The sequence below is a fragment of the Punica granatum genome, chromosome 8, assembly GCF_007655135.1.
Source record: "Punica granatum isolate Tunisia-2019 chromosome 8, ASM765513v2, whole genome shotgun sequence".
NCBI classification, from domain to species: domain Eukaryota; kingdom Viridiplantae; phylum Streptophyta; class Magnoliopsida; order Myrtales; family Lythraceae; genus Punica; species Punica granatum.
The window spans coordinates 10,119,074-10,253,716 of NC_045134.1; the positions used below are offsets into that span (position 1 = coordinate 10,119,074).

The 134,643-nt window shown below is 38.1% G+C and overlaps 15 protein-coding genes across 23 annotated transcripts; 6 read left to right on the forward strand and 9 right to left on the reverse strand.

Moving 5' to 3' along the window:
- Positions 1-4,700: 4,700 nt before the first annotated feature.
- LOC116188947 (phospholipase A2-alpha) lies at positions 4,701-6,661 on the forward strand. Its single transcript, XM_031518400.1, has 4 exons — positions 4,701-4,996; positions 5,435-5,477; positions 5,587-5,712; positions 6,362-6,661. Exons 1-4 carry the CDS (start codon positions 4,865-4,867, stop codon positions 6,535-6,537), a joined length of 477 nt encoding a protein of 158 aa, XP_031374260.1. The 5' UTR covers positions 4,701-4,864; the 3' UTR covers positions 6,538-6,661.
- Positions 6,662-7,483: 822 nt separating this feature from the next.
- On the forward strand, positions 7,484-10,696 carry LOC116188946 (4-hydroxybenzoate polyprenyltransferase, mitochondrial). The gene is made up of 8 exons (XM_031518399.1): positions 7,484-8,299; positions 8,627-8,762; positions 9,086-9,207; positions 9,364-9,433; positions 9,551-9,700; positions 9,905-10,040; positions 10,124-10,220; positions 10,313-10,696. The coding sequence occupies exons 1-8, from the start codon at positions 7,800-7,802 to the stop codon at positions 10,380-10,382; spliced, it is 1,281 nt and encodes a 426-aa protein (XP_031374259.1). The 5' UTR covers positions 7,484-7,799; the 3' UTR covers positions 10,383-10,696.
- A 1,107-nt stretch (positions 10,697-11,803) lies between these two features.
- LOC116189659 (glutaredoxin-C4) lies at positions 11,804-13,945 on the forward strand. The gene is made up of 4 exons (XM_031519420.1): positions 11,804-12,167; positions 13,090-13,163; positions 13,451-13,549; positions 13,660-13,945. Exons 1-4 carry the CDS (start codon positions 11,968-11,970, stop codon positions 13,737-13,739), a joined length of 453 nt encoding a protein of 150 aa, XP_031375280.1. The 5' UTR covers positions 11,804-11,967; the 3' UTR covers positions 13,740-13,945.
- A 639-nt stretch (positions 13,946-14,584) lies between these two features.
- LOC116187633 lies at positions 14,585-18,273 on the forward strand. Its single transcript, XM_031516483.1, has 4 exons — positions 14,585-14,947; positions 15,310-15,543; positions 15,935-17,167; positions 17,449-18,273. The coding sequence occupies exons 1-4, from the start codon at positions 14,634-14,636 to the stop codon at positions 18,056-18,058; spliced, it is 2,391 nt and encodes a 796-aa protein (XP_031372343.1). The 5' UTR covers positions 14,585-14,633; the 3' UTR covers positions 18,059-18,273.
- Positions 18,274-19,574: 1,301 nt separating this feature from the next.
- On the reverse strand, positions 19,575-24,003 carry LOC116187634 (tRNA-specific adenosine deaminase TAD3). Of its 6 annotated transcripts, none has more exons than XM_031516485.1 (9): positions 23,583-23,999; positions 23,410-23,461; positions 23,157-23,230; positions 22,890-23,008; positions 22,224-22,306; positions 22,000-22,099; positions 21,136-21,594; positions 20,427-20,539; positions 19,575-19,955 (listed from the first exon to the last, which is right to left on the reverse strand). In XM_031516485.1, the coding sequence occupies exons 1-9, from the start codon at positions 23,677-23,679 to the stop codon at positions 19,769-19,771; spliced, it is 1,284 nt and encodes a 427-aa protein (XP_031372345.1). In that variant the 5' UTR covers positions 23,680-23,999; the 3' UTR covers positions 19,575-19,768. The 6 variants fall into 6 exon arrangements, with proteins under 6 accessions (XP_031372345.1, XP_031372346.1, XP_031372349.1 ...); XM_031516486.1 differs by having other exon boundaries at positions 20,427-20,533; positions 23,583-23,997; XM_031516489.1 differs by lacking the exon at positions 19,575-19,955 and adding an exon at positions 19,962-20,207 and having other exon boundaries at positions 23,583-24,003.
- Positions 24,004-24,592: 589 nt separating this feature from the next.
- On the reverse strand, positions 24,593-27,625 carry LOC116187635 (single-stranded DNA-binding protein WHY2, mitochondrial). The gene is made up of 8 exons (XM_031516491.1): positions 27,441-27,625; positions 26,796-26,917; positions 26,570-26,667; positions 26,366-26,461; positions 26,015-26,109; positions 25,678-25,751; positions 25,289-25,377; positions 24,593-24,948 (listed from the first exon to the last, which is right to left on the reverse strand). The coding sequence occupies exons 1-8, from the start codon at positions 27,476-27,478 to the stop codon at positions 24,832-24,834; spliced, it is 729 nt and encodes a 242-aa protein (XP_031372351.1). The 5' UTR covers positions 27,479-27,625; the 3' UTR covers positions 24,593-24,831.
- Positions 27,626-34,809: 7,184 nt separating this feature from the next.
- Positions 34,810-35,972, forward strand: LOC116189470 (mitochondrial glycine transporter-like). The gene is made up of 3 exons (XM_031519143.1): positions 34,810-34,929; positions 35,278-35,323; positions 35,589-35,972. The coding sequence occupies exons 1-3, from the start codon at positions 34,850-34,852 to the stop codon at positions 35,772-35,774; spliced, it is 312 nt and encodes a 103-aa protein (XP_031375003.1). The 5' UTR covers positions 34,810-34,849; the 3' UTR covers positions 35,775-35,972.
- A 3,848-nt stretch (positions 35,973-39,820) lies between these two features.
- On the reverse strand, positions 39,821-42,187 carry LOC116187467 (putative receptor-like protein kinase At4g00960). Its single transcript, XM_031516167.1, has 7 exons — positions 42,031-42,187; positions 41,773-41,955; positions 41,540-41,670; positions 41,041-41,254; positions 40,713-40,944; positions 40,443-40,593; positions 39,821-40,337 (listed from the first exon to the last, which is right to left on the reverse strand). Exons 1-7 carry the CDS (start codon positions 42,050-42,052, stop codon positions 40,005-40,007), a joined length of 1,266 nt encoding a protein of 421 aa, XP_031372027.1. The 5' UTR covers positions 42,053-42,187; the 3' UTR covers positions 39,821-40,004.
- Positions 42,188-55,030: 12,843 nt separating this feature from the next.
- On the reverse strand, positions 55,031-56,331 carry LOC116189342 (probable xyloglucan endotransglucosylase/hydrolase protein 23). The gene is made up of 3 exons (XM_031518967.1): positions 55,985-56,331; positions 55,698-55,891; positions 55,031-55,602 (listed from the first exon to the last, which is right to left on the reverse strand). Exons 1-3 carry the CDS (start codon positions 56,261-56,263, stop codon positions 55,218-55,220), a joined length of 858 nt encoding a protein of 285 aa, XP_031374827.1. The 5' UTR covers positions 56,264-56,331; the 3' UTR covers positions 55,031-55,217.
- An 8,242-nt stretch (positions 56,332-64,573) lies between these two features.
- Positions 64,574-66,696, reverse strand: LOC116189339 (ribosomal RNA processing protein 1 homolog). The gene has a single exon (XM_031518965.1). It carries the CDS (start codon positions 66,543-66,545, stop codon positions 64,860-64,862), a length of 1,686 nt encoding a protein of 561 aa, XP_031374825.1. The 5' UTR covers positions 66,546-66,696; the 3' UTR covers positions 64,574-64,859.
- Positions 66,697-67,916: 1,220 nt separating this feature from the next.
- On the forward strand, positions 67,917-70,302 carry LOC116189340 (RING-H2 finger protein ATL43). Its single transcript, XM_031518966.1, has 2 exons — positions 67,917-69,018; positions 69,125-70,302. The coding sequence occupies exons 1-2, from the start codon at positions 68,686-68,688 to the stop codon at positions 70,049-70,051; spliced, it is 1,260 nt and encodes a 419-aa protein (XP_031374826.1). The 5' UTR covers positions 67,917-68,685; the 3' UTR covers positions 70,052-70,302.
- On the reverse strand, positions 70,031-73,960 carry LOC116189338 (pentatricopeptide repeat-containing protein At3g12770). 4 transcript variants are annotated; one of them, XM_031518964.1, is made up of 5 exons: positions 71,447-73,960; positions 71,200-71,351; positions 70,731-70,872; positions 70,443-70,528; positions 70,031-70,167 (listed from the first exon to the last, which is right to left on the reverse strand). In XM_031518964.1, the coding sequence occupies exon 1, from the start codon at positions 73,846-73,848 to the stop codon at positions 71,635-71,637; it is 2,214 nt and encodes a 737-aa protein (XP_031374824.1). In that variant the 5' UTR covers positions 73,849-73,960; the 3' UTR covers positions 70,031-70,167; positions 70,443-70,528; positions 70,731-70,872; positions 71,200-71,351; positions 71,447-71,634. The 4 variants fall into 4 exon arrangements, with proteins under 4 accessions (XP_031374824.1, XP_031374822.1, XP_031374821.1 ...); XM_031518962.1 differs by having other exon boundaries at positions 70,443-70,872; XM_031518963.1 differs by lacking the exon at positions 70,031-70,167 and having other exon boundaries at positions 70,433-70,528.
- Positions 73,961-78,343: 4,383 nt separating this feature from the next.
- LOC116186989 (plant intracellular Ras-group-related LRR protein 6-like) lies at positions 78,344-82,146 on the reverse strand. Its single transcript, XM_031515553.1, has 3 exons — positions 81,746-82,146; positions 79,769-79,938; positions 78,344-79,654 (listed from the first exon to the last, which is right to left on the reverse strand). Exons 1-3 carry the CDS (start codon positions 82,034-82,036, stop codon positions 78,970-78,972), a joined length of 1,146 nt encoding a protein of 381 aa, XP_031371413.1. The 5' UTR covers positions 82,037-82,146; the 3' UTR covers positions 78,344-78,969.
- A 17,486-nt stretch (positions 82,147-99,632) lies between these two features.
- On the reverse strand, positions 99,633-102,536 carry LOC116189327 (suppressor protein SRP40). The gene is made up of 7 exons (XM_031518951.1): positions 102,262-102,536; positions 101,752-101,816; positions 101,518-101,555; positions 100,606-101,429; positions 100,290-100,379; positions 100,100-100,161; positions 99,633-99,929 (listed from the first exon to the last, which is right to left on the reverse strand). The coding sequence occupies exons 1-7, from the start codon at positions 102,481-102,483 to the stop codon at positions 99,827-99,829; spliced, it is 1,404 nt and encodes a 467-aa protein (XP_031374811.1). The 5' UTR covers positions 102,484-102,536; the 3' UTR covers positions 99,633-99,826.
- Positions 102,537-110,703: 8,167 nt separating this feature from the next.
- Positions 110,704-115,830, reverse strand: LOC116188295 (protein SMAX1-LIKE 4). The gene is made up of 4 exons (XM_031517559.1): positions 115,175-115,830; positions 114,139-115,043; positions 112,625-112,823; positions 110,704-112,371 (listed from the first exon to the last, which is right to left on the reverse strand). The coding sequence occupies exons 1-4, from the start codon at positions 115,604-115,606 to the stop codon at positions 110,797-110,799; spliced, it is 3,111 nt and encodes a 1,036-aa protein (XP_031373419.1). The 5' UTR covers positions 115,607-115,830; the 3' UTR covers positions 110,704-110,796.
- Positions 115,831-134,643: the final 18,813 nt, after the last annotated feature.

Sequence of the window (134,643 nt, forward strand, 5' to 3'; positions counted from 1 at the left end):
CTCACTGTTGGTTCAGTTTTTCTGGCTTTAGCTCAATCCTTGTTCCGTAATTTAGCGAGCCAACTAGCCGGATTCACCAATGGAGCAACATGGCTATTTGGATCGAAAAAAATTTAGGCCTTATGGTTGTTTTCTTCATTTTTATTTGTTTGTGCCATGTCTATGCAATCCCTATCCTCTCTTGGTTGTATGAGGCCATTTTCATCTTCATTTCGTAAGTGTCACAGTTCCATCGGCCCATTAAAAAAAATAAAAAACAAAGCTTTACGGATGATTGTTTTTTCCATTACAAGTGAGGTCTATAAGCCTAATAGGTGATGGCAGATATTAAGGAATTATGAAAAATCCCACTTATCGAATCCAGGACTTCATGTGTTTAAGTTGAAAACAAGCATCATTATAATAAATTCCCTTTCTTGAATCGATAACTTTTTAAAAAAGTTTGCCCCACGTTCTGCCATAATTTGTCGAGGGTGAGAGTAAGAACCGAGATTTCACATCAACGTCATGGTATTCAGCTTTCTCAATCAAACAACGCCATGATGTGTGTCTTGGTGCAATCGCAACATCAGTAATGAAAAGAAAAACTTTGTTTACATCCTAAAAATATCTCATGAAAACATCTTATCATTTCTTGAAATAGCCCCAGCGGAGATAATCAGAGCGGTCCATCAATATTGCCAGCTGTTAGCAATTAATATGACTCAAATAAAGTTTTTCGATTATAATGGAAGCTTTTGGGTTTAATAGAAAGGAAAAATTCAACCCTAATCTAATTGATGGGACAATGGTGAGTTCCCATCAATTTTTAACCTTCATGTCTTACATTGCGCATCTAGAAATGCCGTCTACTTAATTCTAAGAACGGTAAAAAACTGAAACCTATTTAATTAAGTCACATTTATCTACATGTTAACGTTACATAAATATACATATATATATATATATATATATTATTATGACTAAACCAAATCAATGAGGCTTAGGTTTCATGCTGGTTTGGGCCTATTTTCAACCACCTATAAGATAAGGGGAATTTAATGATATTAGGGTTAGGATGTCGCATTAATATCTCAAGCCCACGCTAGCATTAATATCAGAGCATAGGGTTACAAACTCTCCTCACACACCCTAAAACCTTCAGCCCCTCTTCTCTTCATCCGTCCCACCTCTAAGCCGTCCACCGTGGCAATGAATCGGACCATTCTAGCACAAGTGATCTCCAAGCTGACCAGACTCCTCTTGCCCCAACACCCAACCCCACTCCTTCATCTACTGCCTTACCCACTGGAACCATCACGGCTCCGAACATAACAAACCTAATCCACATATAGATCAAAGACTCCAACTACATGGTCTGGAAAACGTTGTTTTCCACCTTTCTCTGCTCTCATGATCTCTTTGGGTTTGTTGATGGAAGCCGCCCATGTCTGCCTTCCACTGATCCTCTCTTGCTTGCTTGGAGTTGCATCAATGAAAACATTCGATCGTGGCTCTTCTTGACTCACTCTGATACCATGTAGATAATTGAGGCCATAACCCAATTGGATCATGATATCGTGTATATATAGATATAAATAGGTACATGAAAGTGTCACAACATGGTATCAACTATACAAGACAAGAGAGATTGATATATATTCTAATAGCTACTTATATGTCCAATTTGGCTTTGCATCTACACTGGCGCAATCCACATCTCCTTGTGTTGCTTATGCGCCAAATTCATCCAATGCATCTCTTATACACGCCTAGCTTTGCACCTATATTAGCATGCTAATTTTGCGTCTCATATAGTTTTGCATTTACGCAGTACATGAGCGTGGGTGTGTCCTAAATTCCACACTAGAATAATAGTCGAAGAAACTTGAGTTTATAAGAAAATTGAGTACCACTAGCTATCTACTTAAACCTTATGGGTGGACTTCCAATCCACCTGTAGGCCCATGCTATCAGAGCATATTCTATTTGCCCATGTGTGATCAAACCATGCCAGGTCCAAACTCTAATTTCCTCCATTGAATACTCTATAAAACTAGAGTTATCAACTCAGATATATGGACTTAATTGATGCTAAATTATCATATTTATAATTAATTTGGCTGTTTTTAGATTGTTTTGAGGTTATTTGGTTCGAAAATTGTTTGATTACAGGACACATGAAGATTGTAGAGAAGATTTAACTATGCAATCATTTTCCCTAGATTGTAGGTTAAAATGTGATATTATTGTGTTTGATAAATATATTGGGTTGCTGAAAATGTTGGTAATAATATAATATATAATTTATATTTACAGAGATAAGATATGAGTGTCATGACTATAATCTCATTATAATCTGACAATTTTACATGTTTCGAATGCAAAATCTTCCCTAACTATAGTTGTAAATTTTTAAATCGAAAAAATAATTAAAATAATTAATTTTACAACCAAATGCGGTAAAATACGATAGCAGAGTGGATTTTACATGGAGCCAAATGCCGCTTATAGGTTATTGACCTTTAGTTTTATTTTGATAGCTTTTTGTTGCTTTTTTCTTACCTTTTAGATCGTTATGTGCTTCGACCTTTCCAGCCTCTAAATTCATCCTCGATTTGGCAGGAATAATTTGAGAAATATGTACATATGTAGTTTCTATCGTAGTTCTTCGAGTTACGAAGTCAATAGATCAACCAAAATATGTAAATCGGAACTGAAATGAAGAAGTTATGAACCATTAAAATTGAGACACAATGAAGATCCCAACTCTAGACAAAAATTACAAGGGTGCCGGCCTGCCAGGAATGAGGCCGCCACCCTCATGATGAAGTCACGGACAATTTCTAGATTTGCCGACGACCTCATTAAGGTGGTGGCAACATTAGCATATTACTGGAAAAAAAAAACTTGTGGAGATTAATGTCATGCTAGATTTGGAACAAATGCGAAATGTTATAATTTTATAGAAAATTTTGAAAGTACGTGTAAATTTGAAAAAGATGAAAAGGACGTGATTTTATGTATCATTTACCCTTTCAATTCTACTCAATTAAGCGGATCAACTTGAATATTAATAAAACTCGTCTCAAGTATTTGAGTGAAGCTAGTAGAGAGTTGTTATCCCACTTCAGAAAAGCGATAAGAGACTCCTACATATATAAAATATCTGATCAACTCAATCTTTTGGGATTTATATAGGTCCAATTGTTTATAGATCCATTAAAAATTTAACATGTTATCAGAGTGAATTACGTGTCAGCGTGGGATAACACTATACAATGTCCAGTGTCCATTTGTCAAGGGCAACTAAAAGTACGTCTGTGTCATTAGAGCGTGAAACTCGTGGTCAGTTTAACACAAGTGTGGGAGGAAACATGTCTTGTGATTATCATCAAGTTTGAGAGATGAAGAGAAAGTCCGACTCGCAGTCAATTATCCCAACCAGTCCCTCGCACCATTACTCGAGCTTTTAGGATGGATATAGACAATGTGTGGTGGAACTTTACGAAGTCCAAGAAGCTCAAGAGTAACTCGGTTGGTTAGCATTTATATTTTGAGAAAGTATTGTGTGTAACGATTATATGTAACGGAATCCACATGACAAAATCACAAAATACTTTAAAATTTCTATTTTGTGATATTCCTAAAAATTAATAGAAATTGAAATACTTTATAAGATTGTGATTTGCTACATAAACTCTATCACATATAACCATTGCATATGGAACTTTTTCTGGGTGCAGGTCGTGGCATCCTCCCAGTCCTGGCAATGAGCATCAATTTTTTTTTCCCTTTAAGGTAATATTACATCCTCCTATCATTATAGAAATTCCTCCTATAAGTAAAATTTATTTTTTTTTTCATGCGTAATCCAGTATCAGAAAATCTAACTAATCCTCATTAATCTAGTTAGAATCAAATTAGTCCATCAAACGATAGAACTCTTTCAATCAAGAATTTTCTTTATTTACGTGACTTGAACTCGAGATCTTTACCTTAGAATAAGTGTCGAATCTGTTGAATTAATTCCCGTCGATTATTTGCATCAACTTGGTTTGGATGGACCCCCCCCCATGCGCCACGTGGACGGGCAATGGTTGTGTGAGCTGTAAGCGAGCAGTGATGAGAAGCATTCCCCTTTTCGGTTTGTTTAAACGTGCTGGTTGAAGAGGACCTGTTCACGAGATGAAACCCATTACCCACCCCTACATATATTTATTCTTCCTAATGCAGACAAACCTTCCCAAAATTTCCCAACAACACTCCAAACCCTCGTCACGAGCCATTACCCGACAAACTTCCCCTCCCTCAACCGTATTTATAAATTTTTTTTTTTGGGTAAATTATAAATTCTTTACTTCGAAATTTAAAGTTTTCAGGAATTAATTTATGACAGTGAGACATTTCGCATCTTTTTATTTAGTGTTAAATTTTTTTCTTTAGTAAATTCATGAATCTCTTTAATAATTCGTTGAAAAGGAAAAAAAAATTGAATATTTTTTATTTATTCGATTGAAATTCAATGAATTAAAATTACTCACTGAATAGAAAATGTGAAGGAGCCCGGAGGGATTTGTCAAAAAGCAAAACCAGAGGTGTGCTATCAAAATTGTGACTCGACTCTGTCTACCACGTCACTTTCGATCCGAGAGTACCGCATGACGGCAAACCGTGAAAACCCGGCACCCTTCCCACTTGCCTAGATTTCCTGTACATTTCAGTTTCTGTCTCTCCATCACGCCCTCACACACACGCACAAACTCTCTCTCTCTCTCTCTCTCTCTCTCTCTCTCTCTCTCTTTAAATCAGTGAATTTCAAGCAAATCCAAGCCTTCATATTTCTCAGTGCCTTGCACCTTTCAGGTCATCCCAAACTAGTAAGATGGCTCTTCCCCAGACATTCAAGTTAGGCCTTGTCATAGCCCTAGTTTCCCTTTCCGCCCTCGGGTTTACTTTAACTTCCGTCGACGCCCTTAACGTCGGGATTCAAGCATCTGGCGTCGCCGTCTCCGTGGTATGTAACCGGCTCCTTGTCGACGCATTTTTTCCAGTGTATCCATTTGTCAATATGTTCTAATTTTTCATTAAAAATGATTTTCGCAAAACCACTCTCTGCTCTTGAGATTAATGTACTATCTCATTGCTAGTATCGTCACCAGTCTCGGCTTCATGTTCTTCTTGACATGTTTGATGACATCCTAATTTCTCAGTTTAGTATGGAAAAAATATGTTACTGAAGAATTGTTAAGGACTCCAAAAATGTTTCAGAAAGCAAAGCACGGAGACAACATATGGAGTCCGCATATACCGCAAACAAATTTAAGCTTTTAGATCCGCTCATTGTGTAGCTTCATCGGAAACCAAACAATCAAACGCGATTATGCGATTTCCTTTAGCACGAGGCAGGCCGGTCTTTTTAAGTTTCTTCCTCTTTGGCTATGACATTTTTCAGGGTAAAGGTTGCAGCAAAAAATGTGAATCAGACTTCTGCTCAGGTACTCGAAAATGTCCATATTTCTACTACTTAAGATCAATTACATATCTATTTTTTGCACCGAATCTTCAATGGCAAAGTTCCTTTTGTTTTTTTTTGGATGAATACAGTGCCACCATTTCTGAGATATGGAAAGTACTGCGGGCTACTATACAGCGGATGCCCCGGGGAGAAGCCCTGCGACGGCCTCGATGCCTGTTGTATGAAGCACGACGCCTGTGTCCAGGCCAAGAGCAGTGAGTCAATGTTAACTAAATATTGCATATATTGCAGATCATTATGTTACATCACTCTAGTTCTCTGGTTGCGAACCGTGTTGTGAAATACTTTGGACCGATTTTCATGTGGTCGTAGCCGGGATTCCGGGACAGAGGGAGAGCAAAGGATTAAGACCCAGAAGAGCAATTAATGGGAGTAAAAAATTAAAATACTGCACGGTTCGTTTGCTTGTTGAAATGAGTCATGCATGCATCAATTAAGTATGTACATTAATTATGAAGAAATCTTCACCAAATTGCTTTTAAATGGTTCGAATATTTTCATTTAAAAAATTCACCTTCGATAGATAATAGGATGCAATGTCGTTTTCCTAGCCCATCAATTGTATGGATTATGAACCGGCAAACTTCTGTATGGAGAAATGTCCTTATCCTCTGAATGTCCATTCCAACCGCATTGTATATTAATTTGCTAAAACAATTGAACCGACCGATACTACATTTTCTAGTCAATAATACATTCCGGGATGACAACATAAAACATGTACAAGTCCAAGAATCACATTCCCGAGAGTAAATATACCAGAACATATATCATAATGTGATTCGTTCTCGTTCGTTTTTCTAATGAAGTGATCGGTTCGGTTTGGTGGATATGAATCTGCAGATGATTACCTGAGCCAGGAGTGCAGCCAGAGCTTCTTGAATTGCATGGCGAGCTTCAGGATGTCAGGGGGTAAGATGTTTAAGGGAAGCAAGTGCCAAGTCGACGAAGTCGTGGATGTTCTGTCTCTTGTCATGGAAGCTGCTTTGCTTGCTGGAAGATACCTCCATAAGCCTTAGCAATTTCATTTATTTGTTTTTCGCTTTGTAATTTCATCCCTTTCCCAGCTCGTGATCTGCACATTATCCATGACCCTGTAAAAGAGCAGGACATGAAGTGAATCCCCCTCCATTCGCTTGATCACCCTGTTCGTTTTCGTTGCTCCTGTCTACGGTTTATGTTCTCGCTCCGTTGCAAGCGGAAACGAAGCAATGAAACTCGAGAACAATGAAGCAGAGGAAAGGAGAGAAAAATGACAGATCGATTTGCGTGGTAAAACCCCCTCGATCTGGGTGACTAAGAGAGAAACATTTGCGGGCAAAGGATGAGCTCTGTTCTCCGCTCCTTTTCTCTGCGTCATTGATCGCGAGTTCGATTTCTTCACCGGTATTAGAGCATTTGGATTCTAACAAATTGATCATGCTGGGTAGGCGATGGACCCATTTTTGGATCCATCTTATACGATAACGGAGCATTTGGGTCATCGATGGACCCGTCTTCCATATCGATATCAATGACCCAAATGCTCAGATGCCGGTTCTCATATCTCATATTATATATGATATGAAAACGGGTAGGCGATGGACCAATTTTCGGATCTCAGGTAAAAGAAAAAGGACATGGGATGGAATCACTCAGTAAAAGTGAAAACATCATCGAAACCGAACATTCCTTGCAACGAATGGAACAAGAGGATTAATCCAATCTTGGTTATCTCAATTCACCCATATGATGCTGTACCACGAACCAATGACCCCGTGAAAGCACAAACAGATTGAGGCCATGCATAGCGACTAGGGAGCTTACGACATATAGGTGCACTTTACCTTTCTATCCCTTTTGAACCTACGGGAATCGAACGCCGAACATGAGAATGTGGGTCTCCCGTGGCATGATGACGGAAGCAGAGCGCATCTATCTATCTTCTTTTGTTTCCGAGCGGGCGGCCACAGTGCAGCAGAGCAGATTGGCAAACTGTGGAGGGTAAATTCGAAAGTAGTGGGAAACATAAGGGGGCACAATTCACACTACAAAATTAAAGGTGAAAACTTGAGCTGAAAACAAATTCGCGGAGCAAATTGAAATTAGCGAAAACATCGTCCTCCTCGTTGTTCTTTGTTCCCACCGAAAAGTCGTACCGGAACTTCGGAGCATCGCCTTCTCGCGATCCCACTTGTCTGCTCCGAGCCACGGCCGGTCCCTCTCTTTGTTCGTCGGTGTCGCCCCCAGCAACGTATATTGGGCATAATTGCTGTGTTTGTTCATTGTCTCTGGTGCTACCATGTACGCGAGGAGATTAAGGAACAAGCTCGAGACATGGAGTTCGCTTTGTAGGGAGTATGAATCCCGGGTCGGCTCCAAATGCCACCAAGATCACGCGCTCTCTGCATACACATTGGCCTCTAAGACTTCATTCTTCGATCCCATTTCGCCATTGTCGAGCTCTTTTGCGAGATTCGTCAGCGGTTCCCCGTTGTATCACACCCTCATCAGTGGACAAGGAACGCCTGCCAACTGTTCGAGGAAATGCGGGCTCGAGATTTCCCGGTTAAATTCGAAGCATTTCGAGTTTTCACATAAAGGGTCTGTTTCGGGGCTCTCAACTGTAGCTAAGAGCGCGAAGAATGAGGAGGATAGTAGAGGTGGAAACGGTGGAAAGGGTGACAAGGTTGAGGTTAGTTGGATCGAACGATATTTGCCGAAGGGAGCTCGGCCTTATGCCCATCTTGCTCGCCTCGATAAGCCTATTGGAACTTGGCTTCTGGCCTGGCCTTGTATGTGGTGAGTGTTTGAAGTCTGTGGATCACCGTTTGATCAATTATCTGTCTCTGAAGGTACTGAAGGTGCATTTTATTTATCGATTTGGGTGGTGAATACCTTTCCAGTTTCCTGTCCGTGGAAGAAGAAGAAGAACAAATTTTTATTGCTGAAGCTACTCATCGTCGTTGCTTGATTATATGAAATGATTGCTTGTTGACGTGTTTACAAAACAATCCATTGCACTTCGTAACTAAAATTCAGTGAAAGTTTCTTTTTGTTTTTTTCTTTTTTTTTTTAAGGTATGGAAATGGCATGTTTACAGCCCTTATGACTCAATCAATTTTGCAGGTCAATCACTTTGGCAGGGTCCCCTGGGAGCCTTCCTGATTTTAACATGCTGACGCTATTTGGTTGTGGAGCTTTGCTTTTGAGAGGTGCTGGATGCACCATAAATGATCTGCTTGACAGGGATATCGATATAAAGGTGAATTACAAAGGTGACATGTTTACTGGCATATGTTGTTTTATCCACTTGTGTTTGCTGCTTCTTTTTAGGACAGGATCGTTTTTTGTTTTAGCCTAAGTATAATGTTTATTTTATTAATAATTAATGAAGATTGAGTTTCTTTGCACCTAAAGTTGTTCTCAGCTTATAGTTTTGTATATTGATCCCCTCCTTTGGCTTTGAAATCTCAGCATTGGGAATGGGTGCATCTAGCTGAAAGTTAGCAATATAAAGCATTTTACTGATAACTTTCCCTTTGATATGTCCAGTAGTTATGTGGCAACTTCTTTTCCCTCTTGCAGGTGGAGCGAACAAAGTCCCGACCAGTTGCAAGTGGTGTTTTGACCCCATTTCAAGGGCTTTGTTTCCTTGGGTTTCAATTGCTTCTAGGTCTAGGAATTCTTCTTCAGTTGAATAATTATAGGTGAGAGTCTCCCATATTACCAAGTGCATCTGTTGCTGAAAATAGAGTTTTGAACATTATAAGTATTATATTCTACTTTGATTGATTTGATTCTCAAGAAGTTGCATATTCTTTCTGCTATTAAAATCAGTTGAACGCTATCACTATTTGGCACAGCCGCATACTTGGAGCTTCTTCTTTGCTGCTCGTCTTCTCTTACCCTCTCATGAAGAGATTCACATTTTGGGTAATGCTTCTGGATTTTTTGGATAATTGTGATATTATATCCATCCTCCTCTTTATTTTCTCTGCTTTATGGGGATATACAGAGCAATTATTTTAGCATGTTCTGCTTTCAATGCAGCCTCAAGCTTATCTAGGTTTAACATTTAATTGGGGAGCTTTACTTGGGTGGGCTGCTATAAAAGGAAGTTTGGAGCCCTCGGCCGTGCTTCCACTTTATCTTTCTGGAGTGTGTTGGACTCTAGTGTATGACACGATATACGCTCATCAGGTGCAATATATATTTGCCAATAGTAGCAAATTTGTCGTCTGCCTATCCTTTCCTGGTTATGTAGTTCTATATAGAATTAAACTTTTATGAAGATTGTAAAGAGTAGTAACAAAATCAAGAATGATTTTCTTGATGAAGATTATGCAATGTGGTCTTAGAAGGTCTATCGAATCCTTATTGAGTCTCTCTAAAGTGTATTTTCAGGACAAGGAAGACGATTTGAAAGTAGGTGTCAAATCAACGGCGCTGAGATTCGGCAATTTCACGAAGAAGTGGATCTCAGGCTTTGGAGTTGCATGCATCAGTAGCCTTGCACTCAGCGGATACAATGCTGATATCGGTATTTGATGCTCTCCTTTTGACTGGGTGAATCTTAAAACCCTACATACACCGTGCAAAACTAAAAGAATGCATATGGTGTAGGATTGCCTTACTATGCATTTTTGGCGGCTGCTTCGGGACAGTTAGCTTGGCAGATACTGACAGTTGATCTGTCTTCTCGAGCAGACTGTAACAGGAAGTAAGTGTGACATGATATTACCATAATGCTTGTAGTTTTGCAACCGAACAGTGGATGATGTCTAATTTCCTTCTCGGGTGTGAATGGTGCAGATTTGTGTCAAACAAGTGGTTCGGAGCACTTATTTTCAGCGGAATCCTACTCGGAAGGTTGGTGCCTTGAGGAAATGCTTCCATGATTTTTTACTGGTGATGCTGCGAGAAGAAGACACAAGATCTTCCAATTCTTTCATTGCAGGAGAGTAGAGTATGTCGAATGAACTTTCTGCAGTCTTCGTTTACTTCCCGATTGGTGTCTTAGAGCGTATACCTAAATTAAATTACATCCAGATTCTATGTGAGTGTGGACGTAAACTAAATGTCGTGCTGAAGTCCATTCTTTGAGATTGTCTGTTGTTGTATAGGGTGAATTCCCAGGAAGTATATTTATCCCAAATCGAAAGGAAATTTAATGGGCTAGCATATTGCGTTCCTCCATTGATCGGCATTGGTTCCGTCTGCAGACTGGCTTATATTGGAAAAGTACCGTTCTAGTCAAGCTCCGTGCTGTGAACGTTATTGCTTGCACTGCTGAAGATATACAGATGTGTTACGGATCAATCTTTACTTTCTTGATGGCCCATCGCGCGTGATTATTATCTTGTTCCCGAGAAAATCATCTATGATATCTGAGAATCACGTCATCGATGCATACAGACAGACGTAATGAATTGCACAAATTTGATTTTGGTTGCGTGAAGTAAAACATTATACACAATGTAATTCAGACATTTCCATGAGATGCTAGTTTTTTTTTTTATCCCAGTTCTTTTGTAAACCCCCAAGAGTCCATTCAAATCTCTCCATTAATATATATATATATACTCTCTTTTTTAAAGTTTTTTTCTTTTCCAATCAAAAGCTAAATCCTTCAGAATTTCTTAATAGGATTTTCTCCTTATTTCCTTTTCTAGGTTTTGATTATGAGTTCTTCTCTGATAACTCATCCGTTTCAAACTACCTCTTTACTTTCTCATATTCTCTGGCACCTATATATGGTTTCAAACTCGAACCCCTTTAAGCTCTCATTTTCTTGAAACCTGGATTCAAACTCTCCTCTGATATCGACTTATGGCGCTCGATGTTGCTAATTGGCCTGCATTTTTGAATCACACTTGCAATGGACACAGATGTGCGCGATAGGATCAAAGTAGAGGACCTTCCTAATTTGGATTCAAACCGATGAACTTCCTAAAATTAAAAACAAAAGATAATTCAATAGCATTCGCATGATGGTTAAAGGGTGTGTTTTTCTTAAATAAGTTCCAAATTCGAATCATGCCTGAAACTATAAAGGAAAATTCACTCTACCAACGTGGTTTGGTTCAAATTGTTCGTTGTTTGTTCTACTTAAACAAAGTATCAAGTTCAACTCTTGTGAATGCGAAAAATTCACGCCGGGAGAGTCGTACTCTTTGTGGGCCGACTGGGTTCGATTAGATTAATTGGGACTCACTGAGTTTCCAACCAAATATGAGGATTCACAAAAAAAAAATTTAAAAATGTATAGAGAAAATCCACATGAGGTACGATGACGTGGATAGTTGTTAGCCGCCCGATGAAGGGAACTCAAGGAGGGGAACCAAACATCTCCTCTCAGTTCTCGTTGACAACTCTCAGTCCTGACCTCGGAGCAAGCGAAACTGGGCAAAAGCGACTGAATTCCGATCCCTTCCGACCTAAAGAGCTTGAGCTGGAGCTTGCTTTCAATGGCGGTGAGGTGGTCGATCCCATGTCTTACGTTGTCGGCATTGGTGCTGGCATCTCTTTGTATGGAGGCGCCATCCTCTGCGGCAGCGTCGGAGGATGCCTCAGCAGCAGCAGCAGCAGCAGCAGCTGCCGCCGCCGATTTCGTGAAGAAGACCATCTCCTCTCACAAGATCGTCATCTTCTCAAAATCCTATTGCCCGTACCCTCTCTAACTCCGCCTGTCGCTGGTGATATTATTCATGCATCTGATTTTCTTGTCTTTACCTTTAAATCGATTGCGGTTGATGTTCTTGAATAAGATTTGGAAATTTCCATTCTGATGTTGATGAGATGGAAGATGGAAATTCCATATCATGGAATGCGGCCTGTTATAGATCTACTGTTCGACAGTGCGATTTTTCTTGAAAATGGAGTGATATGTACCAGAAGATATTGTTCTAAGTTGTCTGTAAGAGCACAAACTGACCCCTTAGTCGTGTGATCATTCCCCGAATATAGTACCTTCTTGTTGCTGCTGAAATGAGCAGATAGAAACCTGGGATTTAGCATCGAAATCTTCTTGATATCAGTAGCAAAGCCATGGCTGAGAAGCATCCACCAATCTTACACGATCAACCAGAAGCCGGGGTGAACAAATTGCTCCTTAACAATAACACCTGGTGGACACTTGTTAGTTACTCATCAAGAAACAAGACTTGTGGCAGCAAAAACCAACTGATCAACAAGACTAGCAAGTAGATTTGAAGTGATATTGTCACGGTAGAGGGCTAGTGAGTAAGTTTGAAATAGATCGTCGAAGTAGAAGGGCTTGAAAACGAAGCTGGAAAAGCAAGCTAGAAGAGTCTAATACAAAATTTTCACTGTTCAGATTGGAGAATTGGAGGTTAGGATCCAAACGGTAAAGTCATGAGCTTCAAAACCCACTTATCGATACATGCATTTAATAGGTGCTCTTCAAAAGATTGTTGGAGTGATAGCCATGCTACTAGCCTATTTATATCTTCCAAACCGAGCATATTGTCTTGAAGCCTCGAACTTTCTTTATTGCCACATGTTTAAAAATGTGGGTGATGGAACCGGCCATGGAATTATATGTTTGCTTTTTCTTTGATGATTTGCAGGTACTGCCGGAGGGCTAAGGCTGTCTTCAAGGAGTTGAACCAAAAACCGTTCGTTGTTGAGCTTGATCAAAGAGGTTGGTTGATTTATATCTTTGTTTTTGTTCACTATTCAATAGGAACACTACTTCTGCTGACAAAGCAATTGCTTTTAAACATAAACCATTACTGTGGGCGTCAATAGAATTTCACATGAAGTTGGATTTTCTCTACTGATCGGTTTCATTTGCTCTAAAAAAATTTCGGTCTTGGTGGTGATTAAATACTTACTAGTAGACTTTGTCTTTGTAAGATTAAGAAGCACTCGCTTGTCTTGCTTGAAAGAGTGATGCTCATGAAGTTATGTGTTACTTTGTGCCGACAGAGGATGGGTCAATAATTCAAGCTGCAATGGGTGAACGTGTAAAGAGGCATACTGTACCACAGGTTTTCATCGATGGAAAGCACATCGGAGGCTCTGATGGTAACATAACCTTCGCGTTCTGGGAACATCTGAAAATACATTTCCAGCGGATCTTTTCTTGCAGAATTACGAAAATAATGTAACTAACGTTTGGCTGTTTCCTGTATCAGATACTGTTGACGCGTATGAAAGCGGAGAACTCGCTACTCTTCTGGGGATCGAAGTAGACTATGATGAGGAAGATCTCTGAGCCATTATATATAGAACTAAAGAGACTGATCGATGTTATTTCGTTCTTCTGTTCTTTCTCGTGTCATTAGTTATCTGACTTTGTGATATTCTCCTCGAGTTCTACTAGAATTTAAGTTCTTTGAACTAAACTGCCCATGTAATCCTCAATGCGATATTCACAAAATGAATGGCTTTGGCTTTTTCCCTTGGCCACCTAAACTTCCAGAGGCTTGATGAGCTTCGGTTGCTCTTTAAAGTTTGACACTAGTCGAGGTTTTTGATCAAGGCAAGTTTCAGCAATTTCGTAACAGACTAAGGTTATTAGGATCGAGCACATTACCTTGATTAGACGCACGTGAAAACTAGTCCGTGGGTAAGCTATGTGCTGACCACCATGACCCTCGATGAGGCAACATATTGCCCGCCGGAAAGAAATTGCCAAAACAGTGTGTTTGGTTTTAGAGTTAGGTAGAGTTGAGTTTTGATTTTAATTGGGTTGTAATGATTGTGTTGTTGAATTATGAGAAAAAGTGTGAAAAATTAATGAATAGTTGAGAAAAAGTAATGATTGTATTGTTGAATTATGAAAAAAGTAATGGATAGTTGAGAGAATTTAATATTAAAAATTGAATTGAATGGTTAAAAAATTGAAGAAAAAAGAAAATGTAATAATTATATTGTTCATTTTTGTTGTGCAGTGAGGAGAGTTGAAGTTAGAGTTTGTAAAACCAAACGGAAATTAGGGTATGAAGTGGTTCTAGATGAAAAAAAAAAGAATTTGAGGACCAAACATGGTTATCGTCAAATTACAGGGCGCAAAACATAATTTTTCATTCACCTATAGAACCTCAGACATGGGAGTGCTCGAACTGAAAGAGAGCGTACTTCTTCTCAAGTGCCGGAAGGAGCAGCGATGGAGGAGGAGACCCCCAGAAGGAGGAGGAGGAGCTCCAAAGCCCATGAACGGAAGAGAAGAAGAGCTCCTTCTGAATCCATTCCTTCCATCGCTCTCGAACTTGCCGGCTCCGACACTCTCTTCTGTTTACTGTTATCGGCGCTTTCCAAGGCGCAGGATTCACCCAATTCGAGTTGTCGACACCTATCCCTGATCAAGAAATGCCTGAGGAAACTGCGCCAAGCTCTACTCCGGGAGTCGGAGGCTCCGGTTTCGCCTCGGAGTCTTCCTGTTCCCATCCTCTCGTTGCTTCCGGTCATCGTTAAATCCAAGTACGGTTACAACCTCTATCTCATGCTCTGTTTTTTCTGCGATGAGCCCCGAAGGAACAGAAAATGCTAATTATAAGTGCAAACGGTTGCTATATGTTACTCATGAACTGGCAGGTTTTGCGGAGTTGTTCGTGTTTGGTGCAGTCCTTGAATTTTGACGTAGTTGAGCTTGTTAAGGGCATTAACAGTTCGATTTCTATTCGAAGTGCATATTTCTATTGAGTCTGCGAAATGGGAGATTTCGTTGTTGAAGTTTGCCATTGTTGTGTTGCTACGTTCACCCTTGAGTTGATAGCTATTCTTGCAGAAATCTTACATAAATTGTTATGTATTGCTAACATTCACTGGGATGTATGTTTCAGGTTCTGGGATATTGCCTGTCTCGGGTTAGAGGTTGTTGGGGCAGCCGCCCTTCGGTCGCTTGAGACGAATGAACAGATTGCCTTGGATAGTGACATTTTGAGCTGTGTTATATGGGGTTTGAGGAGTCCCTGCAGAAAGCTTAAATCGGCTGCTTGTGGAGCTATGCTGGATTTGTCGAGTAGTTCGGTTGGGAGGGAGAGGCTTCTTGAGTGCTCGGCCTTGGAGACTCTCATGTAAGCACTTTCATTTGCCCTCGAGAGATCTAAATATTCACATTTGCTTTGATTGCTTAGAAAAGAACATTCAGAATAGCGATTGGCTGATAGCATGTAAATAGCGGGAGCAGTATGGAAAAAATCTACCGTTGCTGTGACTTGTAGTATCAAGATGATTCTAAATAGACTAACTCTTGACATTCATTATTTTGCTCGAGTAGAAAAAAATTACAAAGTTGACAAGTATTGCCATAAAGCCAAAATTAGCAGTTTGTTCTAAGGTAAATATCACTTTTAGTAATCTTGCCCAATGAATGGGTTTGTTGCTACTTGCTGATTTCTTCATTTCTTAGTTACCTGTCTCTTTATAGTATTATACATATTTGTTATATGACTTAAAAAGCAATAGGGATTGCTTTCTTCAGGTCCCTAAATGTTCGTGGGGTTCTTTAACTCTGTGCACCGGAGATGATGGAAGCGCCAATAGACATATGATAGCCTGTAAGGAAGAGGAATTTCCAGTTATACTTCTTGATGCCATAATCATTCTTGTGAACAGCTGCAGCAACGAGCAGTTGGAAAATATTTCACTGCAATCCTCAGAATCTTTCTCAGTCCTTCTGAAGGGGCTATGGACAGATTTGAACAGTCAAATCTTAGTCAACAGTGTTTTTGAGTCCAATCAAACTGGAGATTTTTATCCTGCCAATTCTAGAGTTAACGACTTGGCAGAAAGCATTTTTAGACTTTCTATCGATGGTCAGTGTGCCAATTTTGTGCCAAGTGAAGATATTAGAAAAAGAATCTTTGGGTCAGATGAGGTCAGTTTTGAAAATTTTATGCTGAACCACTGGGAAAGATCGCCCCGTCTTATCAACAAAATCCAGAGGACAGTGGATGAGGAAGATAGTTTTTGGTCATTTCTGCAGCATCTAAATTGTAAAAGTTCGCTTCCTCAATTTCTGACTTCTATGCTTCAAAATATGGTTTCTTGTCCACCCATCGCTTCAGATGAACTAGACATCCTCAATTTCTTGAAGCAGGAGAAGGATAAGTTGGCCATGCCAATTACATACCAGCAGGACATAAGAGTATTGAAAACGGAGAGGCATTTGAACAGAGAGGCACATTTTTTCTCGGACAGCTGGGGTTCCCGTAGCAAGAAACCTTACATCTTTAACTGCGATGATATTGCAAAATGTGAAGAAGCTCTGGAAAAAGGTTATACAGTGGCTATTCGTGGCATGGAATTCCGTTTCAAGTCTGTTGCAGCAATAACTAAAGGGTTGGCATCTTTATTTGGTCAACCATCAGTAGGTGCAAATCTCTATTTGACGCCACCCAACTCACAGGGTTTAGCACGTCACTATGATGATCATTGCGTTTTTGTTTGTCAACTTATTGGCACAAAGCAATGGACAATATCTCCTCATCAGGGTAATCTCTTACCTCGATTGTATGAGCCAATTAGTGGGACATGCTTATCAGAGGCTTCCAATGGGATGGATGGCTGCATGCAAATCATGCTCAAGGAAGGAGATATTCTGTACGTACCAAGAGGCTTTTTTCATGAGGCTTACACTACCAATGGTGGATTTTCATTACATCTCACACTTGCTGTTGAAGTTGAGGCTCCATTTGAGTAAGTTCTTCATCCAAGTTCTTTTATTTTTTGACCTTACTAAGAAGTTTTGTGATCTTCTACAGCGTGAACGATAAAATCTGTAGGGTGTTGCTTTATGAAAAACAAGAAAATCTGGTTCTTGAAACTAGTGAGACGTTGCAACATATGCCAAGTGGTAGTTCTTGGTTCGTATATGAGAAACCAAACAGTAGTCCTCTCAGGTGAAAAATACTTAAGATGTTGCAAATTAAGCGTCTAAGAGAATATGTCTTATGCCTCAAATTTGCTTTGGCATACAGGTGGGAGGGCTTCATGCATGTGGCCCTTCGTTGCTGGAGTTGGAAGAACCTAAAGCAAGTAGTACCGGAGGAGCATCCGACTGGAAGTTTAGATTTCATCTCAGTGAAACTTTTGCATATCATGATTGGATTACTCGGTAACTCTGATCCTACATTTCGGAAGGCTTGCTTGGTTGGTTCAATTTCTTGGTCGTCTTTTATGTCCAATTGGCTTGGTCAGAGTCAGAGAACAATCTTCAGCAATTTGATTGAGAAAATCAATAGCGAGTCTAAGTTCATGGAAGTGTTGATGGCCTTGGAGACGGCTGTTCGTGGGAATGAGGATCCCTTTCGGCGTTTACGATGGCTTCAGATATTGGATCAGGAAGGAGGAACCCTTAAAGGACATGATGGGCAAATATTTGACTTCGCAGCTGAAGACCTGGTTTCTTTATGCTGCAAAGACAGACAGAAGGCAGAGGCGGCATTTATGAACGTCAAATCTGGGTTCTGCAAAGAGATGACACTCGAGCAGGGAAGTTCGAGTTACAGGTTGGTCCTTGAGAAGTATAAGAAAGTAAGGAAGCAATACTTGAATGGAATGCTCTCGCTCCACTGCAAATTGAAGTGACTTCTCATCATAGTGATTTCTTTATCATTCCGTTCGAGACTGTGTCCTCGGCCTTCAGGACTGCGCATTTCCTAAGAAATTGATAATTTTCAATGTTTCAACTAGAAATCTGCAAAATATTTTTTTTGAGCAAAATGTGCATGAGGAGAAAATGCATTTATGATATCAGGTCATACGAATTCCCTGCTATAATGGATTTTACCTTCGATTTCTTTCGGATTTCATTTGTGCCATGAGCCCACTCCTAAATGGGGAGAGTAAAAACGGAAGATCGTACTTCTGTGCACCTTAACGGCACCATACATTGAGACCATGGTAAGAAACAAGAAATGGAATCAATGTTATCATGTATGTAGGATGTTTCTGTTTCCAGTCATTCGAGTAATCAATTCTGAAGCCTCTGCTCGTACTTGTCTATCCTTACGTCAATACTCAACATTAGCTTGGAATTAATAGCATCCTGCTGTCTAAAGCATAGGAGCTTGATAATTGTTTGTATCTGTAAAAGCATACCAGGAATGGACCCGATCACATCATGGATTCGCGATTGCTTGGTTCGTCACGGGATCTACTGCTAAAACTCCTGCAGTGACTACTCGCCTTGCTTTATCAATAGGTAGAAAGAACACGCAATTCGCTAATCTCCGAAGAGATGAAGGATGGCAGCAAAACGTATAGTAGAAACATAACACAGAACTCACCAATGCTCGACCATTAGTTGATGCTCCTGCTGCATCGGAAGAGTCGATGGGATTTATGATGCGGTTCAGTACTACGTTGAAGTTGTTCCTCTCGCTTAAAAGTCGGCTTCTTTGTACTTGCAGGAAAATCAAGGCTGGATTCTTCTCTTAGTTTTCTACTCTTAGTTCTAGCTAGGTATTCATTTTTCTTGTTCTTTCATGGTAAGAGAGGGAGCTAGTATGTTCATACCAACAAAGAGAACAAGAACGCCAATTCAGACTGAACACGGAAAAAGTCGAGTTCCCGGAAGACCCCTTGGTTAGATGGCGGGAAGTCGATATAGACTAAGCTACCCATTAGCGTCCCTTGGAACTGGCACAAGATCAACCGAGATATATGGTCTTCGGAGGAACAGAATTCATCATCGGATTTGGTGGAGAAACTTTATGCGATCGACACAGCAAATGAAAAGGCTCGGCAGCTCCCAACCCAACCCCCCAACCCCAACCCCACCCCCTTGGGAGGCAGGTACAGTCAATATGGATGGGATAGGTGTACATATTCCTCAGGAACATTTTATGCTCACGTTCGATCCTTGAGTGGACAAGAGATTTACGACATTGAATTTGAGGGGCGGGAGGTTCTGATCGATAGAGATGATGCTGCAAGGGATGCATACTTCCTGTGGCAAAGAGATAATAACGCTAAGATCTCATTCTCGTATGGCGACATGAAGATAGTGATGCATTGATGTCTATGCTTCCCAGAAACGAGGTGTTTTTATCTTTTGCAACGATTGAAAATGTGCTTGTGAATATCTTCAGACTGCTCAAACTTAAGGGAGAATTTTCCACAAATTTGAATCGATTTAAATTTTACATCACATGTATAGTTTGCGCAAAGGTCGAGGAAGAGAGGTGGATATTGAATCTGCAGCTAAATAAGTTACAACAATAAATGAAAATGGCTGTCACTTGCCTCTGCAAACAAAAGGACCTTGGATCATTAGATAATCTCGGTTCTTAGAGGCTATGACAGAGGAATAGGCACACTTCTGAGAGTATCTTGTGGCATGAAAACCCTGAAGACGGCGTAGTGATGATTGAGGCTCTTCTCCCCCTGCAGCCTCTGGACACTCCCTAAGGCTCCAGCACTCGCATTCGGGAATGCATAGAATATACGCCGAATCCTCTGGTGCACAAGTGCCATGGCACACCTTTGCATCACAATATCACAGAACTCAGGCAAAAGGGTTTCAAAACCTTCATATGAGAAGGTATAGGAATCTTCTCCTCCCTCAGTTTAAAATAAGGGAATTGAAAATGAAAGGACAGGGCTGGTGAGTACGTAAACTCAGCTGCTCAAATTGATTGCACCATCTGCAAATCTTTTTGAGAATATCACTTACCATAACCTCAGCGGGACAAGTCTAATGACATTGAAGAAATCTTGGCTAATGATAACAACCCTGGGAATCCATATGCGGGGTATATCACTCTAAGAGATACATCAATTGATGTCAAGCTTTGAAATGGCATGAAGAGGGGAAACCTTTGCATAAACAGTAAATTCATTATACAGTTGCAGGATGGTGCAGAAACCGGTTACTGGGATGCACATGTTAAGTAACTAAGCTTACTTAAACTAAAGTTTGTAAGCAAATTATAGATAGAGTTCATGAGCTTACATCACACAAGGCTCCCAAGCAAGGTAGATGTCATAACCGGTGCATAGATAAGGTTTTTCAAGGGGCCCCTGTAGAGAATGCACATCCCGTTTCTCATCAATCTCAACCTGAAACTTCGGGGACAAACCAATTAAAAATCAACCACAAAAGCAAGATGACAGCCACAAAAACAGAAACTAGTTTCCATTGCTCTAACAAGATCAGCCTCCCAAAATTAAGTTTCAGATTTGCTACTCATATCACAAGAAAGCCCATCCCAAAAAATAAGTTTCAAATTGCTGCTCATATAACAAGAAAAATCCACTAGTCAAAAAGGCTGATTGCCAACAGAAATGTGAGTTCAAGAGCTCTTAACTTGCAGGTTGGTCATAAAGGTGTTGACCAAGTTATAATGGAAGGAAACAACCCCAAATCTATCGCTCAACCATTGGAGAAGAAAACATAAAAAGAAGATGTTCGAGTAGGTCTACTAGGGAATAAACGGTTGCATTTAAAATAAGTGGATTAAACCCAATGGGGGAAACATTTTTCAAAAGCACCCTGTGATATAATAAAGAGGGAAAACTCAAATGACAGGATGACTACTGAACATCTACTGATGGGATAGGGTGGTTAGGTGGGTGAACTATGCTATTCTTCTTTCAATTTGAACAAAGAACGCAACCAACTTTATGAAGTTCTAACCAAGAACATTAATAAGCTAGCTCACCCTCAGATCTTCAGTTTTTTGCCTTTTTGCTGGGGAGCCTGCAGAATATTGTGCACAATCCATCTCTGAAACCATATCTTCACTTCTACCTGAACCAGGGAATAACTGCCGATCCCTCTCAGCAGATGATTCTATAGCTACCATAGCAGCATGTCGCAATGGATGCCATAAACTAGAGCTCGACTGATGAGCACACTTCTTCGCCCAGCTCCATGGAGATAAACAAGAAACGACTGCACCTTTTTGTTCTAGGTAATTTGAGGAAGCATTCTGAGGCAGAGAATCATAGTCTGTCCTTCCATTGACATCAGACTTGGCACTAATTGCAGCCACCTGTCCATAACATCGGGGTTCAGCACTTGTTCTAGCTGGTGAACCATGCGAATGACAGACTTGATCACATGCACTTGCAATTACTTGACTAGATATTGGATCCACAATAACTGCAGCATTAACTACCTGCAAGGCCAAAGTGACAGGTTTACCGAAATAAAACAGGCATATTGGCAATTGTAAGGAGTTTACTGAAATAAAACAGGCATATTTTCTGTACAAGATCCAAAAATAGTAAGACTTTACACCACATATAAATGTCCTTACATGAAGGGTACTTGTCCTATCGTTTAGTTTTAAATTCGGTTCCTGGAAAGTGTATAATGAAAAAAGAGCCAAAACTCAACTATTTATTTTACCTGCTACTTCCTAAACAGAGTCAATTCTAGTAGGCATCACGTTGGATCAAGCTTACAGCATGGTAACACATTAAACTTGCTTGCCGGTCTCAAGCTTCCTCTTTTGGTTGTAATATTGAAAGAAACTAAACTTAGTTCTTTTATCAGCAAAAGATAAGCTAAGCATAGTTACCCACTCATTGCCAGAGGTTGCCAGTTCAACAGCATACTTCATGAAGCTGAAAACTGATCGCGAATCATCTTCAGAGAATCCAGTTATGCCACTGATATTGCTGTTATAGGTTTAAGAACAATCGACATTAAAAAGCTTACTCTTCAATGGCAAGAACTACTACTGCATAATCTCAAAAAGAAATCGAAGTAAGGACAGTTGTGAGAAAAACTACCGAGACATACTAGGTTGGTGGATGATACGATGTTGGCCAAAGCTTGCATTGTGCTTCCCATTCTTCCTTAGACAATGCAGCATATTTGCAAACCTAGAAATGACAAGACATGGAGCGTGAAGAAAGTCTTAATAATGAGTCATTATGAAAATTCTAAAACTTAAATGAATTGCAAGGCCTCTTTTATTTTCTTTAGAAGCAGTGAGATGTTATATATCTTAATGTAAATTGCGCAAGAGGCCCCTAGACCAAAGAAACCTGCTGCATTGTTTGACATCCTTCTCTCTCTCTCTCTCTCTCCCCTCTTTTTGCATAAAACAGAGGTAATTAGCAATGGCTGAGTTGGATAGTTCAAGACAGTATTGACCTCTTCAAAGAGTCTACAAAAGAGCCGTTCATCATGGCTGAGTTTCCAGCAGGAGGTTATATATATTTATTGAACGGTTGGAATATGAGACCTCTAGTTTCAACCATGTACTATTGTGATATTATGCAAAATAAGGAGAAAAGGGATATCTTTAGTTTTAAATGTTGATGAGCAAGTGAATACAAGCCCCCTTCCAGCTAATGATCCCTCACATGATTTTGTAATATTGGCAGCATACTTTGATTTAAAGCTTTAAAATTTAAGTGAGAGTATTCTTGAGTTTAGAAATAATACATAAGGCTAACGCACCTTTGTGGTAAAAGTACTGAGCTGGTAGGAACTGATTAACTCTTGCACATCAGGAGGCATTCCGCGTAAGTCACCATTATCAGGAACTATACACAATACGACTGATAGCTCAGCCTTTCCTGTCAAATAAACCAATATGCACAAACTCAAAGACGGCCAGCCTAAGGAATAAATCATTCGATCAAGCACTAGAAAAAGAAAAAGTGAATTGTATTGTAAATTCTCTATATGTTGACACCCGAACAAACGCAAAGACAACAATTTTACCTCCTTCCAGACATTTCTTCTGCACGCGCTTTACATGCCGGAGATTCTCCAAAGGTGCCACTTGATTCAGACGCCTAACAAATGCCCAAATCAACGAATGCCCAGCACCATTAAAACCATCAATACAGAAAGTAACATAAGCCGATAACAGTTACTGACAATCTCCGAGCTTGTCAGACTTACTTTCAGGTGAGTAGGTGAGCCCCGACAAGGGCGAAAAAACGTAAGAAGTAACAAAGGTAGCGAGCCTAACCTGACAATGGCATTGGCAAACTTGGGGTCAATCGGAGAAGCAACAACATCGACTGCACAGAAATCACAAACCCGCCAAGAGAGACCAACATCTTAGACAATCTGTGAATCAGTATAAGTGTAGAAACGACAACAAAAGTTAGTGATTTTTAATGGGGGTTCCGGTGAATGTACCAGTGGGTTGCTGGTCCGGCGGGACCGGTGGTTTGTCCGGGATATACTCTATTCGCCACTGACCAATGTCGTCACTGCCCATTTGTTTAGAGCACATACAACTCAACAAACAACGGGGCAGCTGTCTCCTAATAGCCGAAATAGGATGCTACCTCTCGTTCCGTCTCTCTCCGTCCGCCGCTGTATCGCCGCCAGCGACCTGATCTACCACCCAGGCGGCGGCGCCGGAGTAGAGAAGGAAGTCGAGGAAGAAGGCGTCGGAGGGAGGGGGGAGAGAGAGAGAGCTACTGAAGGGGGTAGAAGGAGGTCACTGCGGTGACTGGTGTCAGGCCGATGGCGGAGGGAGGGGGAGGTGAAGAATGCCGGGGAGAATAGGGGCGGCCGGGCACATTTTGAAAAAAGTTCAAAGTTTTGGGTCGTTTCAAATTTTTTAAAGATTGCGAGTCTTTAAAATTTTGAGCTAATCACGTAAAAAAAAAAAAAAGCACCACGTTTATTTTAACATAAATTTTTAAAAATAATATAAAAAAACACGATATTTAAATCTAATTATATTCTTAGCGTGCTGTCAATTTTTTCATTAATTTTAATGGAAGCGACTGATATAAGCTTGACGATGCCACTTGGCCCGATTTGATTGCACGAGTGAACCATACAAGATTTTTTAAATAAAATATTTTAAAAAGAAAACGAAAAAAATTTAAAAAAAGAATCCGACTCAAATCAGAGAAAAGGGCGAGGAGGAGGCGACCCCGATACATCTTGATTATATGTAACCAAGCCGAAAGGCGAGACCAACCTGGGTGCTCAAGCCATCTACGATACATCTTGCGGCACTCCCTACTCTTTTCGTTCTCAATTGTACTGCGCTTGGACCCTCCTACCGGGAATCAAAAGTAAAATTTCTCCATATATTTCACTTTGTACCACCAAGTAATGAAAATTTTCATTTGTATCGCGCGACCAAATATGGCACCGAGCTTTGCGTAAGAACGGGAAATGGATAGGAGTTTAATGAACATTCGGAACTCCAAAACCAGCTCGCCATTGTTATATATAAGTACTGATCATCCAGAGCTCCGAAAAGGAGTGTAGTGTAGAGTAGTGAACATTCCGACGTCCAAAACCAGATCTCCATTGATTATATGTAACTACTGATCATCCACCACAAAAACCATTTCAACCAGCACATTTAACCATCACAAGTCTCTCTCTCCACTGTCAAGTGAGCTGGAATTTCTACACACTTTCACCTGTCCCACTCCGAGTCCAACATCTGTGGATTAACCTTCGAGGGGTTCTCCCCGACCCTTGGCCTCTGATGACTGGTGTAACGGTCCCACCCCATGATGTGAGGCAATGCAAACTGCATATAAGAAAGACAAGTTCAGACTCAACATGATTTGCATCTTACAGATTGAAGTTTACATAGTCTACAATATTATGCCATATTGGGAACAAATAAGTTAATCGAATCGAATCATTGTATGAAGTCCGCTTGTACTCGATATAACAAATTTAAGTTCTGGCATTGCGACATCCTATTAATAAGCTATTCTTTCATTAACAAAATTTACAGAAAGCAGAGACTTAAGAGATCAGAAACTGCTCTTCCGTTGTCAAAATTCATGGAATTCAGATATGCGAAATCCAGAAAAGGAAGGAAGATAAGAACAGGCACAAAAAGGGTAAAACCCCAGACATACACTGCAAGCTGTCTTCATGACCGCAAATTCAGCAGTTGTAACAGGAACTGTAATACGATCCATGCTCTTCAACAAGTTGTTGACCACACCTGAAGGATGTTGCATAGAGATCAGATGAACCAAATGTAACATTCTTAAAAGGAAGTTGACAATAACACATATCAGCGAATATCAAATGCCAGGGATAGCTAAGTAACTGCAAGGAAAATCCACAGCTTACGACATAGCTAAGCTACGACTACGCCTTTGAACCTCTTTACAATATATGCCAGTTCAGTTCCTAGGTCAATATAGCGTGTCATACCTTCTTTGGGAGCTGAATTTGAGATTGTGGACAAGAATAAGGCTAATAATCAAAATAGACAAATTTCGGAAGGCTGAGGGATTACTTAGAGAGATAAAGTAGCCACTTCCATCTTGGTGCGGCTTTATTGATAAACTCTTCCTGACTTGACCTGCATTGCTGCATCAGCATTATCTCCTCGTTAATATGAAAACTTCAAATTCAGAAGTTGGGAGTCAAACTGAAGATAAGTAAAGATTAACTCAAATAACCAACCCAACTATATGTGCTTAAGAAATATGTAGAGAATGATAACCGGAGCATTTAAACGTGAAATATACTTATTGAGTTTATTATTTAGAACAATTAGATGCCACATCAAATTATCATTTCACAAAATGAGGGCAAAAAAAAAGAAACAGCTAAAGAAAGAACATTTTAACCTTGTCTTCATCGAAGGATCGTGGAAGAACTCGCATGAATCTGTGGGACCCAAACTTATAAAAGCCCCAATCTCAGTTGCTGACAAAGCAAACAGCTGCAGAAGATCAAACAAATTCCATGCTTCACAGAAAACCCTCTAAAGTGCATCAAACAAAGCTTGACCTAAATAAAATGCTCGCTTTATTTACTCTTTTTTTTCTTTTGGATAAGACTTTATTTACATTAAACTTAATTATACACAGTTGACAAAAATGAACATGTCTATTATTGCTGGTAGAAAAATGATATTGATCAGCTGACAGGAATAACTAATAGTTCAATACAATACAGAGCAGACTTAAGTTATTCACCTGTCTTTTTTCCCAATCATACTTGCGCTCACCAATAGCAGGCCAGAACTTCATCATCATATTACCACGGCGATCGACTCTAAGACCATTACCAGACTACATAGAAAACAATTTAAAGAGCACTCAAATGAAATCCCAAAGTTATGGCAGCATTTTTTATATGAACAAATGCAAATATATTAACATAAAAAAGGAGGACCATACTTCTAGTTTGGTGAAAGTAGGAAGGACAGGGGTGAGAGACAGTGCAGCCTTGCCCTTGTAGACAGTGTAAGGAGCAAAAATTCGATCCATGATACTTCCTGCAAGTTCCAAATAAGGGCATCAACCAAACAATAGAAGGGACAAAGGGGCAAATCATTTTGTACTAAAACTCACGACGTACACGAAAATGGGAAGGTCAGGAGTGCTTGGTAAGGGAATTCAGTACCTGTTGCAGCAAAGTTCTGCCCCCCAGTGGAATAGGCAGCATTTCGCATGCAAGCATGACCACCCAAGGCATCTCTTAAATGTCCCACATTACAGGGAACAAAGATCTCTGCCAGACTAATCCTGTTGTCATGAACAACACAAGAAATTTTCCATAGTTATATGGCATATCACTGAACGTATGGCAGGACCAAACAAAACCCATGGAGCAAAGCATACATCACATTGCCCATTCAAATGTCGACCTTTCCGGGGAAATATTAGGCACAGAAACTTCATATTTGTTTCAGCTTATGCCACATTTAAAATGTCGACAACTTTCCCATCTCATAAAGCCACAACGCCAGAGGAATCGAGAGCAATACAACCAAACTAGTCCTCAATAGCTCCAAGTACCTACAACGAAGAAGCAAACGAACCCAACAAGATTTCCCTTCTCCCAACACCTCCACCATTGCCATTTCCCCCCCACATTATTCCTTTCTTTCAGAGAAGAAACGCCATAAGGATGCTTTGAAAGGGCAAAGTTTTGAAGGGTGGCCAAAACCATGATTAAGCCGAAAAGAGATTATCGTAGCTCAGAACCCTCGCGCTGAGGAGGGTGGGAAGGGGGAGTTTTCAGGGGTTTAGGGACGAGGGTCAGTACCTGCGGCTCAGTATGCTCGAGAAGAGGCTTGTCTTCATCGTTGATTCGGAGAGATGGAATGGAATTCTCCAGCAGACGGAGAGAATGAGAGTGATCGCGCCCGGAAACAGACAGAAGAGCGAGTGTTTCGGTGTCGGGCACTTCTCGACGAGCGTAATGGTTTTGAGTCTTGACTCTCTGTGTTGCCCGCAAAATTTATGGTCTGTTTGATTTTATAATCAGATTTTAAAATTATAATTTTAATTTTAACTCTATCCATTACACAACAAAAATATACGTTTTTCAAGTCAAATTTATAATATCATCTCATTTGTCTTTTTTTATAATCAAAATCAAAACCAAAATCAAAATCAAAGTTACTTAACATTAACTCTGAAACCAAACGTCCTTTCACTTCCTATTCTCCAAACTCGAAAAATAAACGGTAAAATACACAATATATATATATAAGTTTTCAGTTTTATCCCAGTTTTTTATACGAATTTTCACTTTTAACATGAGCAATTTTAACTCTCCTATTGTGTATCAAATCTGGCACGCCATCCATTGACCATTACAGATTCCATCTAATTGCATACATGATGTGGGGCCACCAATCCAATTATAAAGCGGTATGTGTATAATTATCTTTTGAAAAATGATAACTGAACCCCAAATTTTTTTTTTCTTTTTTACATATTTGCCTCTCTCCTCTTCTCAACCCATTCTCTATCTTCTGCAACTATATGCTAATAAAATATCAATTTTAAAAAATATATTAAAGCAATTTCTTTTATTTCTACCACCTATGCATTTATAAATATGGTAAATTACACTGGTGGTTCAAAAAGTTTTAATAATGTATCAGGTTGGTCCAAAAAGTTTTTTTTTGCTATTTGATGGTATAAAATGTTTCAAAATTGTAACATGATAGTACAAATCGTCATCTCGCCATTGACGCCGTCAAGCCGACGCTGATAGTGCAAAACCGATTTTTGTGAGACGTTACATAATGGTGCAAAATATTTTGAAAGTGTAACTTAATAGTACAAAATGTTTTACGTAAGTTATATGATGGTGTAAAATTTACAATCTTGTAAAGGACGGCTTGACGGCGTCAATGGCGAGATGACGGTTTGTACTATCATGTTACAATTTTGAACCATTTTGTACTATCAAGTAGCAAAAAAAAAATTTTGGACCAATCTGATACATTATTAAAACTTTTTGAACTACTAGTGTAATTAACCCTTCCTAAATAAAACATTTTGAAAAAAAATCTTTTCAAAAGCTTTTTAAGCTTTTAATTTTTAAAATTATAATGTACATGTGACATATATAAAATAGGGTTAATAGCGTAAACATACATATATTGTACTTGTTTTAAATTTCTAGATCTATGAAATTTTTATTTTGACTTGTAAATTTACAAATTTTTGCTCTATTCTTACATCTACCAAAATGTCAACAGCTCCGTTAAATTTGCTGATGTGACCGTTAACATGTGATAACGTGGTAAACGGAATCTGAGCTGACATTTTTTTTCCATAAAATCACAAATTTTTAATTTATTCTCAGATATACCAAATTTTTTCATAAAATCATTAACTTTTTCCTCTGTTAATTATTACAAAAATATTGATCCCTTTCTATGATGTGATTTTTTAAAATTCTAGGTGTATTTGCTTCTAAGTGTATTTTTAATTAGTCTTACTTAAAAATAGAAAAAAAATGGATTTATTATTTTTTCAATATTTAGTGCTCGAATCATTTGAATTTTTAATTGGTTTCGTATCTTGTGATAATGACATCATTGAATATGGCTAGTCACGCACGGATTTGGGTCGTAACATTTAGCCATGTAATTTTTTTAAAGGATTTTATTTAGCCATGCAACTATAAGTACATATAGAGTTGGATTTCTACAAGTACTCTTTGAAAATTATGAACTACCTAGTTCCAAAAAGTTCATTCTATCACATCATACCATAGCAGATAATCCTCAATCGATGGTTGGAGCTTGCCTTACTTACTAGTGCCAGATCAATTTAATCTAGTGGTGGGAAGTAACTATAGTACTCTAGCTATCGGTAGAATTTTTTCCTAATTTTTGCTTCTAAAGTGGGTGGGATGGACCACACCTTGTTTAATAGGGGCAAGTCAATCTAGTTCAAAAGTGAGAAGTAGCTCTAGTAACCTAGTTACCAGTAGAATTTTCCTAGTTCCTGCATCTCATGTAAATAAAAAAGAAATTCAAAGTAAGCGGGAAGTTTGCTTTGCTTATTAGGGGACATGTCAATTTAACCTAATGGTCGAAATTAACTCTGGTCAATTGACCATTTGGCTTGTCAGATTCTCTCTTTGTTTTCTTAAGTATGAGAATGGCTTAGAATATGATACAAAATAACGTAAGAAACCATCACAATTTCATTATGCTAAATTGGAATACAGTAATAGTACCACATTTAAATAAAAAGCATACCAACTTATTTGAATTTTTTCTTTTTATTTATGTGAGAAGTAGGAGTTAGGAAAAATTCTATTGGTAATTAGGAAACCAGAGTGACTTTCTTACTGGTGGATTAGATGGACTTGCACTTTACTAAGCAAGCATGCTCCATCCCATTTGATTTGATTTTATTTTATTTTTGTTTACTTAGGTAGCAGGAACTAGAAAATTCTTTTACCTATAGCTATTTTCTATCATTGCATTATATTGACATGCCTCCTACTGAGTAATGTATACAAAAGCTATTTGAAAGTTCAAATGATTCGACAATCATTCTAGTGCTAGAGGCGGTCACTTTTGACACGGCAACGCTGGTGAAGTCTTTGGCAATTCTTTTGGTGATTGATCAGGCTTTGACAGCTCTTCTCCTCCAATAATCCTCCTGCAATGCATCATGTTGATATCATTTAGTAGCGTAGTGGTTTTGGACTCTCAATGAAATCACAAGATCGAGGCCTCTTTGCGGTGGTGCTCTGGCGAAGGATAGAAAGCTAGAGAGAACCCCGATTTATAGAATTCTTTCATGGGTTTATCCTCATTCCTTAGACTTTTTTGGGCCTGAGGACCCTTGTCCCCATGTATTGGGCTTGTTTGGACCTCAAAATCTGGCCCACTAATCTTACCATTAATCCTTGATCCTTCGCTGTGACTGCATTAGTCGAATCTCAATTGCGCTTTCGGATACCATGATTCACACAAAAAAATGTCATACTTTGTATTTTGTTTAGATCTACAAATTTGATGTTGTTTCTCTAATTTCCCTCTCTTTTCTGGCTCTACCTTTCTCAAGTTGTTTGGACCTATAAATTGATGTAAAATACTCATAAAAGTGTGTCCCTTTGGATGCCACTTAACAGCTATGTCTATTTCTAATAAGAAATTAATATAGCATAACTACAAAGTAGTCTTCTTGTCTTTCAAGTAGAACTCCAGTGGGAAGGCAATCGATCATGTTGTCGAATTTTGATGAAGGGAGAAAGGCAATTTTCGACCCCTTTATAAAAAGAGAAAACTGAAAAGCCTTTTCTCCTTTAAAATCTTAAATGGATTCTTTTGGTAATGTCTTTTGTGGAAGGACTATGCATGAAAGAGACTCACTCAATGAAAGTAGACAATCAATGAGGAAATATACTTCATTAAACGAAGAGAATGTATACAATGATGGAATTACAACATAAAAAAATGGGATAAATAAGTCAAACCAAAATTAAAGAAGATGATCTAATTTACTTTCCATTCGAGGTAAGTACTTTAGGCTTTGAACTCATGTGTGAGGTCACCTATAGACGACACCGATAAAATATCTTAAGCTCATTATGAGCTAGTTCGATAATAGGACTCCCCAAGCCGATGTGAACAACAAGTTTGTGCCCAAAAATGTTGTGAACGTGCCTTGTCAAGGTAACCACGTATCAAAGTCTTGCCTTGTACCGATATCCGGTCGTACATTATAAACTCTACATTTCGAGGCGGAATAGGAACCGTGTCATTATCATCGATCCACCATTAAAGTGGCATAATAGTTTGTCTATAAAATAAAACCAGGCACATCTAGTCATTGTACTGTACCTTATGGGGAATTCCTCTGTCTGCCATGGACAGAGGGAACTTGCTTTTGAATTGAATGCCATGACTGGCCATAGAGCAGAAAATTTAACTCATGCCCTCAGTAAATTAAAGCAGCATTCATTCAATTCCTCTTCCGACAGTCTGACACCTCAACAAAAATAAGGAAAATTCAATTCAATTTTGAGAATCAGGAAATCAAATCCACTCAGGCTCCCTTTAACGGACTGTGCTTCCAGAGCCAATTATATTTTATCAAAAATGCTATTTCCTACGACTTTTTCATCCTCCGAACTGCCGAACCTCTCAGCAATTATAAATGCCCCTGTTTTATGTTGAAATTATAGGATTGCCACTTGTGAGTGTGTCGGCAGAAAATTCGTAGGAATTGATCGGATAAATTGGCATATCTCTTTATCAAAAATGCTATTTCCTCCTATATTTTGATCTCTCATTTTATTTTTCCCGAAATGGTTTTTCTTACGAAAAGTCAAAATTGACAAAACAAGTCAACAAGCAAGCGACAAGGAACCACAGCATCAGAGCCACAAAAGTGAAACTCCTTATGGGTCAATCACATAAAGCTGCATTGGCCGACTTTCCATATGTTTGCATGAGCATGACAAGTGAGTTCTTGATTTGTTCCGAAATCATGAGAAAATGATTTCGAGTTCGACACGACTTTACGCTCCAAGTATCCGGGAAGTTTGATTTAGAGGACTGTTGGCATTCGATTATTGACATATAATTCTTGATTGGTCGGGCTTGGAAAACGGATTTTAGCGTTTTCATTGATGAAAAAGTGAAAACCTTTTTAAGAATTCTACCCGACACATTTTTCCGTTTTCCATGTTTCCTAGGAAAAGGTGAACAGCATTACAAGAAAAGTTTTTCCCTATTTTCCGCAACCAGGCAATGCAGAGCAACCTCCTTCCCCGCTTACGGCAATAAGAACATGAACAGATTAATGGCTAAAAAGAAAAATTCTTAATCATTTACATAAAGTTACAAGATGCAATATTCCAAGAACAAAATCAGATCGCAGCTCAAATGAGACGGAGAGACGGGTGCCCCGTTATTCTCATGCAACTACATCAGCATAGTCACAGGCGGCTTCAATATCTTCTACAGAATAGTCTATAAGCATCTCTTCATAATTCTAATGTCTTTGCCCGGTACGCCAGCATGGAAGTATCTTAAAATGGCCTCTCCACTCAAAGAAATCCGATGTATTTTTCACGACAATTCCATTACATTTCCTCGAACAGATGCGGCGGCCTACCTGTTGTGCAAAGGGTTTGGACCGGTGGGCACGAATCTCTTGTCCTCCTCCAAGGCTGTGTTGTTCTTCTCTGTGTACTTGAAGTTACAGAAATGGAACTTCCTGTACTTGCACTTAGAAGCTGTCTCCATCGACTCGGTTGAGCTCCCCATGGCACCGCCAATGGAGGGCAAGAAGGCCTTTTTCGCCACGGCGTCGGACAGGACAAAACAGGACAACAACCAAACCAAAAAGAGCAGAAAAATGTAGAGAACTAATCTCATCTCACCGACCGAAGACAAGTAACATATACGTGTGCATGTATCGTAAGAGTATGTCGACGAGAATGTTCAAATCAATCCCACAAGGGAAAAGGAGACCCACAAGGGAGAAAAGAAATTATTTGCTTTTGGAAAGGGACCAGAGAGAGAGAGTAAGGGAGAGGTGCAAAAGGAATGCAGAGATGTGGTTTATTGCATGTGATATATGGAGGAAGATATATACAATAATACATGGAGGTATATAATGCAGGAACATTAATTAGTGTTGATATTATTGAGGATTTTACAGTAAAAAGCAGGAAAAAAAAAGAAGAAGAAGAAAATCTTGAGACATCAACATCTATTTGATCAGAAACCCTTCAACAACCTCATTAAATGCTTTGAATACCATTGGTCATGTCAAACAATGCAAAACAGAATGTGAACTTAGGGAAGAGTGGAAAAAAAAAAGAGAAAAAAGACACCATCCTCCATTAAAGCAATACAACAGAACAGACTCCTCTCTGACCCCAAATTCATGTGTGCATTAGCTTTGTGGCTCTTCTTCTCTATCGCGAAAACAAAACAAAAGCCCAGAATGCCACTTATGGTTAAGACCCTTCCTCTTGGTAGGGCCGGCAATATTTGACACGACACGATAACACGACATGGATACGACACGAAGTTAAACAGGTTCGGGTTGAGGTTTTTTGATATTCGGTCTAAACGGGTTCAACCCGTTTAGACACGATTAATAAACGTGTCTTAACGGGTTGAACCCGCATAACCCGATTAGACACGATTAAACCTATTTATTTAGACGTGTTTAATCGTGTTACTTAATCGTGTAACCCGTTAACCCGTTTATCTAACTGAATTTACCAATATACCCTTCCATTAACCCTAATTTTGAAATTCCTCCTGCGGTTCTTCATTCTTGCCTTCCCGTTCCTGACTTCCTGTTTCTATACTGTAGTTGTAACCCTAAATTCCTACCCCGTAACCCTTCCTCCTTTGGTTCCGCCTCCAGAGTCCAGGCCCTCCACGGCTCCACCTCTGTCAGCAGAAGAATCCTCCACCGCTCCACCGTCCAAGCGTCCATGATCCGCTTCGCCGTTCTGCTCAACCCTGCGACCTCGAACCCCCGTGACCGCTACCCCGTGAACGTCGACTCGAGCCCTCTCCCCGACCTCAGAGCCTCAGACAAAGCAACGTTGGTTCGGTCCTCGACCTCAGACGAAGTCGACCTCGAACCCGGCTCCACCCCGCGACCTCGGCGCAACGACCTCGACCCCGCGACCGCGACTGCCACCCCGCGACCCTCGAGCCGTCGACCTCAAGCCTTCTCTAACTATTCAGAAGTTGCGACAGCATCGAGACTTCAGACGAAGTCGACCTCGACCTCGACCCCGGCTCAATCGCAGATAGGTGATAACACTGTGTTGGTATGTTGATTTTATTCGTGAGGTAATTGCTAGAGAGAGGATAATTGATGCGACACATAGTGACACAATTACGATGAGTGGTTTTGGTAATTGATTACGCAACTATGTATTTGTAAACACCAGATTATATTGAATCTTGCTGAAATGTAGAAATCTCTCCTGCTTGGACCCTTTAGTTGTTCTGGTAATTGATTAATCATTACTTGAAATGTAGAAATTTCTCATGCCTGGACCATTTAGTTGCTCTGGTAATTGATTAACGATTACTTGAAATGCAGAAATATGTTCCATGTGAAGTGATGAAGCAGCGAATGCAGGTTCAAGGTACGGCAGCTCCTTGGAGTCCTCTTGCCTTAAAAGATAATGCACCAGTAAAACCTGGTGGGCAAATGTATGGGTATTATACTGGAATGTTTCATGCTAGGCGTTCATTCTGGATGGAACAGGGATTACGAGGATTATTTGCTGGGTATGTGCTGCAATTCGCTATGTTCAGTTTTTCTGGGGGTTAGGTTGCAACCATTGTTGGAGTTATCTCAAGAGAAAAAAAAATTAGAGAGAAGTTATATGTAGAGGGAATGTTAACAGACTCATATTTTCCCATTCTCACGATTCATGTTTCGTGTGACTATTTTACTGTTCTGGAAAGATGACCATAACAAAAAGTCATCCTTGACGTTAGAAGGAACGGTCACTCTTATCTTGATAAATCTGCTTATGTTGCTCCCTCGCTGTCCTAAGTTGAACTGATTATTGTGTTATCATTTCTCCTTGATCTTCAAAATGACTGATAATTTCCATTTGATTGCTTTGGTAGATACCTGTCCACACTTGCTAGGGATGTGCCTTTTGCTGGTTTGATGGTACTACAACACACCTTCCATTTCTCATACTTGACTTTGTGCAGTTGCTTTTTCCATAGTATAAGTGTGATTATTGCCTTCTAACTCAAAGAGTAAGGATACATTCAGTTTTAGTGACTGAGAGGTTGATTTATTTTATAATCTTGAGTGAAGAATAATCTTCTTCCATTAAGGTATCGATAAGATTATACACCTAGCTGGTCCTCCATTGGCTCATGAGCCCTCATGCATTTACTTAAATTGTTGCCTTTGGTGGCCTTTGCAGGTCATGTTTTATGAAGCTCTTAAGGACATAACTAGTTATGGAAAGCAGAAGTGGGCACCCAATTCTAATTACAGCATCAGTAGTTCGTTTGAGGGACTCTTATTAGGTGGATTAGCTGGTGGTAAGTTCTGTAAACTTGACTCTGTGACATCGAATGGACTTTCACTGCATGATCTCCAGATATAACATCCACCAATCAGGAGAGGGGGCAGTCTTTTCAATCAGTTTCTTTTGACATTGTGGCATAATTTCCTTCATCTCGATTCGTGTTGGCTCGTATATGGGGTTCTGGCACCAGCTTGTGGAAGGAGTTGACCAGCATATTAAGATTCAGCTCTGTATTTAGCACTTCTTGGGTAACTTCATTCACCGTGAGCAGCTGAACAATGCTACCTACTTTGGAAGAATTAATGATATGATGCTATTATAAGTTATTGTGATCTATTCTAAGACTAAACTTACATTTCATGATATTTGTACTTTCTAGATTATGATCCATTTCTATGAATGAAATGAGCATGGTTAACTTTTTAGAAATTTCTGTTCGGAATAAACAGGTCGTAATCGTGTTAATGTGTCGAATAAACGGGTCGTGTTAACGTGTCGAATAAACGGGTCGTGTTAACGTGTCCGTGTAATCGAGTTGATTGGATAAACGGGTCGTGTTAACGTGTCGGGTAACCGGTTATAATCGTGTTGTGTACGAACACGTATCTATTATGACACGTTTCGATAAACAGGTTTAAACATGTCGTATCCGGGTTGACACGGATATAAACAGGTCGTGTTCGTGTTTCCAAAACCTGACCCGTTTAATAATCGTGTCGTGTACGGGTTATGACTTTGATGACACGAACCCGATTAGACACGACACGTATAAACACGACACGACACGAATTGCCAGGCCTACCTCTTGGTCTACCATGCTGCTGGGGCTCTGATGGTGCTTTTAATCATTCTGGTCATCCCCGAAAAGATGGGTGCATTATTATTAATCGGATGGTTTTTCTAGATGCGCAGTTAAGCTAGTTATTGAATTTTCATTGGGCTTATACGAGTTTGGATCCATTTTCATTTAAAAAGTCAAGCTAGTAAGTGGTGGTACTCCAGTCTTACATAAACCCACATATATTTGCTTATTTGATCGATGTGGGATTTCTCCATATTTTTTATATTTCAACACATGCCTTCACGTGCAACGTGTGACCTTTTCTTTTTCATTTGTCTACTCGTTGTCATGCGCCCTTAAACACCCGTCCTCAATAATTAACCTAGAGCTGGGCTCATCTTCCGTGCTTGGATGGGGGATTAACACGAGACACTCTTTTGGCTACTATCGGACATACTAGGCTTGGGATGGTGTTGGTGCGTATGCGCTCGTAGGCAAGTACATGCGTAAGCTAAGCTCTGATACCATATTGAATTTTCATTGGACTTATACGGGTTTAGGTCTATTTCCACTTAAAAGATCAGTTAGCAAGTGTGGTACTTCAATCTCATATAAATCCACCTATATTTGCTTGTTTGATTGATGTAGGATTTCTCCCTTCTTTTTATATTTCGACACTAGTCAAGGCGATGCATCAACAATGTACAAGGTCGTCAGAATCACGATTCTAATTATAATCGGTCGATAATCGAGGAATCGTGAATCGTAAAATCGAATCGTGAATCGTAAGATTTTACCTGTAATTAAAAAACAACATATATATAGAAACTAAATCACAATTCATAACTCAAAGTCTTGAAATATAAATAAAAAGTTAATGAACAAACATATCTAATGTCATCCAAATCTTCATTGCTAACACTAACATCATCAACGGACAACAGAGCAACATCGGAGAGCTCGAAGTAGATAGCAGCACACAACGGTGCTCGAAGGACGACGATTACAATCGACGATTTCAACCAAAGGAGGAAGGACGACGATTACAATCGACGATTTGAGCGGGGGATGAAGGCAATTTCAACAGGAGAATGCAAGATTTGAGCAATGGGAAAAGCTAAGACTAGAGTCTTTTCTTTCTTTAAGACTTTAACAGAGTTTAGAAGTCAGAATTCGATTCTCCATTCATTAGTCCATCAATAGAAGATGAAAAAAAAATCCAGTCAGGCTGCTCTATGAGTCGAACAACTAGATTGGGTTTGGTCCAATTTTTAGTTATGAGCCTAATGTAGGATTGGTAGAATCATACCGATTCTACGATTATATGACTTTGGACGCAATCCTATCATGATTCTAAGATTTCGATTCCCTTCACGGGTGAACCGGTCCTGACTTGTACAAGTAGAATAAGAAAAACACAACCGAAACGAACATAATAAATGTAGAATAAGAGCCTTTTTGGTGCTTTGTATGGTGTAGTGGCCGGGTTGGGGAGTGCGACGAATTGACAATAACTGATGCATATATGTCATGGTAGGTAACTGCGGCTGATAGAAGTATCCCAAAAAGTATGCTTAAGCTATCCTACTCCTAATTGACAACAAAAAAAATAAAAGGATAGTCATTCGTTCTGGAGTTCTCGTCTAATCAAATAACCGAAAATTCAGCATTTCACCAATGTAAAAACTCATTTCTTCTGAAATGATAAGAGTCTATGATGTTTCACGTGATACGCGTTTCAAAATCAAGGGACTATAATGGTGCATCTGATTTCAAAGTTAAAGTAACTTTGATTTTGATTGTGGAAAATGACAAATGATTGTGTAGTGTGTTGAGTTAAAGTTAAAATTAAAATTTTTGTGATTTTAACTGCGAAACCCAACGGAGCGTAAGATTTCTATGTCCAAGAATATCATTTCACTGAAGAACATATCATTTATGTAATTCGCCTCATATAGCATCGGACTTCCGGAAAGAAAAGGCATTTCATTGAAAGGTCAGGGCGAAACTAATGAACTGAGAATGATGACTTCATTATTGACGAATAGTCCCTCTAAGATGCGGTACTTTTTCACTGGAGTGATAAGAAAAGAGGCAGCCTAGGTGAAAAAATAAAGAAAGAAAAGGCATGAGGTTTGCTTTGACCCGACAGACAATATCATGGGGGCATGGATTTTCCTAGTGAACGATGTTTGGTCTCTCTGTTCATCTCTTTTGATTTTATGAATGATGGCATGTGGTAGTGCTTTGAATCCTCTGCTACCCTTAGTTAGGTTAGTTGTTGTGACAGACAGGCACAGAGAGATAAAAGGGACAAGTTGCAGAGGAAGAGCTGATGTCTTTGCCGGACAAGACAGTTGAGGCTTCATTAAGAAGGCTTTCCGCCTCTCTCAGGCCAGATGTTGTCAGATATCTCCTCATTTAAATCCTTCCCTGTTCATGTCGAGTAAATATTAGGTGATACTTGTTGGGACATGATTTTGGGCTCCGATTTGATGCGTTCCAAAAGGCCCAGCAACCCGGGCAAGGGCCAACGAGGCCCAAGCCGATCATTCACGATACATGTCCAGCCCTCCCAGCGAGACCCATATTGTCAGTCTGAGTTATACTATGGAATTTCTCATAATTACAGGATACGCTTCCTAATATATCGATGTATGAAATACGAAAATATACCAAGTACCTCATCATGATGGTAACATAATCTATCTTTAAATCCTCTATAAATACATGCACTTTATATATTTCTAGGCTTGATCAATAATTCTCTTTTTTTTTTTTCCATATTCATGGCTTATACTGACTTGAGCGTCGAAGAGGAAAAACATGCACCACCACCGATCTCCCATTTGTGCAGGTGTTCAAGGCTAAACGTGGGCTGTGAATCAAGTCTCTTCATCGACAAAACACACGTGAATTACTCGTAGTTCGGATCCGAATTTCGTGGTCCTAACAATACTAACGTATTAAGGTGATACGTGCTAGTTTCAATTGAAATTCGAGAAAAATATAAAAGAAATAAGTGTTGTGGAGTTAACATAATCGTGAGTTGCACACCAAATATACGAGTTAATCTCATCTTATATTTTTCTCGTTCATGTCTTCTACACTATATGTGCGCCGGAGTCTTTCGCATCTTCGAGTAACCAATCAAATCACGGATTTACTGATGGTGAAGTCTCTAATGTATGCGTATATGTCACATACTTCTACATTGTTTGTCGGGTTTTCTTCCATGTGTGGCATGAGTTTTATGCAAATGATGCCGGTTTCCTCTTCACAATCACATGATTCACATGTAACATTCCGTCCCGGTTTTCGGTATGCTGAAGTCCCTTTCGCATCTAGGTAAGAATTTATCTTTGGAAGAATGTACTAATGGAGACAATAGATTCTACAAGCTATTGAAATCCTACATCAAAGCAATGAAATAATGGAGCATTCAAATCGGTGATTAGATCAACCGTTCCTCCCTCTGTCTCCCTTCCTAAGACAAAAAAAGTTTTCCGGCAAAGAGTTGCCTGGAATCACCCTACCTTATTTGCATGTACTACAGAAGGCGAGTCGCTCTGCTGAGGGGAAGAGAGAACCACGGAGATCGTGTCACAAGAGAAATTTTCATCCCTTTTATTCCTCCTTCGGTCCATAAACGCTGGTTTGATCGGTCTCACCTCCATCTCTACTCGAAAGGTCAGCATCGCGACTATCTCTGACATCGGAGGCCTGAGGTTTGCATGGGGCTGAAGGCATAAAAGGGCCACATGAATCGCCTGCAGGACATCCCTCTCAACATATCCGTCTTCCTGTAACCGTGGGTCTATCAGATCGAAAATACTCGATCTCTCGTAGAGTTTCCATGCCTGTATATATATCGTGAGAGGAAAAAGTTACAACAACAGGACGTGTAGGCAGCAGTCCACTCCGAATCTCACAAATTGAATGTGGTGATGGATGAATGAACTTACATATTCGGGAAGGTACTGCATTTCTGATGGTAAAGTGAGATCAGTGTTCTTTCTGCAGCTAATGATCTCAAGCACGAGGACTCCAAAGCTATAAATATCGGCCTTCTCCGATAATTCTCCCCTAATAGCATACTCTGGAGCTGTATAACCTCTGTTTTTACATTCGGAAAAGAACTGTTTTCAGTTGATAACATAACATAATTTATAAGCCTACAAAAAACAGTAATCGGGATTAACAAATACTTCATGATCAACTGAGAGACTTATTACAGTGTTCCAGCAAATGCAGTGCTGAGGTAGGCCTGATCCTCGGGGAAGAATCTTGCGAGCCCAAAATCACCGATCCTAGGCTGGAATTTCTCATCTAGAAGAATGTTGCTCGCCTTGATGTCCCTGTGGACAATCCTGAAGTGAGAATCCTCGTGCAAGTACTGCAATCCTCTCGCAATTCCAGTGATTATCTGAAACCGAGTGCTCCAGTTCAGGAATTGGTCACTCTTCCCTGTTTCATATAACAAAGAGAAACATATAAAAATCACTAAATTTCATTACTTTCTCTATGGTTTTATTTTTCGATGAAGAATAGAGGCAAAAGTACCATATACTATGAGCTCTAAGCTTCGGTTTTTCATGTACTCGTACACAAGGAGCCGCTGTGGCCCGTCAGAGCAGCACCCTAGTAGGCGAACGAGATTCTTGTGCTGGATGCTCGTGATCATCCTCACCTCGGATAGAAACTCTGACTCTCCCTGTTGAGATTTCTCGAGTGACAGTTTCTTCACCGCAATCAACCTTCCATCATCTAACTTCCCCTGCCATTAGCATATAGTAATGTAACCTATTAGCCGAGTTTCGAACAGATGGAGGATAAACAAAACACCGACGCATGCTCGGTTTTGTACTCTCGATTATTCTCATCTACCGAAGTTTCAAATAATATATATAATCACACATTGATTAACATTATATATTCTTAGATCAATTAAACAATTGATCATTTTACATGTTATAACAATTAGAGCCAGAGCTCCAGTAAGATAAACGGTTTGGGGCGAAATCGAGCTTCAACAACTTGACAAAAAGTTCTTCTAACATACCCGATAAACAGGGCCGAATCCCCCAACTCCGAGAAGATTACTAGGATGGAAGTTTTTAGTTGCCTTCTTCAATGTGTGGAAGTCGAAGTAGCTTATTGTTCGGAGATTTCCACTGAATAAGTCTTTTGGCCCTGCAACAGATGCAAGTGCCGAGATTCTTTAGCGGCTCGGCATGAATTACAAAATAGCCAATATGACGATTTCTATGAAATCCGGAAGATCTCAGCGGATACCTGGTTGCTTTAGGGGTCTTCTGACCATGTTCATTAATTTGGACGGTCTTATTATCTTCCAGTATAAGAGTAGAAGGATCAACAGTATAAGTAGCACGATGGCTCCCCCGAGAAAGAAGAGTAAGGCCGACGAATGGTGCTTGGACGATGTCTCCATCTGCACAGATGGCATGGGAGGATCACCTGAAATTACACAAAATGACCCGTCAAACCAGAAGAAATTCGATGGACATTATGAACTGCGTATCTGCAAGTTACCTTCGAATGAAGGGCGTGGCATCCTATCCTCGAGTTTGAGAGAAAACACGCACAATATGCTCAAACTTTTTGCCGTATGTTCTTTTGATTTACTGAAATCAAGACAGAGAAGAGAGATAGCTTCAATGGAACAACTGTACTTTTTTTTTTGTTTTTTTTCCTTATTCTCAATAATATTCTTCTGTTGTTTCCTTCTGTTGTGTTTTTGTCTGACAGTAGGAAGAAGACCAATTCAAGAGAAACGGTAGAAACGAAAAAAACAGGGGAACGGAGATTAAAACATTGGTATAATCGATGCACTGGATGTAACTTTGGAAATGTCGAAATTTTGTTGCCATGAAATTTTGATTTCGTTCGATGTAATAAGTGGAAACTGATTTTTTCTTTCTTCCTCTAATGAGATCATAAGGTATTTTCAGCTTATTAGTTAACATTAATTCTTGTTCATATATTCGTTTAGCACCGAATACGAGTATTTCCAATGAGTTTTAAATTTTTACGGTTACAGGTAAAGTCCATTAACTGAAAGTTCAGTTACCATTGCCACGTCTTCGTGGTTAATGAATGGAAATTGTTAGAGAGACAAGTGGCTTCATTTTCATTTGCAACCGGCCAAGAGCCTTGACATTGTTAGCTAGGTATTATCTGGAGCAATTATGTCAAACTTTTTCTCTATTAATTAATTAAGTTATTCAAAGAAGAATTCAAATGGTTTCATTTGCTGTTGTACTGACAAAAATGATAATCATTTGGTGGGATGTGTTCAATAGAAATCGGAAAAGAGAGAAGAAAAATAACAAAAATAAGGAAAATTTTATGTTACCGACAAAAAATTGAGCAACTAGATACAATGTCTTACCATGAGTCCTGGCAAATTTATGTCTATTCTTAGCCTAGTATTCTATAGTTATCATGCGTATTGCTTATAGCTTTCACTTGCCGCTTGTGAATTACATGCACCAACATCCCTCGACAGGGATCGGAACGCTGCTGTTTGGTGATATTATTGAGTTCTCTACACCTTGACTATGTAATTTGTAGGTTTTTTAATTATTTTTTCTGGGCTTACGCTCCGTTTTAGCACCAAAAATAAAATAAAATTAGTGAGGTGAGACCCTGATGATGGATGAATACTTATCCCTTGGCGTAGAAAGAAATGACTCCCAAGTATTGAAGGAGCAACTCCCATTGGCAAGGAAGGACCTAGAAAGATAAAAAGAGCAACGCGCAAACTGAATTATCGCTCTCAATCTTATTTCGGCTTAAGCATTGAGGGTCAAATTGGATCATCAACCCCCAATTTGACTCTCTTTGTCTATTTTTGGTTTCGGAGCCGCTCATAAAGAAAAATCGACTTTCTCACGCGATCACACTGCAAGACATATCAAGTCCCAAACAATATCACCCACTCCAACCAAGTACTCGTACAACAAGATGGCAATATCTAGACTAATATAATTAGACGATGACCAATTTTCCGAGTGCAAGGCTCAAGACTGGGAATGCTCTCTAGTTACCTATTTTTGGGAAACCAAGAAAATAAATAAATTTGAAAACAAGAAACTCGAAAATATCCTCTACCTAAGGCGCGTCGGAGTTAACCAACTTCGTGAGCCCATGGTCACTCATCCCAGGGCTTGCGAGTCCTCAGGAGAAGTTGTCTAATCCAGGGCTCGGGAGCCTTACGTTCGCCCTTCCCAAAGCTCATGAGCACTGAATTGGAGTGGTGACGAGAAGAAGGTAGTCTAATTTAGGAGAAGATGTTGAAAATTGAAAGATAAAATTACAAATATTTCTAGAATTTGCACGCATCCTCTCATATTAAAGAAATAAGAAATTCTAATATCACATCATCAAGTTATGATGATACACTTTGTATATTAGTTCATGTATTTAGTACTTTTACTCTTTGTGATGAATAATATCAAATATTAGGCACTTAAATTAAAATACTAAACTATTCGTTACTTTTTCATCAATTTAGCAACGCAATAATTGCTTCTTTTTTTTTTCTTCTTCGTCAATTTGATAATAAATTCTCCAACATAATTTTTCTTAACCATTATTACAACTAATTTTTTAATAATAAATTTCACCAATTACTTTTGTCTTCATCCGATGAAGTTAAGTAGAATCATCGCTTCGTTACCAAACTCCACCTAAAAACTTGAACTGAAAGTTAAAGTATTAAACACTTGTACTCATCATGAATACTAAAAGTACTAGATATTTGAATTGAAATACTAAACACTTGAACTGAAAGTACTAATACGTGTTATTCTGACTTCGAGTCATGCTAGAAAGACCGGAAGAAATTTGAGGCCACGGCTAGATTCTCTCCATTCAGCTACGGGCAGAACTGAGCCGGATTCGCGATACTAAATCCGGGCTCCAGAACATGAACAAATGAGGGATTGCATCACTAGAGGCTGAAAATACTGAAGATTGGTGTAAATATATCACTTCCAGCTTACTAGGTTGTTCCCGTGTAAAAGGTAATATACACTTTTACACCCAGTGAATAATTAGACATCAAGCCTTTTGTGGCCCTCAAGGCCCACTGGGGCTCTTTCCCACTTCGTACAGATCATATCATTACAAACATCATATCCTTCCCACATCTCATGAACAGCTTTCGGTCCTCATCCAATACTCCAATGATATGCGCCACCAAAGTGGTAATTTGTAACTCCGGACCCCCGTAGTTGTCGGGCAAGAGACTATAAGTTGAAGAAAGTTCAATTTTTCGAAAATTAATCCAGGAGGGATCATCAAACTCTCTTAGGACCCATATCTCGTACTTCTTATCTGACAGACAGTACAATGTGTAGCACATCCTCCCTGAAGCGACCTGAATATCTCGCCCTCTCAACTGGCGGAACTTTGGGAAGTGAGTTATATAGTTGAACTCATCGGTTGCAATGTCTAAAGAGAGCATTGACGAGTGCCGCGCGTTCACCGTGGATGTATTTTTCCATCAAGATATGTACTTTTCCTCTTGCAAAAACACTTGAACGAATCTCTAACCGAGGAAGAAAAGCTTGAGGGATGTTTATCTTTATCTCCTTCCACGCGGAAAATTCATCTTCCTCTTTATTCAACTTGAAGATGAGGCACCTAATTATTTGTGAAATTTCTCCTGATGTTTTGGTTATTACTAACCCTGCAACTTACCATTTATCGACCAAAGAGTCATATATTATGTCCAGTAGCAAGCTCTCACAGGCATCGAATCGTGAGAAGGTAATACCTTATACATCCTTGTCACAGGATTGCAAATGAACAACCATGAGAGATTGTCAGGCCGGGCAGTCCACTTCATTATCAACATGAGAACTAATCAGTGACCAGCGCTAAGGATGCCATATTCAGTCTTACCAGACCACATCCGAATGCATCGATAGCGATCAGTGATGGTCTTGACGAACTCCTCCATCCAGATTGTGGACACTGGTCATTGGACTCTGACCCTCAAAATCGAATGAGAGAAACCAATAGTTGAAACGAGTGATCCAACCATCGGAATAAAAAATGTTACAAGTGTCTTTTACAGTTATAAATCCATGTCGAGATCTTCAGCGCTGGGAGTGTGATTCTATGAAGTACGTACTTTTAATATATCCGTACCAGGATTTGGAAACACTCTTCAGCTCAATAGACTCTTTGGCAGGAACACGGACTAGTATCTCGTGCTATGAGAGAGAATCAAGGGACATCGATATTGTAAAGAATGAATTAGGGATATTGAAGAATATTTAATATTATGATATGGTGTAATCTTTGATTTCTTTTTATATATGTTGTACTCCATCTACTATAAACAAGAACATATCCACGCCATTTAGTGCGTGACATTCTAACAAATTCTATCTATCTCTTAGAGTATCAGAGTGGGACGATCCTGCTACTGCTACTGATTAAAGCTTCTGCTAAATACGTTTTCCGATGCGTCCGGCCATGATCGGGTGCGCCCGGCAACCTCAATTTTGCAGCCAATTCATTTTTTTTCTACCTCTTCCCAATCTTTCCTCACCTATTTAGTTTGTTTGAAATAAATCTCTCCTCCCTACAGATTCTCTTTATCTCCTGCTTTCCAATAAGAATACCTTGAACTCTTTTGTCCTACCAAAACGGTAGTCAGTCCCGAATTTGAGTTGCCCGATTGCGAGATTTTTTTTCTTCCCTTCTCTACTCGGACTTGTTCGTGGAATCTCTCTCATTTCTTCCGCCTCAAATCTCGACAGTTATCTTTTCTGCTACTATTGGTGGACCCGACCTTCCTCAAATTCATGGTTGTCTCAAGCCCCAACCCCGGCCATATGACCTCGTCTTCACTAGTCTCTCCTTGCCAGAGCTCACAAATTTTCAATATGCTAGTTTCTCCCTCTAAACCTTTCATTCCCTTTTGATCTGCTACTTTTTCTTTCTCTGTCACCGAGATCGAAGCTCTCCTTTGTCAGCCTCGACTTCATATCTCTAGACCCCTATATTGTCGAGATGATGCTATGTCGTGCTCCTTATGCTGCTCAGCTTCATCCCGGAGTGTTGGCCAACACTCTGGTATCTTCTTCATCTCCTCTCACTGGAGTTCATCGTCTTTGGAAACGGGGGAGAATCAGAGTTGACTATTAAAGGCAACTTTTCCAAGACATTTCTAATCCAAATCATCGGGTGGCAACTCATCAACTCAACGGTGTTCTTATGAAGGGTATTCACATTGCACTCGCTCAAATCAATTTCAAGCCCAACGTGTGGTCTCTTCCATTGCGCTTTGGGAGAGTATGAGACATAATCAAGGGATATGATATTGTAGATAATCAATTAGGAATATCGAAGAATATTTAATATTATGATATTGTGTAATCTTTGATATCTTTCTATATATGTTGTATTCCATCTCTTATAAATAAGAGCACATCCACGCCATTTAGTGTGCGACATTCTAGCAAATTCTCTCTATCCCTAACGTGCAAAGCCTCGGTCAGAAAGGAAGAATCTTCTATCTCAGCTTCATCGCGATGATCGAGCTCATGTAAATCCCCCAGCAGAGGTACAATAACTTAGCCAAGAAGCTTGCTATGGTTTGGTATAAAGAGGCAAAGAAACCCATGCCTTCAAAAACCTAGAGATCACCACCTTTGATCAGATTGCAGATGTGTACATTGAATTTGGTGGAACATATAGAAAAATTACACTCTTCGAGGCGGGGACATAGAAGTGGACAAGGAAATATTAGCACTAGTCTAGTCCCAAAAAACGTTCCTTGCTGTTATCTTTCTAGCTTCGCAGCGTGAAAATTTCCAAATAAATTGCAACAAGTGGATGAACAGGTCAATCACACAAAGAATTGTATTAATTGTGATTAATTTTAGCAATCTTAATATTGATTTTCTTAATTATCAATATGGGTCGGTTTAAACAGTTCGGCTCTTATTCTTTTAAGGTCTCGGGTTTGAATCTTGCATGAATGGAGAAAGTCTATGATTATGAGAATTTTACCTCTTAGTGAGCAGACACAGCTCAAACTGATTAGTGGAGTCCATTGAGTTTCCGGATACTAGAGCACACATTAAAAAAAAATATAGATTTTTCTCGTCACATTTTTTGTGTGTGAAATGCTTTTTCTCTTTGCTCTATGGGCAAATTGATTCCCCATACTGATTAAAAAAAATTTCGGTTATAAAAAAGGATTTATGGTGCAATAAAATGATTGGGATATAAGGGACACAGAATCAAATTTTTGTGAAAGGGAAAAATCATTAGCCCTCTGAATTAATTCAGAGGCCAATTAGAGATCTCATCATCTGTGTCAATTTTTATATCAGTGGAATGACTTACCATCTCGTTCAGATCGGTTGAACTATTGATTACTTTGGCGATGCTGTGGCTCATTCACCCATGATCCATCTTTTGATAATCAAGATAAGAGAACTGCCTCACTTGAGATGGTTATAAAATTGATGAGGATCGAGTTTCTCCCTATCCAACTTTGCTACAATTGTTAGTGTGTATATCTTTAGTAAGTCCACGACTGCATTTGCTGTATGGAAGTTAGACCGTAAAAAGTCTTGGTACTTACGCAAGTAGTCTTTATATGTGCTCAGGACATGACTAAAGCCTCACTATTCCAAAGACAGCACTCCAAGAGTGTGATGGGGCCTAATCAAAATGCGACGAGATAAGACTTCTCTTTAGTTGATCGATCATAAGTTAAAACTTCAAAATTAATATGTCGATCACTTAGAGGGTCAAGTACCAAAGTGATGATATTTATCTGAATAAAGCTACCACAGTTTTTGGTGAAGGTCTCAAATTTATAATACTGAAATTTTGGAGTAAAAAATATGATATGGTATTCTCATTCAACCGCAAAGATCTATTTGGATCTTTTAATCAATTTACAGTACTGAAAATTTTCAAAGTAAAAGGATGACGACGTGAAGATTTCGTCTAAAGACATTATTAACTTATAGTTGCTAACTAGGGGAAAGCCAGAACTCTCTGGTCCCGAACCTCCTAATTTTCAATAATATATAGCTTAATTAGGTGTTTGATGATCTAATATAATATGTGCGAGCCAGCTATCCTATGCGAAAGCAACATTTAGCTAATCTAACCATCTTTTAACATAAGAAAAAACAAAATAAAGAATCATCTGGTGGCTGATCAACATGGCGGTTTTGATTCATCTTCGTGCCCTTAATATATATGTTTATAATTGCTATGAGAAGGTAGCTTAATATACTGCCATTAGGTCTTGAATTGGAATCAATAGACTGATTTTAATTTTATAAGTGAAACTTTTTCATATTTATTTATTTCTCATTATCCTTTCACCTATTAAACTCAACTGGCACGTCTCTTATAAACAAAGAAATATAAATGGAGGATAATCACAACCAATTTCCTATATGCATGCTAAATTTGAATTGGAGTTTTAAATGAATCAGTTTAGCTACATCGGAATAGGATCAATGAGTATGGGGTTGGACCAAAAGCAAAAAAGGTCCAAAATCCATTACTCGGAACAAAACTCAATAGAAATCTAAATAAATAATGGCTTTCTCCATTTGAAAAATCAATTAACCATATTCACTAATAATCAAAAAATTTTAGATCCGATAATCATTGGGAATAATCATCCGTACTCTTTATCAGTTATTAAAATTTATATTTTATTGTATTAAATTCATATGTTTTATCGTGTGACCGACGTAAGAGAGTTAAAAAATAAAAAGAAGACTATTTTCCTCTCTCCTTTCCAGCTGTTGCCCACAGCCCCAGCAGAGCACCACCACACATAAGCTTCAGCTCCGCCATCCATAATACACATTTAGTCCACATCATCCAATTTCTATTATGTTCAAGTCATTAGTTGGTCCCGCCAAAGGAAGTGGTCTACTACTTACCAAGTTTACTCCAATGTAGTTTGGTAATCCTAAATCTCAAGTTCAATTCTCCTCTAGTGTATTTATAAAAAACAATTGCTAGTTGTGTGCTCTTTGGTTTGTGCTTGGAGGACACCAGCTTCCGTAAGCTATATTAGGCATTTGATGGTATTACATTGACGGAGTCAGTGCTTGTGCTGATTATTCAGTTTGTCTGATATGTTCGCGGCTGAATATGAGAGTTCGGACATTGCGTGGCAGGAGGCTGCAATTGCCCACTATTTTAACTATAAAAAAAAGTCATCAGTTGGTCAGCAGCAACGCTTTCCATGGCAGGTAGGGTCACACTTGTGAAATCTGTTCTCACCTCGACACCATCATTCACAATGAAGTCAACTAAGATCCCTCATGGGATTCTCGATGAGGTCGAATGATTACGTCGTAACTTCGTTTGGGGACACACCTCGGAACAAAGGAAGCTGCACCTTGTCAACCGGAACACTGTGACAAGTCTCGAGGTGGGCTAAGCATAAGACGGCTCAGAGAATTCAATGAGGCTTTCCTTGCGAAGGTCCGTCGGGGTTTAATCGATGATAAGAACTCACTGTGGGCTCAAGTTCTTCGACACAAATATGATGATCTTACAGCTATCATCCCGAGTTTCAATAGGAACTCGAAGGGATCATGGTTATGGAATTCATTATGCGATGTGTAGCATAACAAAGCACATGGAATTGGTTGGTCCATTGGTTCCGGACAGTCTATTTAGTTTCTGGAAGGATCACTATTTACCACCACAAGGAAGCTTACTTGATGTGGCTACTGGTTTGGTTCCTCATGAATGAAGTAGTCTCCCTGTATGTTTTTTTGCTCATCATGACTCTGGATGGCGTTGGGAGATGTTTGCTAATTTTATTCCTCAACAAGCTCTCCTCCACATTGCACCAATCCCGCCACCTGCCATGGAGCCAGGATCGGATCGTGCAGTTTGGAAGATGTCACCCACGGGTGGGTTTTCTGTTAAATCTACTTACGAGCTGCTTGTCAATGGGTTGTTAGCAGAGGAGAGGTTTTTATGCAAGCTAATATGGCGATGGAAGGGGCCACAACGGGTGCCAGGTTTCGTATGGCTGGTAGGACATGGTCGACTCCTCACCAACGAGCTAAGGTTCCAAAGAGGTATCAGCGAGAATGGACTCTGTTCGATCTGTCATACAGGGTTGGAGACTACCATCCACGTGCTTAGAGATTGCGATGCTGCGAAGATGATTTGGAAGCAGCTAGTTCCGAGAAATTTGCAACATCTATTTTTCTCGGATGATGGTGAACAATGGATGATAAGAAACCCATCCAGTTCACAATCTGGTCTCGAGGGTCTTTCTTGGGCACTCGTCTTTGGTGTGGGCTGTTGGTTGATTTGAAAGTGGCGGAACAAATTGATAATTGACCCTCACTTTGTTTATACCTATAGCAGGTGCAGGGATTATATTTAAAGTGGCAAGCAACTTCTCAAACTTGATTTTTATAGCTGATTTTGGCCATCAGCAGAAGGTGCGAGAACGGAGGCTTGTTGGATGGACCAAACCTTGCCATGGATGGCATAAACTGAATACCGATGGAGCCGTAAAAGGCAACCCGGGCTGCTTCAGTGCCAGGAGTTTGCTACAGGACGAAGACGGAAGGTGGGTGGGTGGATTTGTTCACGATATCAGATTTTCTAATTCTATTGTAGCAGAGCTATGGGCAGTCAAAATAGGCTTGGACATGGTGTGCAATTTGGGTACGCGAAAGCCGATTCTAGAAGTGGATCCGGAAGCAGTACACTGCATGCTTCGATCGAATCGCAGTCATGTGGGTTGGAATGAAGCTCCAGTGAAGGATATTTATAACTTGATGGAACGGAGTTGGATGGTGGTTGTGGAGCATGTATATCGGGAGAGAATAGATGTGCGGACTGGCTGATGAACTATGCATTGACGTTCCTTACTGGCTGGGTACATGTCCGTCTTGACTTTATTTTTTGTTATTTGGTCATCTTATATGAATCATCATGTCTCACTATTGGATTGCTTAATTATTTCTCAGTGCAATTGAGTCAATTTACCCAAAAAAAGGGATTTTATATTGAGGGTACAAAAAGTTTACAAAATATTTAGGGATCGTTTGGATTCAGAGTTAAAATTACTTTAATTTTAATTTTAATTTTAATTGTGAAAAAAATAAATGAGATGTGATTATAAATTTGACTTGAAAAACGTATGTTTTTGTTGTGTAGTGTGTTGAATTAAAGTTAAAGTTAAAATTTTTGAATTGAAAAATGTGTATTTTATTGTGTAGTGTGTTGAGTTAAAGTTAAAGTTGAAATTAATAAACTTTGAATTTAAACGAGACATAATATTCCGTTTGATTTCACAGTTAAAATTACAAAAATTTTGGGGGCGTTTGGTTTCAGAGTTAAATTAAGTTTGATTTTGATTTTGATTTTGATTGTGGAAAAAGACAAATGAGATGGTATTATAAATTTGACTTGAGAAACGTGTGTTTTTGTTGTGTAGTGGGTAGAGTTAAAATTAAAATCATGATTCTAAAATTACATCATGAAACCAAACGGGCCCTTTGACTTTAACTTTAACTCAACACACTACATAACAAAAATACACATTTCTCAAGTTAAAAATTTTAACTTAAATTTAACTCAACATATTACACAATCATTTGTCATTTTTTACAATCAAAATTAAAATTACTTTAATTTTGAAAACTAAACTTACGATAATACTTCGATTCAAAAAGAAATTTTTATAAAGATTTCCGTCGACTGCCGTCTAACGCAATCATAATTTGTTGACTTAGCATCTTGACGTGTCACACTCATATTTAACATGATTCAAAATTTAAAATAAAAATTGAATTTAAAATTTTTATTATAATAAATAATAAAATAAAATTCAAAAAAATTCCTCCCATCTCTCTCCTCTCTCAAGTCTCTCTCTTCGCTCCCTCTCCTCTATCTCTCTGTCACGTCTCCCTCCTCCCTGTGTCAAATCTCTCCTCTCTCTGTCATCTCTCTCTCTCACCCGCAGCACCTCCATCGCGATCTCCTCCCTCTTTTCCTCCTGCAGGGGGAGAGGACGAAAACCCAACAACAACAACCATGGGAAGGGAGAAACTAATCAAAAAAGGAATCACCTTTCGCCGGCACACCGGGGACAGTCCATACCCAGCCGTGACCGGGAAGGCGAAGCCTTAAGCACCCCGCCAAGGAGATTGCCACCAAGGTCGATGCAGCCACGACCAACCGCGGTGGCAGGAAGGCTAGCCTCGCCGATTGGTCCGGCGTCGAGAAGGGCGGGCACGCCAAGTACGAGTGCTCCCTCTGCAAGACTACGGCCCTTGACATCCAATCGAAGATTTACCATGACTTCCGCCATCCCAAGATCCCATTTGACAAGTCCAAGCCCAACAACCTCCACGCCATGGTGGCTGTTACGGCTGATGAAGGGGACGCTCGAAGTTTCTCCTCTCTCTCTCTCTCTCTCTCTGTGCTGACTGATGGAGTGGGTTACAATGAAGAAGGTCCGGTGAAGAAGATGAAAGGGAAGCTCGAGGCTCTCTCTCTAGCAGAGAAAGTGAATGAGAGAGAGGGGAGAGAGGAAAGAGAAGAGAGAGAAAGAGAGTTATTCTATTTTATTTTTATTTTTTCTTTCATTTCTTTTATTATTTAATTTTAATCAAAATTCAAAACGAATTTTTTTTATTTTTAAATTCAATGCCATATGAATTTTGACACTTCATCAGCCACATCAATGGAAGCTAACGGCATTGGAGGGACAGTTGACGGAGCGCACCTGATTATTACAAATTCGAATGTTTTGTACCAAATTTTAATAAAAAATTCTTTTGATATCAAAATGTTATATTTTGTAGACTTTTTATATCCCTAATGTAATTAATCCGAAAAAAGTCATCAGTTGGTTAATTAATGAACATAATGAAAAATGGTTGGTTTGGACTAAATGTGTATATAGAGAACAAACTATGTGTTTTAGAACTGATATAGCCAAACTGATTTATTTAGAATTCCAATTCAATTTTTAGCATTTATCTTAAATTATTATTTAAGCGAAAGTTTAATTTTGTAACTATCACCTAATTTTAGGATGTGATTGAAAAACTAAAAATACTCCTTATTTTTAATATAAGACTAATATAATTTAGAATAAAAGAAAAGAGTTAAATGATAATCTTTTATACTTAATATTATTCTCCCATTTCCTCTCACGTGTCAACGTCTCCTTTTTTCTTCTCAACCTCCTAATCCAATATTTTATCAAATTATGTTTGCTTTTTAATTCCATCCCAATTATTATTATTTTTATATAATATTTACCTTAATTTTGTGTTCCTCATCCAAATTAATCCATTTATAACCTTATTCGAAAAATCATTATAAAGTGCCATATGTGCGGGTTAGGCCGTTCTATGTGCAGGTAAGTTTGTAGGACTTATATGGACTTCCACTTTTATATATATATATATATATGCAACTAGTTTTGGTGGACCATTTTATCTTCAACGACGGTGATAACAATTATTACGATCGTTGAAGATGAAATGGTCCACCAAAACTAGTTATATATATATATATATATCAGAATGGGATGCGGAGTTGAAATTTTTTAGCTGGGGTATCTATTAGTCAATTAATTTTGCCGAGTCAGAAGATTGGCTGCTCCGGCGAGTTTGTGACATGATACCTAACAAAATGGGGGAGTGAAAAATATAGCTTCCTTTCCTCTCCTCATTTTTAAAAAACGTTTAACAAATCATGTGTGTATATATATATATATATATATATATGTAGTAAATTAACTATGCATGGATATATATTTATTTAAAGGGGTAGCTTATAGTAAATTAAGCCCAAGGAAGACTCGGCATGTATTTGAATTTATTAATAATTCATCGTCAAATGTTGCTAGAAACACTGAATCAAATTGTACAAGATTTCTTATGCATGACATATGATTTTCTAGTGGCTATGGACGTCTTGACGTAGTTCTAGGAATCATGGATTTCTCCGAACATCTACGAATATATCTCTCTGTCCTCGTCATTTTTTTTATTTAGTCTTTTTATTTTATTTTATTTGTGTAGGATATATGTCCGTACGTTAGAGAGGTCCGAAATAGATATATGCTCTTCCACCGAAGAATTATATATATTTTGAATGCTTCTAAGTTCATTATGTTCTGTCGGTAGAATTCTATGTTTATCAAAGCCTCCTGATGAATTGTCGTATGATCTTTAATGACCTAAGGACGTTTTCTTTTTCTGTAGCCAATGACCTAGGGACATTTAACTTCAAGAAGAACGTACTTCTTTTATTTATAATATCCTGGAAAATATAATATATTTAAATTAAAGCAACGCAAATCTTTGTAAATTAATTTCCTAAGATGAGAAAAATAGTATAGCGTAGTAGCGCAGGGCTCTCATTTCATAATCAAGAGATTTCGTGTTTAATTTCTGTTATGAAATTATCTATACCTCTTTATCAGTTATTAAAATTTTTTATTTTATTATACTAAATTCATGGTAAAAAAAAAATAGAAGAAGAACAAAAGTCACGTGTACGAGATTATTTTTCCTTTACACGAAACATCTGAAGCAAATAAGCATTAAACAAAACCTCCTAGGTACAGACAGAAGTATACATCTTATTCACGAAGAAAACAAAAAAGAATTTAATTATTTTTCTGTCTTGTTTATTTAATTATAGAAATTTACTCTAGTGCTTCAAGAAAGGGAGCATTCGGGAGGAAATCCCTGTGGAAAGCGCTTGGTGTCAGTGCAATAGTTGTAGATCATGTAATTCTTCTGCACCCATTTGATCCTCTGCTGCCCCGTCGAGCCGAGCGACTGCGAGAACCACGAGTTTTTCGAAGGCGAGCACGACGAAGTCCCCGAGGAAGTCCGGATGCATGCCTGGGAGTTGAAGTTCCTGTAGGAGGCCGTGAACGGGGCTTGGCTCCAGTCAGTCTTCACGAGCCCGCCTCTCGTGGCCCAGTCGTCTGCGTTCCACAGGCTCGAGTATAGCCACATGGGCTGGCTCTTCGGGAATTGGACGCCTTTGGACTCTAGGTTCTTAAACTCTCTTATAGGAGTTCCATCCACCGAGAAGCTACATGATAGGCACAAGAAATAATTCGATCATTAATGATTTGGTTTGAATAATACGACCGGTGACCATGCATAGGATTGTTCGAGATTATATACATGATGCTTTGAGGATTCCACAGGATGGAGTAGGTGTGGAAGTCCTTGGTCGGGTCGAACCAGAGATAGAACTGCTGCTCTCTATTTCCTTTGCCTTGGGTGAATACGTTGGTATGGAGAATATACGGGTCTCCGCTCAGGTTACCCAGAAACTCGTAATCGATTTCGTCGTGAGTAGAGCCTAGAGAGGATAGCTGCAACAAAAATATATCACGATCATCAGCCATACTGATCGAGAGAAATATTACGTACAAATATAAATAATTATATGTAGTGCATGGACTCACATAGTAGGCGGTAACTGTTCCGGCGGAGTTGCCAGGCACGAGCTTCAGCTGCATGTCAATTTTCCCGAACAAGTACTGGTTCTTGGACTTGAAGCCGGAACCCGAGGTCTTGTCAAGAGACAGCGTGAGGAGCTGCCCGTTGTTCAGTATCTTGGCACGGCCATCGCCCCACGTGATGTCGAACTCTTTGTTGAAATCGGCCGCCGCAACAACCGCCAGGAGGCTGAGGAGAAGCGAAGCCGCGATCACCTTATTTGAAACGCAACTTTGAATATTCATGTTGATTTGAGGAGGAGAGGTCAAATGTTGGGAATACGAAGGGAATGAAGTATGATGGTTCGTGAAGTGCATGGATATGGTGGAGGTGTATATATAGGTGGAGGAGAGAATGGGGTGGAAGAAAGGGCAATGAATGGAGCTGAAGAGGTTGAGAAAATTTGCCTGCTTAGGGGTAGAGATATTTAGGGTAGGTTTGGTTTCAGAGTTAAAGTAATTTTGATTTTAATTGTGGAAAATGACAAAATGTTGTATAGTGTGTTGAGTTAAAGTTAAAGTTCAAATTTTTCACTTGAAAAATATGTATTTTTGTTGTGTAGTGAGTTGAGTTAAAGTTAAAGTTAAAATTTTTGAGATTTTAATCCCGAAAACAAACGATTCATTATTTTAATCCTTTCTCGCTTTCTTCCTTTTTATTTTTGGAAAAAAAGACAAACACCCCTTGTGGTTTGGATCGGGACAAATCGCATCTTGTTCTTTTGTTTGGAACAATTAGTTCCCATGGGGTTTGCTCTGTTAGACATAGGGAGTACGGCGTTAATTTTTTTTTCATTTTCAATCCTCAATCTTTAACCTCTTAATCATTTTGATTCTAAATCTTTTTTTTATCATTTTTATCCTTAACTTTTCATTTTGTTTCATTTTATTCCTATAAAGAAAATCGAAAGGGAAGGGAGGGTCGGGGCTGCCAATCGGTGATCCCGACCCCTCCACCGAGGTCGCCGGTACCCACAGAGGATGCCGACGACCTCGGTGGAGGGGTCGGGGTCGTCGATTGGCGGCCCCAATCCTGAATCGACCGGAAACCTCCGACTCGGAGTCCTCAGTCGATTCAGGTTTGGGGCCGCCAATCGGCGATCTCGACCTCCTCCATCGAAGTTGCCAGCATCCACTGTGGGTACCAACGACCTCGGTGGAGGGGTCGGGGTCGGGGTCGCCAATTGGCAGTCTCGACTCCCATTTCCTTTCGATTTTCTTTATAAGATTAAAATGAAACAAAATGAAAAGTTGAGGATGATAATGATAAAAAAAAGATTTAGAACCAAAATGATTAAAAAGTTAAAGATTGAGAACTAAAAATGGAAAAAATTTAACGTTGTAACCCTCTATGTCTAATAGAGCAAATTACATGGGACTAATTGTCACAAACAAACGAATAAGGTGCGATTTGTCTCGACACTAAACCACAAGGGAATTTTTTATTTTTTTCTCTTTTTTTTGTTGAGATCATAAAATATTTTTGGCACACTGATTAATTCTCGTTCATTATTAATTTAAATCTAATTATTAAGGGCGCGTTTGATTTTTTAGTTTAATTTTAAAATCATGATTTTGATTTTAACTCTACTCACTACACAACAAAAACACACGTTTTCCAAGTCAAATTTATAATACCATCTCATTTATTATTTTCCACAATCAAAATTAAAATCAAAATCAAATTTACTTTAACTCTGAAATCAAACAAACTCTATTTATTTCCAATAACTTTTAAACCCAGTCATGAGAACGCATTTGTCATGAATCAAGTGGTATGGTTGGAGGGAGATTTTAATTTGGTTGACTTGGATTTGGTAAAAGTAACAGGAAGAAAGGGACCATCATTATGGACAGCTTTGATGACATTGGAAGAAAGCAATGGGTGGTTTCAATCCTTAAACAGCTGTCTCTCCTCCATACAATATCAGCCTCCCATCGATTGTTTTCAAAATAATACCACCGGTCGCTTTGGGTTATTACCAAATATCAAAAATTCATAAATAACATAACCACGGATCACCGATTGATACATATCGATACGTGTATGTGTACGTATATGCATCTGCATATGTCAATCAGGATGTTCTTGATGCTATTAGAACTCTATGCATTACTCCGCTTCCATGTATGAATATAGACAAGAATTAGCTAGTGACATCCTTCCTTGGCTGGTTAATTCTTATCAGCTGTCATTTATATATAAATATGAAATCTGTGATGTAAACAAATACGGTGGAAATCCAATGGAATTGGTGTGATAGACCGCAACTTTCTTGGTCAAATTCAAGTTTGAGTCACTCTAAAATCAAGAAGGAGAATAATTTTTATCGAGTCACTTGCATAGCTTGTCTGGCCGAGCCGACACATCCCGTCGTAAAATGTTCACGTGAGCAGTGAGAATTAAAGGTATGAAATTGGGCACCCCTCGCTGTTAAAAAGAAAACGCAAAAGAAAGAAAGAAAGAAAGAGACAAATGTGTTGGAAAACAAAAATTTTGGAGCTTTGCTTCCTAGAGAAGATTGTGTTGAGTACATGCCCAGATCAATCAAAAAAATGAATGAGCCAAAAGAAGAAAATGTTCCATGAAGATCTATGCCCTTGCGTGTCCAGCTGTGGTTTACGACAACTTATTGTATCACGAGACACATATTTTTATTTTTACCAATAATATTTTTTTTGTGATATTTTTAAAAATTAATATAAATTAATGAATTCTTATTGATTTCTGACATTGTTACGTGATATTTCCGTTAAATATAAAACTTTCTCATGGTTCATATGAACAAATTCCAGCATAACTAAGCTCACTAATTTCAACGATGGAAAATCAGGAAAAAAAACTCAAAATTCAGAATGAAAAGAACTCCAACATTTCGGAAAATTCTCTAATATTTTTAGGTGAATTATTCGGTGTTATGAAATTATAAGTTCTAGTCACAATCGTGGGATTTCTTCTATCCTTTTCTCGTTCTCTACCCCATACATACTCCAGCACGTATGGAATTTTGTCGGTTAAAAAGGGGGAAAAAAAAAAAGACCACACGTGCTGCAGTATGTATAGGATAGAACTTATACCAAATAATAGAACTTATTGCCCAAAACAGCAATATACATTTCCTCTTTACATCCAACTCTAGAATCACAAATATATATATATATGTACATATACATATACATATACATACATATAGATCCTTCTTCACACGGTTGGATATGTCATGTCATCGCAGGTAATATGCATGATTAGTCTCTTGATAAATCAGTCTCTGGATAATCAATTATCCTTGTTTCTCACACAAACACAAAAAACAAAATTTGTCAACCGAGAATTATTTGCGGTTAACTATATACTCGGGAACTTTATCGTGTTGTTTAGACCTAATAGGTTTGATGATAATGATGATTGATGAGGAGTAAATATAAAAGGGCCCGGGCAGCTAATGTCATTAATTTGGTGCATGAAGGTAGCTTCCTATGAAGGCTGCATGGCGTGCCCCATAGATAATGCATGACAGACAGACAGACTCGGAACCATGACGTACGTTTTGTGGATAGATATCCCAACAACTGGTGCTTCTCATTCCATTAAAAACCACATCAATAAACGATAAATAATTAAATAATACAAAAATTAAAAATCCATCACTTTACCCATATAGATTGATTCAAATATTTCGATATTTATTCTCGTTAAGCTAGGTTTCGGAATTGAGTTTTGTGAATAGAGATAATTTTTAATTGGAAAAGTTTTACCCTTTAGTGAACTGATCCGACTCTAACTGAATTATTCGGGGCCCATTGAGTTTCTTGATATCGGAATACTCATGAAAAAAAATCCATTTTCATGACACTCTTATACTGGGAGCACATAGATATATTTATAATATATATTATGATTCTTGACATCAAGGGCAGGGATGGACCGAAAGGGACTGAGTAGCATAGTCGTCTCCCCCCTCCCCCAAAACAATGTTGACATTTTAAGAAATTTCATAAATATTAGGAAAAAGAAAAAGAAATTTCATAAATATTAGGAAAAAGAAAAAGAAAGTTCATATATTATTTTTAAAATTTTGATAAAATTCCTTATATTTCCACTCTCAAACTCGAAAAAAGTACTTTCTTATTGGCTTCCTTAAGGATCTTTTTCCTCAAAGTTCAACTTTTGGGTCCGTCCTTGATTGAGGGATTGGATATATATCGAAACAACTGGAGCAAGCGCGCGGGCTGATTGGAAAGGAATCTGAATGAAAACATAGTATATTTGCAAATTTTATATAATAAGATGTGGGAGTAGATAGATAATTAGTTAAACATAATTTTAACCCGATTGGTGCAAGTGGACATGCATGCATATATTATCGTTAGTCTCGATCGGTCTAGCTAGTCAAATGTTGCTTTCACGCAAAGCTGGCTCTCTTATCGCTCTCGCCTTAAGGAATATTTGAAATGTGTGCACGGTTCCCCCTCAATTATTGTGTGTCTTAGTTGCTTAATGCATGCCAATTCCATGCATGCCCCAGCATAAGGACAATCGAACTTTGGAGCCAATCGATCGATCAATGTTGACATGGAATTGGATCGTAGAATTGAAGTTCGATTAGATTGCATTTGAAGAATGCAGAATCGTTATACCGATTCGTATCCTGCCTACGCATAAATATATTGCCATCCTTATTCTCTATTTGGTGGTAACATTGGATAAGGTTTGTTATTATTTAACATGATATGGATCATAAGACCACATATAAAATTATTAAGCAATTAATTTCATTCAAAAAATGCATCAGTCCGACGGGATAATTAAAATTTTACCTGTAATGATAGAATTATTCATGATCTTGTTGTTGAATATGCAAAAATTGCCATTTAAACCATTTGAATTTGAAAAAGGAATAGAGGAGCAGTAGAGACCGGACGCTGATCCACCACCGTCCCCCTTTTAGGGCCGTCGGCTACGTCGCAGGGGCGGTGGCTAATGATTGGCCCCATTGCCCCTCGTCCCATCCCCTATGGTTTCTACTTTTAGAATTACTATTTGTATTCTGAAATTAAAAATGTTTATTTTTGGGATTATATGATTATTTCACTTAAATATTATCTCGATTTTCTTCTTATATTTCATCATAATCCGAGGACCAAACATAAACAGCATCCGATTTACCCGTCGTGTTAGAACAAAATAAAATGGTCCACCTCGGCCGGCTTCAATTATAGGTGGACTGGCATATCAATGTTCTGGCATATCAATGTTTCTTTCTTTTTTTTTTCTTTTTTTTTTATCATCCTGAGAGGAGACACGTGCAAAAATTCCCCATCCTATAGTAATCGGTACAAAGACATGCATTATTGAGCATTCAAAGGATGTCAAATATACAATAATGGTGCATTTCCTTCGATTATTTTTGCATAAGAGACATCCTACACTAATTAGGCTCTTAGGTCACATCTTACATATTAATTTGCAATCTTGAGAATGTGTATTGTATATAAGGCATGCTCCATGTCCTTAGGGGACCAAAACAACTCAAAGCATTTTTTTTTAACATGCACTATGATATCCGAAAGTCCGATAAACCCTGAATCCGAATCCAAATATGAGTCGAATCGGCTTAATAAGGGATAAAACTCTATAATTATAATTTTTTTTCCATTCACAAGATTTGTTGAGTAGTTCTTTTTTTATAAGTTTTTTTTCGCTATGTACCATGATATTTATAAATTTAATAGGTTTCGTCTAATCTAATTTGAGCCGAGTCAATCTACTAAGGTGATAAAACTCTTTTAGTATGAATTTTTTCCATTTAAAATATTCAAATCCAAAATTTTACTTAAAAAAAATAAATGTTGAACCGATAATATCAACTCATTTTTTTTTCTTAGTTTTCCAAAATGAAGCACGGCACTTTTGACGAGAAGTGCTATGCCAGCCGAGACTCGACTGGCCTGATCGAAATAGATAGATATATTTTTTTAACCAAAAAGGAGTGAAATTAAATTAGAATAATGGGTTATCTTTGAGCCACTTAAATATGAAAGAATCTATTATATATTATATATGACAATATTTCTATAATTTTAATGTTTTTCTAATTTTGAAATAGAGGAAAATTATAAGCAATCATTGGGTTGGAAGCTGCCATGGTTGTCAACTTTGCCCCACTCAATAGTTTTCAAGTTAGGTAAAAATATGAAAATGAATTCCATGCCAGAGATGGGCTTTGAAGTGGGCGACTCGAGCGACCAATGAAATGGAAGCGTTTCGGACTCATAAGCAAAGTGGGATCCCCAATTATTGAAGGCCTTCCAGAGTGCTAAGAGTCCCGGTTAATTGTGATCGGCCATGCCAAGATAGATATTTCCAATTGATGTAAGGAAGTATAATAAGATTCCCAATTCATGGTCGTGTAATTGCAAGGCCGATCCATTGATACGTCGTCGATCGACGATATTCATGCCCTGAGAAGCTAAAGGACACGAAAGATTATCCCGGGACATCGCAATAAACGTTTCATGAGCTTTTGGCACTCGTAAGAGTGACTCTCTCCTTGCACCCGTCTGCGCGTGCCATCTGATCCAAACGAGAACTACTTCGCTCTTAAAATTACCAAGTGAGCTACTTCGAACACGTGTACGTACCAGAGGGAACCCAAAAGTAAAGGTTTGATCAAGCCGGACATATAGCATGTCCGTCGTGATGAAGATAATCAGCAATTCATGACTTGACGGAATCAAGTCGAGAATCATTTGGTAGTTTTCTCCGGCAAATAATAATAATAATAAGGGTTAATTACCTAAAAAAATACAAAATTTTCACATTTTAATCAATTCTAGCATGATTTTTTTTCTTGATCTAAAAGTGTACGAACTATCAATTTGATACCAATTTTAACATGCCTCAACTTTTCTGTTAATTTAAATGAGAATATATGGCCACACCCTTCGATTGAGGTAGCCGAGATTGCCGGCGAACTTATAGGGGGGCCGGTGAGCCCCGATGAGGCCCTCATTGTCCGAATTTGAAAAAAGAAAAAAGTAAAATCGAGAAACGAATGAAATAGGTAAGTGGTAGGGGTGTGCGCGGATACCGGGTATACTAACCAACCTATTAAGGTATGGTCCCGATAGCTCGTATTGAAAATAGGATTGGATCCGGGTATTAAAATAAAAAATCGGTGAAAATCGATTTCGATTCTGGTACTTGCATATAGGATATCAAGAACCGAAACCGAAACCTGGACTTGGAAAATAATTTCCCTAATTATATATATATATATATATAATTACATTCACATATTCCTAGATTTAAAATATATAGTCACTAATTTAAAAAAAATCTAAATTTGTGTCGACATTTTATTTTTACGTGATTACTGATTACGAATGAAACATTTTCAATTTTATTTAGCGAAACAAAAAAATTTGCAGGTTCCAACATGGTACCCGAAATCTGTGGTATAATACAGATTTCGAGTAAGTTCCGATTTCAGAACTCAACATGGTAGCATCTGATTTTAAAATCTTAGGACCTTTCACTTACAGGATAGAGTCCCGACATCGTAAAAAAAAAGATACCCATACTCGCACACCCTTAGTAGATGATGGAAGTCTCATCGGCGTCCACATCTCCCTAATTGAGGTCACTAAACACCTTTATCATCATGGGCAACCCCGATTGGATGGGCGGTGGTTGTCAATGAAACCAACCGATCGAAAAAATAAAAGTCATGCTAACATTGATATGAAATTGATAGTTTGTGCATTTTTAAATTAAAAAAAAATATGTTAGAATTGATAAAATGTGAAAAATTTATATTTTTTAGGCAATTAACCCTAATAATAATGCGACTCTACCATCAATTCATTCGCTTTCATACGACTGGTCCCAACAGTCCAATTCACTAAGGAACCTTCTTCAAATGGACAAAATCCATCGAGCTACTTGAAAAGAACCACCCAATGCCTTTCCATTCACTAAAAGAGCCAACCATCGAAAAACTTAAAGGGAAAAAAAAAAAGAACAAAAAAAGGTGTGGTATTAACAAGACGACTCGCTAATCTAACAGGTCGATCTTTTGAGCTGGGACACAGCTCATGCATGAATCCTGCGATGTCAATGACTCGATGCAATGAAATATCTCCACTGAATGAATCCTCAAAATTCCAAATCCCAAATCCTAGGAGAGCAAAGGAAAGTGAAACAACCACTGAGAATGAACCACGGTAAATTCTCTTCTTCTGATGCCCTCTGACATGTTCTCTAACATTTTTCAGTCTACATTCCTCAAGCACTTCCTCATTCATGTCCCATAACATATGCAGCATATGAGACCAATATTCAAATCAGTGAACACTGTAACACACTTTACAAGCACCTATTAACACAATGTTCACTACTTCGACCAATCAACCAGTTTCCCCCGAGAGGCATCACAGGAAAATAGCTTGGAGATTCATCAAAAAGTACAGAAATAGCCATCGAACCATCAATCAAGAGGTTTCTTAGACACCATTTTGTTAAGGGCAAGTCCTCAAAACATTGATTTCAATTAAGTGAATATAAGAAGACAATATCATTGGTCAATGAATAAGTATTTGATGAAGAGTATCGGTCTAAACTCAGGTCCTATACTTATATCCCGAAAATAGGAAGGGAAAATGAACACATTTTGTACCAGTTAGGGGGGAAAATCAAATTTCTGTCAACACTGCTAACAAGCTTCAAATATCAAACCAGGACAAAGTAGGTTACAGAATCAGAGATCATAACATGGTTGAACCCCAAAATTGAAGTAGAAAGCCAAAACCTGCTATTCTTCAACCTGATTTTACAAACTGATTACGGGGAAGATGCTTTTAGCTTCTTCAGGCGTTTGACTGCAGGGGATGCGCCCTTTGCCGTCTTCTTCCTGATCTTCCTCACAGTACGAGCTCGCTGTTTCGCCTTCTTTGATGAGGGAGGTGACTCTTTTATCGGACCTGGAGATAGCCCTTTCTTAAGAGCACTACCTCGGGGGGTAACAGAGGGCGGTATTCTTATGCTTTGCGGAGGCAGAGGAGTGTGGGGCTTCCAGACCAAGTTGTTCTTCATGGAGAATCTCACTTTTTTTACACTTTTTTCCCCACTCATAGCAGAGAGTAAGCCCTCGTCATCTCCTTGATCTTCCATCTTGAGGCCCTGAGGTTGCTGTCCCTTTGTACTCTTCCCTCTCTTTCTCTTCTTTAGGGTAACACCATTACTCCCAGCTTCTAGAAAATCACAAGCGCTTTCCAGGCCTTCATTCAAGCCCTCTTCGGCAGCAACTTTCTCGAACTGCATTTGCAGGTTTGACATCATAGACTCATCAAGCACCACCACAGCTGCAGTATCTTTTGGCTCCTCTGTCGGGTCCTCACAACTTAACTGAACGGGATCACTGTTCTCCTTATCCACCAAACCATTCTCTGGCATCACTTCCTTCTTCTTCTTCTTCGTTTTCCTTTTCTTCTCATTCTTCCCACCTCCCAATTCCTTTTTCGATTTCTTGCGCTTCTTCATAGTTTTAACAGCAGCTCCATTTGCACCATCCTCTGAAGGATCAACACCGTTGATAGGAACCAAGATGGGCACTTCCTCCTCCTCCTCATCATCAACACGGTCTTCAGGTTCGGGAGGTGGAACTTCAATCCCTGAAGATTCCATTTTCTTCTCCAACTTGAGGAACTCCTCGTGCAAACCAAACAACAGCTTCCTGTTCCCCTGAACGCAATCGGTAGAAGAACCCAACTCGAAGAACTTACTCGCAAACCCCATCTTCAAAGCCAAGGTCCCGTATACCATAACATCATCGCACGAATCAACATCTGCACCGCACCTCTTGGCCTCCAAGAGCTTCTTCCCATTGGCCAGTAACACGTCAAACACATTAGATCTAATCTTCCCCAGCAGCACCTTATCCGTGGAGCTCTTCATTACGTGCACCAAGGGCTTCAGCAACACCTCGAGCATCTCCAATTTAAGAGGCGTGAAGGGCCTGAGTTCCTCCAGGAAGACAGTGGCAATATGGTAATCAACCCCACTACCCCGAACCTGATCAACGTCCCCAAAGGTCCTCTCCTCCAAGACCGCCATAAGCCTACCCACAAGCTCCGAATCCCACCCATACTTCTTCATGAGCGCGAACAGTGAATGCAAAAACCTACGAATCAAGAGGTAAAATTTGTCCAGACGGAGAGCGTCTATGCCGTTCCACTCGCGGCGCATGGTCAGGAGGAAGACGGAGAAGTACTGTACGGACAGGGGCAGCTCCAGGGAAAGCATCATGGCGGACAGGCGATTGATGAGCTGAGACTGGAATTGTACCTTGTCGGCGTGCCAGACGCAGTAGAAGAGCCCCTTCCAGAGCTTCTTGAGGTCGGAGTCCGGGATTGAGGTTTGGACGGGCAGCCATGTCTTGAGGAGGAGGCGGAGCGAGCGTTCCCGGAGGGTCTGGTCGCAGGAGGCCAGCTGCTTCACCAGCGACGGGCCGGACACGGCTCCGTCCATTTCTCCGGCGGGGTGGTGGGGTTCGGAGGCGCAGTTCGTCTCAGCTGCTGGTGAGGAACCGAATGAGAGCCTAGGGTTTCGGGGTAGAAAGGACGATGGGACTTTGGCAAATTCCAGCGGGGGCTAAACCCTAGGGGCAGTATCGGAATGTAAAAATGTGTTGCTGTTGCGAGGGCTGCGAACGGGCTGGGCTGGGCTGGGCCGGGCCGTAGCGAGCCGATGCAGGTGATGTGGGTGGATCGGGTCGGGACCCGGCCCGGTATGATGCCCTGCTCTGGGTTTTTGAATTTAATGAGGGGTGGGTTCAGGTTTGTGAGAACGATGAAGCCCATGCCCCGTGACGAATGAGATCCACCATTCCCGGGAAGCTAGCTAGTCCTATCCCTATGGTTTCCAAACGAGTGCTCTAGCATGGACCTGAGCTCGGGAATCGAAGCGAGACTCATGCATCCATCGTAGTCGGGTTAAGAAGAGTTGGATGAGTTTCTTTGATGGGATACTTATCGATCTTAGATCAATCTCACACATCATCATACATCAAGACTACGGCATATCAAGTGAAATTGATCGATCGTGACCTCCATCCGTGATATTGACTCAAGAGGATTCATATTGTCGATCGACTTATTGCAACATATCAAGTCTCCCGATTATCCACGAGAATTCTTACACCCAAAATATCGCTTTCCTCGGTTGGATCATCATAAGTTTGCGAATTATTGACCCCAGGGGCGTTGATCACCACTAATAGATGATAAGCCTCAAGAGAACCAAGCACTGATTTGCCGAATTTAAACCAAGGAACAGAGACAACAGCAACGCATGGCAGACAACCCAAGGCCGTGGAAATTGACAAATGAACAGTTCCATTTCACTGCTCCTGAAGAGGCCCCCCCCCAAGCTCTTGGTTTTGGTTTCTCTGCAGCACCGATGCAGCACGTGCTCCGTGCCCCACCCCATTTCCCCAGGCCTATGCCTATCAACCATCCGATGATCGACCCAATGCCCGATCCTCGCTACGACTATTTCCGGTGCGGACCAGACAGCACACATCGTAACGAGTCCCCACTCTAGCCCTGTGGCATCATCAATGTTGGCATGCTTGGTGAATCAAAATGCGGCGTCGGACACATCATCGAGCGATGAGCACATCATCGAGCGATGAGCATGCCTACGATGACGACCGAGGAGGGGGGGGGGGGGGGGGGGGGGGGGGGGGGGGACCGATCTCAGCTGCTTGTCGCGGTGTAATTCAAACTTGAGGAGGAGTAAATGATTCATTAAATTCCTCGCCCTGATTCCAATAAAAGACCCAGTTGGGGGAGGAGGGGGGGCCATCTCCTGCGGCTCCTTTTCACCTGTTTATCTGCAAAGATAACGCCATAAGCTTTCGCTTCTCTCTGTCCTCTCCTCTCCCGTCCCGGCAGACCTAAGGAAATATAAGCTTCCCCCATCGTTTCATTTTGATTACGATTGGCCTTTTGCAATTTACCCCTCCGTACCCACTCCTTCACTCTCCCCGCAGGTGATTCAGATCGGGACGGGTCAGGCCGGGTCCGCTTCGGCCCTTCTAAGCTATTTTTATCTCTCCTCCCTCGACCTTGTTGGTACAAACGGTTCGACATTTATTTTCTTATATAAAGTCTCAGAAAATTCAAGTTGAAATAATTTTTATTCTTAGTGAGCCAATCCGACTTGAATTGAATTAGTGAAAATTTATTAGACTTTTAGATAACATAGTGCATACTTAAAAGGAAAAAAAAAATGAAAATGACTACTAACCTAAATCAATTCAAGTTATTCGGCACCTCTTATCCTTAAACAAAATTTCGAGTTCAGTTATTATAAATGGAGAAAATTCACATTTATGAGAGCCTTACTCCTCAGTAAACTGACCCAACACAAAACTATATTAGTCGGGGCTCATTTGATTTCTTGATACTGAGCGATGCCATACCAGGAAAAAAATTGAAGATTTTCTTCATTTTTCCTTAATGAAATGGATGAGACCATTTGTTAGGTAGATGCCTTTGTCTCGTCTCTGTTGTTCCTTTTCTGTCCAATCCAGACCCCCATACCACAAGAATCTTCCCCTCAAAAGGCCCATTTCTCCGCTCTACTCTTCCCGCCGCAACTGAAAATGGCCGTTCCCACCTCCCTCTTGCCCTCTTCCCTTCTCCTCCTCCTCCTCTCCTCCTCCCTCGTCCGGCCCCTCTCCCCCGATGAGCCCGCCACTGACTCCCGCAAATCTCCTCCGCAGAGTGGTGGCCCCCCAGGTCCGCCTGCCAATCCTTCTCCCTCCCCGGAGCTGCACCCTGCTCTGCGGAGGAGACTCTCCCCGTTCCACCCGAGCATGATGGTCATAGTCGGATTACTGACCACCATGTTCTCCGCCACCTTCCTCCTCCTCCTCTATGCCAAGCATTGCAAGCGGGGCAGCGGTTACAGCTACTCTGGAAATCTGTACCCAACGGTAAGGCCTCATGGCTCGTATTTTGACTCGTGCGAGGGCATATATGTAACGCAGAACTAAGTTTCATCTCAAAGGATCGTATCTGACATTGTCGACAAATTGCCAGCACTACCCGGTGGGAACGAGCACTGCAGGAAGGAAGAACTCGGGGATCGACAGAGCTGTCATCGAGTCCCTCCCAGTGTTCCGGTTCCAGTCCCTCAGTGGCCATAAGGATGGGCTCGAATGCACTGTCTGCCTGGCAAGGTTCGAGCCATTGGAGGTTCTTAGGCTGTTGCCGAAATGCAAGCACGCATTCCACGTGGAGTGCGTCGACACTTGGCTTGATGCTCACTCCACGTGCCCGCTCTGCCGGTACCGAGTCGACCCAGAGGATGTCCTACTGGTTGATCGCCAGGTGATCTCCTCACCGCCACAGAACCATGTTCTCGAGATTGGTGAGGGCACAAGCCAGCCTGAGGTCCGAAGGATCTCAGGTCGACACTCCTCAGCAGGGGAACGGGGACGGTTCCTTCAGTTCCTGCAACATAAGCGGTGGTCTCTCGACCTGAAGAGCAAGAAGAGCGACTCTTCCATCAACCTCAGGTGCGTTGACCGAAACCTGAGGAAGGATGGCCTCCTGTTGACCAATGATTGCAATCGTGATCAACCACCAGTTGAGAATGACCGCAAAAGGACAAGCGCTGAGGAGCGGCGGCGACGGAGGCTGGACCACAGGATAATAATCTCAGCAGGAGATCGGCAGAGGTGGAGCAATGTGGAGCCGTCGGATCTTCTCTACCTGCAATCAGAGATGATAATGTGCAATGTCAGCCGCAGGATTGGGAGAGGTGGAGGTGGCGTGAGCACAATTAATGGGCGGAGCATGTCCGAGATCACAGGTCTGAGCAGGTTTCAGAGTATAGGAGGTGCTGATAAAGATAGAAAGAGCAGAAATAGTACCAGTCATAGTAATGGCATAATTAACAGCTGCAATGGACAAGAGAGGGAGAGACAGTGGCAGTGGCCAGAGAGGCCGCAAGAGGGACGGTGACAGGGTGGCAGCTCTGCTGGACTTCCCGGCCACGAGCTGTACAATTGGGGCCCGTCATGCTGTCGCTGTTGTTACTCAGCTTAGCTGCAACATTTTAATTTTAATTTTTTTCCTCCCTGTGTTGAGATCAGAGAGTTGGATGCTAGCAGAATGTAGTTCAGTTGCTGTCACACAACTTTATACAATAGAGGAAAAGCCAAAAGGGGCCCCCAGTTATATATGATATAGAAAAGTAAGTTTCCTTTGCCTTCCACTATTCTTCGGCTCGTTTGTCTGTCGGGGAAGAAACTTTTTAGAACGACTATTCCTACCGGATGATTTGTCGTCAATACAGAAATGCAGACAACACTTAACGATGGTTAAATTATGAAGAGAACATCGAAATAAATACCTAGACAATGCATTTGGTCTTAGACTCAATAATGAAGGCTACATCATCTTAACTTGGCAGCAGCTGTCGATAGGAGCAGATCTGATCTGTATTACAGGGTGGGGCAAGGAAACATAACAGTAGATTGTGATATAAGCCCACTTGTTTTGCTGCGATAAGCCAGTTTTGTCTTGGCCCATTGCAGTCTCATGGAATTTAAAGGATTTAACTCAAATAGCATGATAAAAACGTTACTGTTTTATCACCGCGATGTTTGGGATTTCTTATGGGTTAGTGAGGACCGCATACCCCCAATCTAAGCCCGTTTGAGTCAGCATACTGGATTTCTTCCTTGTTGCCCATCCCCTCGACCATGCCCTTGCTACTCGGAGTACATCTTCTTTGACAAGGAGTGAATTTGCAACTAACAATTTAACGGACTAGGAAATCTCTGTAGAAAGACATAAAAAAACAGAAGCAAAGTCGTAAGTAATTGTGTAATCATCAACATTGGCAGGTTTCCTCAACATTTTTGGAGAATCAGATAATGGATCTGGACAAAAATTATGGCTTAAGATATAGGAACACAGAAAAATGCTGAGGGCTAATGAGATGGGGAAAAAAATGGAAAAAAACGAATATCTTCTTGAAATTTCTCCAATTGCCAAAAGGAGAGAAAAGAACTGAAAACAAGAAAGAGAGCCAAAATCTATCACAATATCGAGATAACATCAGGCTGGAAGTTTAATGGAAGTTCTAGTAAGAGTGGTGAAATTACCAGGTGTAGCGGAGGACATAGGATCGAAGTCACCAATGCAAGCCCGAGTTTCCCTTTCAGTAACATCACGGCATCATCGCAGACCAGGAAATGTGACAACGGACCAATTTCATTTTCCGACTGCCATGAATTGGGAATGGAGTCATTGCAGCCTGAAAGAGATTCAGAGGCAAAAAGTTTAACAAACGGCAATTTAATCAAACAGGTTACCATCAAAACCTTTTCTTCTGGAAAATCTGATATCAACCTTTTGCAGTGCATCTTTATTGGTCCCAGAGAGTGACACATGATGCAGCATCCCCTGGCTCTTCACACTTCCCCAAAGTGCAGAAAGCGCACCAAATGAACCCAGATCAAAATCGAGACCGACCAAACAGTCCCACTACTGATATATTTTACAGCGAGCAACCAAATTATCCGTAGTTTTACTCTCCCTCACCAATAATCTCCACAAGAACAAATCCCGTCTTTAAAATGATGAAATCTATTTGCATCCCTGACAACGATCTCCCTCCCCTCGATCTTCGATATAAATTTGGTTGCTGCATGGCAGTTCACACATGCTCGGAGATTCTTAGTTATTCGGAGTGTGGTATGAGGAGGAGTACTGATCAACCCATAAGCAATTGCTAGCCTCTCGCTGTGATTGCAAAGCATCTCCTCCTTCTCCTCGTAATTCAAATCATGAAGCACAGAGTCGATATGCGGAACAAATCCTGCCTCCTTTAATCTCCGTTCCAACCTCTCAAGCTCCTCAAAGATCTCCTTTGATCGAGGGTGGGATTTGTCTCCAACGCGGAACGCCTGGAGCTTACCATTGATCTCTATTAAACTATATCCCAAGTCCTTAGTCAGTCCCCTCTCCCTCATTAAGATCCGTACTCTTCTGACTTGGTCCCACAAGCGGGCCGAAGCGTAGAGGTTTGAAAGCTGAACGTAATGGCCAGTATTATGTGGGTCAAGCAAGAAAAGCTTCTCAGCAGCATATTCTCCCAGTGAGATGTTGCGATAGATCTTGCACGCGCTTAAAAGTGCTCCCCATATGGAAACTCCCGGTTCGATTGGCATTTTCAGGATGAAGTTGTATGCTTGATCCAATTGGCCGGCGCGGCCTAGGAGATCGACCACACAAGCAAAGTGCTGGTGGCGAGGCTTGATCCCATAGTCCTGCATGTGGTGGAAAAGCTCCCATCCTTCTTTCAAGAGGCCCGAGTGATTGCAGGCAGTGAGAAGCCCAATGAAGGTTACATCATTTGGAGCCACCCTAGCTTTTTTCATCACATTGTAGAGCTCAATAGCTTCCAAGGCCTTACCATGCAACCCATACCCCACGATCATTGCGCTCCACATTACAACATCCCCATTGTCCGTCTGATCGAAAACTTCACGGGCCAAACTCACACTTCCGCACTTTGCGTACATATCAATGAGGGCCGTGTTCACAACGATGTCTCCCTTAAATTCTGTCTTACTGATATAGTTGCCCATCCACTTGGCTAGCTCGAGAGAGCCCACATGGGCACAGGCTGAGATAGCGGAAGTCACAGTTATATAATCCGTTCTAATCTTCTGTGAGATCATACTTCGGAACAGATCTACAGCTTCCTCTGCATGGCCATTCTTCGCATAACCTGAGATCATCGCATTCCACAAAATCAAATTCGGAGTCTCCATCTGGTCGAAAAACGCTCTTGCGACAGTCACTAATCCACATTTTGCATAAAATGCAGTGAGGGATATGAGCAAGTCAGGTTCCTTCTCAAGGCCCATTTTGATCACAAGACCATGGACAGATCTGCCCTGTTCCAAGTCCTCTACATCAGCATAGGCCCTTACAATGCTAACAAGGGCAATCCAATCAGGAAGCACGTTACTCCTCCTCATTTGGGTGAAAATCCTCAAAGCCTCCATAGGCTGCCCATTCTGAGCACACCCAGAAATGATCGATGTCCATGAAACAATCGTCCGATCACCCAATCCATCAAAGACTACCCTAGCCTGTTCGATCTTGCCACATTTCATGTAAAGCGCAATAAGTCCATTCTGCACAAAAACATCGGCCTCAAACCCGTGCCTGAAAATCTGCCCGTGTATCCTCCTGCTCATTTCAACTGCGGACAACTCGCTCGAGGCCTTGAGGATATGGGGAAAAGTAAAGCAATCGGGCCTGACTCTGGCCTGTTGCATTCTGCAGTACATCTCGAGGACATCCCTGAACATTCCCTGCCTCGAATAACCCCGAATTATGGCATTCCACAGAAACACAGTAGGGTCGGGAAATTCGTCGAACACCTTGCGCGCATACCGGATCTCGCGGGCATTCGAACTGGCAGTCACTAGTTTCGTGATCAAGAACCCGCTTTGATGCAGCCCCAACGCTAACAACCTCGCATGGACTTGATGCAACTGTCTAATGTGGGTTGCGTTGTCGATAAGAGATGCATAGAATGAATCAGGATTTGAGTATGAATGCCCGGGAGGGCTACTAAGCCCATCATTATGATTGTCAAAATCAAAGCGGCTGTCTTGATGGAGGAGGGGCAAGCCCGAATAATTAAGGATGAGAAATCTCAACGTAGATGAGAAAGTTTCAGCTGCAATGTCGGCGGTTGCAGCTAAGGGTCGGACATGGCGGCAAACCATCTGCATATCCCTGCCCGAACTGAAAAGAAACAGTTTGAACTGATCACCCGAATCCTCCCGCGCGGTCCGACAGCAAGAGAAGGTTGGAACTTGACAATTAAACTAGCGGCTAAAAACTGTTATGCACAGTTGATAAAAGTCGACACTTATTCTAATCAACGTCACGGGTTTAAGTTTCAGGAATGAAGAGTTAAGTTTTGATTTTAATTAGCTTGTAATGGTTGTATTGTTGAATTATGAAAAAAAATATAAAAAAAATAATGAATAGTTAAAAGTAAGTAATGATTATGTTATTGGATTATGTAAAAAATAATGAATAATTGAGAGAATTTAGTATTAAAAATTGAATTAAATGGTTAAAAAAATTGAAAAAAAAGAAAAGCAATAATTGTGTTGTTAAATTGAAGATAAATGGAGTACAATTAAAAAAATTTCTGAAACCAAACGGGCCCTTATTAGGAGTTTAGGAATGAAGAAAATCCTTAATTAAGAGGGTAAATTAAAAAAAAAACCCAAATTTTGTAAAATGTCTCAATTTTGTCCTAAATTTTATTTTGTAACAGAAAAAATCATAAGTTTTCTAAAATGTCTCAAAAATGACCTCCGTTATAACTTCCGTTATAACTTCCGTCAATTTTTGCTGCTGATGGTGGGTCCCTTTAACAGTCCACGTAGGTCACACGTAGGCAAAAATTGACGGAAGTTATAACGGAGGTCATTTTTGAGATATTTTAGAAAACTTATGATTTTTTTTGTTACAAAACAAAATTTATGACAAAACTGAGACTTTTTACAAAATTTGAATTTTTTTTTGTAATTTGCCCTAATTAGGATTTGGGAGAGTTTATTCCTATATGAGCCGATAATTGCTCGAATTGAATTAGTTATGACTCAGTATCATCTCATTTGGCCTGAAATTTTAGACCCAAAATTACATCATTTTGGCAGCTTTTTTTCCCCTCCTAAAGTTAAAAACCATTTCTTTTTTGTACATGTGGGTTTGAGAAGAAGGGCTAGGAGAGATATCTTGAGCCTCCAAGTGGTGACCGTCCCCTCCGGAGATTTGCAGGGTTGCCAAAAATATCGGAGGCTTGAAGCGATCTTGCCCGAGGGAAGGTGGCGGGCCGGAAGAGCCCGCGATCAACCACCTTCTTCCAAAAGATAAAGAGAGTGGAGCACCAACAACTTCAACAATATCGTCTAAAGCGGTGTCGGCCCCCACGATCTGCCTCTTATTAGGGGAGAGAGGAGGCAAATAGTGGGGACACCCTCGGTCGATGTCATTGGAGCCCACCGTCGAAGAGGTATGTTATCGGCAAGGGGACCACAGCACTTAGCTGTCCCAGTTTAAAAGGAAATAAAAAAAAAAGAAAAAAAAGATTTTCCCCTTTAAATTTCAAAGGATGCTAATTCATTAGCAAAAACGACGGCATTATATATAAGTAAAATTGTATTCTACTATAATAAATTCTTTCTTATTAATAGAAAAAAATTATTTAAATAATATATTTAAAAATTTAGATAATTGATTTAATCAAATCAAATCCCATTACGAAAATATAATATCTTCTCGGCTTATTAGAAAAGGCTCAATTCAAAAATTAAGTGACAATTAAGTGTACTATTAGATATTAACCTAATTTCTATTATCATAAGAGTGAAATTATTGTAATATAAAAAAAATACTATCATCAAAATTTGTATTTATAAAATACATAACCAATTTTGTGTGAATATCTATAAAAATATGTACATTATACAATTATTAGATAAATATATAATGCATTGAGACCATTAGTGGGAAAATATTTGTAGAACCATCTAAAATTAGTCTAATTTTATTAAATTATAAAATGAAACTTCAAATTAACTTCGAGCATATTTTATTAGAAGGGTAAAATTATTGTAATATGTGAACTTATTGTAATATAAGAAATGAAATTTATATATTTGAAATAAGAATGTCATCAAATTTTGTATTTAAAACTTATGTAACCAATTTTGTTTGAATATCTATAAAAATATGCATATTATACATTGATCGATTAGATAAATGTATAACGCATTGAGACCATTAATTAAAAAAAATTTATCGAACCATTCAAAATTAGTCTAATTTTATTAATTGATTATTGATGAAACTTCAAATTAACTTTCAGCATATTTTATTGAGTTAAAGAGCAAATATATGTTTCAAAAATCAGAATAATTGTTATAAGAAAGGATATATCTATGTATTAAAAATGAACATATATATAAATCACCAAATGATATCAACACTACAAAAAAATTTGATGACATATGGAATTTCTAAAATTATCATGATGCTATATAAGAACAAATTTATAACATAATACTATTAACTAATAAAAAATATAAATAAAATATAAAGATAAGGGTGTTATAACCAGTGTTTTAAAAATGCAAATTTATATTCTATTTACAAAACTTAATATATGTGATAAATTTATGGTAACGGTTAATTTAAAAATGCGATGCATATTAATTGAATATAAATTATTATTATAATATGTTTTAGGGAAAAATAATTGAAGATTATTATTTATATTGAAATTAAAAGTTAAAAATTATTATTATTTTGTATAAGATAATTCATGTTTAAAAATATATATAACTACGATAAAAATGATATAGAGATATATGAACATGAACCTGTGAAAAACTAGTTTATGATGAATGTGAAACTTAATTGGCCAATTTAGATGATAACGGGCCGCATTAACTTTTTTCGTCGGATACAAGGGACTAATTTGTTTAAAACTTTTAGACGGTAAGCCTAATATATCCACTTGTTTATACCCATTTTTCACACTTTGCTGTAAGTATGGGCCAATGCGTATAATGGATCAAGAGAAGCCCATGAGATCTGCATAAGCAAGGAGAATAACCCATAATTGGATTTCGAGACGGCCTGACCCAAATCTATGGCAATGCTCGACCCAAACAGCCACAAGCAGTCCGGTGGCTCAAAGAAGGAAATTTAGGGTTTGTTTCCTTGTCCGAAACATAGACGAACCTAGAAGTAACTTTATTTGGAAGAGAATATTAAATGGAGTTTATATTTTAGGAAGTCGACTTGCATAAGAGCTCAAGATGGTCTTGCTTATTCTCTCCATGCAAGATACATTATAAATATTACAAGAGAATCCTCTATATTTAAAGACACCCATGTGTTTGAGGCAATCAACGTCCATAAGATTAAGGGAATGAATAATGGTGGCATCTCCAATATTTGCTATGTCTTATTTTTTTACTAATTAATTTTTTTTTAGGCTATTAGATATCTAAATAAGTGGAACATTATTTTTCATAGTCCTAGGGTTAGCTAGTTGCTTGTTTTATTAGATTATTTCCCGATTTCCTAGTCTTGGGGCAGCACTATAGTGTCTAGCCGATTTAAATCGAGTCCCTCTATTGTATTAACCTACCTCGACACATCAATCAAACACACATTATCTTTTTCTATCTCTACTTTTATCGCAGCGCACTTTCAATATTTAAATTCCTCGCACCATTTATCTTCCATACACTAAAGCGCTTTTTAGAGCAACCCTATCGACCTTCCGAGGTCACACAATTACCGATCTGTCGGTCAAGGCTAATATCGACTTCCAGGTCGAATTAGTTATAAAGCTAAGGTTTCGGCTTTTAGCCTAATTCATTCGGCTATCCGTAGCCAAAACTCGCTAGCTCACGGGCCTCATTGGACAGTGACTCATCAGCTACAAGATCGGCTTCCAGGTCGTCTCTTTCAAGAGTAGGGCTACACAATTATGCGCACGTTGGGAGAACCAAAGCGGCCTTTCCCTCGTGGCCGCAACATCGTCTGAAGACAATTCAAGCATCACACACCCCGACCTATTCATCTATGAGTAAACCCAGCCGCCGACTAGTCCTTCAAACCTTAGGTACCTAGACGCTATGCACTAGGCCGGTGAGGATGGCTGGTGGTTCCTCTACCTCGTGACCTAGGGATTACGCCTTGGCACACATGACAACCTAGCCGTCACGCGCGTGTGCTGAGGAGTTCTTGCGGAACATTTCGGGCGGAACACCACTAAAAATATTTTAGGGACTAATTCCTCTATAGTTGTATCTTTCAGGGATAACAGAAAAATAGATTTTAAATCCCAGTTCAATGTGAAATTATTCCCTTGAGGAATCCCTAAAACAGATAAACTAAATTATGGAGGAACCGCCCATCTCTTTAAATTGATTATATGCGTTCTTATATATCTCGTAATAGTAATTTTGCAACTTGGAAAATGTAACGTATCGATAGATTTTCGCTTTGAGAGCTTAAACTTGAAGTACTAAATAATGAATTGAACTCATCATAATTTTTCGGCAGGAACTTATCATAATTTGTACCTTCTTAATATTCAAGATAACTGCAATATTTAAAAGCATCTTTTTTTATCAGAGAAGCTATGATTCTAGTAGTAGATAGTTGGAAAGGCTAAATAAAAGAGACACAAAATTTCACCAGTGAGAATTGGACAAGAATTTTGTTGATGAGAATCGGAACTAGACCTCTTGTTCCCCTTCGAGAGTAAAGGTTTTGTAGTCTTAGTAAGAGGTCTGAGAAAAGGTTAAGGATTTACTAGGTCTGAGATATTGATGCTGCATATAACCCCTTTTTTTTTCTTTCTTCTTTTTTTTTTTTCATCAGAGAAGAACCAGAAAGCAAATGGGTTTTACACGTTTAGTTCATCATATAATTCTCTGTTTCATGAAAACTAAAGGCACAATACATGATGCCAAAAGGAGGGGGAAGAATTCTGCAGCTAAACCTAATTTGGTGCAAAAAGGATGAGTTGACCCTAGAATACATATACATTATGTATATGACCAAATTCTAATTAAATATGTGACCTATGTGATATCCCATGCATGCAAGTTTACCATTGCACAAACCACGCATGAAAAAAAAAACAGAGAGAGAGAGAGAAAGAAACCAAAAAAAAAAGGCAAAGAAAAAAAGAGAGAATTCACTCTACGATGATGAACATTAGTGTGTGTGTATATATATATATGTATGTATGTATATGTGTGTATATATATGACCGCGAGATCCATATAAGTCTCAGGAACACGTATTGGTGTTCATCTTGAGAAGTAAGAACGGGGCGAGAAGAGACGGCGTGGTGAAAACATGCCAGTGTACCTCGGCGATGCGAGCCCATCGATGGACCGGTAGTCGGACATGATAAACCCTTCTCTCTCCTCACGGTGCCCAATGTTGAGGTTGTTCGACCCGTTGAAGGTCCCGTACTTCACGAGCTTCCCGATCCAGGACTTCTTCTTGGATGCGCTCTGGTGGCCTGAGTTCATCTTCTCGCTGAGGTACTCCTTCACTGCATGGAGGCCCAGCTCCACTATCTCCATGGGCGGAGACACGAGCGGATTGCCCTCGACACTGAGCTTCTGGAGCTTTTTCATGCACCCCATCGAGTCGGGCAGGGATGTGATCTTGTTGTAGCTCACGTCAAGCTCAACGACTGAGATGAGAAGGCCGATTGAGTAGGGAAGCGACTCCAGGTACTGGAAATTCTGGCTCACGTTTAGGGTCTCCAGGTTGATAAGGTTCTCGAGGTCTTCCGGCAGGGAACGCAGGCAGTTCAGGCGCACGTCGAGGACCTTCAGTGCAGTCAGGTGGGACAACGACCGGGGCAGGAACATTAGCTTGTTGGAATTTACCGATAGCTTCTTCAAGTTGGTCAGTTCAAACCCGATCGTGTCGGGTAGCTTGCTCAGCTTGTTGAAGTTGGCATTCAATTCTTCTAAGGATCTATTTAAGAAAAAAATAGGGTTAAGAATTGAAATAGGAGGGCTAATATATTCGATTAATTAAAATCAATTAAAAGATTAAAAAAGAATGAATGAGAGGATCCAGAAAATATACTTGCAGTTCTCAATGGTCTTAGGCAGATATTCAATAAGGTTGCCGGCAACGTTGAGAACCCTAAGCTTGGAGAGACAACCAATCGAATTCGGAAGGGCTTTCAGCTGATTCGAGTGAACATCGAGTATCATCACATTCAGCAATCTTGCCGTTAATGACTCTGGTATATTCTGTTGGTTTGAGAATATGTACTTCATTAGATCTAAGAGATGTACGACTAATAAAAAGTTTAGAAACTCAAGCGTTGTAAATTGAATACAGTAGAAATTACAATCTTAACAATCTACAATTAGCTGATTTCGCATGCAGTACAGTGGTAGGACGCCCTCAATTCGGTACTAAATGATCTCAAATTTTATTCTTACAGTGAAAAATTTTCATATAATTTTTTTTATAGAAATTTTCATATCCCTTTAATTTCCCTATTTCCTATTAGCTCATAAGTCTCTATTATAATCGCAAATTTAAAAAATTTCCACCAAAAAAATCTTAAACAATAATTATATTTTAGATTTGAATATTTGGATTTTCTATCATCAAATGCATAGATAATTAATTTCACTATTTTCTTCTATAGTTATTGATAAACCTAGCCTAGTAAATCACTATCTTTTTTTTTTTCCTTTTCTATTTCAAGTTTGTTTTTAGGCTTTTGAGAGAGCCGTTTTCCACCCGAACGAAGCCAACAATAACGATTACATTTCATGGCTATAACCGGACAAATAAAGACCAACGCACACAACCAAATGGAAAGAAATAGTACGACCTTAAATATAAATATTAAAAAATAAAAAAAATGGTCCCTATCTGATCAAGAAATATAAAATTGTGAAAAGGAGTTGTGAAAGCAGACTTTATGATAAGTAATAACTGTCCTTGTCATGGAAGCCACAGCAAGCATTGTACGGCAAATAAAATTAACCTTAGAGGAAATTACTGATCAGTAAACTATTCAAATATTTTCATTAAATATTTTTTCGGTGTGAATTATGGTATTCGAAAGTTCATTTGGGTTTCGACTAATCCAGTCGAGCCGACTTGGCCCACTAAGGGGTAAAACTTTCACAGCATAGATTTTATCCATTCACAAGGACTCAAATCCGATACCTTACTTAAGCGGAACAAGCGTCAAACTGCTTAAATTCACTCATGTCGGTTGAAATATCTTTCTTTTCTAAGAAAATGTTTATTAATAGAAATCAATAAGGAAAAAGAATTAAAATAAATAAAAGATTCTTTAGGTAAGTTTGACTGAGACGATAATATCTGGATGGATCTTAATTACGTATGTTTTGTCTGTTTACATTTTAGTCAAACAACGTAGAGGAAAATTTGTAATCTGTCCATTTCAATTTTGCATCATCCTACAATTGAAAATTCTACGGAGAGAAATAAACAAGGCTTGATTTATTGCGAGTGAATCGTGTTTAGTCGGTTATGGGAAGAAAGACACAAAATCAAATCTGTAGTGTTCTTTTTTTTCTTTCCCAGAAGTTGAGATTTGAAGAAAATAACTACGGAAAAGCCAATATATATTACACTACATAGTAACATTCCTCATGGAATTGATGATGATCAAGAATTCATACCAATTGATAATGTTGTTTTTTCGATTTTTACGTTTTATTTATAAGGTCAAATTCATAAGCACGATACAGAAAATTAATAAGTATATTTTCATGAGTTACATCTCATAATATCACCGGTCTATATCTTCATTATAAGAAATTTTTACACGGTCTAATATCTAGAAAATCTCTGACATGAAAACACACACTGAACCTTATTATGATATTTCTCATTAATTTTCCTTAACTTTAATCATTCTGGATTCTATACAATTTCCAGAAGAGAAAGCAGAATTAATTAGCTTGTCAACAGGATTAAAATTCCGAATAGTCCGAGATCTGAACATCGAGCACCTAGGTCGGGAAGTCCGATCAGATGGACTGATAAATAAAAGGCACATGTACATACCTGAAGGTTGTTGTTGGAGAGATCGAGTTTGCAGATGATGCCGAGGTTGAGGGAAGGGCTGGGGAGGGTGTCGAGCGAGAGCCCGCTGAGATCCACAATCTCCAGCCTCTCCCCCGGGTCTCCCGCCCTCCTCGATCCCGAGCCCGACCCCTCCACCCCAGCTGCCTTATAGTTCTTGTTGTTGCTGCTCCCCATCACGTACTGTTGGTGGTGGTGCAACCTCGTCGGTGCCTGCTGGGTCCCTGGCACAGCCGCCGCGGCTGACACCGCATGTTGCTGCTCGTACATCATCTTTGCACTGTCTGAGGATGTTCTTGGTCCCTGTCTGAGAGAGAGAGAGAGAGAGAGAGAGAGAGAGAGGGAGGGAGAGAGGAAGGGGTAGCGAGAGGGTGAAGTGAAGGGGGTGCGGTGGCTTAATATATAAGGAGAAATGGGGGAGTGTACGGTTAGAGAGAGAGAGGAGAGAGAGAGAGAGTACCGACCACGTGTGGGTGTTGGTGTGAGTGAGAGTCGAAGTACGGGGCCGTGTACTTTGGGCGGACACGTCACCGGCCCCACTCGATGATATGAAGGATGAAAAGTCAACTCTTCCTCTTTCTCTCTCGCTCCCTTCCCTGGTTTGCTGCATTTGTTATGTGAGAACCGGGGGCTGCCCGCGAATCCCGGGCAGGTCTATTTCCCAGGGTTGGACCCGATCCTGCGTTCGCATTTACCCCCACCTCCTCCTCCTCCTCCTCATATGTTTGATTTTTTTTTTCCCTTTCCACTCTATATTTTTTTCAATCTTTTCGTTATTATTATTATTAGGATTAGGATTATTCCTATGCTAATTGCTGGGTCGTTTATACTGAGAATATTTTCCACATTTTTAAGAAACTTTCAATTTGAAATATGAAAACGGTAAATTATGGAGTAAATTGCACGATTAGTACGACTTTTTTCTGAAATATCAATTTGGAATAAAAATAAAAAATTTCATAATTTGGTATAGAATTTGTTTATTTTGTAAAGTTGCTAAGAACCATCAATTATTACCGTCAATTTTGGACCGACGCCATTAACTTTTGATGACGTGCCTCTTGTTGCTTGGCTATTAACGTGATAATGTGGTATTTTTATTGAAAAAAATCATTTGTTAAAAAGTTTCAAAAAATAAATAAATAAGATAATAAAATAAAACTTAAAAATTAAAAGAGAAACATAAGCAGTGATCATAGGAAGGGGTAGGTCCATCCCTTTCGGCGATCACCCATCCAACAGAGCTCGCCGGTAGACTTAGATTTTACCGGCCGCGACCTTGATTGGGGGATGCGGTGGGCCGTCCCTACCTCCAGTAGGAAAGATCTCAGTGAAGATCTTCCTTTTAAATTGGAAAGTCTCTAATTAATTTTTTTCTTTTTTGGTTAAATCCAGTATTCTACTTTTAATTGGAAAATATCCAAATATTACTAGATGTAAGTTTGATATCTTACTAATAATAACCTTGTATAATCTTATGATTGGTCAGTACATGTATAGTTTTTTTATGGTATGAGTCTTTTTATATCATACTGTATAACCAAGTTTTTGTTTGAAATATCTAATTACCTATACTGCACAAGAAAATAAATAATAACATATGGTAACGTAGTAAATATATCATTCAAGTCTCAAACTCCACTTGAAAATACTCAGTCTTAAATTTGCAATATTTCTAAATTTTTTTTAAAAAATAAATTTTTAAAAAGGAGAAAAAAGTTAAAAAATAAAATTACAAATACTTTTTTCCCCCAAAAGTAGAAAGGCCAAGTCTCTCCATCTTTCTGTGTGTTCAACTTTTAAAAAAGCGACTAAAGTTCTTCTCTTTTTTCAAGATAACCCTTAAAAATTTTCTCATTTTTCATTACCACCCTTAAAAACTTTCCCCCTTTTCCAGAAATGATTGGATAGAGGAAATGAGTTAAATATCAATTTCATTCCCGAGATGGAAAAATTACATCAATCGAGATCCCTCATACGAAAACTACCCTACCTTGATACTTTGTCATATCAATCGGGTCATCTGTAACATTAATTGGGTCCCCCTGTCCAATTAATCGTTAGTCTTGGACAGAAATGCATGTTGCCATCAATTTCGTTCTTCCAAACTAATTTCGCCCTGTTTTTTTTTTTTTTTAATTTCATTTCTTTGATTCTTTTAATTGAAATTTTTTCCTTCTTTTGTCCTTTTCTCCTCTCTCTCATATGGCCACCCCTCAAAATCGTCTCTGTCTCTTTCTTAACTCCCTTCGCTCTCTCTCTCATAACTCCCCCTGAAAAAAAAAAAAAACCTTCTTCACTGGCTGACGAGGGAAAACCATAAGGAGAACGAGCGCTTACCTCGGCCCTATAACAAACTCTTACTATAGGAAGACGGAAGATGGAGGCGATTCATGACAGACGGTCACGATCGTGCTTGATAAATCAATCTCTGCAAAGCCTTTCAAAAAATTGAAGGGGAAACCTAGTAAGATGTCGGAGAAGCGAAATATACGAGATCATAAACATAGATTGCTTCTACCAATTCTTTATTCATCAAAGCTCATCCTAATATCTATTGAGATGGTCTCCTTCCACCCATCTCCCCCCTTGTGAGCGGCTTTCCGAAGAGATAAAAATAATGAATCGTAAATGTTCTTCTTCTCTTCTTCCTCACTAATCATCTCTCTCTTAAGAAGTTAAGATTGATGAAGCTCATCAGCAAGAGCTCATGAGCTTCCCTTTGGGAGATTCTTGTGACCATCTCCTTCATCCTTCTCACCCTCATCTCCATTTCTCTCTCTCTATAGAAGCTAAAATCGATGGAGCCCAAAGCAGGAGCTCACGAACTTTTCTTTGGGAAACCACCAAGTGAAGTTTCGTGTTGTAGTTCAATCCACTCATTCCCTTTGAGAGATTTAGCTTTTTCTCTCATTATATTCCAACCGCTAGAGAGAGAAAACTCAATTATGGTCGTTAATGGTAGATTCTAGTATGGTTAGATTCTTTCTAAAAATTTCATATGGTTAGAGTCTTTGGATCTTAAGGAAGCTATAGGATTTTACGGCTTGTGATTTCGTTAAACGATTTGAAAGATATAGTCGTTCTAAAGTTTATAATTTGATGATAATAAATGAAATTTAAGCCAAGTTTTTCAAGTTGTTTCTTTACTTTTGACTTAACTCTTGTTTCTAAATTGTAGTTTGTTTTTCATAGAAACAAAAGTAACTCGTCGATCGGTGGTCCAAGCGAAGAGAACGAACAACTCGAACACCATTTACAGTAGAGAGAGAGGAAGGGAGGAGACAGTGTGTAAGGAAAAAAAGAAAAAAAAAAGAATAATGAAGGGCCATTTTGATAATCAATACATTTGAGTCCTTAAAGAAGTTATGATGGCAAGGACAAAGGGACCAAATTGATGTGATAAAGGACCCAATTGATGTTACAAAGGATCTAACTGACAAGGGACCCAAGTGATGTAGTTTTGGTGTGAGGGACCTGATTGATGTTACTTGTCCATCTTAGGGACAAAAATGATATTTAACTCGTGGAATAAAATGGGCGGTGGGCCTTGCTACCACCATTGTCCCCCATTGAAGTCGTGTGACTCCACCGCCCTCTCGAGGTGGCTAGCTTCTGAACTTGGCGACCTCGAGGGTGCGATAGGCAATAGGTGGTTGCAAGGAGCCCCCATTGATGGAATTATGAATATGATTTTGATGTTGATCGAATTATACTATATATGCAATGCCATCTACATGCCCTTAGGAGATTTCAAAGAAAGGAAATTTTATGCAGTGTAGCTCACAATCAATCGGTTTGTCATCGAGAGGTTTAAGATTTTACTAGGAAATTTTGCCCGCACTTCGCCATGGGATCTAAAAACTGCATCAAATAATTTGAAAATAAGTTTGCAAACAAGATTAAGTAAAGAAAAACAAGAAGTATTTTAAAGCAATGAAGACATTCACATTCTATAACTTTGTGAAAAATAAATGAACAATGGAATCATTTTTCATGGTCTTCTTATATGGGTAAAGGGAGAAAAAAAATTACTTATAACACCAAAAAGTAAGCGTATAAATATACATTATAAAAAAGATGAAATATATAAGACGAAAGCAGATTATGAGTGAAAACAAATACTATGGACAAAAAGAAAAATATAATAACATTTATTAGGAAATATAAAGTATAAAATATATGTATATTTTTTAGAAAAAGATATAGATAGAGAGGATTCCATTAGCAAAACATACGGTGTTAATTCCTATAGTATTAGGGGAAAAAAATGAGAATAGCCTGCATATGATAGGGACAATAATTTCATAGTGACATTATTTGTATACATATAGTAGCCGTAAAAAAATGAGAAAAATTGTGCACAATATGTAAAGTTAGATAATAGTTTGAGAAAGAAATTTTTTTTTTGAAATAACCAGTCTCAACATAACAATTAGATCATGATCGTGAATTATCATTTTTATATGAAATCTTTTAGTAGGTCAACTTCACTTGAACCTAGATTAATTGGACTTAGAGGACTTTCAAATATCAAGTGGCACACATAAAAAATAAAAGAATCACCAATTAAAAGAAACTATTTAAATCGGTGGCAAATTGAATATGTTTTATGGTTGGTTTTAGGTGAATTGACATTTGTTATCCTTAGATAAGAGTGTTACACATAAAAATAAAAAATTCCCAAATCTAAAGAGACTATTTAAATTGGTGACAAATTGAAATAGGTTTTTGTCAATGTTGATTTGTTTTGGGTGAATTGACGATTGTTATCCTTAGATAAGGCATTGGGTACGAATCTTGGGATTGGAGAAAATTCAAAATTGCAAGAGGCTTATCCTTTAGTAGGTCAAGCTTGATTGAACATAAATTAGTCGGATCTAGTAAACTTCCAAGTGTCAAGTGGTACACATGGAAAAAAATATTTACATATTAGTACACATGGAAAAAAAATATTTACAAACTTAAATTTAATAAAAATTAAAAAGAGGAAAAGGAAAAGAAAAGGTTTTAATTTATCTTTGAAAAATAAAATCTATCTCCATCTTTTTTATATTTATGCCAAATAATAATAAAAATATAAAAAGGAAAAAATCTTGAGAGTGGTACATGTCCTCTATGAACAAGAGATTTAGTTTATTTTAAATTTAATAAAAAAGGAAAAAATTTAAAAAGGAAAAGGACAAGAAAATGTTTTAATTTATTAATGAAAAGAAAAAGAAAAAAAATATATCTCCATCATTTTTATATTTATGGCAAATAATAAAAAAAATAAAAAGGAAAAAATCGTGAGAGTGACACATGTCCTCTATGAACAAAGAGAAGTTGTGATCCTACCTCGTCACGTGGCGTGAGGAAGCACAAATTAAATTGTATAAAATAGAGAAATTTATGATAATCACTCGAATAATTGTCATAATTATTTTTCATTGGATAATTATTATTGGTTCTTTCTCGTCACGTCAGTGTAAGGTATACTCATTTTAAATTTTCTCATAAACAAGATATTTAGTTTATTAATATGATATGATATGATTCTTTCAAATTTTTCGTATCCATTTATTTGTCAGTTCTCTACTTTCTTCTATAATAGCACACAGGGACCTTCTTTTTTTTTTTTTGTGAAGAGGACGTTTAGAATTTATAAGTGCAACGGGCTGTGTGCAAGTTTAGCATTATTAATTCGAAAACTAACCCGCAACGGGAAGTTTGTCTTTGCATATAGATGTGGAGGTATGTCAAGTATTAATTTCTTTTTCTTTTTGGGTAGAATATCATCAAGTATTAACTAAAATCGCGATTTTCTATTCACGTTATAATATCCATATATATATAAATGGCTGGCAGAATTAATTAGAGGATTCAAATAAAAGAGTGATTAGCGAATTTCTGGCGGGCTAAAATTTTCAACTTTCTGCATAAAATCTCTTACTGAGATATCTGATGACTAGTTTAATCATTGCAAAATCATTGCTTGGTGCTATTCTATAATTCGCTCACGATCGAATATGTTTCAGAAGATAAGTTTAAAGAATCAATGGGAAGAAATAGGAATACCGATCGAACAGTTTTCTAAGAGAATGGATCTTGGAAGCATGCGTTCCATTTGTAGCATCATCGTCCGTATATGCAGAATGCAGGACTCTTCTCCGTTCGTGTATATGCAAATAATTCCACTTTGAAAAAATAAACAGAGAATTCTATATTTACAAGAGAATTGTGTATCATCATCACTTATCAATTTAAAAATTTTAAGTTGGGCATATATACAACTAGTTATAGGCTTAGTGGAAATTTATCAAATATACTGCATCTATTAAATTTGACGTTTCTTTATCTAGAACGTGAGTAATATTGCGACCTCAACCTAGTAAATAAGTATGAAAAGTCAAGATATCAGAACCGCAAATATTGAAATCTTTTATTTTATTTTTGTAAATTGCTGTCCGTCCACGGTGGAGATATTGTGCATGGCACATGGGATGTCGGCCGAGGAAGCACTTTGGTTTCATGCGACCCATTTGTCAGTTCTCATAACAGCCGTTGCGAATGTCTTTAACTTACAACAACCACTCAATCGATGATATACATATATATATACATATACATATACATATGTATTTATTAACCTCTTTGACATTAACAATTCACTCACATTGTGATAAGAAACATAACTTATATTGAATAAAAACAAAAAGAGCCAGAGCGAAGGCTGATCCTATTAAAGGCACTGTGTTGATGCCCATCTGGTTTGAAAAACAAAATCGATCATATATAAAATTCATTTGGTTGAATAGGATTGAACAACAACTTCCCATGTGATTGCTTTAATTTATCCAATTTTCCATCAATTAAACTAACGCATGGATTCTTCGGCCAGCAGATACATGCCAGAGAATTCAGATTCCGTAATTAGGTACGGATTTGTCGGAGTCCTTCACATGACTCGACAAAATAACAATTAAATTAAAAAATGATGGGTTGATGAAATCCACGGGCCTCTCATGCTGCTTCTTAGCCACAACTCATGGACAGGTTCTCGAGTCCTCCTGCCTTTGTATGCAAATGGTTCGTGCATCATTAAGTCTTGATTTTACCCCCCTTAGCTCAGCAACAATAACCGAAGGTGATACCGATGTTATGCATGTATCCAACTGATCCACTCGCCATTTTATCTCCGATGAGGCCACCAACACCGTTGGACTCGGACCTGGATTTCCTTTTTTTTTTTTGAGACAAATAACTTACTACGTATAGGAATTTAGGTTTATAGAGAACACTGTTTTGAAATTAATTACTAAGAAATTTCATGGAAAAATTTACGACATATGACTATTGTACAAATAACTTATGGCCATACTTGAAATGATTCGTTGGATCAAAGACAACATAAAGTCGCTTAATGTGAAGTTGGGTTATTCCAAATCGGTTTCCTGGTTACTTTTGGAATTCTCTTTTTTCTTTTTTCTTTTTTGTGTATTATATATTATATAATATATTGATCTGTTCATGTATATAGCGGTTCTTATATATTTTATTAATTAAGTTGTAGCTTCTAATACAACAAATTATATAGTGTCAAACAATTGTTATATATATTGCCCCTGGGGTCGTAACGTTATCTTCTGTCAAAGACAGGGCGGCTCCCTATTAATTTTTCCATGAATATACAGACATGTCAAGTCAATATATATGCCTACAGCAAACCAAATACCACATATATATTTATTTATTCATCTATTTATTTATTTATTAGTATATAGTCATCGGGTGAGCAGCATAGCCATCCGATACCTAGGAAGACTAATATAGATGGGAACTTGGAATTTTGAAGTATAATTGTGAAGGTAATTAATATAAATAGGAGATTGGAAGTTGATTGTATTGAATATTATTAATATTATCAAAAGAAGATGTAACGTAATGGCGTCTTTTGACCTAGAAGTCGTAAGTTCGATACTTAGTGAGACTACTTATGCCATTTTATTAGTTATTTAAGATTCATTTTTTATTGCACTAAGTCTTGGGCTTCCTTTGTAATAGAAAACAATATTGATATTTTCTTTTTTTGATTTCTATGAATAGGATTATTCTCAGTTATCAGATAGAGAATATTAGTGATCTCAAAAGGGGGAAATATGTATATATTAAAACGGGGCAATATTGGTCCTCTGCCTGATACAAATGGCACAGCTTTCAAAGAAGACGCCTCTCTACACTATATACACAAATGTATAGTACTTTCTTTTTATAATGACCTGGTAGGGATGAAAATGCGGAAAGAAAAACAGAGGCTACGAAAAAATATATATCATATAATAAGCGAATCAGATTTGGAATTTCTTGATTTTTTTTTTTCGGGTGGAAAGAATTTTTTGATTTTAGGTCTGTGCCACTAATTAAACTTCCATTCCCTGTACTGTTTTTTTTTTTTTTTATGTATTATGGGAGTCATTGTAATAGCTAATTTTCTCATGGCAACACTTCTCCACGGGCACTATGTACGCTTCCATACAAGTCATGTACATAAATGCGTGCGTATATCATTCTATTTAGGGCTTTTTTTTTTTGTATTTTTCATGTCTGTGTTAATTCTTTTTTTTTTTTGCCCATAAGTCCACTCTAACAAGGATAGACAAAGAAGAAATAGAAGTTCAAGAAATCCTACGATAAGAATCGAATAAAAGAACCTATTGATTGCATTTGCATTTAAGATATCCGCTGAAGTGAATTCTCTTTCGAGTCCTTTATGGTCCATATCCTTCTCCAAATTTCATTTCTTGTTTCCCCTTTTTGTAATGATTAATACATATCAGAAGACATAATCAAATGTATGAAGTACATTAGCTTGCCGCACAGAAGTTTTCTCGAAATTTAGTGTAAGTTTTCTCTTTAGCTTCCTCTCTTTTTACAGTGATACTTGGCATGTGTTCCCACACGGATTAAGAGTATTATGTCTTATCACTTTGTACGTTGAGAAATCTTCTCGGATATTAAATTTAATATTTGTTTGGAAGTGATGCAACTTATTAAACAGTGCTGAAATAAGATTTCTGAAAAATAATTATCATTTAAAAATTTAAAATGATTGAAAAAATCTATATAAAATTGTTGAAAGTAAATAGATTATTGATTAATACATAAAACATAGATTAAATAAAATTTCTGAAAAATAATTATTAGATTCTGAAAAGTTTAAGATTTTCAAAAAAAATAATTTAAAATTACTGAAATAAACAAATTATTGATTAATACATAAAATAGAGAATAAATAACAATAATTTTTATAATTACCTATTAACTTATTGCAGAAAATCACGTTTGGAACTGTCAAATTAAACCCAAATCATGGTTTTCAGAAACTTTCACGAAACACTATTTTTAACTGAAGAGAAGAAAAAAACTAAAAAAATGCTTGAGACTACCATCCTCTCAAACGAAATCTTAGAGTGAGAATGGGCGTTTAATAGGAGGCTGTACTAGTACATTCAAAATATTTTGGAAACAAGCAGTATTGTTTGTAGAAAAATTTAAAACCATGATTTTAATTAGATTAGATGTTTTTTTTTATGTGAACACTACAGGAATATCAATATATTGCTACAAAATTTTTGTCACAATATGGTCATTTTTTGTCACGAAATGTTTCTAGTAACAAAAAATTTTTGTCACAAAGTTTGTTACAATAAGCTTGTCATAATAAGTTTATCTTCACAAAATAAAATTGTGATTACTAAATAATATTACTAAAAGGATTTTTCAAATAAAAAATTTGACATTTTTGAATGATATCATAAAAAAATAAAAAATAGATATTATATTATTTAGATACCACAATTGACCGGAAAACATACGTTTGAAAAATTGAAAAATTAATGCATTCAAATCGTATTATTTGAAAAAAAAATTAAAAACTTAAGTTTATATTTTGCAGATAACAAATATGGAAAATTAAAAAATTATGAAATTATTCTATAGATGATCACATTTTACCAGAAAGTACTTATTTATAATACAAATGATGAATTCGTGAATATTATAAATTATTAAAAAATTAAAAAATCAAGGATGTTTCGTAAGTAAATAATAATTCCTTTTGATAAAATCATTCATCATGAGAAATTATACTATATATTGTGAAAACTAATTTGTAGCTATTAGTTGAAAAATGAGATTATCGAGACATAATACAATTGTTATGATATAACATGTTATTAGTGACACATATCTTTGTCACTGTATTATGATATGATTTTTTGTGATAAATTTTTCACAATGAAATAATTTTGTCACAATATTACAGTTACGAATCGTAACGAATTGTCAGCCAAAGCAACTGTGACAAACTATTGTGATAAAATCACATTTTGTCACCGTAAGTGTATTATTTATGACAAAATGAAATGACAAATTATTTTTTGTCGCGATTTGACAATTATTGTGATAAACTTATCTTTTACCACTATATAACTGTTTCTTTTGAAAAACATTTCTTTGTGGCAAGAGATTTTGTCATAATAAATGAAATTTCTTGTAGTGGAACCATGGTATTCGGAAACTTAATTGAGCCCCGACTCATCCAATTGAGCCAGATCGGTCCACTAATTAGAATAGACGGTTTTAAATAGTGACTTTTACCAGCTAATTGGTAAATGATTATAAAAAGAATTATTTGCTTATTCTTTATTTCAAACACTTAATTATTTATCACAATTTCAGCAATTTATAAGTTAATACCTCTCAGATAGTTAATTTGTTAAAAAAATTATAATTAATTTTTAGCAATTCTATTTTTAATACCTTTCCTTAGACAACAACACTCCCAAGCCAACCCATCCCCTCCAGAATTTGTGGTGTACGGTTGGGCTGAGACGTTACCATATCTCTTTAGTTGTCAACTTTGGTAGAATTACATGACCACCGAATTGATAATTGAATAAAATCCCACACAAAACCTTCCATATCTTGCTCATGCTTTAAATGTGCTCTTTGTTATTGCAAAAGGTCAAAAGCCATCAATCCCAATGAGATTCTTTAATCGTATATAGCCTTTTGTCATTGGCCCCATATGATAACATATCTCCTATATCACATTCATCCATATCTATACTAATACAAAACGAAGAATAAAGATATTCATCTAACATTCAACTTCTCAAAATTTTCAGTACAAATAATTTTAAGAGAAATTAGAACCACTAGATTAAACAATAGTTGTGGAAAGATTCGTCAATTCATCCTTCTATAACCACTCACTCACATATACATAGGCTTTGTTATATTCGTATCATATTATATGAAATGTTTCTGAATTGTGGTTGAATTAAGAAATTAGCCTTTATAAGTAAGGCAACTGTCATAAAATTGTAATTAAAAAAATAAAATAAAAAATCAAAAGACTAACACCGTTAGCATGGGGAGTTAGATGGGACACGTGGCGCGATTATAGAAACTGACAGTGGATAGTTGGTTTATACAGGCGGTGAACGGTATAAAATCCATTCAATTTTGTTTATATATTTTACATGCAATTAGAAGACCAATAATTTTAGTAGTACTTTATAACAAATCCTGTAGTTAGAAAATTAACGAATCAACAATTAAAATTTCGTGTTAAACTGCGTGTAGGGCAGGCACAACTTCTAGTATTTATATGTGGTCCCACAAGTAAAGTTAATTTATAAAATCATTAGTCGTAAAATCTCGAATCTAAATATATTTCCGGTGTATAATGCGGAGGCAACAATAGACATGCCTATTAAACATGTATATAATCAAATAAAATGTAGAAGATTATTTCGTCTTATTTTTCTGTAAAAATAGATCGAGGACTAACAAAAACTTTAAAAACAAACTATAGGGTAGGGAAAAGTTCTTGGTTTACAAATATAAACCTTATCTAAATCATAGATTATGTAAGTTAATGAGGACCATTCCCCGGTGGAGGTATTTAATTAAGTACAACATGATGACTTTCCACCAGCAAAATGGCGGCCCTTAGATTTTTCTGTAATTCTTGGATGGAAGGGATGGATCTAATGATTTTATCACTTTGGCGGTAAATTTATATCCACGAGATTATATTCATGCTAACTAATATTTTGTTCGTTGCTATTGCAAGGCTTTGTTGCCACGATGTACCTGTTCGTGAGAGTCAAAATTACGAATGGCCACGGAAGGCCGCAATGTAACTATAAGGGAAGTTATTGCCACCAGGAGTGATCGGTTCCGGGTACTCTGTATTTTTTACGATACCCGGACCCTATCTTGTAAGGGATAGGTTCTAAGATTTTGGAACCGGACCTTACCCTGTTGAATCTTGGAACCGGAATCTGTATTATACCACAGGTTCCGGATACCCTGTTGGAACCTATAATTTTTTTTTTCTCTTATTAAATAAAACCGAAAATGTCACATACATAATCAGTAATCACGCCAAATATAATATCAACAAAATTTAGATTAATCTACAACAAAAAAATGTCTCATCAATCCATCGATAAAATTAAACATTCATAATACGATCCCACACAACAAAGTGCCTCTATTCTGATTCATTAGAGGAGATAATAACTTTTTTCTTTCCTTTTTTTTTCTAATAAATAACCGGTTTCAGGTACCCTGTAAATAGGAATCAGAACCGGAACCGATTTTCACCGGTCTTGATTTTAATATCCAGAACCTACCCTATTTTCAATACGAGCTATCCGGTACCCGTGCACACCCCTAATTGCCACAATTGTCTTGTTTGTGGGGAAAAAAAATTGTGGCCATAGAACTAATTTGTTGTAGTGAGAGAGGCCGGAGAGAGCGAGCGGAGATCATGCCCCTAAAGATCCGACGTCAAGATTGATCTAGCTAGCTTCGGATCTTAAGCTTGACATTGTATAAGTTATTTTTCTTAATATATTTTTTGTAATTTATTTTTCATTTTTGGATTATATAATTAATTAATTATATCAAAAAATTACAAATAAATGAATTATAAATTTGCTTAAATCTAGTTTTCTGTTTAATTAAACTAATTATTCCAATATTTGGATAATCAGAATAAATTTAATTGAAAATATAATTTGTTTTTCGATGAAAGATCACATATATATATTATTCCAATATATGGATAATCTGAAAAAATATAATTGAAAATATAATTAATTTTTATACACATTATTCCAATATATGGATAATTTGAAAAAATTTAATTGAAAATTTAATCGCTATACAGCCCAGTAACAAATCACGATGGAACAACAGAGAATGTACATGGAAGCATTCTGTTCGATCATGGCGAGGGTGGTTGGCTTTGAGCTGCCACGGTTCCCTCCACCGCCGCAATTCCCTCCAAGGCCACAGTTCCATGCACCTGGACCTATGCCACAAGAGCCAGCCTCCTACCATGACCAGCCACGGCAGGATCCTTACTTCCCTCGCCCGCCGCAACAGGATCCATAATACCCTCGCCTGCCGTAGGAGCAACCGTCCCAGCATCATGAGGAAGACAATCAAGACAGGGATGGAGACAAGGAGGATGATCAAGCTGATTCTTGCCGCCAGTGGGGCAATTATTATTAGGTGCATGATGATATCTTTGAGTTGTAGCATACCTATTTACTATTATGTTTGTGAGACTACTTACATGTGAGGTGTGTCAAATTGAAGTTATTCCTATGTAGCATGCATGACGAGTGGGCTCATGATGTGATCAGTAAAATGTGGACAAATAGATATGCTTGTTTAAGACAATGGAGAATGTGATGGGGTGAATGATATATTTGTCTGAGAGAGGTATAAGTAATTATGGAGTGTGTGCTGCAAGACTCATCTTCTCATAGGAAGCTGCCCAGCAGTTGCACGGGTCATGTTTTTAATTTCTTTTTATTGTACTAAATTATTAATGAAGTCTTTTTATTGTAATGTGTAAGATCTCTAAGAGAATATGTGTTTAGTTAATTTAATATATGCAAAGGAAGAATAATATTAATAAAACAAATCACAAAATGGATTAAGAATAATATAACAACCAAATGAATCATTGAAAATAATTAGAGGCAATTAAGGCAATTTTCTAAAGATCGAAACATAATATATAAACGTATTCATCTTTTTTTTGTATTTGTATTTTGATGAGAACTAACGCGAGGGTTTTAACTTCGAGCATATATATGTTCTGTTTGAGATAGGTAGAAGTACTTTTAATTAATTTAATAGGTATTAATTAAATTTTGAGATGTACATTCAATTAACATAATCTATCAATTAATTAAACCATGATAAATATTTTTTGTTATATTAATAAAGTGTTTAAAATAAGTTACACATATAGAGTAAACTAGTAATTTCGTCGCATTAATTTCGTTATTGGTCATATCAATTTCGTCCATAATCACATCAATTTAGTTCTTAATAACATCAATTTAGTCCTTGGACACTTCAATTTGATCAGTTGTCACATCAATTTAGTCCCCAATTTGGTCACATCAGTTCAGTCCTTGCTTGGACATATCATTTTAGTCATTATCAATATTAATTCTTTACATAAAAAAGGATTCCTATGGTCCCTCCCTCCTTTTTACTACTATTATCCCCGAACCAATTTTGAAGCATTCGTTTTCATTATTTTGACCTCCGATTCTCGTGTTCTTAGTAGCTACAGAAAGTTTGTACATAGTACTACTACTTAAGATCAAAGTTTCGAGCCAAAAAGTAATGGAACAAGTCAGAAAAATATGATTGAAATTCAATTTTCACTCACAATACAGAAATTTCGGAGATCTATATCTCTCAAACCGTGCAATAAAATTATGAGCCGTCAAGTGTTGTAGCTTCCTTACGATATGACTAATTTGTCTATATAAATTTTTGGATCAGTATTGACTCTATTAGAATTTGCCATTAATGACTCATAAAGCTTTCTCTCTAAAAAACTCAGGAATAAATTCTTATAGATTCAATATTGAGCCAAAAACTTTATATAGACAGATTCCCCATATCGTAAGGAAGTTACAGCAGTTGACAACTCGTAATTTCCTTATACGATTTGAGAGATATCGCTCTCCGAAATTTCTGCATTGTGAGTGAAAATCGAATTTCAACCATATATTTTTAAACTTGTTTCTTTGCTTTTTGGCTCAAAACTTAATCCTAAGTAGTAGTATTATGTATAAGCTTTATATAGCTATCAAGAACGCGAGAATCAGAGGTCCGAATAATGAGAATGAATGCTTCAAAGTCGGCTCAGCGTAGGAAAAAGAAGAGAGATTCTAGAGGGACCTTTTTTATGTAATGAATTCATGTTGACGAAGATCAAAATGATGTGACCAAACAATAACTGAATTGATATGATCAATGACCAAATTTATGCGATCATGGACAAAATTGATGTGTCCAAGGACTAAATTGATGTGATCAAAGACTAAATTGATGCGACTAATGATGAAATTGATGTGATTAGAAGCGAAATTTATATGACCTATGACCGAATTGATGTAACATTTTTCTCAATGATCCGATTGATGCAATTTGCATAAATTAGAGACGAAATTAATTGTTTACTCTACACATATACTAAATGTTTATATTAATGACCGAGGAAAACTTTATTTTAATTTTTGTGCTAAAAGTGTGAACAATTTTAAAGAATAACAATTAATTGATAAGTAATTTAATTGTTTAGTAGTTTAAAGTATAAAACAAATATATTTGCTGCGTTATAACAAAGAGATCAAATGGACCACTGGTTAGTAGGAAAGGATGCCCCGGATGTCTCGGGTCCAAAACTTTGAGGAGCCAAATTTTGAGAATTATCAGGGTGGGGCGGTCACAGAAATTTATAATTTTAAAATTTATCGAGCCTCGAAACTTTCCTCAATAACAACTTTTTCTTTCTTTTTTCCTTTTTTTTTAAAAAAAAATTGCCAATCCTTTTCGACGATTTTTCCTTTATTTTCCTTTTAAAATTGCCAACCCTTTTCGACAATATATCGAGGATTTTTTCCTAGATAACTCCTCCATCTTACTGACGAAATTATCTTCGATACCTCTTCGGTATTATCGATGGATGTTTCGCTGATATTTCCTCGATAATATCGAGGACTTATCGATGAAACTTGCCTCAATAATGCGACCGATTATTGAGGAAAATATTCTCGATAAATTCATCAATAGTACCGACAATTTTTCGAGAAAAAACTCCTCTGTATTATCGAGGAATTTTCACGGAAAGTTTCCTTAGTATTTTTATCAAGGAAAACTTCTTCGATAATGCTTCGAGAAGAATTATCGAGGGACGAATTTCCTTGATATTCCGTCGAAATTTAGTCGGTAAACGTATGGAACCGACGGATTTCCGGTGGCTTTACCCTTTGGTAAGGGCAGTGTCTTTAGTAGTTAGTTAATTTGAACAATATATAGTTAATTATATCTTTCTAACTAATATGAATAGTTTCATTAGAAATCAAAATTTAGGGACGTCTATTTCACCTGCTTTTCCATTGAACAATCAGACTCCGTTGACAAAAAAAAAAAGAAGTTCTGCACAACTTTCAAGCTCCACCGAGCTTTAAAGTTCTCGGATAAGCTTAAAGAATATCTGAGTTCATGTACAATAGTATGATTCGATTTAAGTCTCATAATAAATGGCGATGATTAAGACATGATACCAAACAAGGATCAACATTATTAGGACATAAACGATCACATAAATACAAATCTTTTTCTATATGATATGATAAAAAATAAAGATTAATAAATTGAAATAAATTAAGAAATGGACAAAAATTCAAAATCACGAAGGTCGTTCCGTACAAGGACAAGAGCCGTATCAGCTTATAATCTTCGTAGAACGGCAGACTTACATTTTTAAAATTATCCATTACGTACGGATGACTGCTAGATTTAACATTTGATTTTGTTTTTCTTGTCTTTTTACGTAATTTTGTCGGGGGAATTAATGATCCAAATTTTAATATTAACCCCTTCCCTAAAACAAAATCCCTAATGATTTTATTGCATTAAACTCACAGATTTTCATTGTAACAAAAAAAAATATTAATGATAGCAATAACAGCGAGTGGATATACATAATTTGCTCATTTCCTAATAAGATTTTACAATGCCAAGTCGGAGAATCATGAGGGCTCAAAATCATTGGGCCACAGGACTTTTACTAAACGCGAAGTTATTGAATGATCATATCCCGTCACTTGACGTGAGGAAACACTAATTAAATTACATGAAATAGAAGAATTTGTGCTAATCGCTCGGATAATTATCATAATTATTTAAGGCCCGTCTCATCCAACAATTCCAGGATCTCCTAGCAATCTAGATCGTCAAGGTTTCCATTTTGTCACAGTCCTTTGCCTTAGATGGAATGTTCAAATTAATCCTTCTGTAGTTAAGAAGTTCAGTTCTTTTGTTTTTTCGCTGGAAGAAGTTCAAACTATCGCCAACGATGATGCATCTGACCACAGGTGGGTCAGCGTTAGGTAGCCCGGGGAGAGCGGGAGCGGGAAGCCTTCTGAAGAAAATGCATGGTTAATTGATAAAGGGCTTCTATAGGCCGTTTGATATTACGAACATCCTTATAGCGGAACTCTGGGGTCATTGTGACAGTTCAATTACGGCACAAGATTTGGGCGTTCAATCGCTCATTGTAGAAAGGGAAGAAGTCGCCAACAACCAAGATCAGGTCAGGCTTTAATTGCGGCCGCTCGCTCATGCCCCGTGTAGGCTATTGCCAGCCTCTGTTGATGATGGCCACTACAGGACTTGGATGCTCTATTGGTCATGTCGAACGAAGGCGTCAGCTAATGGCACATATGGAACATGTAACATGAAAACAGTCTACTATCGCAGATAAGGAAGGTCGTTGAAAACTATAAACTGGAAACCCAAAGTTCCATTATAAATAAACACTCAGATTTGGACTTTCGTCCGACAAAAAATGGGTCTGTGGAGTTTGTTGCACAAGTTACATTCATCCTTGGGATGATAGATGAATCACAATGACACAGTGATGATCAAAAAACCAAAATTGCAGGTGTCCTCAACAGACCGAAAAGCTCATTCGTCATCATAGTTGAACTTCACCGAGTGCGACTGCAGATCAATCTGTCCTCCTCTGTAACTCCCGCGCTTCTTCTTCGTCTTCTCGTGCCTAAAATCCCTGAGGAATAGACGGATTTCAGCAGACAAGACCCAAAGTTTTTTTATGTTCTTCTCAATTTATGGGGACTCTTCACGTCTGAAGTTGTTTCAGTACTGAAACCATTCACAAGTGGTCTAAATCTTAATGACCATTCTATAAGATGATAGAGTCGTTTACGCTCAACATACCTTCCTCTGACTTGACCAAGAACCTCTTGCGCTTTAGCACCATATCCAACTTCTGCTCCATCCTGCAGGGAAATTTGGGTAGATGAAACACCGTCTCCTGATACTCGTCTATGTGTTTTAACAATAAGGACACAAATGGAGACAGGTGAAGAAGAAACAACATAAGGGAACAAAAGGCTAATATTAACACCTTTGCCCAGTAGGAATTGTCTTTCAGTCTATTATCTGCAAATTCCACCTCGTCGACCTTGACCCTTTGGAATGCCTTCACTGTTGTTGACTGCAACACAAGCATTCCAACAAAATGAACTTTGTCGTCAATGATGACAAAGAGTAATTGTTTGCATACAATTTTATCTTTCCCAATGACTCAGATGCTATTCAAGACAATACAACCACCTTCTAACCTTCTGGTCCTTTTCTTCCAGATTTATATAGAAGAGCTAATAGACAGACTATTAGAGCAGAAGTTCCTTCAAATTACAGATTTAGTCCAAGGATCATACCTTAGCCTCAGCAGACCCATTACACTGCTTATTCGTGTTCTTCGCTGTTGTGGACTTCTCAGCAGTTTTGTCTAGATTCCCATTTTCCTTGCTATCGAGATGCTTGGAAGGTGTCTTCTGAGACTTGAGTAAATCAACTTCCTTGTTTGGAGATGCTTTCACGTCAGACTTTTCCTCACTTGCCTTACTCTCCTTCTTAGTCTCTTTCTTTCTGCGTTTGGATTGCTCAAGATCTTCTTTATCTTTGAGTTGAGAATCATTTTCATCAGACTCTGATCTCTTCCTTTTCTGTGGTTTATTGTCCTTGTTAACCTCAGAAGATATGGTCTCCCCCTCAGAACCAGCTTTCTTAGAGTCCATCGTTGCAGATTTTGATTTCCTAGCATCTTGGTTCTCATCAACATCATCGGCAACACCATCGGAAGTGGACTTGGATTTCTTTTTCTTCTTATCCTTAGACTTCTTCTCCACCTCAGAAGAAGCCTCACTCTTTCCTTTGGAAGTTGTTAAGTCTTCAGATTTTCCTGCAGTAGCTTCAGGCACTGTTTCTGTTTGTTGGGTTTCTTCCTGCGACACAGATTCAGGAACAGATTTACGATCCTTTTTCTTCTTGTCCTTTCGCTTCTTCTCAACATCAGCCTGCTGCAATTCACTGGTACTATCATCAGTACCGGGCTGTCTTCTCTCTCTTATGCTTCCTTTTGTAAGAGCATCAGAACTCTTTTTGGTCTCCTTTTCTTTAGTATTTTGCTCCACCGCAGCCCCAGACTGATCAGCTACCAGATTCTTGCTGTCCTCTCCACTCTGCTTCGCTTTCTTGCCATCTGCCAAATTCAAGCAATTTAATAGATGATAAAAGAAAGATAAGAAATTCAACATATATAAAGAAAGAACTATTTCAAAAGTGGATACCTTGATCCAGACCATCGGAATGGGTGAAAGTAATTTTCCTGCGTGCAAGTCGATGACAAAATGAGGATGAAATTAGAGCCCAGGTATCATCTCACACTATAATCAACAATTGATGAATTGATATAATAATTGATCAGAAATGCAAAAGCATCGATGCCTTATAAGATTCATTCGATTTCAAGTCATTTCCACGGCAATGCAATACAACAAGACAAAATGTACGAAACTTCCTACCCCTTATCCAAGAATTTTAGGCACGTCTCTTCCAAATCCAATTTGGATCCCTTCCAACCATCTTCCTGCATTAAAGACAACAGCGTTAGAACACTCAAACGCCTTGGCTGACAGGGTAAAGCCCCCTGATGATGAACTTGATCGGAGCTCGTGATAATTAGAAATTGTCAGCCCAAACCGCTCGAAGTCGTATAACGCTACTCATAATTGGCTCAATCAACATCACAAAATGAGAGGAAAGCATTTCTTATAAGAGGCATTGTAGCAGAGCTTGAACAGAGAAGTTGTTTTAGAGAACCAAAGGAACAATTTTCGGCCGCTACTGTTGCAAAGACCGCATTTCAGATAACAAAGGTTCGGATTAAGGCAAGGAAGCTGAAATCCGAGCTCAATCAAGCTAAGTCAGTGGCTCACTAATCCGCACTATGCATGGACGTAAGTATCTGGAGCTTGTCATTTCACCGCGTAGAACAGAAACTCGTATGCTCCCAACATCAAAAGAACACGCACCTCGAGCTGAGCTTCAGAGCGGAACTTCTTGAGCGTCTTCGGGAAGCCGTTCTTCTGGAAGTACTGAGCTATGGACAGATGAAGAAGCATCCTGTCTTCCTCGCTCAGGGAAGAGGGCTTGGTGGCCGTCATTGTAGGTTTAGCGAGAAGAACTTGGCGCGGCGTCAACGCGATCAGGCTAGGGTTTATAGAGCTCGAGATGGAAGGTAGGGTTTTGGGCATGAGCGAAGCAAGCAGGAAGAAGACGAGGGAGGAGAGAGAGGGAGACAACTCCAGAGAAAATGTGTTGATATAGGATGAATCTTGACCGTCGGATTCGTTTCTCGTCCGAAATTGGACGGTTGTCATAAATACAAAAGCCAAGGGGCAAGAACTGAAGAGGTGGTTTGATGAATGGAAGAAGAAGAACTCAAGAGCTATTATGGGCTTTTCCCCCAAAAGAACAGAGAGTTTTCATGGGCTGGGCCAGCAAATATTGGGCCTAAGTTAGGGGGTTTGGGAATTTACTTTTTTTTTTAATCGAACATATATATTTATCGACTCCTCATTTTGATTCCTTCGACTAATTTTCAATCCATATGCAGTATGTCCAGCCATAAAAGTAGTGCAGGTGATCCAAATAGGAAATTATTTCTCAGACATGATTCATGGTGACTCGAAATCTATTTTTACCAAGAGAGTCACGCCGATCGACTACATGTCAACCCAATTGTATTTGTGATTTTATATTTCTTTTTTCATTTTTTTTTATGTCCGTGGACCCTTTGACCATATATAGTCTTCAAAACTTGACCATAATCCAAGTTTGATCTGCTCAGGTAGGTTTTTCTTTTTTTCCTTTTTTCCTTATTTAGATCCAGTCACAAACTATAAAAATTGTACATATATCAAAGGACCTATCAATTTTCTTTCTACATGGCAGCGGAGATACGCCTTCTAGAAGATCAAGGAGAAACCGCTGAAAAAGGCTATGGATGTGCATCAGCGCACTGAATTTTAAATTTTCTTTTTTTAATAAGTGATGTAATGTAACTTCATTTTCTTAAAATAAAAAAAAAAATATATGTACAAATTCACCTTTGACCCAAAAAGAAAAAAAATATACAAGAGTCCTCTCTGCCTCATTGCAAACTCATAGCAGGAAAATAAATCTATGTACAGATCATATCCACAAAACTTTCTAAAACAATCAGAGGAACAATTATCTTCGATCAAACATTACAAACATCGATCCACCAAACAGTTGAAGAGTTACTCCACCGCGACTGAAGTATATGTACTCTTTCATTGCATTTCCTCGCTTTCATAATAGTAATCGATAATTTGATCGATTGATGCCGACGACTCGGATGTCGTGTGCCACTATAGCGCAACTATATTCGCATGTACTCTTATGGAAACACGGGTAAAGGCAATCAGGGGATGGAAAACTGAGTGTGGATTTCTGCTTTCTGCTGCTTCGAGAAAGAGATGAGGATGTGGCCTTGCCTTTTTTTTTTTTTACTCCTTAATTTTCTATATTTTTTGCTTGAATAGTTTGCTTACCTTCCTCCAAGTGTTGTCATATGCAACAGCACGTACAAATGACACGTGCTGCAGAAGCAACTAATCACGACAACACTAATCAATACCAAATTGAGCTCTCAATTGACCGGCATCGTCTGCAGTACAAAAAATCTAAGGACGCGTTTGATTTCTTAGTTAGATTTTAGAATTATAATTTTGATTTTAACTCTATCTACTACGTAATAAAAATACACGTTTTCCAAGTCAAATTTATAATACTATCCCATTTATCATTTTTCACAATCAAAATAAAAATTAAAATCAAAATTATTTTAACTCTGAACTCACTATAAATTTATCAAAAACACAGCCTGTTTAGGGTAAACCTGGCTCCGGAGTGAAATTATTATTGACCAATAGAATCAGAATACCCGTCATATCATCGATAATAATATATATATATATATTACCCGCGGAAGATCTTTTTTCCTCCCAACAGTCTGCGTCTATCCGAATAACTTTGTTTAAATCATCCTTGATTTTCAGGCAAGTTACAGAATTGCCATTCCTCTTCTCTTTCACAATCGCTTGGATTGGATAATATTAGTTTGACAAGGGAAAAGAAAGGGAGCAGAAACGGTAGGGGACATGGAGGCACACAGGGAGAGAGCAGAGCAGCTGCGGAAGGAAGAACAAGACAGGAACATGCAGGATCAGGAGAAGAGCACTAGCGCTGGTCGTGTCGAAGGTTCGGGTCATGCTGCTTCGAAGATCGACCCGGCCGTGAAGGTTCTCATCAGAGAGACCATCATCAGTGACGGGAAAGCCGGCGGTCGGGCCGGCAGCGGAGCAGAGGATCCCGAGGATGTTCTCGCCTTTTCCCGCTCGGTAAACAAGACCGACTCTTCGCTCGAGTGAAAGAGTTTGTCCCGGACCAAATTCCCACATCTTTAGATATTGTTGGGGTTGGCTTTCTGCAAGCCTTTTGTTATGGACTCCTTGTTGAGAATGTTTTGTTATGAGTCATGACTGCGCATGGCATATAACTAGTCACTGCCCTCTGAGTCTGGGACTCTTGCAAAAGGATGTTTAAAAAACCGAATGATTAAGATCCTACTAACATATATAGGTTTTTTTTTTTCCCTCGATTACAGTCGAGGTTCATGAGCTAAGTATAAGAAGCAGGTAGTCCTTGGCAAGAATCGGATATGTGCTTAGTATAGTGTTTGAATGGTGTTTGTTTTCCACAGTAGTTCACCTTGAAGGGTCCCCTAACTTCTTTGCTTTTGTAATTTACCCGGCAAGCCACCAGACAAGTCCGGTTTCAGACTGATTTGGATTTGGGTTGTTAATTGTTGAGCTGAAAAGCTTAAGTCTTTTCATTGATACTCAAACGTGTACATATACTGTTGATTACATCAAAAGAGGAAAGAAATTCTAATTTATCTATTGCCTAATTTGTATGTAACTAATAAGGCTAGTTAATATACAAGGATAATAAATCTCCGCTAATCTTGGCAAGATATATTCTGCAATACTCCCCCCTCAAGTTGGAGCATGAGGATCCCGAATGCCCAACTTGCCCAAGAGAAAGCGAAATCGATCTCGTCCTAAAGCCTTCGTAAAAATATCTGCAAGTTGCAACTTCGTAGGAACATGCGAAGTCTTAATGATATGAGACCGAATGTGTTCACGAACAAAGTGACAATCTATCTCTATATGCTTCGTTCGTTCGTGAAACACTGGATTTGCTGCAATATGTAAAGCAGCCTGGTTGTCACAAAATAGTCGAGTAGGCTCACTATATTTGATTCCAAGAGAATTGAGCAAACTTCGAAGCCATAAAATTTCACTGACCGCCCCTGCCATGGCTCGATACTCCGCTTCAGCTGAAGAACGAGCCACCGTGGATTGTTTCTTCGTTTTCCAGGAGATAGGACAGCCTCCTAATGTAACGAAATACCCTGTAATTGAACGACGAGTCATGGGACAACTAGCCCAGTCCGAGTCACAATAAACTTCAAGCTCCAATGATTTTGGCCGAAGAAAAATTCCTTGACCTGGAGACTGTTTTAAGTAACGAAGTACCCGCATTGCAGCATCCCAATGCTCCTGACGAGGAGCTTGCATAAACTGAGATAGAATATGCACAGGATAACTAAGCTCCGGCCGTGTAATTGTTAGATAAATCAGGCGACCAACCAACCGCCTATATCTCCCAGGGTCATCAAAAGAAACTCCCGATCCTGCTGACAATCCATGATGTTGCTCCATTGGAAATAAGGATGGTCGAGCACCAAGCATCCCACATTCTGTGAGAATATCGAGCGCATATTTTCTTTGATTAAGAAAAAGACCAGATTCCATTCTGCTCACTTCAATTCCAAGAAAATACCGTACTGGTCCCAAATCCTTAATGCGAAAACAACGATCAAGGTATCGCTTGAAGCAGATGCATTGCTCATGGCTATTGCCAACAACTAGAATATCATCCACATATACCAATGCCGCAAGAAAAATATCTCCACGATTAAAAACAAATAATGAATGATCTGCTCCAGACTGTCGGAATCCATAATGTCTCATAGATTCAGCAAGTTTGGCATACCAATTTCGTGAAGCTTGCCTCAGCCCATAAAGTGATTTATGAAGTCGACACACCAATCCTTGTCCCCGGGAAGAATATCCAGGAGGTAAACGCATATAAACTTCCTCATCAAGATCTCCATGCAGAAATGCATTATTCACGTCCATTTGATGTATCTCCCATCCCTTCGCTACAGCCACTGCCAACAGACATCGTACAGTGACCAATTTTGCCACGGGTGCGAATGTCTCATTGAAGTCCACTCCTTCGACCTGAGTGAATCCTTTTGCAACAAGTCGAGCTTTATACCTCTCTATGCTCCCATCAGCTCGACGCTTGATCTTATATACCCATCTACAATCAATTGGGCGCTTCCCCGGTGGCAATCGCTCAATAGTCCATGTATTATTGGCCTCAAGTGCTCTGATCTCCTCGGCCATAGCTTCCTTCCACCATGGATTAATTGCCGCATCTTGATAAGACACAGGTTCCACCTCCGAATCCAAGGCACTTACATATGCAAGATATCGATTAGAAGCACCAGAATATGATAAATATTGTTTAATCGAATGAACCATACCTGAGGGTTTCGATGAAGTAGGTGAACTGGGGGGTGTGTGTAAAGCAGTGTGGATATGAACTTCAAAATCCTTCAAATATCTGGGCGTGGACTTAATTCGACCGGAACGCCGCAACAGATGGTCTGCAGTCTCTACTTCTGGTCTTTCAATTTCTTCCATCTGTAGTTCTTCAGAAACTTCTTGTTGATTACCCATCGGGCTTGAAGAATGTTGATGTCCATTTTCTGCTTCCCTTTCATCCGAGTTCTCAAATCTCGACTCCCCCTGACTCCTCATTTGACCGACATGCTTCTCATTGTCAGTGAAGAAATGAACCTGTGTACTATCTTCCTTCCCAGCATCGTTCATTTTTAAGAATGGAAATTCCCTCTCACAGAACCGAACATCTCGAGTCACAAATATCTCGTTCTTTTCAAGATCATAAACTCGCCACCCCCTTTTTCCATACGGATATCCAACAAACACACATCGACGAGAACGAGGTTTGAACTTATCCCTGTCTCTCGGTTTATCATGTGCATAACATAAGCTCCCAAATACCTTCAAGTTAGAATAATTCGGTGATCTCTTAAACAAGACCTCATATGGACTCTTACCTCCCAAAAGTGATGTGGGAGTCACATTAATTAAATGTGCTGCCGTAGTAACACATTCCCCCCAGAATTCAGTTGGAAGTCCAGCCTGAAAAAGTAACGATCGTGCAACATTCAAGATATGCCTATGTTTCCGCTCGACACGCCCATTTTGTTGAGGTGTGTCTGTGCAAGATGTTTGGTGAATAATCCCTGCAGCAGAGAAGTAATTCTGCAACTCTCGCGAAACAAACTCCTTTCCATTATCACTTCGCACTATTTTCACAGTGCGATTAAACTGATTCTTCACCAACTTGCAAAAATTTATAAGATGTCGCTGCGTCTCTGATTTCTCCCGCAATAAATATAACCACACTGCACGACTGTAATCATCCACAATCGTCAAAAAATACCGAGCACCGGACATAGATGCCACTCTATAGGGTCCCCACAAATCACAATGAATCAGTTGAAATGGAAAAACAGCTTTATTCATACTTAGGTCGAAACTTGACCGAGTCTGTTTTGCACGAAGGCAAATATCACATTCCTTATTCATAGCTGCATTCAATTCTAAAGTAATACCATTAAACTTGATTCGCCGTGATGGATGTCCAAGACGCATATGCCACAAATCACCCGTCTCTTCACTGATGACCCGATTAGCCTGCTCTAGAATTGCCACACGCCGAAGATAATACACACCCCCTTGGAGCTCACCTACTCCAATCGTCCTCCTCGTGGTGCGGTCCTGTATCAAGCAAAAATCAGTGTAGAATATTACACAGCAATCCAAATCTTTTGATAACTGAGATGCGGAAATGAGACTGCAATTAAATTCTGGGACCAATAAAACATCTGATAAGACAAGAGTGCCTATATGTATTCGTCCAGTTCTGCAAGCAGTAGAGACACCCCCATTTGGTATATGAATTCTTGGCCTCTCAGTAAGTAGTTGCGACTCAGCAAATAAGTTGGCATCTCCTGTCATGTGCCTAGAAGCCCCGCTATCAATTATCCAATCATGTCCAAAATTTACTGAAATAAAATTTTTACCAGAGGCTGGGTACATGTTGTCATCATCTGGACCCAAAAATTGAGAAGCTTTTGAAAAGCTGTGTCTGAAAGTTGGGATAATCTGTTCAGCCCGCTTTTCGGCTGCCCAGAAGGCGCATGATGGGCCTGAAGCCTGCCCATTTCATTTGGGCCTAAACTGGACTGCCCAATCTGCGCCTGATGGGCTTGTAGCCCACCAAATTGGCCCATCTCACCGAATTGGCCCGACCCCGGGTTAAAGGACCCAATCTGCGTCTGATGGGCTTTTAGCCCACGGAATTGGCCTGAGCCCAAGCCCGTCCGCTGTTGCCCTGCCATCGTCTCCCCAATCCTCTTCCCTGCAAACCCTAATTTTCCCTTTTCCTTCTTCGAATCCCAGGTACCCGGGAAGCCATGGAGCAACCAACACGAGTTCTTGAGATGCCCGGGACGACCACAGTGATAGCAAGTCTTGCTCGTTCCTCCTCTACCTCCTATCTGTCCTCCGTAGTTAGAGCTGCCGCTACCGCCTTGCATCTCCGCCTTGTTCCCGGTAAGTTTACTCAGAAATACCGCGGCATCCGGTGCAGAATTCTCATGAGACAAAGCCACCATTTTTTGTCTTTCTTCATGCAAAATTAGGGCATGTACCTTGTTCAGAGAGTGGGCCGGTTCGTGGCTGAGGATATTCGACCTCACCACGGCATATTCCGACCCTAATCCCATCAAGAATTGATGAATTTTCTCTCGTTCTCTCTGAGCCGCATACATTTTGGCCGCCGAACAGGTGCACGCCGGAATTTGGAGGTAATTATCTAATTCATCCCAAAGCCCCTTTAGCCGAGAGTAATATTTCGGAATCGTCATGCCGTCCTGCTTCAATTTTCCAATTTCTGCCTTTAATTGATAAATCCTTGTCTCATTCCCTTGCGAATATCTTTCTCTGAGATCTTCCCACAGGTCCCGAGCCACCGTCGCACAGGCCACGCTGGATTGGAGCTCCGAGTCCAGCGTATTAAAGATCCAGGATATCACTAAGGCGTTGCAGATTTCCCATTTTGGTTGATTTGGGTCTCCTTCCGGTGGCCTTTCTACCGTTCCATCAATCATCCCGACCTTGTTCTTAGCAGTTAGTGCAGTCAACATGGCCCTCGACCACGTCAGGTAATTCGATCCATTCAATTTGCAATTAATCAGACTAACTCCAGTGTAGTCTGATGGATTAACAGTGAGAGCAGAAAGCCAATCTACTTCCACGTTCCTTGCACCCTTTCCTGAGGTTTCAACCTCCTTCTCCATATCAGCCTTCACTCACGATCAACCAGCAAACACTAAACTCGAGAAGGTAACACTCTCCCAGAAATCTCTCGAACCTGATATTGCTCTGATACCATGTTAATTGTTGAGCTGAAAAGCTTAAGTCTTTTCATTGATACTCAAACGTGTACATATACTGTTGATTACATCAAAAGAGGAAAGAAATTCTAATTTATCTATTGCCTAATTTGTATGTAACTAATAAGGCTAGTTAATATACAAGGATAATAAATCTCCGCTAATCTTGGCAAGATATATTCTGCAATATGGGTCTTCCTAAAAAGTTGCACCTCTTTAATCACCAGACCAACCATAATGAGTATGATGAAGAATCTTCAAGTTAATCATAGAACTTCAAAAGCATCTTTTATCATCAATGGCGACGATTCGCGGAATGCATCCTAGATACCCATTTGTCCAATCAAGATTGAAGATTTGAGTGTAAACATTAAACCTTCTCCGAACCGGGGTCGGTTTCGTGAGCAATGCTTATCCGGTTGTAGCTGCAATTGTCTTTGTGGAAAAATAAAAACATTAAGCTGCTCACTAGGGAAGATTCAAACTCACAGTTTCTGCAGCAAATTGATAAGCACAACACCCTCTAACGATCCTTATCTAGTTTGTTTTGTGGGATGGAAGTCAGAGTAGCTCAGTTCTAGGATTGATGAAGAGTTGGTATTACCGGTCATAGGCTTTCCGAGCTGCTTGATTAGAGTTCGTAAATTTCTACGAATTCTTACTGAATTAGTTGCTTCGAAAATCTGTGCAGACATTGTTAAACAGAATACCGCCAGGGTAGAGTCCCACCATCGATAATTTAAGGCGAAAACGAGGTCGAGAAACGAAGATAAGCAAACAGAACCTATTATAAGCTTAGAGGTTACATCATTACAGACGACATTGCGACCATCTTCCACGCACAGGGGTCGCGCACGCACTAAGAAACGAAAACTTTCTTGGGTAGATTTGTACTCATAAACCCGTATGATTCCCCGAAGTCCCCGTCCTGTTTTGGTTCTGATTCTAGGCACAATCTAACACTTATACCATCCCCCCAGTTAATTTTCTCCCTCTCCAAACATGTCTGAAAAATGTCCCTAAGCCACTTCTCGAACACGTTGTGAATAAAAGAATCCCCCCCACCTCCTAACACCTCCTCTAACACCCTATGTTCTATACCCAAACTAACCTTTCCCCCCTTTACCTTATTGTTGATCACCTCGTCGAATGATCCTTTGATCCTCGACGCCACGAACTCCCTCATCTCCCTGTCCCGCGCGGGACTCCTGTTGAAGGTGAACTGGTTCTCGATCGACTCGAGGAGCTCCCTGGGGCTCTGGATCTCGCCCGTGTTCTCCCTGGTCAGGTCGCTTGAGATCGGGCTCAAGTCCTCGGGCTTGGCTTCGATTTCCAGCGGTTCCTGATCCTCGGCCCTGATGTTCAGGTCGAGGCTGTTGAAGCTCGATTGCCTTGAGAAGTCTTTCTTGCCCAAGAAAGGACTTTCCAGCTTCTCGCTGATTCTTGGGCTCTTGATCTTATTCAAGAAGTCCTCTTCGGCTTTCCTCTTGTTATCGGGGCTTGCCGCGTAGCCCCTTTCATTCACTTTCAGGACCATCTGAATTACCGATTTCGGGTTGTTCTCTCCAGCTTCGTATCCTGTTGGATCGCCTTTTGTCAGCATGAACAGGAGCTGCCCACCACTGCTCTCTTGATTTCCTGACTCTGTGGACTTCCCAGCCTCGAACCTATCGATCAGTAGCTTCATGAATCGGCTATCAGCATATTCAACATCCTCCACCAGGACAACAAGATTTTGCAGGCTTCCCATAGCCCTAACAAGCACCTGATCGAACGGATGTGTCCCCTTGCTATTTCTCGCCCTCATGTTGAGGTGGAGGACTGAATGGGGTGACCCAAAAACCGATTCCCCTATCGCACTTGCAAGCCTTATTTTCCCGATCCTATCATTCCCCTGGATCAGAAGCCATGTCTCCTTCTTCATCGATCCAGAATCCATCAGAGCTTCAACTATTCCAGGAACATTTTCACTCTGCCAAGGGATATAATCCTTAATCACTCGACACATCTCGCCTCTCCGGATCGTTCTCTCGAGCGAATCAGAATCATTTCCTAGAGCCAGAGTGATCTTCACCTCTCTGCCCTCAGTCTTCCTAAGTGAACTCAAGTTCGGCTCAAGGACCAGCTGGGGGACATCGTTCCTCCTGCTGTTGATGTCGAACTCGATAGTGCACGAGTTCTGTCTCCTGAACCGAGGGATTGAGCTGGCAGGCTTCGAGGTTGAATTTGTGAAGGAGATCGAATTGTTTTCCGGAAATAAGCTAGCATTCGGGCCAGAGCACCAGTAAGAGTATGGCTTCGTTGACACGGGACTGATCTGATTGCTGGTGACGTAGAATGTGGCATTCTCCCAGTTGTTCTGTGTCATGTGCTTTCCCTGGTGAAGGGTTTGGCAAAGTCTGCTCCACTTCTTTCTCAGCTCCACCAGCTCTTCCTGCAAATTTCAATCCCACAGGTTAATTAGCAACATTGAGATTATCATATATTATATGCTTGACATGAGAACAGACTTAAAGATGCCGCATTTCCTTGTCTTTCCGATTTAACATACTATCATGTTGAGACAGGAAAGAGTTATCGAATGCCGTCTTCAATCCTTCTAGATCTGGAGTTTGTCATTTGTTTGTTTATCGGCATTACGCGATTGAGTGCGACCAAGAATGAAGTAGCAGTCGAGTTTTTCGCACCTCGTGATGCTGGTCAGTCCCGAGAGGCTGCAACCAGGAGGGCAAGAGTTTGTGGGCAGCAGATTTGCATAGTCCAGCTTCCTTCTCATAGTTGGAGGTGCATTCTCCACAGCAGTTGATGAGCTGCTTGTCAGCTAATTGCTCTTCTTTAGCAGATGATGGGGACTTATTCTGGAATGGATTTCTTGGCTCATTCAAGCTGAAATTCACAAAAAAACTAATGAGTATAATAAAATATTTTCAAATCTCAGGAAAAGTGGGATAATAAATTTCTGATAAATACGTTATGTAAATTATATAAGTGTAACTAATACGAGAAATGGGGTTCGGGACCTTGAAATCGAACTGGGGTTAAGAGTTTCTAAGTTAATCTTTTTTAGGTGAATAGTTTCTAAGTTAATTTTGACCGGCAGGACTTTCGTGCCCCTACATTTATCTCTCCTATCTATTACCTCCTAGACCATGCAATCGAGAGCAGAAAAAAAAAAAGTACAATTAATGTCTGTTGTTACTTAAAATTATGATCATGGACTGCAGCCGAAAAGAAAAATTATCATCATGGACTTCCAATTCTCTAAATTATGGGTAAAATAAATTCATATATGTGACATCTCGCATTTTTGCCAATTAATTTATTTTTTTAAATGAATATTTCACCATTTATTATGAGACTACGAAATATCCTCATTCTACCTATTGACATTACGAGGTGTCCGGGCTGCGTTCTATAATTTTTGGAGTGCTGCCTGTTAGTGTTGGAGACTGTCCTGACCTCCTCCCAACGAAGGTCTCTATCGAAAGAACGTGTCCCCCATGAAACAAAAAAGCAGGTCTTGCAGAAAGCTACCATCGGTCCTAAAAAGATGAGACAGCAATAATTCTCACTAAAGCCTTTCAAATGAGATGAAGGAAAAGGCAATATTCCTTCAATATTCCCTTCCTTTCTCTGTTCATGTCAAATAATTTGGGAGAAGACAGTGAAACCTACAAACAATGTTTGGTTCCATTGCTTCGGACGACAGGGGAATTAGATTTAGAGCCATTAGGGCATGTCCTGACAAATTAGAAAAGCAATAATGGACACCAGACACGCCTGGTCGATCTCAGCAACCAAACATGCTTTTCCCTACACATTGTGTGTGCCAACACTCTCTGGTTCTGAAAGATACATATCCAAAAAGCTTCGAGGCAGTGGAAACGGCTAGCAGATGCCAGACGTTACAAATTATTCACTCACCGACAACCACGCGGGCGAGCCACTGTTAGAAAGGACTGAGGAGACTAACTTCCTCATCATCTTATTTATCGTGTTACGAACATATGGAGCTTATCTAGTGCACCTAGTAACCACTGTGGACCCGTAAGTGGGTCGAGAGCTAGGGTGCATAAGCCATTTTCAGCTTCCGGTAGTGTATAAGAGCTGAAATTTGTGGACCGTGAAATATATGATAAGGAGATCTCGATATGGAGGCTCTACGTAATAAAAAGGTAGTATAGGTGGTGCGATTTCTGACCTTGGACCGTGGAGGCTCAGGCCGAGCCCACCAGAAGGGACGGAAACCGCCTGGAGGCCCCACTGAAGGTCAAGAGGAGGCTGGAACTTCATCTGGCACTTCATGTATGTCTGGAAGCTTGCAGTCCCCAACACCCAAACCCTAGGACTCGATGGGCTCCCACTTATCCCATGGTCATTATCCGAAATGAGCTTTCCAATCTCCTTAACAAGATGATCCACTGCAACGCTGATAGTCTCATCATCATGGACAGCCCACTTGAGATCGCCCACATAGATGATGGCCCCTAAAGACTGCTCCACTTTTCGTCGAACATCCGAAAGATATTTTATCTCCACATCATCTCTCTTCATGAACTTGAGAGCCTCCACCTGGAGCTGGAACTTGATGAAGCTGACTGGTTTCAGCTCCGGCGGGACCTCTCCTCTCCCGAGCCTCTCCTTGAGCTCCATGACAAGCCCCTCGGTGGTCGAGAGGGAGTCCCCGACTATCATGGTGTTGCTCCTCTTCTTCCTCAGCATAACCTCCATGACCAGCTTAACATCTTCCTTCACGGAGGACGAGCTATGGCGATAACTATGATGGTGATGGTCTGTTGGAGAGCTATGCTTTTGTTGAGGAGAGAGGGAAGAGAAAAGTGGGTTTTGCTCATGGGAGTGGTTGAAGAAATGGGGAGGCCAGAAGGAGGTGAGCTGGTGGTGATGGTGGGCTTCTCTTGTGGGTGAAGGCGGCGAGGAGAAGACCCCGCAACTCCCGTTGATGGATGGTAATTGAAACACTGGGGAGGACGACAGAGAGTCCTCGATGTTTGTCTTAACCGCCGTGCTTGAGAAACCGGCCTCTCTCATAACACGACTCACACTCGGGTCATCTAGGATTGACAGCACAAGTTGCTCCAATTCCACCTAATAGGAAGAAAAGAAGATTCATTTGTTACTTAGTTGAAGACTATAGTCTGAGGCTAGTCATGATATCACCGAAAAAAACTTTTAAGCAACCTTTGGAAGACTGGCTTTTATTACAACCAGCGGAATACCTTAGCAGCAAGAAGAGGCTGATTCTGCTGTTGCTGTTGTTGTTGCTCGATGCAACCCCTTCTTTGATGAGCCTGCGCTCTCTTAAGGGCCGCCACCAGAGCGTTCGAGAGAGAGGGCTGCTGAGCATGAAGGAACGGCCCGGAAGGTGGCGAAGCCGTGATCGTCGGAAGCCTATTGAGGGCCACATTGAAGCAGAGCTCGAGGGCCCGACACTGAAGGGGATGAGAGCCCTGGAGCTGCCGCTGCGACTTGAGGCAGGCCCTCCGGAGAAGGTCGCTGGCCCTAGAGCTCAGCAGAGTGAAGGCCACATGCAAGGGAGTGACCTGTGCATGGCCCCTCCTCCTTGCTAACCCTAGAGATTGCTTCAACACCGAAGCCGCCTCCGATGTTAGGGTTTGGTGCACCGAACACGTTGTAGCCCCTCCACGCATATCACTCTTCCCCACCCCAACCCCCCCCCCACCTCGAGTACGAGCTCTTTCCGTTCCAACTCGACTGCTTCACCTTCTATCAGCTTAAGTGTCCCTCCTGTCCCACCGCTCCCCCACCCCGCCGGGATTTTTAGAAGAATCGAAGAGGTGATATGGAACTTAGTTTGCTTGAAGTTTACAAAGGGAGGCTTACTGGAGGATGGTGAGAGCTCAGTTTCTTGGCTGTGTGAGACATTACACCAGGCCTAGCTATGTCCTTTATACTTCTTGTCATTGATTAATAATTTGGCTCGTTATTTTTTTTTCTTTTAAAAACCTGGGGTTGGCTTTTCAGCTTTTTATTTATTTCCACTAAAATTTTCTTTTCCTTTTAAATGTACCCCTCCTTAATTATTACTTTCTAAGATTATTAGATAATTAATCTCTCAATAATATATAATGCGCCAACATATAGAAACTTTAGTAAAAAAGAAGACAATATCATGCTATTTAATTTTCTAAATAGTCCAGTCGGTCGACTTTTACACACTGTAAACAGAAATTTTTTAGAATATATTTCATAAATTGGATTTGACAACTCGCTCTTAATTAGTACAAAATAGTCGAAGGGGAAGAACAAGGCAAAAAAGCGCAAGTATGAGAATTAAGAGTTGGGATAGAGCGCCTTACATGCATCGAATCCCATTTCTATACTTTTCTCAATAGAGATAGTTTTTATAAACATACTTCATTTTGTTATGAGAATTCGCTCTTGACTAGTAAGGAGTAATTATGGGGCCAAAAAATGCATGTGTGAGAATTAAGCTCGGAATCTTAGGATCATGAAGTGGGGATGGAGCACGTTTCATGCCCTGAACCCATTTCGATAACTTTTTTTTTCTCAGTATATGGTTTTGATTGAGACAATTTTTCTTTGGGGGGTCAATTGATGACAAACGAGATCAAAAAGTTGAAAACTTTTAATAATGATTTAATTTGATATCGTGTAGGATCATATGCAAATATCGATATATACGGGAGTAACTTTAATGGCATGATGCACCTTTTTTGATGATTATTATCTTCAAGATGATGAAAAGCTGCAAAAAGAAGATTTCAATCTACAAAAGATTGATCACCTCTCTCTCTTATTCTTTTTACTGCAAGAGCATGAGTAGTATAATAATATCCAAATTATGAAACCCCAAGCCACACACATAAATATATGTCTGGCTTGTCCGTACTATATATATGCACAATATAATGGAATTTCAATCTTTTTTTAAATAAGTGGACTGTATGTACGTCAAACTTGGTCTAAATTCAGTCTTTCCAGTTCATAGAGGACAAGAACTTCAGAATTTTACAGCTGAAATTCAAATACACGTGGAATTTCAGGAATTTAATTAACTATAGGAGAAGGGATATGCAATATATGTAGACTCGGTCCAACCCTTTTTTTTTTTAGGTTTATCCCCTTTATTTATTTATTTATTTTTCCAACGTCACCCTTTGAATGGACAGATAAAGCAAGCAGAAATTCAAAAAAAGTAATAAAGGTAAAGGTGGGAAAAAAGAAAGCCAAATTGCTATGGAAAAAGGGGTTTGGTAATAATAATTTTTATCTTTTTTTTTCCCTCTTTCTCGTGTTTATCATTTTGTTCTATTTTAATGAATAATAATCAAAGAAAGAGAGGGAAAGAATAAAAACAATAAGTTCGAATGTTTTCATTTTCAAGAGAAAGAAAAAGGTCTTTCACGCCAATCCTCGAAGAGAGACAGCATTTTATTCCCTTAAGTCCCCCCAAAAAGCAACTCTCTGTCTGCTATTCTCCAAAGCATTATCATCATTTGGCCTCTCTCTCTCTCTCTCTCTCTCTCTCATATTATTATGACTCCAATATTGCGCCTGTATTCTCTGAATTCTCCTTTTGTTATTCCAACAAATTAACCATCATGTGGTATTTACTGCCTAACAAAGTTTTCATGATCATATCCTCATTAGGACGTACGAGCCAAGAGGAAATTAATTATCTATGTACGATATCGTAAATATGAGTCGAGAGGATAGATATTACTAGCGGACCGAACACATTGCGCACCAATACTTAGGTTCAATAATCAATCAGGTCTACTTCACTTGCGATGGCAACATGAGAACACTCTCTATGGATATGATATTACTCTCTTCCCAACCCGAAACCCGTAAACCACCTGATCTCGCATCAAGCATGAATGAGATATTCAACGAAAGGACCATAGAACAGTACCCAAATCTCACATAGAGGATATTGCATAGAAATGTCATGTTGTCCATGAATGAGATGCGAGTAAGCTCACTAGAGCTCTCCTTTAAGAACGCTTATGGAAGAGTGAGTTATAGAGGGTTACTATAAACGGGAGACCAAACTCTTACGAAATATCCTGTTGGCACTATACATGTAAAAGTGCAAAAGGACACTCTTAACCTAAGTAGAATGCAAAGATATAATCAATTCCTAATTTATGATTGTGAAAATGTAATGTGTCACAAAGAATAATAATTATTTGCCTTACATATATCAAATTATTCTCAGATTCGTATGATGTGAATTCTCATTGTAAGAAAACAAAACGTGGTTAGAATCTTGGATTCAAGACATTCGTTCTTCTATATGTTTTATGGATACTCCCTATAGAGGAAGAAGAAGTAAACTACGCGATCGACCTATATCTGATTCTATATATATACTGAGGCACACTATTTTTTTTTTCCTCATGAATATGCATAGGTAATCATATCCTCAAGTTCTAAATTCCCATTGCTTTTGGATTTGATATGATGATAGAGACGTGCACATAACATATGGGGACAAAAATCTTCTATTATCCATAAATACTATGTCATAACTTTACATAAAAGCATGTCGAAACTATATATGTGGATTTTCACATGACAATTCACGTTATTATTCCGTGGTTCTATATAATTTGCTTCTCTACTGTGAGTTTTGACCATCAGAGTACATACTACATACGTATCTTTATATGTTTGTGTGTGTGTGTGTGTGTGTGTATGTTGCATTAGCTAGCATCCGGTTTGACCACACTAGTTTTCAAAATTATCCCAAGAAAATTATGTAATCCGCATGCAGGCCCTTTGATTTTCCGAATAATATATACGCCCATAACTTTTTTTTTTTTGGATTATAAGAGACTCATGAGTCTAATACAGAAAAATAAAAATAAAAATTTAAACTCAAGGACGTCACAGATAGTCCCACCCGTGAGAATTAAACATAAAATTTCTTCATCCCTAGGTGAAAACATGTACCACTATACTACACCTTATTTCTCCATGTGCAGCCAATAACTTCGTCTTGTCGCATATTTGGACTCAAATGAAGCACATTCCAAATTGCAGCAAATCTAAATATATATATATAGTTTGTTCCTTTGCTTTATTATTTTACTGTAAGTTTGTTATTATTTCAACTAATTCTCAACTTCTCTCTCTCCCATGTTAAATTTCTTTGGGGCTTCAATTTCGTATTTTGTTCTACGTAAATTTTAGACTCTAAAAATCATATATATTGATGCATGGTTGCATGGTCAAAATTAAGCAGTTCTTTTGCTTTTGTAAATCGAGTTAATTAATCATGCATATAATCTATAATTTCCAGTTGCATATAAAGTGTTCGACGTACTTCCTAGGGTAATGGCCAAATTAGAAGAAATGGGAGCTTAAAATCGAATTGGATTAAGAGTAGGTAAATAAATTAAATTCAAGAATTAAAAAAAAAGGGAAGTTGTAACAAGGCAATCATCTACCTTAAATTATATTTGATCTTCTATGAAAGATATACAATGAGATTATTGATTCTTACATTCTTATTTTACCTCGTCCAAAAATTACATCATTATGTGCTGCATAAGGAATCCCCCCTCAAGTGCCGCGCCAACAAATCTCATTAAAATTAACAAAAAATATGATATCGTGTTAAAATTGATACCAAGTTGATAGTTTGTGAATTTCTATACAAAAAATTATTCATGCTAAAATTGAAAAAAAAAATGGAAATTTTGAAATTTTTTTGGCAATTTATCCAATTAAAAATTATGAAAATGCCTATAAAAAATCATCCATGTTCAAATCATACAATGAACACGGTATAGGGGCTACAACAGATTATTGGCGCACATTATAAAAGCAGAAATAAAATTACAAAAATGTCCAAAATAGATTGAGAGGGTCCACTAATGCAAGACTCGAGCTAAATTGGATGGTAACTGATAATTAAGGAAAATATCAAGATTTCCTTATCATGTATACCGATATATGAATCACTATTGTAATATATAAAAGTTGACGCATAAGATGTGGTTGTGTCACTTAAATTAAAATATAAATCCTCACTTATGTTGATTGACCTTTCAACGTATTTTTTATCATTGTCCGTATTATTTGTATATAATAATATATAATTAACGAATTTTTTAAAAAATAAAAAATTTTCTCGATAACCGAAACAACTTTTTGAGATATGTAATATTCTTTTATATTTAATATAAAAGCTGAGACACGAGACGTGATTGCGCCACGTAAGACAAAATGCAAACTCCTAGCTTCACTTTGATTGACCTTTCAATTCCGGTTAAATGAACCATTACTATATTTATTTGTGGCATATTCATCGTATTTTGAATAGTTGTACAATGTATAATATAAAATTAATTTTTTTTGTAAAACTACAAATTTTTTTAATAATTGAAAAGAACTTAAGATATGTGATATTATTTTATGTTCAACGTCTTAAATATCCTATAAATAGGAGATATATCATTCTACTCACAATAACTTTTTCATGCACCATAACCCCTATATCTATATAGTATACATACCGCTACATCTATATATATATATATATATATATATATATATATATATGTTATTCCATAAGACTTGGATAAGTATTTTTTGTCATCAAAACTCAACTTTCATTCTTTACAATATGTAAAGTTTATTTATATGAACCGGTATAATCTATAGTTTTTTTTATCATTTTTTCTAAATTTATATTCATTCGTATGTGATATGTGTTACTCATTTATTTGTAGCATATAAACTTGATAAGAAATTACCACGCAAAGCGCGAGTATCAATTATTTTGATATAAAGCCTCCCAATCAGGAGGATGTGGCTTATTGCAAATTGAACTTCTTGTGGGCACATTTCATCTGTAGCACGGGGGTTCGAAAACTATTGTAACTAAGTCATGATCAAAACTAAATCAATGCTCAAACGGAATTATTATCTCGGCTGGCAGATTAAAAATATCTGTGATTACCAAAAAAATATATAAAGCCTCCCCAAAACATTCATATATCATTTGAATTTTGATTGTGAATATACGAGATTGTCCAATTCATCTACTTGTCTTTCATATTCCTCTCATTCAAATTTTTTCTCTATTCTCTCTCCCTTGCCCTAAACAACGACCCACTTCAGCTCCCACTCTTTTCCCTGACCAGCAAACAGATTTGATTTCTAAATTTGGTAATATTAGTTTTAGTTGAATTATTTTATTTCGTATATCTCGTATTTTTATATATCACTAATTCTATATTACTTATTTGGTATGTTTAAATAAAATTATTCTATTTCATATATGGTACTAGATCCACGAACTTCTCTTATAACTAAAAAAAAAACTATGTCAATCCACTCAGATTATTATCATGGATAATTAATTAACCGTTACATCTTATTTGACATACATCTAAACGATATGGGTTAGCAATCCATTCGGAGCTGCTCTCAATAGATCCGGAGCCCCTGTTCAAAGTCCTCCATTCGGAGACAGTGGATTCGGAGGGATAAAGAGGGTATCCGAATCTTCTCCTTTGGGGGTAGGAGTTCTTACTTCTTACGTACTTATGGTGTTGGCACGCACTTGGAATTTGGCTGAATTTTTGCTCATAGTGAAGATCAGAAGCCTCCTTTGCCTGTCAAAGTATGGTTGGCCCATGGCAGGTCTTAGTCACGTATATTATGCGGTCATCTCACTCTTTCCTTCTCTGTTGTTTCTCCATTCCATTTCCAGCACTTTTATACGTATTCAAAATTACAATCTGTATGATATTCTTAACCATTAATTAATCTTATCTGATAGCTCTTAGTTAACGAGTTAGTTAATTATAAGGCACTGGATATTATTTTCAAAAGAAAAGATGGTGCACTTTTGGATATGCGTCTGTCACAATAGAATTAGTTTTATACCGGCTGATAAAAGCTTTTTTCCCCCCCCTTTGTGTGTGTGTGTATTTGTGTGATTGAATGATCTAATTAAAGATCTGCATTGACATGCACTGTTCCTTATCAGATTAAAAAGATGGATTATGATTTATGACCAAAGCTAAATTCAAAGTCAGAGAAACCGTCTAGCTTTACTAGCTTTTATTATTATTATTTATTCTCCCTTTTTTTGGCGCTGAAATTACTATTTCCATGCGCACGTAAATTTGGCATTATCAAGTACAGTGACTCTCATTATTCAGTAGCATGCATGATTATTATGGTTGATTACTTTTTGAAGGTTATGGGGGAAAAAGGTAAGAGAGGAATTAGCCATATTTGATGACTCATTAAAGTGTGGGCCATCCCCATTTCACGTTTACAATAGTTAACATCGTTATTTGCTGAATATAATATATTTTCAGATAAATTCAATTTCCCTTATGAATATCGAATATATATATATATATATATATATATATAAAGTTTAAAAAATCATGTCAAAATTTATAGAGGCTTCCAAGCATCATCTTCACATTTATTTATCTATATATATGATATAAATATGTTGGATTAGTACACACCTATATATATATATATATGTTGGTTCGTATTATGTGGCTGGGTTCTTAAAACAATGATAAATATGAAGAATAATTTGTTGCTGCAAAACTTTTTGTGGGGCCTCTCAGGTAGAGAGGAATAATCATATGCCCTTTTTCATCATGCAAAGAATTATATTGGTGAGGTTGATCAATGCCAAGTTAAAGGGGGAATCCACATACTTTATGACATTGACTAGGGAAAGGAGAGGAATATGAGTAGGTAAATCATTGGGAAATTATCTTTCAAAGTATAAAAGTAAAAAAAAAAAATCAACCCGAATCGATTCAAGTGATCTGGCACCTATTTTCCTTAATTAAAGTCTCAATTCAAATCTTGTGAATGAATGAAAACTGTTGGGAATTAAAATACCACATTGAAAAGATAAAAGAATAACCATGAGTTTATATAAATTTGTATATCACCACTTATCAACTTGAGTTTTTAAGTGGATATGGACTCAGATCCGTATAAGTCCAATGAAAATTTAATATGGTATAGAGCGGGTTACGCTTGCGTGTGTCCATGTGGGCTCACACTACGTTTGCCCAATATCGAGAGCAGCCAAAAGAGCGCCTCGTATTAGTCTCCCCTCACCCGAGCACGGAAGATGAGTCCGGCTCGAAGTCAGTTGTTGAGAGCGGTGTTTAAGGGCACGTGACAACATGTAGGCGAAAATAGACCACACGTTACACGTGATGGCGGGTGTTGAGAATTAAAATCCCACATTGAAAAAATGAAAGAACCATTATGGGTTTATATGAGGTCTATAAACCACCACTTATCAGTTTGAACTTTTAAGTGGATATGATTTTAGGTCCGTATAAACTCAATGAAAATTTAATAAACACTATGATGGAGAGAATTTAAATACCAGGTCCGTATAAGCGCAATAGAAATTTAATAAAAACTATGATGAAGAGAATTGATATATCCATTAGAGGATTGACTTGGTTCGAACCTAGATTAGTTGGCGTCCACTATAATTCCGGATATCAAGTGGTGGAGATCCAAAAAAACAAGAGAGAAAAATTTAGGGGAGAAAAAAAAGGAGGGGATTACTCTTCTTGCAAGAAAAGTATCAACTTTTTTCCTGCATGAAAATGGAGATATTCAAAAGGGCTTTAATTCCATGAGCACGTAAAAATTCCTTCGGGGTTTCCAATGATTTGGTAGGGATTTTAGCAAACAGAAATTCAACAAAGCATGTTTGGGATAAATTTTGAGTTGCCATGATAAAATTGGACATCAAAGGCCCACAGCCCAAAGCACTAACCTCAACCTAGCTCTCAAAGCTGATGAGAACAACATATGATTCCGTTATACCATTCCAAACATCGTATGGTACTCGTCCCATTAACTGCATAAAACCAATGCAGATTGAACCTCTTTATATCTTTTTACTTTTGCCATTAAAAAATGAGCATCTTGATTCAACTAAAACAGACAAAAAAATTTGAGACACGAAAGAGTCATGTTATAATCAGGTCGAGCTCTATGTTGCACTAGTTCGAGCCAGTTGCTTTAAATTTTTCTATCGTTCTTTTTGTGACGCGAACTTCTCTAGCTAGTTTGTGATAATAGTCCCAAGTGATCATACTATTCGTGGCAAGTTAATCCCACTAGAGATCAAGCAACTTTCTAATCATGTAGGAGTAGCGGATCGTTATTCAAGCCCACAGGTTGAACCTTATAATTCTCGAATCGAGAATGCGTGTCGACCTAGTGAAACTCATGTGAGGGTTAATATAGTGTAGCACATATACAAATATATATATATATATATATTATGGAGCTTAATGTGTGTGTGTATATATATGTCTATATATATAACTGAAAGACCTAGCTATTACGAGGGAAATTGTGTGCGTGGGTCCAGAACACTGACCAAGTCCAAATTCTTTGCCAAAGTGCTTCTGCTGAAATTATATATATATATATATATATATATGTATGTATGTATGATTGGTGTGAGTTCGTTCATTCAGCTCATGCATGCATAAAAATCCAAACGGGGTCTTCACTCATCTCATTAGAACCTGACTCCAAAGTAGCCACAGAGCGTGCAACTTTATACAGTCAATGTGACCCCATTGAGACAATACACCCATATGATCTGTTCCCCTTCTTTATTTTATTTTTTTGTATATTTTATTTTTTTATTATTTCTATTTTATTAACATAATCAATCTTTTTTGCTTTTTTACTGCTTTTTACGTACAATCACGTAACATTCCAATTCCTTTTGCCTCGGGAAGCTCAGCTGTTTTTCTCATAAGTTTTTATTCTATTCTATATATAATTTTAATTTACCTCCCCACCCTCAAAATTTAGGTGATAATATTTGACGAATATTATATAGTCACGCAATTGTCTAAAATTTAACTAATTAATAATAGATATATATATATATATATATAAATATAATGTAGTTATAATTTATAAAATTTCTCTTTCCATCTTCACATGTATCAATTGTTAATTGAGTTTTACACATTGACGTGTAGTCGAATATTTTCCCCGTCCATCTCACATCTATGTATCCATCTATCTGTCAAGAAGGAACTGAACATATATTATATCACAATATATCCTCAAATTAAATTTTCCATATTGTAACACCGAGTATGCATATGATATTTCATCACCCGAACTTCGCAGTAAGAAGATATAAACTAATTAAGCTTTCTATCCAGAAAGGTCAGTTATTAGTGAAAAATATCAAGGACGAGTAAGTTCTGATCGACATATACGCACACATGCACAAAGATATCATCGGACACACTACATCTCCGTATACCTCTGTGTATGTCATCAACTGCTGAATTAATATGCAAACCGACAGTGAGTAATTAAAACATAAAGGGAAGGGTAAAAAGGTGAAAGGAAAAGAGGGGGCTAGGGGGAGAGAAGGGGGAAGCTTTTGATTGCTGAAATCTAAGAGACTGATTGATTAAAGTTGGAGGGTTACAAGACAACCAAGAAAGTGAATAGTTTTAAAGAAAAGGGGAAGGGTATGAAAGTATGTTCCTTTACTTGCTTTCCCTTTTATTTGTTTTGCCCAATTTTCGATTTTTTTTTCCATTCTCTATATATATGATTCCTTAAATTAAAATTTTCTTCTTCCTTTTCATCTCCACTGAATGCAAAAAGAGTGAGTGATCGAGTTTGGATTAAAATTGCTTTTGCCACATTCTATTTCCTTCTCTAATCCCTATGCGCTTCTTTCCCTTTCTCACCAACTTTTCCTTTTTCCTTTTCGATTGTGAAATCAATCAAACATTTGTTCAAGAAGATGCCGCGGGTGATGAAAAATTTTCTCAAGATCAATTGATCATAGCACCATGCACCAACTACATTGTCCCTCCACATTATTATGATATACCAATATAAATCTATAATAAGATCTAAGAAAACGAGGGTTTACAGAATATCTGGGATGGCAATGCCACTAATTAACCAATAATGAAGAATACATAATTAATTTTTTGTTGTAATTAATTTTTCCTATGATTATCTCATCATGATGAAGTACCAGTTGCAAATCTTTCATAGCTAGATAAGTGTAATCATATGATTTTTACCTACTATTTTCCCATGTCTTTTTCTTTTTTTGCCCTTTTAAATACATTGGCCAACTTTTATCCTTTCCTCAGATGGTTTTGTTGATTGGATTGACTCAACGAGGAACTGGTGTGGTGCATAACCACACTGACCGTCCTAAGATAGAGAACATTTTCTTCGCTTAGTTTTCCTAAAGCAAAATTAAAGACCGAGTTTGTGAAAATTTAGAGCAAACTTATACAATAGGACGTCCAATAACTTCAACATTATCTTGACGACTAAACCAATTCTTCTTTAAGTTTTAATTGTTACAAGATGGTACACGAGTAATATATATAAGTGGAACAGTTTAATAGTACTACAGATTGTTAAAGGGAGGGTCGCTTGCATACGTTACCCGAGGCCTGATCACCCTTGGATGAGGCCTTATTACTTCTTTAGGAGGGAGCAATAGATGCTATCTCAATTCAAGGTAGAACCTAATAAGCTATCAAACCTTCAGCTTGTTTGGAGTAGGAGGGAAAAAGGAGAGAAAGGGAGGGGGAGAGGGGTGAGGGGAGAGGGGAGGAAAAATTGTATAGAGTGATTCTCATACAATTTTCTCTCTCCCTCTCTTTCCTTTTCCTTCATTCTCCTCAATCTAAACTGATGGGTTAAAGTATGGTAGAATTTTTCCGGAATTTTATTAAGAAAAAAAAAAGTAGCTGGGGAGGGGGAATAACAATATTATGGCTGAGGGTGAGCATTCAATCATATTTGTGGCTTGTGGGGGAGATTTTATCCAATTGTTATTAATGAGTAATAATGTTACATATTAATAAATAATAGGCTAGTTTATGATCTAGATATTTAGGTGCGTTGTTTTTTTTTTTTTTTTTGGGGTAGTGTATTTAGGTGCATCTTTGGATTTCATGTTTTCTTATTTTTCATTCATTACTAAATCTATAAATAGTTAAGCCAGTAATTTGTGATTTCTCAGAATTATTCTATATATAATCAATATCTTCTGCTCTTACAGGTTCGACTTCAAGCCATCACATATAGTCTTCTTTTTCTTTTTCTTTTTTTCTATTTTGTTGGAAACGTTTAATCTTATTTCCTTCCTCCCTTCTGTTTCGTACAAAATTTGTCAACTAGTATTGTTAATTGCTCCCTTATAAAGACACTCGGAAACAGAAGGGCTCTGAAGAGCAAAGACATCCGCCCATTTTAAGCAGGACAGGGAATAAGAATCTGGTTTGTAATTGTTGGGACGTACGGAATCTTTTCTTGTTACATTAATCGACATATAAAAGAACAAGAAGAAGAATTCGTTTTAATTGCACTTTTTCTTTTTTTTAGGACAGTTTGGTGTGACATTGGATATATGAAAACCCGGAGAGCTTGCAGTCTGCATTCAGAAGATTGAAATCATACTGTCTTTGACTATATTTGCCATAAGATTCTGCCTGTCTCTCGTCTTATACCATCCTCAGATTTTGCAGAGGTAAATTGAACGGTAAACTCCAACGAAAATTCCAAAAAGAGAGAGTCACGAGATTTTTTACGGTTCAAATGTATTAATGCGTTTAGTAACGAAGCTAAAATTGATTTAATTTTATTCAATTTGATTTGAGGAGATGAAGATAAAAATAGATGAGAAAAATATATGAGATAATTTGAAAAAGAAAATAAAAAAATAATGATTATATTGTTGAATTGAGGAAAAAATTATTGAAATTGAGGAAAAGTATTAAATAGTTTAGAAAATTAAATATTAAAAATTAATTATAATAATATATAAGAAAATATATGAGAGAGAATTTGAAAGCAAAGATAAAAATGTAATGACTGTGTTGTTGAATTTAAGAAAAAGTAAAATCAAATTAAGATAAGTAAAATTAAATTTTGTTAGCGAACATAGTAACTTTTATTCTCTTCATCATTTGAACTAAAGTAGAAATATTACACACTTGAGCTGTAAGGAAGTTCTAATATTATAAGGGATTATGGTGACACATTTGGTACTTTAGGTCAAGTGTTTAGTACATTTCAATTCAATTATTTAGTATTTTTACTATTCGTGATGGACTGTACAAAATACTAACTATTTGAAGTGAAGTACTAAATACTTAAACTAAAAATAAAAGTAATAAATGCTAGCTTGTACTAATCACGAATATTAATAATCCTAAACACTTGAACTAAAATATTAAACACCGGAATTGAAAGTATCAAATGTGTTATTGTAATTCCTTGTCATAATAGACGAGTCTTAAACTAAGTACCAAATGTATTACCATAACTCAAACACACAACTCCGATATGAGATTGGACTGGGGGAGTAAATAAGTTTGTTCCTCTTCTTTTGATCTTGAGCTCGAATATAATTGAAACTTGCATGTGAACATTGTTAGAAAACCGAGCAAGCGTGCAGCGAAAAGTTTAAATACGGTAAGAATCAAATTTTTATCGCGTTCTCATTTAATCAAAAACTTCAATATCAAATCTTGACACAAGAATCACCTTTTATCGAATCCACAAGAAAAGTTACAAACTTTATACTAACCTTGTCAATTTGAGTAGACTAAAATAACCGTCCAAGTGTCCAGCCTCTACCTCGTCCACACAAGCGTGTCACCACCGAGTATAGGCTTCTCTCGACCCGTACACTCTGATCTAGGTCACCAATCTCGAACAAAATCGTCACGTAATGAAATGATCGCTTCAAGGACGTCAAGGACAACGTTGGATTGCCGAACTGAAGTCAAGGAAAACTCAGAATGGCCTTGGGATGTGTGTAGCTGTGCGGAGGAATCCCACAACCAAACCTCCTCTCAATCTCTTAATATCGGGTCTTATTGATAGATTGCTCTTTATGATTAACTGGAAGATCATATCTATATATATCTTTAACCTAAAACCCTAGGGACTCAATCACAATTATTAATTAATCCACATTAATTAATAAATCACAAATAAATCTTTACACTTTAAGTCATCTAATGACTTGCCCTTATAGTAAGAAAGAAAGAACAAACTAGTCATTGACACGAGTTTCCATCAACAGACAATTTATTTATAGAAACTCTCCATATAAGGAAACTTTCGTACTTCCTTAATTAGATTTATCATTGATATTGAATTCAGCTTCAAGGTGTGCTAGCACCCTTGCAACCACATTGCAAGCCTTGTTCGATAATTAATTCTATAATTATAATTAATTCTTTTCTCAGTTTAGACACGCTCGATGTGTGTGACTAATTAGGTTCATTATCAAATAGCAATGAGATTATAATATCGACTCATTTGACATTACCAGAAACTATTTTTGTAACCAAAAGCATAATTCCTAAAATGCTCTTGGTACCCAAAGTTCACGAGTGACACCTACTAGCATACCTGACAATCAAAATGGTGATGAATGTATAATTGAAACATTCTGATAAACTTTTGATCGTATACACCATGCACTGAGTCCATTCACTACAAGATCCCGATCTAGCTAGAGCTACGGTAAATGCCAAACCCTATGATTGATCATATAGATTCTCTGATTTCATTTTTACATCTGTAGAAATTGAACAAAAATTTATTTCTATTCGAGTCTATCTATCCCGACCGAGGATTTCTTGATCCATAACAAAAGAAACATTCATATGAAATTTTCCCTATTTACTTAAGTTAGTGAATCTCGTCTTGATCAGACACCTACCTCCAAGTATAACTAACTCGAACCAATATCTGTCGAATACTCATGCTAAACACAAATGCATTAACAGTAGCAAAACCTAATTAGCTATGCATGAGATAGTGTTTCATCTCAAGTCTAAGGACTATATGCATTAATACGATCTAGATAACATTTATTGACATTAGTAAATTACCATATGAATATTATCTATACGTCACATTCGACTATTTATCATATAAGTATCCACATGTTTGTCATGATAATAGTTATCAGATAGCATGAGACTCACTACTCCATCTTCATTTGTATCTATATACTAATCATGAATACAAACAGATGTGACGATCTATTCGGAGAAATAATACCCGGTTAAGTCTCCTACGATTGTGAATAATTTAAAGATATTCTTACCGAATTACTCGGTCACTCATATTCTTAACTCTTTAAGAGTGAAGCATTCAACATATCTTAAGGATTTTATTTTAATAAACATAGACAATATACGAATAATAGAAGAAACTTTTTTGCTATAAAAGGAATTATCCAAATACATAAATCTGGCTCTAGGGCATATCATTAACAAACATAACTTCGATGAATACGTTAGATCGTCCTAAACTGTTATATTCAATAAAATAAATTGAATTATGAGATTTTCTTAGAAACAAGAACAAACATTTTATGGACCTTTTTCTCATAATATGTCATGGGGTATAACCAACTGATGGATCATCATTGATACCCCACTATTAGCTAGTTTACAATGTCGTTACGTGCGGTACAACAATGACATAGAATGCCTCCTAGCTAGTAGCAACATCAAAGCTAATGCCACTGTAGAAACTAACAGGGCATAGATAAGTTGCGACCACCACGATGTAGTTTTAATTACCAATTTAACAAAGTACAATTATAGCATTTCAAAGTCTATATCTTTTTTTGGTGAAACAAAGTCTATATCTCATATGAAAGTATCTTGTGATCATAATCAAATTAATGTTCCGATAAATGAAATTACTCTCAATTAATAAGTTGAGAATACTTGTTATCTCATGAAAAAGAAAAAATCCAATATTGGAGAAGATATAATACACGTGCTTATTTGGATTTAGAAGCTGTTATGAGTGTGCCATTCGCCACTTGTGTGCCTAGGAAAAAAGTTTATCCACTTGTGCTCTTTATTTCCGCTCGTCTTATTCTCTAATAGGTTCATATATATGCCCCCTTTATAATTTTCAAAAAAAGACTTATCTTATATTTACAGGACTATTCACTTGATAATCACGTCATTAAGAGAGAGATTGAGCTTATGTTCAAATTAAAGACGTGGCTCAATCTAATAGGAAGTGCTCCATTGGAGAGACACATCTCTTCAAATTTTTCCTCGAACCCTGTTCTTTTTCTACTTTTTCTTTCTTTTTTTTTTTTTGGAAAAGGCAGAAGCCAAAGGAAAAATAGAACGAATATAAGACTAACAATTATAGAAATGAGATAGGATAGGATAGGATAGGACAGGATATATAGAGGCCTCAAATATCTCTATATATATAGGCTTAAACCCCAAGAAGAGCTTCAAAGCTTGACATGTTGTCATTAATTCATGGGAAATGGTCAAATTTGGTCCTCAACATTTTGCTCTTTTTCTATCTTAGTCCTAAACCTTTTCTTTAGCTAAATTTCGTGCTCAATCTTTTTCGCGGGGTATGAGTTCAGTTCTTCTGTTCAAAATTTCGTCCATTTTTCCTGACATGTATATTTGTCAAATGAGAGTGCGCCACGTGCACGACATATTACTGTTATTCCAAACCAGTTATTATAGAGCAAATCCGATTATTTTTTTAATCAGATCCATAAACCGGATTAAGATATTTCCGGTTCTTTTAGGATTTCAACCATCGCTTCTCTTTCATCGTCTCATGTACGACAGATGGCTGAAATCCTAAAAGAACCAAAAATATCTTAGTCCGATTTACAGGTCTGATTAAAAAAAGAATAAGATTTGCTCTATAACAACCAGTTTAGAGTAGCAGTGATATGTCACGCACGTGGCGCACTCTCATGTGACGAATATACATGTCAGGGAAAATGGATGGAATTTTGGAAGGAATGACTGAACTCATACCGTGCGGAAAGATTGAGGACGAAATCCAGCCAAAGAAAATATTTATGACTAAGATAGAAAAAGAGTTAAAGGTTAAGGACCAAATTTGACATTTTCCCTTAATTCATTGGTTAGATTAAAATTTTAAATCTTTTAAAAAATTATTGTTTTCCTTCTCCATATAAAATTTTCATACTTTTTTTTCAAAAAATCCTCATAAACTCTGCCAATATGTCAAAGGAAGATAAACATTAAAATTTGATTAGTTTTCTATTTTAATCTTTCTCCTAGTTTTTATCGTTTACATTGTATATCATTAAATACTTTTCTGTTTTTGTCATTTTTTATTTCTTGGTTCAACTTCGTCCAATACCTTTGATTACTTTTTATTTAATTTTTTTTTTATCAAAATATTATTAGAAATATCTTAATTTTGGTCCTCAATTTTTCGTTGCTATTTCTTTTGCCTAATTCTTTTTTTTTTTGTTTAATTTTTCCTCAACGTTGAACTTCTAATTCGTCATAGTTCTATTACAATATTTTTATAAAGAATCTTACATGACATATTTTGAAAATTTTATTTTTAAAAAATTATAAAATTAGAGTAATAACAATTAACATAATAACATGAAACTTGTGAATCTACTCGAAACTTGAGGCATAGATAACCTCTATTAAGATGGTGCTAACTGTTAAAAGAAGGATGATAACTTGAAAGAGAGAAATGTGGCGGTAGGGGTGACGCTGGGCACCACCGCTTTAGAGGAGGTCACCGTAGGCCTGCACGTATAGAGCTGTAATGTCTCTCTTCACAATTAGAGTTACACATTGCATCACTCCTTAATTGCATCGAGATCACCATGTCCTTACTTAATGTACCATGGTCAACCTCATCAGTGTGGTTACTGGCTATTAAGTCATAATCGCCGCTACTTTTTCTATATTTTTTAAATTTCTTTGCTCGCAAATTCGAGTATTGATACTCCCAACATAGACTGCCACTACCCTTGCCAAGATTGCTTATGGTCTAGACGCTTATGCCACTCATTCTCTCGATTAGGTTCATGATTTTCCTTTTATTTTTTTATTTTTTGAAACTAAAAAATATTTTTTTTAATTTCAAAATTTTCCATGGGGGCATGTTTATGGAAAACTAAGCAGTAGCATTATAAGCAATAAAACGCTTAATATTAATAAATTAGGATAAAAAATAGCTACAAAAATTTGAGGACTAAAATTTATTTTTTTCTAAAAAATTTGAGAAAAGGATGAAAATATAAAAGTAATCAAAGATGTTATATAAAAATGAATCAAGAAAAAGAAAAAGGACTGAGACAGAGAAGTATTTAAAATTATAGAATGTAAACGATAAAAAAAATAAGAAAAAGGACTAAAATGAAAAAAAGTAATCAAATCTAGAGGATCGAATGTGTAATTTTTGCTCAAATGAATCTATATAATATTTTACAATTTTTGCTCAACAAGTTGGGTACCTTTCCACAAGCACCATCTATATTAATGTAAATGCTTTATATTTTCATATTTTCTTTAAGTTTGTATCTCCTTCTTAAAATTGTTTTTCGTACACTCCACATCATTGAATTTTCAAATGCCATAATTTGATTTGATTTGAATTATCTGGGAAATATTGATAGAGATATTACATATTTAAATTAGTTTAAAGAGTTTTAACTTTAATATAATTTGACTGGATTTGATATTAATTTTATCATGAAATACTCTACAGCAATGCACGGATATTTTTTAGTATTTTTTGAAAGAAGTGAAAATTAATCATGTTAAAGGACGATCCATAACGTGACACCTGGTGGCTAAAGAAAAAGAAAAGAAAAGAAAAGAAAAAAGAACATTTGGCTTGCATTTCATTACAACGGTGAAATGTCGTTTGACGAATTCGTCCTTTTTATCCCTCTTCTTCCCAACCAATACATATATAGTAAAATTGCCTACTATAACAAATAATGAGTGGTCAGAAATTCTTAACCGTCTAATGATATTCCGACTTTTCTGAAACGTAAGTGATATGTTGGAGTAGTAATTCTCTAATTTTAAAAGCTTCAATATGAGTGGTCAGTGAAGAAATTAGATAAATATTAAATATGATATTGTTATATTTTCATTAGAAAATAATGATCATTTATATAGTATTTCCAGAAATGGTCTATCAACAGTATTTCCAGAAATGGTCTATCAACAAATTTCCGGAAAATAATGATCATTTATATAGTTTTGCCACGCGTATATAATGATCATTTAAATTAGATAAATATTAAATTTGATATTGGTCTATCGACAAATTTTCGGAAAATAATGATCATTTATATAATTTTGCCATGCGTATATAATTAAATAAAATGGAGTTGAGATTAATCAATTAACAAATACCATATAATTCAATACATATATTAATTAAATATAAAATTTAAATTTAAAAGCGACAATATCATAAAGTACAATATTCACAATAAAATGTGTGAAACATATGTTTGTGTAAGAAACTTTGCAACAGAATATTTGTAATGAACCGTATAGTGCAATCATAATTTATACAAATTCACATAAAAAGGATAGTTAAAAAATATTACTGAATCAAGATGCAAATTCATTTAAATTCTAATTATTCTTTAAGAAGCAACTTTCTGTATAAAATTGTGAACATTATCATAAGAAATGAATATAGAGAGATGAAAAATCCATGTAATGTACGGGATTGAATACTAATTAACTATTAATCACACATGTGCGCATCCGAATTTCGCCTCGTCGGGGCACGCATGCGCGTGCCTAAATGCAACGCGGCTTGAGAGTATCCACCTTCCCGA

Coding starts and splice junctions, on each gene's coding strand:
- LOC116187467 (XM_031516167.1), bottom strand. CDS start 42,052: ATGCCACGCCCTTCATTCGAAG. Junction 41,255..41,539: donor GATTCGGCCCTGTTTATCGG/GTATGTTAGAAG, acceptor TGCTAATGGCAG/GGGAAGTTAGATGATGGAAG. Junction 40,945..41,040: donor CTTAGAGCTCATAGTATATG/GTACTTTTGCCT, acceptor TATATGAAACAG/GGAAGAGTGACCAATTCCTG.
- LOC116189338 (XM_031518964.1), bottom strand. CDS start 73,848: ATGCAGATGGTTTGCCGCCATGTCCGACCCTTAGCTGCAACCGCCGAC.
- LOC116188947 (XM_031518400.1), top strand. CDS start 4,865: ATGGCTCTTCCCCAGACATTCAAGTTAGGCCTTGTCATAGCCCTAGTT. Junction 4,997..5,434: donor CTGGCGTCGCCGTCTCCGTG/GTATGTAACCGG, acceptor GACATTTTTCAG/GGTAAAGGTTGCAGCAAAAA. Junction 5,713..6,361: donor CTGTGTCCAGGCCAAGAGCA/GTGAGTCAATGT, acceptor ATGAATCTGCAG/ATGATTACCTGAGCCAGGAG.
- LOC116188295 (XM_031517559.1), bottom strand. CDS start 115,606: ATGCGTGGAGGGGCTACAACGTGTTCGGTGCACCAAACCCTAACATCG. Junction 115,044..115,174: donor AGCCTCTTCTTGCTGCTAAG/GTATTCCGCTGG, acceptor TCTTCCTATTAG/GTGGAATTGGAGCAACTTGT. Junction 112,372..112,624: donor GGACTGACCAGCATCACGAG/GTGCGAAAAACT, acceptor TGAAATTTGCAG/GAAGAGCTGGTGGAGCTGAG.
- LOC116189340 (XM_031518966.1), top strand. CDS start 68,686: ATGGCCGTTCCCACCTCCCTCTTGCCCTCTTCCCTTCTCCTCCTCCTC. Junction 69,019..69,124: donor CTGGAAATCTGTACCCAACG/GTAAGGCCTCAT, acceptor ACAAATTGCCAG/CACTACCCGGTGGGAACGAG.
- LOC116189327 (XM_031518951.1), bottom strand. CDS start 102,483: ATGCCCAAAACCCTACCTTCCATCTCGAGCTCTATAAACCCTAGCCTG. Junction 101,556..101,751: donor CTAAAATTCTTGGATAAGGG/GTAGGAAGTTTC, acceptor ACTTGCACGCAG/GAAAATTACTTTCACCCATT. Junction 101,430..101,517: donor TTCCGATGGTCTGGATCAAG/GTATCCACTTTT, acceptor TGAATTTGGCAG/ATGGCAAGAAAGCGAAGCAG.
- LOC116187634 (XM_031516485.1), bottom strand. CDS start 23,679: ATGTGCTCTAAACAAATGGGCAGTGACGACATTGGTCAGTGGCGAATA. Junction 23,231..23,409: donor TTTGCCAATGCCATTGTCAG/GTTAGGCTCGCT, acceptor GGCATTTGTTAG/GCGTCTGAATCAAGTGGCAC. Junction 22,307..22,889: donor TCAGTACTTTTACCACAAAG/GTGCGTTAGCCT, acceptor TGTCATTTCTAG/GTTTGCAAATATGCTGCATT.
- LOC116189342 (XM_031518967.1), bottom strand. CDS start 56,263: ATGAATATTCAAAGTTGCGTTTCAAATAAGGTGATCGCGGCTTCGCTT. Junction 55,892..55,984: donor GAACAGTTACCGCCTACTAT/GTGAGTCCATGC, acceptor TTTTTGTTGCAG/CTATCCTCTCTAGGCTCTAC. Junction 55,603..55,697: donor TGGAATCCTCAAAGCATCAT/GTATATAATCTC, acceptor CCTATCATGTAG/CTTCTCGGTGGATGGAACTC.
- LOC116189339 (XM_031518965.1), bottom strand. CDS start 66,545: ATGGACGGAGCCGTGTCCGGCCCGTCGCTGGTGAAGCAGCTGGCCTCC.
- LOC116188946 (XM_031518399.1), top strand. CDS start 7,800: ATGTACGCGAGGAGATTAAGGAACAAGCTCGAGACATGGAGTTCGCTT. Junction 8,300..8,626: donor CTGGCCTGGCCTTGTATGTG/GTGAGTGTTTGA, acceptor TCAATTTTGCAG/GTCAATCACTTTGGCAGGGT. Junction 10,221..10,312: donor CGAGCAGACTGTAACAGGAA/GTAAGTGTGACA, acceptor TGAATGGTGCAG/ATTTGTGTCAAACAAGTGGT.
- LOC116187635 (XM_031516491.1), bottom strand. CDS start 27,478: ATGAAGACAAGCCTCTTCTCGAGCATACTGAGCCGCAG. Junction 26,668..26,795: donor GCAGAACTTTGCTGCAACAG/GTACTGAATTCC, acceptor TGGAACTTGCAG/GAAGTATCATGGATCGAATT. Junction 25,378..25,677: donor TGGCTACTTTATCTCTCTAA/GTAATCCCTCAG, acceptor AACATCCTTCAG/GTGTGGTCAACAACTTGTTG.
- LOC116187633 (XM_031516483.1), top strand. CDS start 14,634: ATGGAGGAGGAGACCCCCAGAAGGAGGAGGAGGAGCTCCAAAGCCCAT. Junction 14,948..15,309: donor CCGGTCATCGTTAAATCCAA/GTACGGTTACAA, acceptor TGTATGTTTCAG/GTTCTGGGATATTGCCTGTC. Junction 15,544..15,934: donor TCGGCCTTGGAGACTCTCAT/GTAAGCACTTTC, acceptor AAAAAGCAATAG/GGATTGCTTTCTTCAGGTCC.
- LOC116186989 (XM_031515553.1), bottom strand. CDS start 82,036: ATGATGTACGAGCAGCAACATGCGGTGTCAGCCGCGGCGGCTGTGCCA. Junction 79,939..81,745: donor TCTCCAACAACAACCTTCAG/GTATGTACATGT, acceptor TCAAACCAACAG/AATATACCAGAGTCATTAAC. Junction 79,655..79,768: donor AAGACCATTGAGAACTGCAA/GTATATTTTCTG, acceptor TTTCTTAAATAG/ATCCTTAGAAGAATTGAATG.
- LOC116189470 (XM_031519143.1), top strand. CDS start 34,850: ATGTATGGGTATTATACTGGAATGTTTCATGCTAGGCGTTCATTCTGG. Junction 34,930..35,277: donor TTACGAGGATTATTTGCTGG/GTATGTGCTGCA, acceptor TTGCTTTGGTAG/ATACCTGTCCACACTTGCTA. Junction 35,324..35,588: donor TGCCTTTTGCTGGTTTGATG/GTACTACAACAC, acceptor TGGCCTTTGCAG/GTCATGTTTTATGAAGCTCT.
- LOC116189659 (XM_031519420.1), top strand. CDS start 11,968: ATGGCGGTGAGGTGGTCGATCCCATGTCTTACGTTGTCGGCATTGGTG. Junction 13,164..13,450: donor TGTTGAGCTTGATCAAAGAG/GTTGGTTGATTT, acceptor TTGTGCCGACAG/AGGATGGGTCAATAATTCAA. Junction 13,550..13,659: donor GCACATCGGAGGCTCTGATG/GTAACATAACCT, acceptor TTCCTGTATCAG/ATACTGTTGACGCGTATGAA.